Below are 144,179 nucleotides of genomic sequence, written 5' to 3' on the forward strand. Positions count from 1 at the left end.
ACCCCCTCAAGGACCCCCACATTGAGAACCAAGGTTATAGAGCCTTCGTCCTACTCCTCCTGCCCAACACTTCCCGCTGACAGGTGCCGCCCCAGCCCGTAGGAGTACGTGCAATGACCAATATCACCCCCCCCCCCCCGGCTTCCCTCCCTTGAACACGGGCCAATTGTGTTCGCAAAGACGCCCGACAAAAGCCAGTTGCACCACGGTGGATTCGAACCCACAACCTCCGTGGTGGTGGGCAGGGGAATAACCTGAACCTTAACCCTGCAAGGCCCAGATTCTTTTCAAGTTGTGATGATTCCTGGCTCTGTGGGGGGTATTTATATGCAAATATCCTGGCCAATGGCATTGTAAGACTAAACAATAGGACCCAATGAGGATTTAGAGGTGAAAAAAACAAAAAATAACAGAAAAGAAAAATGATTTAAACTCATTTCTTTATAAAACATACATGTGATCGTGCGATCACACTGGGCCTTGCAGGGTTAAAGGGACATTTCGCCGATTTTGCATCAAACCCCTATTTTTATCTAGGTCTAGGACCCATAAACATGATCCTGGTGTGTTTCTTGTGTTTTATCTGTATTTTTTTGAATTTTATCCATATCCTGAGAGACGATGAGTCATTTGACTCATAGTCTCTTTATCTCACCTTATTTCCTGACTACAATGTAGACCACACCCCCACGCAGCCTCCCCTCCCCACAAGGAAGGGCAGTGCCCCAAAGCATTATGGTCATTGTAGTAATGCAGCAGTCCAGTCAAACACACAGACTTCTATATTTCTCTGGCCATAGGGTGCAAATTTCTCATTTTTCTACTGTTATCTACTACAAATATTATTAACATTGAGTGACTGTAAGTTCTTCCAGGGGTGAAATGCTCCTTTAATACAAAGAAGACTATGAAGATAATCATGGACGTCAGGGAGAAAAAGCCGCGTAACAGGGGTGCATGCATGGCATTAGGAGGTTGAGAGGGTTCTCCAGTTTTAAATTCCTCGGAGTACACATCTCAGAGGACCTGACTTATTGGAGCCTCAACGCCTCCAGTCTGGTTAATAAGGCCCAGAAACGTCTCTTCTTCCTGAGGACATTAAAACGCAACAGACTCCCACAGAACCTGCTCATCAACTGTCTTGACTTTCTCTCTGCATCAGACAGTGCATGGCTGGACTACCAGACTGTTGATGAAAGTACCTAAAGATTGTACTTAAAGGGATTCTAGGCGAGTTCAGAGATCAAAAAAAGAAAAAAACGGTTGTCAAACTGTTGACTGACAACCCCTTCAGCCAATCAGCAGTTCAATCCCCTTCAGCCAATGAGCAGCTCCTTTTCCCCATCTCCAGCCAATATGACGCAGGGGGACTTTAGAAGGGGCCATGCCGAAAATAGGTTGCTTTATTCGGATACATACGTGTCACTGCCCGCCCCTGCCGGTTCTCTGAATTTTTATTTGTCATGATTAATTGACCACATGTTAAACAACTAAATTCTATCCAAACAATATCTTAAAAGTAAATTCCGTGCCTCAAAAAATAAGTTTGAGAGCGTTTTAAAACCGAAAGTAAAAAGTAAAAACTGCCCACAGAAAAACAAATTCGGCTCGTTCTATTTTTGTCGGCTGCACTCGGTTCCATTCGGTTTCACCCGAACAGTTCACACGGACACGGACGCGCACATGCGTGTCCGTGCATTTACGTCCCGGACAAACATAAACTGTAGGGAAAATACGTATTTCAGAAAGAGGACTGTGTATCAATGCAGGAAAACACCCCAGCATCATTGTATAGTGGCTGATAAGAGGGGAAAAATGCAAAAAATATACATATAAATATGTTTAAAATGTAGGCTTAAGGTTGCCTAGAAACCCTTTAAGTAAAGTGCTGGAGTAAATGTATTATAGTTTACACCACTGGGAGAGAGAGGGAGTGGAGACGGGGCACGACGGACAGAGGGAGGGGCAGAGGAAAGAGGAAAAAAGAGGAAGAGGAGGAGGAGGGAAGGCAGAGGAAAGGATGATGGATGGACAAGGGTTAGAGGAGGCAAACCGGGGAACAGGGAATGATGGGGGCCGAGGGAGGAGAGGAAGGAAGGAGGCTGTGAGCGGAGGGATGGAGCAGAGGTAGGAGAGGAGGAGGAGGGGAAGGACAGATTAAGTGATGGAAAGGAAAAATAATGAAAATGGGAGGGAGGGAACGGCGTGTGTTAATGGACCGTTGATTTCTAAACACCAAACCGAATGAAACTGAACCCAACTCATGGACTGAACTGTCTCTCTCTCTCTCTCTCTCCCCCCTAATAAACATTTTTATATTGACTCATCTCCACTCCATTCATAGCTATTGTGCACTTAGTGATTATACAGTACAACTGTCTCTTCTTGTGCTTTTTAAGTACTTTTTTTTATGTTGAGTGATTTTCTTTTCTTGTCTGTTGTTTACAGTACATGTATGTTGCACTGGAAAGAACTATATATTTAGCTCCCAATGTACACTACAGTAAGTGTGTATTATGGAACTGACAATAAAGAACCTTGAATTAACCCATTCAATCCGGGGACGCATCTCGGTCATTTTAGATTTCTTTGGCTATTCAAAAATAGCAGATCTACAAGCTTGTATATCTGCTATTTTTGAATAGCCATAGAAATCTAAAAATGACACAGATTCTTTCCTGGTGGATATGGGTTAAACCATTAGTGACTCAGTCAGGGTGTTCTGTCCATGGACCCTGTATATAGAGGCTTTCTATGAACAGAACAGAACGGAACAGAACAGCATGTACAGTACTGTATACAGTAGTACAGCACCGTTCCTGGTGTCATTCGCACAGAACGCTTAGCCCAGCAAGTTGCAACTCTCTCAAAGCTCTGGGGGAGCTTTACGATGTTTACTTTGTAGGCAAATGTTTTGTGCAATGAGCTAGCGTAACACAAGAGAGACCACGGAGCTGTATAGATTCTCTCAGGTCACTTCTGTTAATGTGTTTGCTGAGCAGCGGAGTGGAAGAACTTTAAGCCTAGTTTATATGCTCTAGCCCACCGTTTCCCAAACAGTGGGTCGGGACCCACTTCTGTGGGTTGCGAGTAAATATCCCCCTTTTTTCTTTTTAATATTGTTTTTATTTCTGAAGATTTTCCAAAAAAAAAAGTTTTCTCCCATACTGCCAAGGACGTAGTTGACTAGCCTGGCATGGCCAGACTAATATCACTGCGTAGAATCTGCATTATTATTATAATATTGTTGCTACCCACCTACCTACACCTACCTATAAACCACCAGCAACAACACTGAGGAGAATAAGCCACAAAAGCGTTCGGTCCAAGAAACTAACAAATGGTCACCATGCACTGCCACACTCCCATCTTTGCATACATTTCCATATTTGCTCTTTTGCAATCTTTGTGACAATTTACTGACTTTGCTGTGGAGGTGGATTTTTCTTTTTTTCCAGCCACAAAGAAATAGGCATGGAAGGGGTTTGCATTTGCATATTTCTCTCACCCCCCCCCCCCCCCCCCCCCCCCCCTCACATTGTAGACAAGCACATACATTCTGACATAAAAGATGTACTTCTCTACCTGGAATATTTGTACATGCATCGCTGAACCAGTCTGTGTCTGGGTTTACTTTAGATGAGTGTTTCCCAAACAATATGGTTGGGACCAATGCTTGGGTCCCAGAACCATTGAGTAAATATATTTTTTTTTGTTTATTTTTTATCTCCACGAGTTTCTTTAAAGAGGTGGTGTCATGGTTTTGCACTTTTTCTGTTTTTCATGTGTCTATGAGGTTGATAGAACTTCATTAAGCCCCCTGGTGGTGTTTTATGGTGTTTTATGTCTTCTCTGACTATTTGGAGTTTCTACCTGGAGGCTGAAACCTTGAGGGTCAAACGTGCCAATAGAGAAACAGCGCTTTAGTGACATAGTAAAAACATACCCTCCCCCTCATTATCATAACACAACAGGTGCGGGCATGAGGAGGAGGAGGGACTAGGACAGGTGGGTGGTGCTAAGGTGGTGGAGGAGGTGCTAAGGTGAGAACCAGGTATACTTAATGAACTGGAGGCGTGTCCACATAAAAACATAATTTTAACAATTTCTGTACTTTTTTTGAAAAAAATCTTCCTCCTAGTATAACCATAATACCTAATGATTATGTTTTAGGGGGGGGGGGGGTCACTGAAAAGCACGGCACCCCGTCTTTAAATTATTATTTCCAAAAATGTTCCCCCCAAAACATTTGCTGATTATCTCATCAATGTCTGTTGGACAATCATATTTTAGTGTGTAGCTCAGTTGGTAGAGCTCTCGCGTTATCGGCTGATACCGACAATAAACCTCTCCAGACCTACTTGAGGGACTGGGTTTTCTCCAAGTCAGGCAGCTTTTCACTTTGATGCCTCTATAGATTCATTTGACAGCACCATCATCAGAGAAGAATGTTTTTTGTTTGTTTGTTTTCACATTATCTTTGCTAATGATATGTTGGATTCACGTTAATATGTATTTTCAGACATTTCAATGTTTTGGAAGAACAAAAACCCCAAAAGCATCCTATCACACAGGGGATGCTGCCAGCCTCCCCCCCACAGTAGTAATTACATTTCCGAAGACCCCCCTAGGAGCCCCCCCCCCCCCCGTTTAAGACCCATGCACGGCTCTTAGATGATTAGCCACCATGCTGGCTTTTCCAAAAAAGCAGCCGTGCCAGCGACTGCTCAATCAAGCCATCAAGGAGCTATTCATCACCATGTCCGTTTGCATTCACAGCTCCCCTCGCTCACGCACTCCGCTTGCCAAATAACACAAAACAGCATTTCCACCCGTAATTTCACACTCCTAAATAACAGACCCTGGAGCCGTGTTTATTAACCCATTAAGACCCGGGAACACATCTGTGTGTCTTTTTAAAAGAAATGTTGGCTATTGAAAAAATAGCAGATCTACAAGCTCATAGCGCGGCACCGAGTGCCGCGCTATGAGCTTGTAGGTCTGCTATTTTTTTTAAATCGTGAAAATTTGTGCAAATCTTTGAATAATATATACTTTTGAAGCGAACATTTGTAACTCAAATCTTTGCTTCTGGGGGGGGGGGGTACCTGGAACAAAACATTTTGAGATGGGGGTCCGCGGCAAAATACATTTCATTTTGGGGGTCCTTAAAACGAAAAACTTTGAGAACCACTGATATAGAAACATGTTTTTTTTTTAAACTGTTAGGATTTAGACATTTGTAAAATCGCACACATTTTCACGATTTTTAAAAGAAAATAGCAGATCTATCTGCTATATATCTGATATTTTTGAATAGCCAAAAAAAAATCTTAAAATGACACAGATGCTTTCCCGGTCTTAATGGATTAAATAGCAAAAAAAAAGGCTCCCCCTCTGGGAAAATGAAGAATGATTGCCTTACATTGATACATCAGGAAATTTGTGCCTAGCTCAGCCGGCCCGCCGTGACAGCCACTGTCTGTCGGTGACGTTGGTGGGTACTGACGGAGGGCTCTCACATCGCATTATTCTTGACTTGCTTTCCCAGATGCCCGCTGACAAAGACTAATGGCTGTCAGAGAAAAAGATGATGTTTCGGGAGGGGACGCATCTCCCACGAGGGACTAAAAAACATGCGCGCACACAGAACGCACGCAAGATGAAACACAACAAATGTCTGAGCAACGCCTCAATGCTCCCGTGCACAATATAGGCAAACACACTCATGAGTGTGCACGTGCACGCATGCACGAACGCACCCACAGCCACACAAACACACACACACACACACACACACACACACGCTCGCATTCCTGATGAGAAACGGACAAACTGGGCAGAAATTCTGTCGACTCAATAATTCCATAATGGTAGCATTAAGTGTGATTGTGTTTATGATTTTCCTCATACTGATGCTTGCTGACGTGCTGACGCGGCATCACCTCCTACCCTTCACATTTCACACTGTTTCCTCACTCGAATGGCAAAGCCAAATAGACCGCTTTCAGATTGTGCACAATTCTGCAGCCCGGTTATTGACTAAATGCACATTGCTGCATCGTCCCTATCAGTGGTGGAAATTAACAGAAGTACATTTACTCAAGCACTGTACTTTAGTACAAATTTGAGTTACTTTTACTTTCCTCTATATTTTTATGTAGTTTATGCTTCTACCCCACTACATTTCAGAGGCAAAGATTGTACTTTTTACTCCACTACACTTAGTATAGTTATTTCATAGATTGAGATTATTATTACAAAATATACCATAACTACTTGCCTATTTTATAAGTTGGCAAATTCGAAAATAGCAGATTACAGTACAAACTCACACCGCGTCGCATTGTGAGCTTGTAGATTTTGTTTTTAAAAAAAAAGTTTGACAAATTTGGAAAAATGTTGACCAAAATAGTGAAATGGTCCATTCGTAATGAGTACTTTTACTTTAATGCCAATACCTATGTACTTTTTACTCTAGTAACATTTTGAATAGGCCTATACAGGCCTTTTTGCTTTAGTATTTTTATATTGTGGTATTGCCACTCTTACTTATTAACCCTTTAAGACCGGGATAGCATCTGTCATTTTAGATTTCTTGCAAATCTTTGAATATATATATATTTTAAGACATTTTTAGAATCAACCTCAGGTCTTAATGGGTTAAGTAAAAGATCTCCTTACTCAGGTGGCAAGCCCAGGCCAGGCTTCAGATTGTGCAGAATTCTGCAGACCCAGTTATTGACCAAAAAAAAACACACATTGCTGCATCATCCCTATTTTATCTGCTCTGCACGGGCTGTTGCTGATTGCTTTTAAGGTAGGCCTATAGCCAGCTATAAGCTGAGATCCTCAAGCAGAGTCCTTTTGGAACTGAAATGACAAAGTAACACACACCACCAGTAGTTCTTCATGAGGTTTCTGGGAAAATAATAGGACAAAGGGTAAAGAGTATCACATTAATCATGTGTGCCAGATGTATGTGGCCCTCACCAGGATCTCTACCAAACAGAAAAAAAAACACAACAACACAATGCTTTGGACCCCCCTACCCATTGGCGGCTTAAAGGAATAGTTCACCCCCAAAAGAACTTTTTTTTCCCGAATCGATTAGTCACCCCATGCATGGAGACTTGAATTCAATTCATGGATATTTTTTGGTTATTGACGCATTCCTAAGCCAATCATTTGATGACCGGCAGCGGTTCCGGGAGGAGACACGAAGAGTCTCGCTGCCTACCGGTCCGCTGGTCATCAAATTATTGGCTTAAGAATGCGACAAAAACAAAAAAATATCCATGAATTCAAGTCTCCATGGGGTGACTAATCCATAGGAAAAAAAGTCATTTTGGGGGTGAACTATACCTTTAAGTCTGATTCATCACAGTGATGGAAAAAGTACTCAAATGGTTTGCTTAAGTAAAAGTATCAATACCGCAAACGTCCAGTAATAAAAAATGCACTCGAGTAAAAGTACAAAAGTATTGCCATCAAAATATACTTAAAGAACCAAAAGTAAAAGTACTACTAGTTATACAGAATGTCCTAAATGTGTAAAGGGCTTTTGAAAATAGCAGATCTACAAGATGCGACGCTTGTAGATCGTCTATTTTCAAATACCCAAAGTTTAAATAGGGCTGAAGAAGGTAATGTATGTTTTGTAAGGATAATCAAAATCTACAAAGTAACTAAAGTTTTCAAATAAATGTTGTGGAGTAAAAGTACAATATTTGCCTCTGAGATGTAGTGGAGTAGAAGTAAAAGTATAGAAAAATTGAAATACTCCAGTAAAGTACAAATTCTTCATCGTACAGCAGTATGATGAAGTATGACAGCTAAACATAGTCGATCTACAAGCTCACATCGCTTTGCAAGCTTGTAGATCCGCTACTTCCGGCACGCAACACTGTCATCACCGTGAAACGGAGCTTTACATCAAGCAACTGACTGTCCTTTTCTTTTTTAAATCACCCACTTAAAAACACATTTTAAGGTGAGGTACTATAATGTAATCTTTTATTGTCCTCAAGGGGGGGGGGACTGTCTTGGGAGAAGTGCTTCACAAGGCTGGAAATGGTGTAATGCACAGAACAGAACAGATACATATACATCATCATACGCTGACACACTTCTAAGGCACAAAAAAAGGGCAATTTAACCCATTAAGACCGGGAAAGCATCTGTCATTTTAGATTTAACCACTATAAGCATTATCTTATACTTTGGGCTATTCAAAAATAGCAGATCTACAAGCTCATAGCGCGGCACTCGGTGCCGCGCTATGAGCTTGTAGATCTGCTATTTTTTTGAAAAATCATGAACATAATTTTGTGCAAATCTTTGAATACATTTTTTTTTTTAAAGTGAACTCAAATCTTTGCTTCTGGGGGATTCTGTACAAACATTCTTTACAAAAATGACACGTATGTGTTTGGCTGCGGACCACCATCTCAAAATGAGTTGTTCCAGGGACCCCCAGAAGCAAAGATTTGAGTTAAAAATGGTTGCTTTAAAAAATATATGTATTCAAAGATTTGAGCTATTTGAGCTTGTATATCTGCTATTTTTGAATAGCCAAAGTATAAAATAATGGTTAAAGTGGTTACACAGATGTGTTCCCTGTTTTAATGGGTTAATGTGCTTCTGAGTGCCATTTGGGACCATGGTGGCTGTTTTTCCTCTTGGTGTTTGAGATATCCTCCACATTATGTCTACACGCAAAGCTACGAGTTCAAACAACCATCAAGTATCAGTTTGCAGAGGTGGAAGAAGTACTCAGATATTTTACTTTAGGCAAAAGTAGCAAGACCACAACATAAAAAATACTCTGTTACAGCTAAAAGGCCTGTGTTCAATATGTTACTTGAGCGAAAGTACAAAAGCATTGGCATCAAAATATAATTGCGTAATGTACCAAAAGTAAAAGTACTAAACTGTTTGAAAATAGCAGATCTACAAGCTCACAACATCGTGACACGTTGTGAGCTTGTAGATCGGCTATTTTCAAATAGCCTATGTATAAAATAGGGCTAAAGTGGTTCATGTATGTTTTAAAATATAATAAGTTATATCTGCAAAGTGACTAGTACCCTAACTAAAGTTTTCAAATATTTGTAGTGGAGTAAAAGTACAATATTTGCCTCTGAGATGTAGTGGAGTAGAAGTAAAAGTATTGAAAATTGTAAACATTCCAGTAAAGTAAAAAAAATAAATGTATTTAAGTACAATACTTGAGTAAATATACTTAGTTACTCTACACCACCGGTGATGGACCAGAGCTACAGTTCTCTGATTACAGGCTTTGGAGGGAGGGGGGTACTGTCGGTCCCCAATGGTTCTCATCACGGCCACATCCACCTGGTGAGGGACTAATATGGCCTTATGGTGGGAGGACAAACTAAATCAATCCAGGTGCATAATCCATACCTTCAAACGCATTCTCTGTGGGACTATGGAGCAGATGTAATGAGTAGTCAATGCAGATACACCCAATAATTAGCAGGAGGTAACGGTGGTGGTGTCCTGTGCTGTATAACTTCAGGGTCATGGTTGGTCTCCCACTGACTATACTTGGGTTGAATATATTGTCGGGCAGAAATCTCTATCAGGGGTCATCAATATGTCCAGTGGTGGAAAAAGTACTCCAATTTTTTTACTTAAGTAAAAGTATCAATATTACAAAATAGAAATACTCTGTTACTTACAAGTAAAAGTCCAGAATTCAAAATGTACTTAAGTAAAAGTGCAAAAGTGTTGGCATCAAAATGTACTGTACTTAAAGTACCAAAAGTTAAAGTACTCATATGCAGAATGTCCCATTACCCAGTTTTAAAATGTATACAAATCTTTTGAAAATAGCAGATCTACAAGTTCACAATGCGTCGCATTGTGAGCTTGTTGATCGGGTATTTTCAAATGGCCGAAATGTATATAGGGAGTAGGACTAAAAGCACAATATTTACCTCTGAGATGTAGTGGAGTAGAAGTAAAAGCATTGGAAATTGGAAATACTCAAGTACAAATACCTCAAAATTTAGTAGTACAACATTTTGTACGTTTTGTACTAGTACAGTACTTGAGTAAATATACTTAGTTACGTCACACCACTGAATATGTCCGTACATGGACAGCTGTGTGAGTGGCAAGACTTGTCCTTGAACGTGGCCAATGTTTTATTTTGTTTTTGCATGACATTATAATGTTTGATCATGATCATGAGACCCAATTACTGAATGTCAGTCTCCAGGTTTTCTTCAGAATATGTATGACACTGTGACACTACGGCACACTAGTACAGTGCTTATCAAACTTGTTTTCATTGTATTTTCAAGGACCCCCATAACTCGCAGAGTTACAGAGTTACCACCCTCGATCCCTCTAGTATCTGTAGAAAGGTTGCTGTCCCACAGAGTAGAACAAAGCTCACAGCTATAGCTTTCATCAGTCTCCACATAAGATAGCATTGTTCTAGGGCCTAGGCATCTATAGATCAGTGGTTCTCAACCTTTTCAGGCTGTGACCCCCCAAGATAATCATACTTGAACTATAGGGACCCCCCACCCTGACAGGCTCTTGGAATTGTAGGAGTTGAGGCATTACATTTTTGACTCGGTTCCACTGATAAATATTGTGAAAATAGCCGAGCGTTGCGAGACGTTGTGAGCTTGTAGATCGTCTATTTTCAAAATGTTTGCCTCTTTCCTATGCTATTTGACAATTTGGGCAATGTTTCACCAATTTTTAAAGTATAGTTAGTTTATTAGTTTTGATGCAGTAATGTCTTTTCTTAAAAATGTCTTAAAAGTCCCCCCCCCCCCAAAAAAAAAAAAACATGTGGGGACCCCATGGGGGTCTCGGCGCACAGGTTGAGACCCACTGATCGAGATGGTAAAACGCTTAAATGGTAAATGGTGCATTTACATAGTGCTTTTATCCCAAGCGCTTTACATACAGTAGATTGTGCATTACATTCACCCATTCACACACACATTCATAAACAGATGGCGGAGGAAACACATATACAAGGCACCAACATGCTCATCGGGTTCAGCGTCTTGCTTAAGGACGCCTCGACACTAACTCTGGGGGAACCCGGGATCGAACTGGAAACCTCAAGGCTTCCATCCGGCCGCTCTACCGGCCACTCTACCCCTGAGCCACTGCCCCCCCGATTAGAAATGGACTCCTACCACATGACTATTGGGGTGACTGTATACATGTAGCCTACAGTACAGGGGTTGTGTGTGTGCTGTGTCTGAGGTTTCTTTGTGTTTTACTGCGTTCTCATCAACAATTATAGATTCCGGTTGTTTGATCCATATATTTTAAGTAACACAGTAAGAGATGTTAATCACTGGGTGTTCGGATCGGTCGCGCTGGTCAATACCACCGCAATGCGACACGTTGTGAGCTTGCAGATTGGCTATTTTTACCATTTGTTGTACAACAATATATAGGGCTTAAATGGTTAAAGGGAAAAGTTAACTAAAAAAATACTTTTTTTCTATCGATTAGTCAGCTCATGGAGACTTGAATTCATGGGTATTTTTTGTTTTTTGTCGCATTCCTAAGCCAATAATTGATGACCAGCGGACCGGTAGGCAGCAGTTCCGGTAGGAGATACAAAGGAGACTCTTTGTGTCTCCTACCGGAACCGCTGCCGGTCATCAAAGTATTGGCTTAGGAATGCGACAAAAACAAAAAAACATCCATGAATTCAAGTCTCCATGAGCTGACTAATCGATTGGAGAAAAAAAAAAGTCATTTTGGGGGTGAACTATCCCTTTAAGAAAATGTCTCAACCATGCAGTCTACTATTCCGCTGTGGGGCCCTTTGTGCTGCCCTCGCAGGTAAGTTTTGCCCTGTGTTTGCTGACTACAATACCACAGCAAAGGCATCAACGCTACTCCTGTCATGACCTCTTTTGCTACTCATAGCTGTTTGTCTCTCCCCAGTGACCACCGACACACCATAAATGTCATGCCTCCACACTCACCTCGCCAGTGAGGGCTGTCAGCGCCTGACCCAGAGGATCTATGAGCCGGAGAGGACAATAAACACCTTGTATCACACAGTGGTGGGAAACATACTGCAGATTTCTTACTTAACCCATTAAGACCTGAGGCCCATGACAAATGTCTTGTCTAAATCCTATAACAGCTTTCTGGAAAAGGTATGTTTCTATGGTGGTGCTCAAACGTTTTCATGTCGCCCCCCAAAATGATACGATATGGACGGCCCCGCCCCCACCAATTCATTTCAATGAAAGTTGCTCACAAGCTCATGAAGCACTTGGAAGTATCTCTACTTCCTCACTTTATTCCCGGCCTTCTCCAGGGCCCCGCCATTGCCTCGAACAGGGGGCGCCATTGAGTTTTTCTCTGTGTGCTAGTGATGCGCGGGTCGGGTTTTTTCATGACCCGCCCCGCCCCGCCCCGCCACGGAACGCAACCCGCCTCAACCCGCCCCGCGAACCCATATATAAATCTATGGCTCAACCCGCCCCGCGACCCGCGATTTTTTTTTTATTCTGTAAAATTATGGTTAGAAAATAATCCCCAAGTGTATTCAAACTATTTTATTGTTATTATTCTTATTCTTATTAGGAATAAAGACAAAACAAGAGCATGTTATTATTTTTTATTTTTTTGCGTGTGAGAGCGCGTGACCCGCTCACCCTCAGCCCGCATCATTTTCTCCAAAATTCTGACTTGACCCACCCGCGCCGCGGGTTGACCCGCGGGTCCCGCGGGTTACGGGTCAACCCGCGCATCACTACTGTGTGCTGCTTCATTTAATATCTTCTCACTTCCCTAGCCCCCGAGCCGGGCCAGCCCAGAGCCAAGGCCGGCCCTGGGCAATTTGGTGCCCTAGGTCAGTGGTTCTCAAACTTTTTCATGTCAAGGACCCCCAAATTTCAAAAGATATGCCAGGGACCCCCATAAGAGAAGATTTTTTACGGCTCTAGCAGTGATTCTCAACCATTTTAACTTCAAGGACCCCCAGTTTGACATGCATTAGGGCTACAGACCCCCATAATGGCATTTCTATCACTTGGACCGCAATTTATATTGTAAAATCTATGTCAATTTAACTCTGAGAGTGTACAAATGGAACCAAATGGACCCTAACGGGTCCATTTGGTTCCATTTGTACACTCTCAGAGTTACAGACCCATAAGGGTCCATTTGGTGCCTAATCTATCATTTAGCTGGGGACCCCCTGGAACTCCCTCAAGGACCCCTGGGGGTCCCCGGACCCCACTTTGAGAACCAATGCCCTAGGCAATATTTTGCCTGGCGCCCCCCCCCTCATTGAAATAATACGAGCACCTCAGTCTCTTTAATAAACAGAAAGTCATACAGAGGACCTACTGTATGTCTCTTGTGCAAATAAAAATTTGAGCACCTCAGTCTCTTTAATAAACAGAAAGTAATAGAGAGGACCATGCAGGCCCAGACTGGGCCTATAATTCAGGCCGGGAGTCATACACCCTTCCAGGCCACCCTACCCAAATACTAGGCTACATGAACACCAACGTGCCTGCCGCCCACACTCACACACATGCCTTGCGGCACTGACAGTGCCATAACTAACAATAGCACATTTTGTCTGAGATGTTTCTTGTACAAAACAAAACAAATATACAAACATATACCACACACTGTAGGCCTACAGCAGTAGACACTACAACACTCACTTCTACTGTACAGTATGTCACAGGACAGGAGCAATCTATATGAATTCAACAGTTACAGCATTATTCCTCTCCAGATTGGCAAAGTAATCACCAAAAATCATTATTCCATATACTAACAGTCACACAAAAGTTCTATATCCAGTCCAGTGCTTTTCTACTCCCTGCATAAACATACCATCATAAAATGTTTCCGTCAATACAACAGTCACAACAGGACTCCTAAAATAATGCTATACTATGGTATTATGAAAACTTGATTGTCTTATTTTGACATCAAATTAGCTTACCAATAGTCAATGTGCCAATACCAATATTCAACAAGAGTAGAATAACAGTAAAAGAATAGTAAACGCATACAGTAGTAGGCCTATGTCAAAAGCAACGTTCAATGTGTGTGTTATTTCATTAAAAGTTGACAAAGTCAACTCACTCAACTATAAGAGACAAGTAGGCTCTATGTTTGTGATGAGAGACATAATACCAAAACAAACCACATCTACTAGCACTAAATGGAATAAGCTTTGACAGCAACAAGTAGCCTAATGCCAAGGTTATTTTTTACATCTAAACATGATTCAGCCATATAGAATAGCCTACCAATTGTGTCATGTTATGAGCTAAATATTTACAGCTTGTTACAGGCTGGTGAGAATACAATGTTTAGTAAAATAAACCCTAGGAACATACAAATAACTCAATATTATATCAGTTATGTCCAACTGTGGACTGTTTGTTGTGGCATAGGTCCCGATTCTCAACTTTAATTTTAAGGACCCACAGGCTAGTGCATAATGTATTGATAGACCATGGACCTGCAGAGCTGCTAAATGATTAACTGTTAATCATAGCTGGTCTAAAGCATTCCTGAGAACCCCATGTGTTGAGAAGAATCAGTGTTGTGTAACTTACTTTGACTGCAGCAGAATGCTTGACTGTCTAGGGGCTTTGAATATCAGTCATGTTGAGTCTCCTCCACAGTCAGGACAGACACTTGTCCTTTCAGCTCCACCACTCTTTTTCTTACTGGGAAAGGGCTTGGGGTGCATATTTGATAAAGATAACATGACGTGAACATCAATTAATCTCTCCTTCTCAGGAATCTCACAACTCTCCTCTCTGCTCTCTCACGTTGCTGTTCTGTTCACTGTTATACCGCGGTTCTGGGGGCTTGTTTTAAGTTGGTTACATCCATAGAGTTAAAAATAAGGTTACATCCCTGTTTACATAACACACTTTGTTGTTCTTCTTCTCTCTAGTGTGCACAAAAACAAACACCATACACCCTCTGCTGACACTAACTCCCCCTTGTGGATGGATGTCTGGTTTTGAACGGTACAATCCACTACTAACACCATCGAACCACTACCTCTTTATCAGTTGCTTCTCTAAACGTTTAATGCTTTTAAATTGGATTTAGACTATGTGGAATACCCAAATGCTCATGGGGTTAGTGTTAACAACCTGATCTAGTCCATCATTCTGCCCTAAATAAGACTAGATCCACATACACAGCTCCCAGCCAAATTAAATAGGGCTTGTACCATAATGTGTAGGCTCTGATGCAGCCTGACAGCGAGTCCCGGGTTCAATTCCCGAGCTCGGCAGACCCTTGCTGCGTGTCACTCCCTGACTCTTTCCCCATTTCCTGTCAGAACTCCACTGTACTATCAATAAAGGCAGAAAAGACCCCCAAAAATATATATAAAAATTGCTCTGTTATAAGTTAGGTCACTCAATAACAAGTCTTTCATCCTCAATGAATGATTTATCATGTCAAATGACATTGATATTTTCCTGCTCACTGAGACGTGATTGAAATGTGATGATTTCAGCCTCCTTAACGAGGCTTCTGTGGTGGAAAAAGTGCTCACATTTCTTACTTAAGTAAAAGTATAAATACTGCAATGTAGAAATACTCTGTTACAAGCAAAAGTCCGGAATTCAAAGATTACTTGAATAAAAGTACAAAAGTATTGGCATCAAAATGTACTTAAAGTACCACAAGTAGAAAGTACTCATTATGCAGAATGTCCTGTTTCACAAGTTTTCAAATGTATAAAATGTATAAACAATCTTTTAAAAATAGCAGATCTACAAGCTCGCAATGCGTCGCATCGTGACGCATTGTGAGCTTGTAGATTGGCTATTTTCAAATGGCCGTAATGTATATAGGGCTGAAGTGGTTAATGTATGTTTTGTAATAATAATCAAAATCTACAAAGTACAGTAACTATAGTCACTAAAATGTTCAAATAATTATAGTGGAGTAAAAGTATAATATTTGCCTCTGAGATCATGAGATGTAGTGGAGTAGAAGTAAAAGTATGCTATACTGAAAATTGGAAATACACAAATACCTAAAAAAAAACATACCTCAAAATTGTACTTAAGTACAGCTACTTGAGTAAATGTACTTAGTTGCTTTACACCACTGCGAGGCTTCCCCCACCTTATCTCTTATTTACAGAAATGTAGACTCTCTGGCTGCGGAGGTGGCTGAATATTTTCATTCAGGCTTTCACTCCCCCAACAGCATGGAAACGGCCCTCCTGAAAATATTCAATGTTGTCAGCTTATGCAGATTGTTGCTGTGTATGTGTGTACTTCTTGATTTGAGTGCTGCTTTTGACACAATTGATCATGCAGTCCTCATCAACCACCTGGAGGATTGTGTGGGCAATCTCTGGTGATTCCCTCAAGTGGTTTGAACCCTCACGTGGTTTGAATCATACTTAAAGGTAGGGTAAGTGATATTTTCTGGTTAAAACCAAACGCTTTTTTGTTAAAAGGTTAAACCACTATATTCATTGCTAGTAATCATTGCTATAGAGTGTTTGTTTCAGTAGCATGGGTCTCTGCGTCTCTCCAGCTCTTTAGTAAACAGAACATGCATTTTCAGGAGGGTGGCAAATCTTCAGCCAATCAGGAGAGAGTACCCATTTATCAGCTTCAATAGTGTTCCAGTTCCAAATTTGTCTGGTCATTTTCTTTGTGTCATCACTTCCACAATTCACTTGTTTATCCTGTGTCCTGTCTGTTTTTGTATGGATACTTTTTAACAGCCTGCTCAGGGACTACAGCTCTGGCTCATTTACATGGATGTGAAAACTGACATGTTGATTAATGTGCACTGTCCCTGGTATGAATAAATAAATACATAATTTAAATAAAATGAGTTATTTCTCCTGATTGGATACAATTGGTATCCCGACCTGAAAATGTCAATTTTTGAATTTGTTACTGAACAAACACTCTATATCAATATCGAGTACTATCACCATATAAAGCAATTTAACACTTATTTTAACAAACAGATACCACTTACCCTACCTTTAAGCAATAGACCATTTTCTGTTAGTATAGGTGATAATCATCCCTAGACCCCTTACACTGTGGTGCCCCCCAGGGCTCGATTCTGGCCACTATCCTTTTCTACCTGCATGTTCCCCCTTGGGTGACATCATATGCATGTGTATAGCTATATTTACCTATGATCAAGTCAGCATAGCCACCCTTCTATCGGACATCAAAGGTTGGACCTCCAGCTTAATGGTAAAACAAATCTGAGAAATGTGTTTGGCTCACCCCATGCTGGAGCCCAGCTTGAAAAGGACCTTGGACCAGCTGTCTTGAAATGTACAATCCACTGCTAGACATCTGGGCATCATATTCAGTCCTGGCCTCAATCTCGAACAGCATGAAGAAGGTTATTCAATTCGATTTCTGTCCATCTCCGACCTCAAGAAAATTGTTCATGCTTTCATTTCCACATGCGTCGACTATTGTAGCTCTATGTAGACCTGTCTCACCCAAATGTCCCTTCATTATCTTCAATTGGTTCAGAACGCTGCCGCTCAGCTTCTAACTGGCTCCAACAAATTTGACCATATTTGTCCTGACCTATAGCATCCTTACAGTATAGTCTTCCTTACGGTAGCTCTCTTTTTTTCGAATCGATTTTAAATTTGTCTTCATCACATTCAAGGCCAGGTTCTAGCTCTGATCTATACATTTCAGAGTTACTCTCCCCCCTATGAACCTCACTTAGCCTGCCTTGAGACCATCAGGCAAAGTACTGTTGGTCCGAATCCAGGATCAAATCAATAGGAGACCAAGTATTTGCGATTACAGATTCCCTATACCTGAGGAAATCAGGCTGACTGCATCAGGGCCTCATGTCCTGAGTCGGCTCAGGACGGGAGGTAGAGCAGCCGCTTGGGAAACGGAAGGTTCCCAGTTCGATCCCCGGCTCCAAAGTGTCCTTTGAGCTCATAACCCTGCCTGCTCCCAATGAGCATGTTGGTGCTTTGCATGGTTTCCTCTGCCGTGAATGTAAAGCATTTTGGAAAAAGGTGCTATATAAATGCACCATTTATATAAAAGGAATATAAGTGATATAAGTCACGTATATTATAAATAAGACCACTATTATGGAACAAACACAGTATAGCAATAATCACGGAATATAGAGCTATTGAACACAATTACAAATAAAGTGTATTATTAATTATTATTATTATTATTATCATGAATTATCATCATCATCATCATCATCATCATCATCATCATGATCATCATCGTGGCTAATTATGTGCAGGATCTGACCAGCCACATAGGGCACTTAACCAGCCGTGCCTCTATCATGGTCATTTATTTTTATGTATGCTGTAATTTGATGATCACAAGGCAGTAGTCATGTAGCTGTTCACTAGCATTAGGGGCCAAACCATCATCAGCGAACATAATCATCTTGTCTAAACAAACAGATGGCTCCTTATATTGAACATCCCTCAATATCCTTCACAGGACAACTGCCGTGGAAAAACACTTAATGTAGAATATCCTTATGGATAACGGTGCAATAAGGCGGTGGGGAGGCGGTGCATCGATCAACCTCAACACACAAGATGAGAGCCACCCAATCTGAGCAAACAGTTTGCAATAAACCTCAGTGCTCTGGGTAGGATATTCATTCATATCTCCCTATTCTTTTGGTCTCTCACAGCCTTTCATTTGTCAACGTCACTGTACAATGCATACATGAACTTACTTGAACTTATAGTTGGCGTCTAGCCACAGATTTCAAGGTCTAGAAAGTCACGTTGAGCCACACAGGAAGAGAAAGAATCAATTGACAACCAACTAACAATTGATCTCCCGGGAGATTAAAGTTATGGGTCCCAGATTCCCAGAGGTGGAAAGTAACCAAGTACATTTACTCAAGTACTGTACTTGAGTACGATTTTGAGGTATTTCACTTTCCTGGGGTATTTCCAATTTTCAGTACTTTTACTAGTATCTTAGAGGCAAATATTGAACTTTTGCTCCACTACAATTATTTGAAAATTAAGTTACTAGTTACTTTGTAGATTTTGATTATTATTACAACATACATTAACCATTTCAGCCCTATACATTTTGGCCATTTGATATATAGCCGATCTACAAGCTCACAATGCGTCGCATCGCGACGCATTGTGAGCATTAGATTTGCTATTTTCGAAAGATTTTAATACATTTTATACATTTGAAAACTTGTGAAATGGGACATTCTGCATGATGAGTACTTTCTACTTTTGGTATTTTAAGTACATTTTGATACCAATACTTTTGTCCTTTTACTAAAGTAAATTTTGAATTTCGGACTTTTACTTGTGAGAGTATAATTGTCTACATCGACGTACTGTGATTACTTTTTCCACCACTGCCAGATTCTCAATAGCCATATACTCTATGGACTGTCCTAGTTGGGGCCAACTGAGTCCGATTCCTATAGCACTCCATTTGACACCTGTCTGTTTCTCCACAAGTAGTAATCCTACATCACATGCATGTGTCCCACCCACGCTAAGCCCCTCGCCATCACAGCACTCTTTCCCACCAATCATCCAAGTCATATCCTCCCCAGATCCTGTTGTGACGGACTGCATGTCAAGCATTTAAAGCACAGGTCTCGAGTGACACACAGATCCAAACTGGGGGATATGGACGAGTCCAGGCGTTGGGAGCAGCGGACAGTAAATCCATATGATCCACAGCGCAACACTTCATCTAGAGCTCTCCAGGAACCATGCAGCAGATTAAGTTGCAGGACAACAACAGCGGCCTCTGTCCCAAGGTCAACGTCAGAGAGGCAGGGGTGGGGATGAAGGAGTGCGCTGAGGGGTGCATGGGGCGGAGCGAAGGAAAGATTACAGTGGGAAAACAAGTGGTGGTGGAGGTGGTGGTGGTGGGGTGGGGTGAAAATGGCATATAGTTGGTGTTATATTTGAGAGCAGAATGTGTCTCTCGTCTCGTCTCAGCCCTTCTTGACACAATTTCTGTCAGTCTGACGATCTTTATTTTACTCACAGACATGCAGGTGGCGCGTGTGCATGCGCACGCACGCACACACAAGACCATTTTACTGTACATTTGGCTGATTTCTAATGGAAATCAGCCACATTTGACTGATTTAGAATGGAACTGCACCCTTCTCTCTCTCTCTCTCTCTCTCTCTCTCTCTCTCTCTCTCTCTCTCTCTCTCTCTCTCTCTCTCTCTCTCTCTCTCTCTCTCTCTCTCTCTCTCTCTCTCTCTCTCTCTCTCTCTCTCTCGACATGGTAACAGTACATGGAAGCACAAATCACAATACAAGGTCCTTTAAACTGGATCGCTCATAAAAGCATCCCCGTAAACTGTAGCATTGCTGGCTCTCTCTTCTCCCTTGCTCAGAATGTCTCTACCATCTCCTCATCTCTCAACCGGTTTCTCAAGCATCCCCGGCCCCCTCTCTCGTCTCTCGTCTCTCCTCTTTTCATTCCTTGGCTCTCCTTGAGTCTGTGAGGTGACATTAGGTTTTGTTGTTTTTGTCTCTGACTATGCAGCACTGGATCGCCCCTGTTGCATACAAAGGCCTGTATACACACTGTTGCAAGCTAATTTGAATGCAGAACCCCTTATACTGGATGACACTTGTGTCTTGAGTTGTGTACCCTGTGAGACCGCTATAATGTCAACACCAACACAGTCCCAAGGCTGCCATAATAATTTTGCAAGCCAGGGTAAACACTTTAAGTGTCCTGATTCCAGGATTACAGTTCCAGAGATAAAGTGAGGAAAGTGGAAACACTATAAGATTACAGGAAGTTTTTGCTCAAATGTTTGCAAAAAAGGCTTTTGCCTTGGGGAAGGGGGAAAAGTTACTTCAAAAGGCATTCATTTGGGAAATCAAATTATGGACATTGCTTCAGCACCTAAAGACTTCAGTTTCTTTGTCAAGATGCACCCACACATTTTGTCCTTTCAATACAACACTCCCAGAAAAGGTGGTTGTCAACCCAATATGCTTTAAGCTGAGAATACCTGGCAAAACATGCACATCCAGCTGGCATCTCCAGCTGGCCTGGTAAGCCTTTCATGTATGTGCAATCACACTGACTTTATTGTTGTACTGTCGGTTTTACTGTTACTATGTCAACACCACACGTCAGTCAGATGTAGTCAGAGAAGTTTGTAGGAGAATGAAACATATTTAACATGATTTTGGTATTAGCCTAGATACATATCACTATATTATGGTCAATTAAAATCAGCCAAATGTAATAAAGATCAGGCAAGTACTTTTTTGTACAGACAGACATGCATATGTATGCATGTCTGTCTGTACAAAAAAAGTACTTGCCTGCATACATACGCACACGCACACACGCACGCACGCACGCACGCACGCACGCACACAGTACATAGACAGAAATGTTCTGGATGGCTCGGCCTTCGGCCATGCCGTAGAATAAGACAATAGAGGGGATCACATAGAACACATGATGTCGAGGAAACATTTGCACATCGCAAGTTTACAGCTGTAGAAGAGTGTGTGAAATTATTTTCCATACAAGCTCCCACAAACAGCAGTTATAATTATACAAAATGTTTAATAAGAAGAGAAGGAAACAACAATAGTACCTCAGTCTCTGCCTTATAATAATAACAGCATATATCAAATATCCATGAAATTTGTGGGAATAGAGCGTATTTACAGTCATATATACTGCCCTATAGCCAAAGTGCATTAACTAGCAGCATTTAGTTTGTATGCACCACATATATCTGGTCTGGAACAAACTCAAACCCCAAATCCTGAAGACTGATTTGACCTTTGAGACAAAATAATAAGGCAGAGTGTCCAAAAATGTAGTTACTGCACTTTGATCTTGTGGGCAGTATGCATAGTACCAGTGTGACAGCCTGTTTTTGCCAAGACTGATATGACAGGGATCTCAGTGCTTTTTCAATAGTCTGACGGCCTGGCTGTGGAAACTGTCTCTTAGACATTGATGTGTTAACACAACATGCGTCATTCACAACACTTCTTAAATTTCTACAATTTTAGTGTAGTCCTGCTACTGTAAATACCAACGTCGGATTCATGAAATGAACTGGATGATCTGGAGACCCCCGTCCAGGACAGGCTTCAGACGTGCCTCCTCAGTAGACTTGGTGTCTTCAGCTTTGATTTTTATAAATCAATCAATGTTAAATGGGAGGCATGCCTTAACCCTTGCATTGTGTTAGAAAACTGCTGACATTTGAGCTATGTGATTTAACTCAGCCCAAACACTTTTTAAGATATTATTTTGGGTTAAGGTTAGGGTTTCATCTTTAATCTAATATTAAAGATGATAATATTATAACAAATAGTGTCTGTGGTGTTAAGGGTAAAACTTGACCCATATACCATTTATTTTTCATAAACTCAAACTTTATTTGACTACTTTTTTTTCTCTGTCTCTCTCTCTCTCACTCTCAAACATGTAAACATTGAATATTGACAATTTGGGGGGAATTGAGCCACACTTCTCTGCCGAGTCATATTTGACACATACCACAAATGTCCCTTTTTTTATAGAGACCATCAGAATTAACAAAAATGGTTTTAATTACATTTGTTGCGTTAAAATAGCTGTTTCTGAGGATATCATGAAGCCTTGTTCAAATAAAAAAAATGTAAAGGGTACTTTTTACCTACAGTATTTAAACTTGAAAATGGGTCAAAAATAACCCTAACACAATGGCAGGGTTAATATAACATCAAAATCAGTTTAACCACCCCAGCATGCCACATTGCCACAGGTATGTGATCACTTTAAGATTCTTGACCCTCAACACATACTGTAGGTCTAGACACCTTATTTGTTCAGTTAGGTGTAATATTGGCTGATTTATAGGGAAAATATATTATGTTTCGATAATGATGGCACTAATTTGCATATAAATGGTATAAGGGACTTTTTGATAACCTTTTAACATATAGCTCATCCTTTTGTACACATTTCTTCCAATCTAGAAACACTGATTAGAAGAATTTCCAGGGGATGCATGATACCCCCTTCTTCCCATTAACTATACTGTCATTTCATGTGACGGTGTCGTGCACCAAAAAATAAAGATCTACAAGCTTGTTGCAGCCTTGTGAGCTTGTAGATCTTTTTTATTTATATTTTTTACGGAAGTTTAAAAGTATGAATGGGGCTTCAGCCAACCCATGTGGTTTTCTCTGGAACGACAACCAAGTCTGCGGTCAACTTGCCATCATAAACCAATTACAAGCGTAAAAGATTGCACTCATTTCCAGATTTCCCGTGTTGTCAGCAAATCGTTTTATTGTAGGATACAAGAAATCACACAACTGCAAAATTGGCTATTAACTTTGCTTGCAAATTTGATTCTGGATATTGCTCTAAGTTTATGTCTTATATAAATCATGGCCTACAGTATATCAGACTCATGTGTACTGCACGAGACCAGTGATGGAGAAGTACTCACATGTTTTACTTAAGTAAAAATATCAATACTGCAATGTTGATTATACTCTGTTACAAGTACAAGTCCCGTATTCAAAATGTACTAAAGTATTAGTCTGAGTCTGTTGTAGTCTGTAGTGTGTCTAAATGTTCTAAAAAATAAAATATTTTTCTTTTTTTAAAGTATTGGTATCAAAATATACTTAAAAGTAACAAAAGTACTCATTGAGCATATGTGCAATGTCCCATTTCACAAGTTCAAAATGTATACAAACTGTTTTGAAAATATCTACAAGCTCACAATGCGTCGCATTGCAACGCAGTATGAGCTTGTAGATCGGTTATTTTCAATTGGCCGAAATATGTATAGGGCTGAAATGGTTAGTGTATGTTTGGTAATAATAATAAAAAATAACTAGTAACTAAAGTTTTCAAATAATTGTAATGGAGTAAAAGTACAATATTTACCTCTGAGATGTAGTGGAGTAGTAAAAGTAAAAATTGGAAATACTCCAGTAAAGTAAAAATACCTCAAAACTGTACTTAAGAACAGTACTTGGAGTTAAATTAACATCTTACTGTGCATTTGTATGGGTGCTGGTGCTGTGACTGTAGCATACCTTATCATTGTTGCAATGCGGAAATGTATTCTACTTCCCCACATGAAGCAAAAGAGAGATATCACTGTCTCTCTCAAGGGAGCACAAAACAGAGCAATGACGAGTCTTGGCCAAGAGCATGCAGGCTTGAGAGGGAAAAGAACAAAACTCTAATTATAAAAAGCTAAACAAACAAATCCACAAAGGGACAATATCGATAAAATGCCTCCCCCCTCTGTTTTATACTATAATGTAGATGATCTCCACATAACCTTGTGACCCCAGTTATACTTAATCACCCGAGATGAGCTCCTTAGAGCCAGTCACCATGCTGACCCAGAAATCCAACTCCAGCACCACAGACATGTTTAAATGTAAATGCTATTCAGAACCAGAACCCAGATGTCCTAATTCAGTCCAATTAGAGTGCAGAGAGAAGACGCTGTTAGAGTAAATGCCACCATACTGTTTTCACAGGTTATTACTTTGTTACCTAAATGACAAGGGAGACTATTTGGTGAGAGGGAGATAATAAGTGAAAACTGGAGAGGGGAAACAGTGTGATTTCCATCCAATTCTGTAATTCCCCCCTTCCTCGCTGTGCAAAGTGAAGACAAATGTAGCAGATAGCACATTTTAAGCATGTGTGCATAATTAAGAACGATGCTTTTTAACTCTAAATGCCATCCTAGGACCATAAGGATTTCCTTTTGACTGATAGTTGACATTTTTTGCACCACTTGAGGGAGCATGGAGTTCTGTTCCTCGAGGGTCATATTGGAAAATGTGTTTTAATAATAAAAACGATGAGAGAAAATCCAACACCTAGCACAATTAGGGTCCAAATGGGGGCTCAAAATGCAGTGCTTCTGCTGGTGCAAATGGCTGTAATGTACAGTACGCAGAGCTTGTTAGGAGGTGTTCATGTGGGCATTATTGTGTACAAGGTTTTCTGTATCCTTTCCATTTCAGACAAGGGCAGGCAAAGCGAGAAAGAAAACAAGTTTGCCATTTAAATTAGGACATCCTGTCCCTTCCCATAAATGAGGTGTAGTAGTTCCATTTTTGGAGTCATTACCCTCAAAATGTCTGTATGATACTGATCTGGAATGGCAATGGCTCTGACAGCCAGTTTGCAATTCCTCTCCCAAACAAACACCACCCTGTCCCCACTCTCCACCATGTGTTTTATTTTTGTTTTCATGTACCATAATGCAGCGGCAATTATCAAAGCAGAGATGTTAGCTATATAATTTATTCTGTCTAGTGCATGGGGTCTTCAACGTTTTCAGCCAAGGACTCCCTAGCTGAGAGAGGGATATTTTACCCCTCTATATTGTATAAAATTGTGTTTCAGATTCACCTTTTTTTTTGTACGTGGTCTGCTCTTTTTTCCCTCTACACCTTTACCTCTTTGCCAAAAATAGCCGATCTACAAGCTCACAACGCCCCGCAACGCGAGGCATTGTGTGCTTGTAGATCGGCTATTTTTGGTTAAAGTTCTCCTCAGAAAAGGGATGCTATCGGTTCAAGTGGTTACGGTAAAATAATAAATCATATCACACAAAGATTTGGCGGACCCCCTGTAGTAACTCTGAGGACCCCCTATAGGGGTCCCGGACCCCCTGTTGAAGACCTCTGGTCTAGTGAGTCAAAGCTCAGATATGAGCATGGCCAGACTAATATCACTGCGTATATATTAGTCTGGAACTTCGGCGTAGAAGATTCATTTCCAAGGTGTGGAAAAAGATTCAAACATCACAGCAAAAAAAAATCCTGCTTTGAATAGTGGGCTCTGATTGGTCACCCACAACTCTGGGGTGAGCAAAATGTAATTCAAATGGAGGAGTGCCAGACTAAATCTGCCCAGGGCTTTTCGAGCCGTGGCAGATTCCTCTGGTTTCCAGGCTAATGAGCCATAGTGTTCAACAGGTCAAAGTCCAGATGGGTGGCATGTCAAAGTATAGGGACGTCTCCACTTCTACGTTGGTTCAAAGCCTCAATATTAGTAATTTAATGGTGGGTGATACCTCAGAGATTATAATTATGTACTAAAGTGGGTTCCTCTTTCCCTGTTATTTTTTGTGTTGGCTGCCATGGAGTGAGGGCTCAAAAGGATGAGCACGTTTATGCTGCCTCTGAACATGGAGATTATGTCTTAGCCTGTGGTGGGATTTACAAGAGCGTAGGTGCTAACACTTATCACCTTAAGCATTCTGCTTTTCCTCACCATTCAGTCTGGAGCTGCCATCCCCAGGGCATGTTAACAATAATGCCAAAATAGACGGAATAGATTAAATTGAGTTTACCTCCTGACTGTAAAAATCAATCACTTATTAACTCAGTCATAGCCACTGGCAAAAATGTTAACACCATTTTAATTTGATTTGATGGGGCTAAATGTTTTCCTTTTTAAGTGCATAACATATATATGAATACAATTATAAATGAAAAGCACATATTTCCAGGGTAATACTTCACCATTAGAATGTTCCAATCAAATGTTATCCTCAGAGCGCCAATAAAAAGACTATTACTCTGTGCTGACTGACCCCACAGAAGAATGCAATAGCATGCCTCCAATCAACTTGAAACTCTGTATGTGTGTGTGTGTGTGTGTGTGTGTGTGTGTGTGTGTGTGTGTGTGTGTGTGTGTGTGTGTGTGTGTGTGTGTGTGTGTGTGTGTGTGTGTGTGTGTGTGTGTGTGTGTGTGTGTGTGTGTGTGTGTGTGTACGCGCGCTTGCGTGCAACCTATGTGCTGAAATTTGAGGCTGTTAAATGTAGGCTACTGTGTGTGCATAGGAAATGTGTGTATAAAATGTTACTAAGCTCAGTCCAGATGCCATTATGTTATGCCTATTCCTCGAATGAAAGAGAAAAAGGTCTATAGTTACTTTCCCCAAAACAATTATTTCCCAATAAAAACAATTGCAATTTGGGAGCTGTTGTTATAAGTTGTCGGAAGTAGTAGACTAGACACACAAACTGCTTCATGTGTGATCATAATTTCATCCTCGGGTTCAAGCGACCGAGCGGCCATCTGCAGCAAATTGGCATAGACTTCAGCACCGGGGACAGCGGCAATTTGGCATAGACTTCAGTACCGGGGACAGCGGCAATTTGGCATATAGACTTCAGTACCGGGGACAGCGGCAGTTCAATAGACTTCAGCACCAAGGACAGCGGCAGTTTGGAATAGACTTCAGCACCGGGACAGCGGCAGTTTGGGTCGTTAGGGTTTAGGCATATATAACCACGCCCACCTGGGCGAAGCACCAAAGAAAGAGGGAGTCCCGAATCCCGAGTGTCCACACAGACAGACAGAAACAACGTCAGGCGTGGTTGGTTGCACCCGAGCGGCTGAAAGGAGGAGAAGGCGAGAAGAGGGAGAGATACAGAGAGAGCAAGACTCTTGCAACTTTGAGGTGGAGTTTAAATTGCGCTTCGGAATCGCTAGCGGAGCTTCACTTAACTGTTGGGTCAAGTGATCACCACCTGCTCCTCGCCCTGCCTCTCCTCTGCGCTGTCACCGTCCAGCGGCTCTTCTGCTCCTACCGAACCGCGACGTGTGTTCCGCTCCCTACCGGGCTCCAGACGTCAGCCAGGGAGAGAGAGCAGGCTACAGTCATTTAAACAGAGAGAGAGAGAGAGAGAGAGAGAGAGAGAGAGAGAGAGAGAGAGAGAGAGAGAGAGAGAGAGAGAGAGAGAGAGAGAGAGAGAGAGGGGGGGGGGTCCATGAGATAGGATAGGAGTGAGAGAGAGAGAGAGAGAGAGAGAGAGAGAGAGAGAGAGAGAGAGAGAGAGAGAGAGAGAGAGAGAGAGAGAGAGAGCATGAGATAGTACTGATAGTTTAGTTGGCTAGTGTGTGTGTGTGTGTGTGTGTGTGTGTGTGTGTGTGTGTGTGTGTGTGTGTGTGTGTGTGTGTGTGTGTGTGTGTGTGTGTGTGTGTGTGTGAGTATGTGTGTGTGGAATTCTAACTACCACAGGGTGGAGCACAGCCTCTCCAAACTTTTTTCGCCTGATTTCCAACCCCCCCACCCCCCCTAAACCTAAACCTAGTAGTGGTGACTAAAGTTCCGATCCTCCCTGGAAGCCGAGCCGAGCCGAGCCGAGCCGTGTTGGGCTTTTTCCTTTCCATTTCTGTCTCACTTTTAACTTTGAACCCATTAATTTAGAAGCAACAAGTAGCCTATTAGTCTATTGACTTCCGCTTTACAATTAACGTTATCATCACTAAAACCCCCCAAAATGCCAATGACATATTAAAGCTCTCGTTCAGTGCGAGCCGAGGCAAGGCGCACCGCGCGGGGATCGCGATGATCGCGCCCAATGTGAGCTTATTGGGCGACTGCGCGCCTGCAGGGGCCAATAGCGCTGTGCTGTGCGCCGGCACCGACGGCCAGGAGCAGGGGCAGCTGGAGCCTACCAGCGGCTACCGGGCGACCCTCACCCCCACCGGGCACCTGGTGGTGGCGGTGTGCCTGGGCTTCATCGGCACGTTCGGGCTCCTGAACAACCTGCTGGTGCTGGTGCTGTTCTGCCGCTACAAGACGCTGCGCTCGCCCATCAACATGCTGCTGATTAACATTTCCTTCAGCGACCTGCTGGTGTGCGTCGTGGGGACGCCGTTCAGCTTCGCGGCCAGCACGCAGGGCAGGTGGCTCATAGGACCCAGCGGCTGCGTGTGGTACGGCTTCTGCAACTCTCTGTTCGGTGAGTGGGAATTTTAGTAGTGTGTTTTAATGTGATCATTCTGTGTTTTATCGACATTTTTGGCCGTTTCGTTTCAGATGTGTTCTGGGGGGAAAAGGGGGGGCTCGATGGTCCAATGTTAATAGAGTGTTGCCAGTTATTATGGAGTGTTGCCAGCGCACTGCGTTTATGAGATCAGGTGTCCAAATCGGTCATATAGTTTTCTATTGACGACATTGAGAATCCAGGAATAAATATTTTCCATCATTTACATGGCAATCGTGCATTATGTCTGACATTAAACTTTGATTTCAAAGCAATATTCATAATCACACATTTACCCAGACAAGTAGCTTATTATAGGCACATTTTGAATCTGAAAACGCCTTGCACATTGTTCCTTTATTCGGATCACTTTTACAGACTCAGGTGTGCGTGTCTCCACCATGCCTGAATAATTTACACGATGCCTGATAGATGTAGGCTATTGTCTCTTTGTTATCATATTGTGGTGAGTATAGTCTATAATTATCGCAGTTTTTTTTCCCCCTCAAAGCTTTTTGATAGTCACCATTTATCTTTCTGTGAAAATGTATTATTCAGAATGAGTGACACACAATAATCAAACAGCGCTTATGGTATTGGTATATCTCCATAGTGTAGCCTGTATAGCCTATTCTTTAAAGAAAAAGTGCTGGTGCGGACCATACTGGCTGCAATGGGAAAACTACATTGTTGTACCCATGTATGGTCATCATGGGCGACGCCTGGAAATCTATCAAGACAATTAAGCTGTAAGTTGTAAAAAAAGAAGAGAAAAAAAACGGGGGGGAAAGGCTAATGGGTAGTAGACCACCAGTGGTTTTCAACCTTTGTCATACCAAGGTCCATTATTTATTCTGCATTTGAGCCACGGACCACCATTTGATGAGATTTAGCCTCTCAGACCCAAAACTTAGAATATTGATGCAATGTTGTCCACCATTCCATGCTGTATTGATGCTGGCACCAATATGAGAGACAACAGGCAAACGCTGTTCAAAATAACATTTTTTAAATAAGTAATGCAGATGTTTAACAATAATTTAACTCGTGAGAGCGTATAAATGTTTCATTTTACACTCTCAAGAGTTAAAGATCTAAGGGTCCATTTGGTAACCAACTCTTCCATCATTTAGCTGCATGGGGACCACCTGGAACCTCCTCAAGGACCACTGGTGGTCCCCGGACCACTGGTTGAGAACCACTGGGGTAGACTAGAATGTGTGTGCAGCATTGCTCGTTGTCTCAGACTCAGACTGTCAGGCTTCATGATAGGCTGTGAAATCACTTCCACGTAGTCCTGCTTCTTCCAAAGCCGCAGACCAGACGCGTGCATTTCCATTCAAATTACACCGAACAAAATGTGTGGAGGTAGTTCTGGTCCATATCGTTAGAAGGGGTAACGCTATGGTACTTTCGAGCCGTTGCCCGTTGCCCGCACACCCCCGGTAGCGCAGGCTGCGCAGCCTCTCGTCTGGAGTAAAAATAAAAAAAATACGCTTTCGCTACTCACCAAAACAAAGATGGTTTTAAGATGTTGAAAGCCTACTTTCCTTAGTGGGAACACTCGGAGCCCCCCACCTCACGTTTAAAATGCACTTTTTGGCCAGAAAAGAAAATATTTCACCAAAAGGAACAAATGTTTTAGCTACTCCACTGCGCCCTCTACAGATCTGGTGCATGGAATTTTCTATTGACAAGATTATTCCTTCCGGTGAAATATTTTCTTTTCTGGCCAAAAAGTGTATTGTAGACGTGAGGTGGGGGGCTCCGAGTGTTCCCACTAAGGAAAGTAGGCTTTCGACATCTTAAAACCGTCTTTGTTTTTGGTAAGTGGCGAAAGTGTATTTTTTTATTTGACTAAAGACGACAGGCTGCGCAGCCTGCGCTACAGGCGGTGTGCGGGCAACGGCCCGAAAGTACCATACATAGCGTTAAGGAGAACTCCTTCTAATGCTATGGACCAGAGCTAGGAGGGGGAGGCATGCGTTAATCCGACAGACCTTTTCTCTGACTATGTGGCACCCGTGTGGAGGCTGCATGCGGGTCGGTTTATTCAAATTGCAGATTCTTGACCACAAGGGTCCAAAATGTCAATAGCCTACTAATTAACTGTGATGTGTCACATTATAAGACCCAGTGGCCAGTGGGTGATTTTAGTGTTCCAGGAGAGAGTGTGCATCGATATTAGAGAGTTGCATGTTAATAGCTAATTTAGCATATTAGTTGGTGCCTTGTGTGGGTGGTTTTGAGTCATGCTGCCTGTCACAGTGACTGACTGAGCCTGCGGCTACAGTGAAGAATACCGTAGGCCTATCGTATTCAGTGGTGGAACATTATTTTACTTAAGTAAAAGTATCAATAGGCTACTGCAATGTAGGAGTATACTCTGTTACAAGTAAAAGTCACGAGTTAGACATTTGCTTGAGTTCAGGTACAAAAGTATTGGTGTCAAAGTAGGCTACTCATTATGCAGAGGTTTTCAAATGTATAAAGAATCTTTTGAAAATAGCAGATCTACAAGCTCACAATGCGTTGCGACGCATTGTGAGCTTGTAGATTGGCTATTTTCAAATGGCCAAAATGTATATAGGCTAAGCCTCTGAGATGTAGTGGTGTATAGTAAAAGTACAGAAAATTGGAAATACTCCAGTAAAGTAAAAAATACCTCAAAATTGTACTTAAGTACAGTACTTGAGTAAAAGTACTTAGTTACTTTCCACCACTGCACTGTATACTATTCATTAGTTGATCAGTTAGGTATATTATGTGTGGGCTCTCATGGGTTTTGTGGAGCTCAGGGGGTTTTGTAATGAGTGGGGACACTTGTGTGTACCTGTGTGTAGGAGTGAAGTGCTGACACAGATGCATGACATGGAGGCACAATCATGTTCAATGATACTACTGGGAATATTCACCATAGTCTAATTACATTCACACAGTCAAATGAGACTCTCAGGGTTACACTGGGACTCTGGTTCATATCCTCTGACTGTCTACTGGCTGACTGTTGGTCAAAAGAGTCAAAAACAGTTCCATATTCAACCATGGACTCGCCAAAGACTGTGTGTGTGTGTGTGTGTGTGTGTGTGTGTGTGTGTGTGTGTGTGTGTGTGTGTGTGTGTGTGTGTGTGTGTGCGAGCGAGCGTGCGTGCCACTGCGTGCGTGCTTGCTTCTGTGTGTGTGTGTGTGTGTGTGTGTGTGTGTGTGTGTGTGTGTGTGTGTGTGTGTGTGTGTGTGTGTGTGTGTGTGTGTGTGTGTGTGTGTGTGTGTGTGTGTGTGCGAGCGAGCGTGCGTGCCACTGCGTGCGTGCTTGCTTCTGTGTGTGTGTGTGTGTGTGTGTGTGTGTGTGTGTGTGTGTGTGTGTGTGTGTGTGTGTGTGTGTGTGTGTGTGTGTGTGTGTGTGTGTGTGTGTGTGCGTGCGTGCGTGCGTGCGTGCGTGCGTGCGTGCGTGCGTGCGTGCGTGCGTGCGTGCGTGCGTGCGTGCGTGCGTGCGTGCGTGCGTGCGTGCGTGCGTGCGTGCGTGCGTGCGTGCGTGCGTGCGTGCGTGCGCCTCTGCATTGCATTTGTGTTGCCATATTTAAGACACATCATTGTCAATTCTATATTTTTCCCCTATGGGTCACAGTAGTCAGACTAGACTTTAATTTGATGTGTTGTATTTTGGTTGAAAATTGTTTCATACCTCAAGAGACATGATGGTCACTGGCAGAATTAATTAATCAACTAATTGATTGATCAGGTCATTCATTTCTGAGACATGTATAGGCAGCTTGTGATTCTGTTCAGTGCCTGATCAAACGAAGTGATGACATGTTGAGAACTGTTTGATGAACAAACACACTTTTACTCTCACACACTAGCCTGCCTCAAAAGCCCTTGTATCCCACTAATAACTAATTTCCACACCGTCTGGATGACATAAACGCCACACTGAGTTTAGATTGCACATTTACGCGAGCCCCTTCTAACTGTGCAATTTAACAGCATGGTCCACCGTCTGGGTAGTTACCTTCAAATGCTGCTACTGTGGTTGTTAAGCTTTTTAAAGGTACCATTTTTCAAACGAGGTTGGCGATGTCACATCGGGCTCAGTTCAATTCTCCACATCTCTGTGCAGCATGGCAGTGTGTCTGGGTATCTGCACATCAGCAGCTAAAGCGTTCTTTGATAATCCTCATAAACTCTGCATGCAGGACCCATAAAGCTGGCATAAAAAGGTCCCCTTCTCACCCATTGTAATGTGTCTGGAGTCATGGACTTATATTGGTGCCCAGCAGAGGCTCCAGGTCAGACGTTTAATATCTGGTTTTACACAGAGCAGCAGGTAGCCACCCACAATACAAAAAACACGTCACAACCCAAAGCCCCTCTCTCATGGCTCACTAATAAGATGTGACAATGTAAAAGGTGTTCTGTAATGAACTTTAGCCAGCATGGAGCTTTTGAACCAACATTTTAAACCTTTTAAAAAAAGGTTTAAAAGGTAAAACAAGGTAAAACAGTTTTGCTTCTGATTGACACTACAAAACAACATAATCTCATCCTTTGTAACGTCCAGCAGATAGCTTAAATCCTTGTTAAGGCTTAAGGTATTGATTTTCCTGCCTTAATAAATCAATAGCATTTTGGACGTGTCCCTTCATGAGGGCATCCTCCTAATTGTTTCTGCATTTGCATTTAAACAAACCAATGGGGATTAGACTCTGGCTGACATATACTGTAGTAGACCATTGCTAACAAATAAAGGCTCATTGGCAGAGACACTGTAAGTGTGCAGCGTAGCTAATTTAAACGTAGCAGCTTTGACCACATGGTGGTCATTTGATTTCACTGTAACCAGTGGTTCTCAACCTTTTCAGGCCGCGACCCCCCAAAATAATCATAATTGAACTGGGGACCCCCAAAATAGTCATATTTGGACTGGGGACAAGCACTTGGAATTGTAGGCATTTCATTTAGAATGATTTAGATGATACAATTTGGGCAATGTTTTACCAGTTTTGATTGTATAGTTTGTTGATTACCTTTGATGCAGTAATCGTCTTTTTTCATTTAATTATATTTTCTTTTGGTATTGAAAAGGTCTTAAAAGTCCTTAAATTGTCACCGGGGAGGGACCCCCCAAAATCACGTGGGGTTGCGAACCACTGACTTACACCATACTCTTGGCCCACCTCCAAGTAGCCTATGATGTAAGAGCAAAATGGCTGCAGTGTAAATATGGTCAATCATGGTGGACATCACTATTAGACCACATATACCCTTCAGCTGTTTATTCCATTCGGTCGTTGGCCAAAACTGTAGCCATACCGTTTTCTTTGCTCTATCTTTTCCCTCATTTGGTAACCCATGTCCTATGAATTATGCATGCGTTTGATCCTCCAGGATTTGGTTATCCAACAAGTATACTATCCACAGAGAACTTAAAGGAGAATTCCGGTCATTTTAAGTGTTATGTTTGATGTGTGTCAAATCACTTACCAACGTAGGAATGAAAATCGCGTAACTCCACAGAGCCCCCTATCGACCCCCACCGTTGTCATTATAGGAGGATATAGAATAGCCCAAATTCGCCTATTTTAACCAATGCAAAGTCTGTTTTTTTGCTTCTAGTACTCATTGTTGAGTCCCATGATAATGTAACAGGCGCTAAAACTCCCGACAAGCTAACGGCTAATAACAAACGAGCTAACGCTGGGGCTGCTTATCTCTCTGCATGGCAGCCCCAGGTTGCCAGGTCGGGAGAGAAACCAGCAACCAGCATTAGCTCGTTCTGTTATTAGCCGTTAGCTTGTCGGGAGTTTTAGCGCCTGTTACATTATCATGGGACTCAACAATGAGTACTAGAAGCAAAAAAACAGACTTTGCATTGGTTAAAATAGGCGAATTTGGGCTATTCTATATCCTCCTATAATGACAACGGTGGGGGTTGATAGGGGGCTCTGTGGAGTTACGCGATTTTCATTCCTACGTTGGTAAGTGATTTGACACACATCAAACATAACACTTAAAATGACAGGAATTCTCCTTTAAGGCTACAGGTTACGCGTGACCTGTAGCCCTGTTTTCTCCAAGGTCTTCTCTTTTCTCCGTTTCCTCTTCCCCATTCACTAAGGCTGCATTTATTGTGGCTCTGGTTGGTGTTCAGAGTTGCATGCTCATTTGTCAAACCAGTTTTCACCGAGTGCTAGTCTGAAAGCCAGATTTGAGTAGTAACACTCTATGTTAATCCTTTGGACATAATGCAGAGTACAAGAAACTACCAGGCTAAGCTTCAAAAAGACATTAAACAAACACAAATCATGATCTATGATCTTAAGCCCTATATTTTACACCTAGTCGTAAGACGGCGTTGTGCGGTGAAAGTAGCTGATCTACAAGCTTAGTAGGTGTTCTATTTCTTTTTTTTGGGGGGGGGTCACCTATAATGCCATGCCTAAAATAGTGACACCAGTTTGGAAGTGGTTAATTGTGTCTCTGATCACTGCATCCCTGCAGGCCAGCCTGCTGCCGTTTGAAATGTTACTTTGACAATCTTGAGTAAATCAATAGAAATACTCTGTTACGATTAAAACTCTGGAATACAGAATTCACTTGAGTAAAAGTACAAAAGTATTGGCATCGAAATGTACTTAAAGTACCAAAAGTAGAAAGTACGCATTATGCAGAATGTCCCATTTCACAAGTTTTCAAATGTAGAAAATGTAGAAAAATCATTTGAAAATAGCAGACCTACAAGCTCACAATGCGTCGCACCGCGGCGCATTGTGAGCTTGTAGATCGGCTATTTTCAAATGGCCGAAATGTAGGTCTGAAGTGAGGAATGCATGTTTTGTAATAATAATCAAAATCTACAAAGTAACTAGTAACTAAAGTCTTCAAATAATTGTAGTGGAGTAAAAGTACAATATTTGCCTCTGCCCTCTGAGACGTAGTGGAGTAGAAGTAAAAGTTCACTTCACTGCAGCCACAAAGAATTAAGTTCTAGGAAAATAGGAGATTGGCTATTTTCCGCGAAAGCTTTCCCCACAATAACAGAAAACTGAAAAGACCTTTCGACTAGTATAAAGGCCCAAGGGACTGCGCTCAACCATATGGGGTTTAAGTACAGCACGTGAGTAAATAGGCTACTGAGTTACTTTCCACCACTGCCAATATTATGTCTTTCTTGAGAAACTTCCCAACATATGGACTGCAGATTAAACATGTCTGAAGCTACAGTATATCATGCTGTCGTCCACAAGGAGCCAATTTAGCGGAAAACCCTCTGATAAGACGCGTCTACAAGCTAAAAACCCTGGAGATAGACGGAGCGAGGCAGGCAGAGACAGAGAGGCACACAGGAAAACCCTCAGTGCGCCCATAAGGGTCCATTTGGGTCAATTTATACACTCTCTAAATTAACACAGAGGATTTTATACTGTGCGGAGTGAGAAAAAAAGCGAGTCAGAACAACTGTGTGTGTGTGTGTGTGTGTGTGTGTGTGTGTGTGTGTGTGTGTGTGTGTGTGTGTGTGTGTGTGTGTGTGTGTGTGTGTGTGTGTGTGTGTGTGTGTGTGTCTCACAATGGCTTGCAGACATCATTAGAATTTTCATTGGTTATGGATGAGTATTTTCTTAATGGGCACAAATACTGTATGGGAGAAAGAGAGAGAGAGAGAGAGAGAGAGAGAGAGAGAGAGAGAGAGAGAGAGAGAGAGAGAGAGAGAGAGAGACTAGAATGAGATAGAGGTAGAACTAAGGAGAGATTGTTGCGCTGCTGACTAAGGGCCATTGAGAATGTTTAAGATAATTTTATTCCACATCATCTCCTTGGTGTATTAGTATAGTTTGTTTGTATGTATGTTGTTGTTGTTGTAAGTTACTGAGTTTCTCTGTTGCAAGCTGTTCAAAACTAATTGCCCCGAGTGGGATTAATGAAGTTGTTTGACGTTTGAAGTTTGATGTTTGAAGTGGCTGTCTTCACCAAGTCCTGAGAAAGGATTTCTGGGTAATCGATGTCGCCACACAGCCCCGTATTTTCCTCTCCTTTAGCACGAGAGCCTTAATTGCACCTGTAGAGGCGGATCTGACTTCATGCTAAAAGTCTGAAAACAGTGACAAGTGTGCCACCCATAAACACACACACACACACACACACACACACACACACACACACACACACGATACTGATACATACACACAGCAGCACCGGCGCTCACAGGCACCAGTGTTCCCACTCAGACACACACAACAAACACATATTACACACCATAGCTCTATCCGATGCTTATAAGTCTAATAATTACATATCCCCTGGCCAGGGTAAATGAGCCATATGTTTGGTTTCCCACAAGAGACCCAGTGTAATGGAGTAGCCCTGCCTTAAGCTCAAAAGCCTAATATATATATATCCCCAGGCGAAAGGGCGAATTCCCTCTTGCATGAGTGGTAGATGTTTAGTTTTGGTTACACCCAGGTTCAAATCCCGCAGGGTGTTACACACACATGGCCATTCACAGCTGCACACGCGCACGCACGCACACACGCACACACACACACACACACACACACACACACACACACACACACACACACACACACACACACACACACACACACACACACACACACACACACACACACACACACACACACACACACACAGCATGCTTTGTTATTATCAACCTTGCATGGGGCACACATACTCATTGAGTCGGTTCACCTCTGCTGCCACCTCTCTGCAGTCTATTCTCTGCATCACAACAAAAAACTAAAAACCTTCTAGCGTCTTGTCCTTGTAGTGAGGAGAAGTGTGTGTGTGTGTGTGTGTGTGTGTGTGTGTGTGTGTGTGGGGGGGGGGGGGGTGACATGCCACCATCAGCTCCGCATGCCCCTGCATAATAGGGTATAGTGTATAGCCTCCCCGCCTCCTGCTCAGGGCGGACTATGCACACACCCAGTGGATTAACCTTGGACCGCTCTGTCTACTGAAGTTAGACTGCACACCACACACACACACACACACACACACACACACACACACACACACACACACACACACACACACACACACACACACACACACACATACATAAACAGACACATGCACAGTTGCACACTTGCACTGAATACACGCAGGATGATGCTTCTGCACACAACGTGTACAGTACACACAAACACACTGTACTGTAGACATGTGTGACACTTTTTGCACACGCTACTGTAGGTGTGTGTTTGTAACACACATACTGTAATATTGTGATCATGGTATAGCGATGATTTTTGGTGTTAAAAGATGTTCTTATAATTGTCTAAATGTGGCTCATTGTGCTTATGGGTGTCATAAAGCATTACATGCAGTAGACTACCATATGGTATGTAATGGCCTCTGTGATTTCGAGGCTGATGGATATGGACAATGTTCTGGTAATTAAGCCCTTAGATACGTATGAGCAGACGAGGGATCGGTGCAATAAATGAGACATGTCTCACAGTTACATCATTTTAAATGATTTTCCGATTATTTTTTTATCAAACATGTAGCCTTAACATACACATGGAAACTCAGTGGCATGGAAATACATATACATGGAGGCAGAGACCTGCAAGTATTCGAACACGAACACACACACACACACACACACACACACACACACACACACACACACACACACACACACACACACACACACACACACACACACACACACACACACACACACACACACACACACACACACCTGGCTGCAGCGATGTTGATTCTTCCAGGAAGGTCAGTGGACATGTCGGCAGGGACAAAGGAAGCAGAACAATGCTGCTCCGCCACAAAGGTCGGGGTGAGTGGGTAGCTAATGAGCCCACGTAATAAATAGTGAATTAAAGGTCTGTTCAAGGCGCAGTCAGTGCCGGCTGCAGACAGTAATAAGCAGGGGGGCATTAATTATTCTAGGGGGGGCACCTGCCTGTCCCTCACGCACGCGCGCGCAGCGCGCGTGCGTGATGGACCCGTGCGCGCCGGCGCGAAGCGCCGGCGTGCGATTTTTTTCGGTTATTGGATGGATATTTTACTTTTTTGGGGTGTTTTGTAACTCTATTTCGGTTAATTCGGTTCATTTACCTTGCCCCTATATGCACCAACAACAAATACAATTACAGCATTAGGCCTATAATGTCTTTAATGTAATGTCGGCATTGCATCTCCACAGGCACAGACTCCACAGCGGGAGAAAAAAAAGGCAGGCTATACTGCGCTGCGCTGCGCTGCGCTGCTTGAAAAAAATTAAAATAATAAAAACATCTGGCCAATCTGAACTGGGGGGGCACAAAGTCTAATCTGGGGGGGCATTGCCCCCCAATGCCCCCCCATAGGGCCGACACTGGGCGCAGTCAAAAAACATCCATTATGGATGATGGATATCTGGCTTCAAACACATTACCTGGATCAATACGCAGCCTTGCTCACTGGGGGCAAGGCCAACCAGTCCGCTCCATTGATGTTTCCCAAAATGTGTACCGTATCTTTTCGCCTGTCTCTTATCTGTCAGAGCTGTGTCGCGGCGGTTTCTGTGAAAGTGATCTTTACAGTAATATAAAAAGGAATATGCAGTGACAGATGTTTGATGAGGGGGGGGGGTCTCAATCACATTGCCTTTTTCCTGGAATTAATTATACCTGGTATAAGAATGATCAGACACTTCCTAAAAGACAAAGAGAAGAGAGGAAGAGAGAGACAGAGAGAGACAGAGAGAGAGAGGGGAGGGTGGGGGGGGGCTCTAGAGAGAGAGAGAGAGAGAGAGCTTGCTTCATTTCGTTTCAAATGTTATCAGATCATAAGACGTTTATTTTGAGGATATTAGATTTAGCTACTGCCCTTGATCCCGCTGGGGGACCAGGAGAGGCTTTCATTTAAAAAATGCTGTGATGTCAGCCTCAAAGTTGCACTGGGTGGGTGTCCCTCTCCATTCATTTGAATAGAGTCCCTTGTCACTCGCAGCCCGGGAGGGGGGCTAGACTAGTCATCAAGGGGGCCGTTACTCATCAGATACTGCACAGTAAAATAAAAAAAGGTGTAAATTCAACGCGTAAAAATGGACCCACCCTCAGCGTTAAATCAACACTTTTACCGGTAGCCAGCATAACCCATTTACCTACTGTATTAGCTGAGAGAAATCCTAATCAGCTTTGAAGATTGCTTTACAGTACTTGTACAGTCCGAGGGCAGAGTGATGGCTCCAGTCTGTTCAGTGATGGAGACAATGTATTAGATTTCACTTTCTGACGCCACTCACAGCAGAAATACACCATGTACTTTTCCAGACATTGCATTTTGATTAGATTTTTTTTCATACTCGAGACTTCATATGCAGCAATTGGATTTGCAACACTCTCACTCTGAAAAGTAAAAGGAGCTTAAGGAAACCTTTAACTGCTCATTATCAATAAGACATCCAGGGTTTAATGTGAACCCCTGCAGGACAAAAACAATTATTTTTCACCATTTTCCTGGCGTCCCAATTTTGGAAATACTATATTAAAATTGGGAGGACCGGGCGGGCGGGGCCACGTCGTCACGTTCATATCACTATGACTCAGCCATAACCATATAAGGAGTTCGAATGCAGCTATACGCCCAAATATAGTTGTCTAACCTCAATGTATCGTCATGGCATCAGGCGCAAAACAAATCAGTCAGCTCCATATATGGGCACAAAAGGGGGCATCCCCATAAATGGGCATATACTGATGACATCAGGGATCTCCATATTTGGGCATAAAAGGGACAACGACTGACAGATACAGCGATCTATACATAGGCATATCGGTTTAAAAAAACTTTAGCAAATTCCACATTCCAACATAGTGAAAATAGCGGATTTACGAAGTCACGATGTGTGGAATTGTGACACAATGTGAACTTGTTCATTTTCTATATCGCACAACAAAAATGTTCAAAAGTATAGGGTCACCAATTAACAGCAATTCACTGAGAAACCATTTTCTTTCTATTGAGGAGTCTTGGCTTCATATAGACCACTGTTCCTCAAACAGGGGTGCCCCTGGTGCCCCTCCCCAATTGTTGACTGTACATTATCTTTCTTTCATATGATGTTTTTTGCATATTTATTGTATATTGTTTTTTGTCTTTAAATGTCTCGATGAATTGAATACGCAGGACCTCAATGAATTGAATACACAGGACCTTAATGGGTTATCCTTTTAGCATTCTTTTGTATAAATCTGTGCCACCGTGCCTTGTTTTTGCGAACAGTTAATAAAGTATTCAATCAATCAATAAAAAAAAGAAGCAAGGCATCAGTGCGTTTAACATAAAGCATTATAACATGATTGCATTATAACAGAAAATAAAAAGGGTCAGGATGGCAACTTGATCCCTTCAAAACTATTAGAACCAACGTGTGTCAGAGGTGTACCTCCTTGCAGCTATAGCTTCCTACTGTATAATCATTATTTCATGCTATAGTCATTTAGAATTTAATTCCCCTCAGGTATTACACCTAATACCCAAAGAAAATCAATTAATGCCGACAGCACTAATCGTTAAAGATCAAAATGACATGTTGATGGCAGCTGAGTTCAGGAACCAGGGAGAGGAGAGGGAAAAAAAGCAATTACAATAATGCAGACCACTGTTTCTCAACCAGTGGTCCACGGACCTCTAGTGGTCCATGGTGTAAGTTGAATTGAACCACTTTCAACCTGGTATCCCTATTTTGCGCATGTCATTATAGGCTAACATTTTCAAAACACCCCCCTCTCCCCCCAATGATAAAAATGGCAGAAACAGACAATTTACATTGATATTGCGGCGCGTTTTTTCACAGTTTTTGCAACAAAGCTTAAGTGGTTACATGTGGGAAGTGGTGGAGACTCATGAAGCCTGAAGCACAGAAACACAAGGTGTATTGTTGCTGTGAAAGGTGTGGAGTGCGTTTCATTTCACTGCTCACTATGTGTTTCATATGAACGGGTTGAGTAACGGTAGCGGGCAGAGGAACACAGGAGGCTGTAAAGTGACTGTGTGTTTGCACGCGTGCACAAACATCCTCCATATTCTTGTTCTTCAGGATCTCCTCTACCGCTCCCTCCCTACGTTTGTCCATTCCTCCCTCCCTCCGTTTGTCCATTCCACCCTCCTCTGTTTGTCCATTCCTCCCTCCCTCTCTCCCTCCGTTTGTCCATTCCTCCCTCCCTCCCTCCCTCTCTGTTTGTCCATTCCTCCCTCCCTCCCTCCCTCTCCCTGTTTGTCCATCCCTCCCTCCCTCCCTCCCTCCCTCCATTTGTCCATTCCTCCCTCCCTCCCTCTGTTTGTTCCTCCCTCCCTCCCTCCCTCTCTACGTTTGTCTATTCATCCCTCCCTCCCTCCCTCCCTCCCTCCGTTTGTCCATTCCTCCCTCAATCCCTCTGTTTGTCCATTCCTCCCTCATCTCTCATTCGTCCCCATCAACCACCCTATCCTCCTTCTCTCCTTCTCTGTTACACCCCCCCCCCCTCTCTCTCTCTCTCTCTCTCTCTCTCTCTCACACACTCTGTTCTGCGCACAGAGCGCTTTTGGCCGCAGTGCCTCAGCAAAGTTTTTTTTTTTTTAGATCTATTTTTGGCATTTTTATGCTTTAAATCAGATAGGTCAGTGTAGAAAAAGCCGTGAAACCAAGGGCAGAGAGGAGAGCCATGTGAGACAAGAAGACGGTAGTCACATTCTAAAGGAGCATTATGGTCTGTTCCTTTACTGCCTGAGGCCCCAGGCACCTCTGGGCTATTACCTTTATATAAGCTTCAATTCATTTTGTAATTGGCTTCAAAAACAACACATGCAGGGTTAAAAGGAAAGACGAGAGTCTAATAGCGGCATGACCTCCTTGTCCAATCTTTGGCAATCGATAGTTACCTCAGTGTGTGTGTGCAGTTTGTGAATGAAGCCGCACAAACCACAATGCAGCGTTCAGTGGTGAAGCCACGAGCTTAAGTATGCAAAGGGCTGAAGTGGTTAATGCATGTTTTGGCCTATAGAGCTGGGGAATATTATATCGAGACTAGATGTGTGATATGGCACAATTGTTGTCTTTTCCAGGTTTATATCACTTACAGCCGTATCTTAAAAAAGTCCAAGATTTTTTTTTTAAGCTAAAATAAATACAAGCTACAATCTCACGGCGTGTCGCATCATGACATGTTGTGAGCTTGTAGATCTGCTATCTTTGAACATTTTTGAAAAATTCGAAAGACACTAGATTTGGGACCTATTTTCGCCAGTGCCTTACCCATCATCCCTAAACTTTTTTGACATTTTTTAAAAACATTTTTAAATAGTTAAACTAGCTGATCTACATCGACACGTTGTGAGCTTGTAGATTGGCTATTTGAACTATTTGAAAATCTTTTTTAAAATAGTAAAAAATGGCAAAGAAGTTTAGGGATAATGGGTACAGCACCGGTGAAAATAGGGCCCCTTGTCCATGTCACCCATCCGTGACCTAAAGCCACTCTGCAGTGCTGTAAGGAACTCTGATCACTAGCGTTTGGACTCTGCGACACAAACAAAGAACAGGACGACAGAATGAAGTGGCAGAAAACAGAGAGACAGCGAAGGAGAAAGCAGACGGGGACAGAATAAAGAGCCATGAAGCAGATAGAGAGGGGGCGAGAGTGCAAACCGTTTTAGCTTGTGTGTTTATTGAGTTGTTATGATGGGAAAGGACATTTCTGTGCTGTTTGAGGACGTCTCTGTTATCTCGTATACTACATTTCATGGGCTCTGTCAAGCAGGCATAGCACTGGACGTGATTTACAACGTGCATCTGCTGAGGACCATGGCCGCAGGCAACTGAAATATTCGATGATCAATGCCACGCTTTTATTTTATTCTATTTACTTTTGAAGATAAGGTGGCTAAACATTTGGACAAGTACTGACTATTTGTCTCCCGTTGATGGCTCCATAAAGCGTGAAATTTTCATTATGGGTTGACACCCCGTTGCACGCATGACTTAACTGGTGCTAAATGTAGTATTAGTTTAGGTGTAGTGTTGCAGTCGCACACTGTAGTGTGTGTGTGTGTGTGTGTGTGTGTGTGTGTGTGTGTGTGTGTGTGTGTGTGTGTGTGTGTGTGTGTGTGTGTGTGTGTGTGTGTGTCAGTGGTGTAAAGTAACCAAGTACGTTTAATCAAGTAAGTACTGTACTTACTGTAAGTACCATTTTTATGTATTTTTACTTTACTGGAGTATTTCCAATGTTAAATACTTTTACTTCTATTGCACTCAGAGGCAAATATTGTACTTTTACTCTACTACAATTATTTGAAAATGTTAATTACTAGTTACTTTGAAAATTTTGATTATTATTACAAAACATATACTTCAGCCCTATCTACTTTGTCTATTTGAAAATAGCTGATCTACAAGCTCACAACGCGTCGCATAGCGATACGTTGTGAGCTTGTAGATCTGCTATTTTCAAAGGATTGTATACATGCGGAAACATGTGCGAAATGGGACATTCTGCATAATGAGTATATTTTTTTGCCAATACCTTTGTACTTTTACCCAAGCAAATTTGGAATACCGGACTTTTATTACCGGACTAGAGTATTTCTACATGGTGGTATTGATACTTTTTGATACTTTTGCTCAAGTAAAATATGTGAGTACTTCTTCCAACACTGTGTGTGTGTGTTTGTGTGTGTTTGCGTGTGCGTGTGCGTGTTCATGTGTGTGCGTGTGCGTGTGTACTGGCTGAATACGACCCCCCCGCAGGCATCGTGTCCCTGATCTCGCTGGCCGCCCTCTCCTTCGAGCGCTACAGCACCATGATGGGCTGCATGGAGGCGGACTTCACCAACTACCGCAAGGTGACAGTGGGCATCGCCGTGTCCTGGGGCTACTCGCTCTTCTGGACCACGCCGCCGCTGCTCGGCTGGAGCCGCTACGGCCCCGAGGGGCCCGGGACCACCTGCTCCGTCGACTGGACCGCCAAGACGGCCAACAACATCTCCTACATCGTCTGCCTGTTTGTCTTCTGTCTGCTGGTGCCCTTCCTGGTCATCGTGGTGTGCTACGGCAAGCTGCTGCAGGCCATCAAACAGGTAAATGATGCCTGATTCGTGCCTGGTTGCCCGGGGTCATGAATGTGTCCGTTCACGCGGACAAAATGTGTCCGTGGCAAGTCTTGTCCTAATCTCTCAAGAACAGATTCTGCTCTGCGTTTGAATCTGTCGGGGGGGTTCGTCATATCGCGTACGCACTGGCCTACAAGTGGGCGTGCCTTCAGATCAGGAAGCAGGCCGCGCTTTACCCAATCAAATGTAGTGGGCGGGATTTACGTGTCCGCCGATCCTTCCCCACTCGAAACAAACCGAAACTCATTTAACAATAGCGTCCGCGGAGCAGACAAAACCACGGAAAGATATTCACATTTTAACTTCCTCTTTCATCATAGAAACAAGTGGGCTTATAACCAAAACGATCCATGTTCTCTGGGAGATGTGGTGTTAGTGTTCCGTGTAGAAATATTGTTAGTGGGAATGAAAACATAGTCGCACCACCGGAAGTGAAAAGCTGAAGGCAGACCAAAACCCTGGTTTCCTTGCGCACGGGTGCTACGTCTTCTTCCTCCCAGAGCCAACTGAGATAGTCAAAAACAGCAGAGGGCGCTGTTTTTCCTTTTCATTTGGCGATGGGTTCCCAGATTGGTCTTGTCCTTGTCCGTGGCGAGTTTTAGTTTTTACATAACATTATGTTCTTATTTTGATCATTAGACCCAATTACTGAATGTCTCAGAGAGACAGAGAGTGTACAAGTGGCATGGGAAATTACATAGGGGGACATTAATGTGGGTGTGGCCAGGCGGAGACGTCAGGAAGTCCGCCCGCTGTCAGATTAGACAGCTCCAGACTAGACTATAGTGCAGTGGTTTTCAACCTTTTTCGCATCAAGGACCCCCAAATTGACAAATAATAGCCCAGGGACCCCCATTTGAAAAGACATGCCAGGGACTCATTTAGATTTAGACCATTTAGATTTCTTGGAGGTCCCAATCTACACTGTATCACCATCATCAGTGTTCATTTACAAATGGAACCAAATGGACCCTAACGGGTCCATTTGGTTCCATTTGTACACTCTCAGAGTTACAGACATATAAGGGTCAATTTGGTTGCTAACTATTCATTTGGCTGGGGACCCCCTGGAACCTCCTCAAGGACCACTGGTGGTCCCCGAACCACTGGTTGAAAACCGCTGCTATAGTGTACAAAATAATGTAACCAAATGGGTGCGTCGAGTGGCCCGAGAACAACTCAGAGTGTTACAGAGCGAAGTATACGGCCTGAGCAGCCAGCCAATATGCCACGGTTTGCTTGCTTTACCCACAATGGGACCGGAGTGAATCATAGGGGTACACAGTAACTTTTAATTAAACAGGCGACGGCGCCACTGCCTGTAATGGTCCATTTGGAATCCCCTAAAGTAACCCGGAGGGTCCTTGGGGGGGGCTCACTTTGAAAACCATTTCAATAACATAATATAATGTATGTATGATTGAATTAGTGTTTATCAGAAATTATAATGAAGGCCAAAATTACATTATTGGTTTAAATATAGAAATCCTTAAGAGGGAATCTTTAATTAAGGAACCGGAATCGTTTAAAATCCTTAAAGGATCCCAACCCTAGTTGCACGCGGTGCTGCCACGCAGCAAAAATAGCAGATCTACAAACTTCTCTGCTATTTTTTGTTCTTAACCACTTAAACACCAGCATCTGTATTGACGCAGCGCGTCGATCGGCTATTTTCAGCTAAAGCTTTGCCCGCAATAACAGAAAAGAAAAAGCCTTGAGGGACTCCAATTACCTATATGGGGTTTAAGTGGTTAACATCACGTGCAACAAAGTATACTGAGCGCTATAAATCCGCTAATGTTGCACTGAGTGACGGGTGACAGACTGAGTCATTGGTGAAAGTAAGGTTTGGATTGGGGTGGGGGGGCACGCAGGGCTATATTAGGGGGGGGTTAGTGGCAGTCACGATGGCTCAACAATGTCGCTTGATTGCCATGTCAAAGTGACAAATACTAAAATGCTCCACGTCAGGCAACAAATGAGCTTTTGATTTAATGACAGGGGGCTCCCGGTAATGTCGAGAGACTCATGATTATTTGATTATGATTTATAAACGATGATTACAGCCAACGTTTCTTGGTGGTGGAGGACAGGTTACCACTCATGTATAGCTGAGGGCATTCTGTCAAATGGCTCCGGCTGTGGGACACACAGTTCTGGATTGGATTGGATTGGATCGGTCAAACGAGTGGAAACAATTATTTGCCCCTCATTCATTTTAATGACGACGGGGAATTAAATGCATTTGCTTCCTGTTGTGAATACATAGCACCTTGTTCACCTTGCAATCACTTATATAAATGAAAAGTATGTTGGCATTTTGGGTGTTGTTTTTCCGTTTTGGCGGCAGCACGCCGATACTACTTGCCGAAACACGAACATCTGTCTCTTCTGCGGATCACCTCTTCCAAACAAAGCCTCCGGCCCCGCCTATTTTAAATGTTCTCCATAATAAACTGACTTACTGGTCCTCCGCCATTTTATCGTCCTGCCAATTCTGTTGTGACTGGGGCCATTATTGTAAGTAGTCAGTAGTGTTTGTTGTATTTTGCACATTGTTTACACACACTCTCTCTCTCTCTCTCTCACACACACACACACACACCGAGCAGAGGGATGAGCAGGAGCGTAGAGCGTGCCAGACGCTTGAACACACACACACGCAAACACACGCACACACGCACACACGCACACGCACACACACACACACACACACACACACACACACACAAAAGTTCACATTTAAATCTAACAAACATTCACAGAATCTGAGAACCATGAAATCTTCTACCATTTGAAAACATTTTGATATAGAATTCAAACATTGTATCATTGGTGCTCTGTACGCAGTACAATCCTCAGTAGAACCAAATGGAACCAACACATTTGACTACACTTTGTAAGGCTCCATTTGGTTCCATTCGTACACCGAGTTGACGTACATCACGCTCCTTGACATAATGACATCTGATTGCCTCGTTTGTCTTGCCGCATGCACCTTGTATAGCTGCTTAATTCACGCTGTCAAGCAACTAAAGTCACGAGGGAACAGCCATTGATATGAATCAATCTCTTTAAGTGCATATCGACCCTATAAAACTGCTGTCCTGTCCATGGCGACATCATGGATCATAATCTCTGAAAAACCAAGGCTGCCAGCCTGAGGAAGCGTTCGGGAGAAAAACCCACTGACACGCGTTGGTGCTATTGGACCCGTGTGGACTCATTAAACGTTTACAACAGTAGTTGTTGTAATAGTGATGGCTCATAAACTGCTTAAACTGCAACCTGCAGCACCATCTCCAAAATCACCCTGGGTGCTGTTATGTCCCTGTGTCTTCTACAACGTCATCCCCATATTCACTGCCGGTGGAGGAGTTCTAGGGTTTAATACAGTATATCGTTGCTGTCGGGCAGAAACCTCTTATCTCCATATTCAAAATGTCAAGGCTCAGATTTCAAGGAAGGGAAGTAGTCAATCCCTTAAGTAAAGCAGGAGACAGAGATAGGTTATTCTAAGAGAGGCATACTGGATTCATTCTCTAAACACATGTGTGTCCTAAAGGGTTAAATGAGGAATTTGGTTTGGTTGTGGTTTCTGTATAATTTTTTAAGCTGCGTGTCCTAATAGTTTGGTATTGCATTAATGATGGGACTCGAAATGATGTGATTTACATAACTAATGACTTTTGGAAACTATATAGGTCACTGAGACGGTTCATACGCTGACGAAGGCCAATAGGCCGAAACGCGTTCATGCATGTCTGTGTCTGCTGCTGCATTAAAATCTCAAAGACTATAAGACTACTACTTGCAAGTGCGCTTGTTTTTTGATGATTTTTTTTTGTCTGGCCAGCCCTTGCGGTTATTTTTTCTTTATGTGAGCAAGGATACAATGGACGGTTCCTGCGCAGAGAGCGTGTAGTTTAGGTTTATGTTGTGCTCCAAGGCCCTGAAGGGCAGTGTGAGGTAGACATTGTTTGGTTTTCACACACTGTCCCTGACATACCCAAGGAGCTACGAGGTGAGACTGTCTGGAAGGCTGTGCCGTCCCTCCAGGGAACACGCACACCCATGCAAGCGCGTGCACACGCACACGCACGCACGCACACACACACACACACACACACACACACACACACACACACACACACACACACACACACACACACACACACACACACACACACACACACACACACACACACACACACACACACACACACACACACACACACACACACACACACACACACACACAGCTAGTCCTTGAGCAATCTTTCCAGGATTACTGCTCACTGAAATTGTTTGCATCATGTCTGCTGATAAAGAATGAGCTCAGTGAGTTGGTGTGTGCGTGTGCGCGCGCGCGCGTGTGTGTGTGTGTGTGTGTGTGTGTGTGTGTGTGTGTGTGTGTGTGTGTGTGTGTGTGTGTGTGTGTGTGTGTGCATAACATCTTTACTATTGGTTTGTTCGCACTGTCTCCCCTTATCAGAGTGGGAACTACGTTTCAGCTGTTTCCAATACAATGGGCCCCGAGCCAGGGGGTCCCGTGGGCATTTAGATTTTCTCGGTCAACAGTGGTCTGTTAGGACAGTGGTTCTCAACCTGTGGGTCGGGGCCCCCCACATGATTTCAGGGGGGTCTCCAGATGACAGTAAAGTGACAATTTAAGGACTTTTAAGACATTTGTAATACCTAGAAAAGGATAATGAATGAAATGAAAAAAGACCATTACTGCATCAATAGTAATATACAGCAACTATATTATAAAAACTGGTCAAACATTGGCCAAATTGTAAAATAATATATGAAAGAGGCAAAAATGATGAAAATAGACGATCTACAAGCTCACGCGAGGCGTTGTGAGCTTGTAGATTAGCTATTTTCACAATAATTATCTAATGAACTGATAAATGTAATGCCTCAACTCCTAGTGCTTGTGTGCTTGTCACTGGTGGGGGGGTACCCAGTTCAAAATTTCAAATATGATCATTTTGGGGGGTTCTAATGAATTAAATTATTCATTAGTTCATTAATATTATTTGGGTAGCAAAATAAGGAACATTTTATACAGGCATTACATAAGCATTACATGCTGTCTTAAACAACTCATGATAGATCAATACATTATTGTCACATAGGCTATCACGTGTAGCTAACGTTACAATAACTAACGCGGCCACAACTGAATTGGTAGAGAGGCCACCTGGGAAACAGAAGGTCCCAGGTTCGAGCACTGGCTATGTGTCGAGGTGTCCCTGAGCAAGGCACCTAACCGCTAATTGCTCCCCACCAGCCCACCTGCTCTCAAGTCTGACCACTTGGGCACCATCACTAACAAACGTGAATGTTCAAATTAGCTATCCTATAAAAACAAAAATCAAGTGGTGCTGAGAAAAGGAAAAGGGCTGATTAGAGCAGCAGTTCTCAACCTTTTCAAGCCACGATCCCCAAAATGAATCCTATTTGAACTGGGGACCCCCCACCCTCACAAGCACTTGGAATTGTAGGAGTTGAGGCATTACATTTAGTTTGACTCGGTTCAACAGATAAATATTGTGAAAAGCTCACAACGCGGTATGTATTGGGCCACAGACCCCCATAAGTCAGAGAGTGTGCAAATGGTTTCATTTGCGCAATCTCTGAGTTACAGACTCGTAAGGGCTCATTTGGTTCCTAACTATCAATACTTTTGCTGGGGACAACCTGGAATCCCTGCGGGTCCCCACCTTGAGAACCACTGCCACAGATCACTCCGGCCAAACCTATTCCCATTTACGCAGAACGACCCGGCTCTTTGGCCACAGCAAATTATGAGCAGCGCTGCGATCTTGTGACGAGGGCTTCCTTTGACAAGAGCTATACTTCCCACAGGACACTGGTGTTCCTTCCTTTCATGAGGATGAACAATGGAGAAGAACTCCGCGGCTCTACCCACACACAGTCATTAGATTCTGTTTTTGGGAAGTGAGAAAACAATCTCTCAAGAGGCAGCTTTAAAATGTTGGTCTGACAAACACATTTTGCAAGATCATGAACAGACAAAAAACACAGTGCTCCAAAAACATGGAGAGCACGCACGCACACACACACACACACACACACACACACACACACACACACGCGCGCGCGCGTGCACACGCACAAAGTGTAAAAGTGTTATGAAAAGGCTCATAGCTATATACAGTCATTTGTCTTCTTGTGGAGTGCATCCAAGCATTCCATGGCCACAACGATGTCCTGCACGATCCCCACAATGGGAGATCATTTTGTCAAGCTTGCGAAGACGCTGATCACTATCTGAGCAAGGCTTCAATTGAGCAAGTCAAAGATGCAAAATATTATTCTGCAAACTAGACGTGACTCACATAGAACAGAAAATGACATATTTTTGCTATCACGATGGTAGGGTTGAATTGGTTAAAGCAACTCAATTGCACCACACAGTGATTGTTTTCTTTTTATTGATTTTAGCATTTACATTTTAGACGATGATATCTTCAAACTCGATATTTGTTTTACTGAAATCGTGACTATGTGACTAAATCATTAACGAACAAGCCTAGAATGAAATGGCAAGACCGGGCGAACGGAAGCTGTCATCTGTTCGTCAAACTTTGAAAATTGTGTGAGTCAACAGTCGATCTTGACAGACTATAGGTAACCGGTGCATCGCTGGTAGATTTTCAAAGAGGATGAAAGATGTGATACAGTGTGTGATGCTCAAGCCAACCTCCACCACTCCAATGTATAGAATTGATAGTGTGAAAGTGCTGTGTTAACATTTCCCCAAAGTCACGGATCCCCTCGATGCACTTGCAGATCATGTTGCCGAGAAACATGACAGCGAAACGACTTTCACAGCAAAAAGCCCGGCGGAATAAGTACGGTCATGGAGATTTCTACTTTGGGTCATCATCTGGTACAATGTGCCGTTCGAAATAAAAAACGCTGGAGCAAACTTTTAACAGAACTCGGGCATTGGCATCGATGCACTGAAAAGAGAGGTCAGAGGGGTGCTGAGATTCCTGCAGGAGTACAGGGATTGCATCAGCACAGATGCTCGTGAAATCGTAGAAGAAATGGGAAATGCTATGATTTTCCCCCCTGAGAGAATGAGAAAATCCAAGCACCAGTTTTACTCTGAGACTTCATACAAACACTGGCTAGAGGGGTGACCTTGCACAGAAATCTGGGCAAGGTCTTCAGTGGGTAGACATCTCTACCCACTGAAAGTCAGTATGATAATCAGTGTTGGAAAAAGTACTCACATTTTTTACTTAAGTAAAAGCATCAATATACTGTAATGTAGAAACACTACAAGTACAAGTAAAAGTCTGTTAATCAAAATTTACTTGAGTGAAAGTACAAAAGTGCAAATGAGAGGTGTGAAGTTGACTGCAGTGGCGTATAGCCAGAACGCTAGTATAGGCTGGGCCTATTTTTTTGTTACTTTATTTCGGTTTTAGGGTTAGGGTTAGGTTAGGGTTGTGTTATTTAATTCTTTTTTTTTGCCTGATTTTACCGATTTATTATCAAAAAAATAATTATACATTTTTTTTAAATACATTTCCAAGCATTTTTTTTTTGTAGCAAAATCGATTGGGTGGGCCGCTACGCCCCTGGTTGACTAGAAGGGAGAGATGGGAGGCATTGCTCTATTACGCCTAATTTATGCTCAGTGTCGCACGCTGGAAATAGCGTGACGTGTTTTGCAAACTTGTTGAACTTTATCGCTGTCCGTCTCATTGTCTGCCGTCACTCTTACTTTCAAGCGCTCCCTCCCTTCACTCTGCTGTTGAGTGTCGGTGGAGAGGAGGCAACGGCAGGTGTTGGCTTCTGCTCTTCTGTCCTGATTGGTCCTGACCTCGACATTACCTCCCCGTCTTTCTCTTTGTCTACTTCCAACCGTGATACATTGTGGCTCTCTCTCCCTCCCTCTGTTGAGTCTGTCCTCCATCCTTCTCTCTAACAGCTCACACGTCAAATTGCTCTCGCTCGCCGGGGCGCTTCGCTCTGTACTGTTCCAACGGCTTCCCGGTTGTGAAAACGGTGGCGCAGACGTCTCCCATCAGGCGGCGGCGTGGAGCTCGTCCAATTAATAGTGAGGGGTGACACAGCCAAATTCTCCAGTCTAATAAAGCGACGCTCCCCCCCGGGCAGGAAACCAGAATCAATTTTATTTTTACCACCAACGACTGCACCGAGACTAGGGTGGATGGGTCCACATCATGCTTAGTCTCTCATCACCATCTGTCTGTCTGTCTGCCTGCCTGTCTGCCTGCCTGCCTGCCTGCCTGCCTGCCTGCCTGCCTGCCTGCCTGTCTGTCTGTCTGTCTCTGTCTCTGTCTCTGTCTCTGTCTCTGTCTCTGTCTCTGTCTCTGTCTAAGTATGCGTCTGCCTTTATGTTGTTCTTGTCTGTCTGTCTGTCTGTCTGTCTGTCTGTCTGTCTGTCTCTGATATAGAGAAGAAAGGAAGAGATTAGACGGACAGACAGACAGACAGACAGACAGACAGACAGACATTTATGTCCGCTCAGACAGAGGTGCCTGGGACATCAACGGAGTGTGTCTCCGTTGGTTGTGCAAGGGAGCGACTGTTGCCGTTGCGGTCTCATTTATTAACTGCCTTGTATCCACCTTGTAATGGGACATTGGGGTGTTTATCGGCACAGTGTTTCGTCCTCTATATCTCCTGCTCTTCCCAGACATCCGAGGACATGTTAATCCAGACAGATGTACCGCAGCTCCACGTTGGCCCGTTGTTTACGACCTTGTCTTTGTGTGAAGGTTGTAGATGAGTTGAGGTGGGGTTATTTAAAACCAGAGAAAATAATAATAATACCATGGGCACTTTAGGATAGACTACCCAAATAAAATATCCTACACATCGCGATGCAATGTGTTGTGGGCTTGTAGATTGGAAGAATAAAACAGGTCTTTAAGTGGTGTTCTTTTCATAGCCAGAGAAGCGTGAGCACACCGAAAACATGCTTTTATGAATAGTCTGTGCTGGTCCTATGTTCTTTTTTATGAGTGTTCATGAATGTCCAGTATAAAACTTAAAAAGTATAATGTATTGGTATTCTGTAGGGTTATGGTTTGGCTAAGAAATATAGAATTTTAGGCTGAACCGGTGATATACAGTACAATACATACTATCAAGTATGTGTCTGTGTGTCCAGAGCTAATCTCGTAACATAATAATACTGTAACATACCTGTAATGTGCAAAAGTCCTAAATTTGACTTTGTTAGGAAATTAACAGTGGTTTCCCACGTTTCAATCCAGCTCTGGACCTATAAGTTGTTTGTCATGCGTGTGCCCACACTTTCCAGTCTCTCTTCACTTTATCTATTGAAGCACACATGTGTGCACATGCCATTGTCTCGTAAGAAAAACAGCTCAATTGTCTGTCTAATAAGAGAAGCGTGTTTGTGACCCCAAGGTCATTGGTTCAGACATCATCAGAGATGATTAGTTCTTTGACTCTCCGGTTATTCATCCAAGTAAAGTGCTCTGTCCTTGGGCACCAAACTCCAAAGCTCGTCTAGACTCTAGACACTTATCTCTCTTGTTGGCTCTCGACTCGGCTTCAGCAGACACCTTTTCGGTGCCTCTAGCATTAGTAGAAATGTATGTATGTATATTTGCTCTTTTAAATGGACCAAAAAGAAGATTTACTACTACTCTGGAGCAGCTAGGGGTCTTTAACAGGGGGTCCGGGACCCCTATAGGGGGTCCTGAGAGATACTACAGGGGGACGCCAAATCTTTGTGTTATAGGGACTTATTTTTTTTATTTTTACATTAACCACTTGAACCTTCGCATCCCTATTCTGGGGGGAGCATTAGCCGAAAATAGCCGTTCTACAAGCTCACTAGTTGCAACTTGCAGATCGGCTATTTTCGGCAAAGAGGTTTGGTGTACAGGGGAAAAAGAGCAGACCAAGTACAGAGGCAAAGGTGAAGTTTACAAAGTATTGAGGGTTTAAGTGGTTAAATGTCTGAAAACATGTCTGAGATCAGGACAACAGCATCGCATCATATTTTGATGCCGTGGTTCTGCATGAGGCTATAGCCGTCTAATAAGAGGGTCAGTCTGTGTGTGAGTAATTCTACTGACCAAACTGCACACGCCCTACCTCTATGTTATGTATTTCCCTTCCTAAAGCATGTTGTCAAAATCCTGCCCCAGGCTCATGCCAGATTTGTTAAAAACCCTTGACACCTGCCTCCCAGTGTGGCAGGTGTAGCACCAGATGGCCGTTACAGTGACACGTATACAGTGGTGTAAAGTATAAGTACATTTACTAAAGTACTGTACTTAAGTACACTTTTGAGGATTTTTTACTTTACTGGAGTATTTCCCATGTTCAATACATTCACTTCTACTCCATTACATCTAAGAGGCAAATATTGTACTTTTACTCCACTACAATTATTTGACAAAACATGCATGAACCATTCCATGTCTTTCTAAATAAAGTACTTCAATCAACCACTTCAGCCCTGTATACATTTCGGCCATTTGAAAATACCCGATCTACAAGCTCACAATGCGTTGCGATGCATTGTAGATTGTAGATCTGATATTTTCAAAAGATTTTTTTATACTGTATGTTGAACTTGTGAAATGGGACATTCTGCATAATGAGTACTTTTACTTTTGGTACTTACTAGTATATTTTGAAACCAATACTTTTGTACTTTTACTCAAGTGAATTTTGATTACCAGACTTTTACTTAGGCTATAACAGAGTATTTCTACACTGCAGTATTGATTCTTTTACTTAAGTAAAAACAATTTTAACGTTTTCCACCACTGCACGTATCCATGCAAAAAGTAACAAAAAAAACGTGCTGTGAGCTTGTATATCTGCTATTTTCAAATTGCCAATTAACGCTAAAATGGCACAGATTCTTACCCGGTTTTAATGGGTTAACGCACGCACGCACGCACGCACGCACGCACGCACGCACGCACGCACACACACACACACACACACACACACACACACACACACACACACACACACACACACACACACACACACACACACACACACACACACACACACACACACACACACACACACCACGAGTGCTGTAGTTTATACACAAAGGAGGTGATTTTTAAGTCAATGTTAAACGTTGTGTGAAAAACTCTTATGAGAGTAAGCCCCTCTCCACTGCTACTTCTGATACTCCATTAAGAGAGAGATGATCCGAGGCGGAGAAAGAAAAAGAGAGTCTATTTTGCAGAGATGTTTTTGCAGAGAGAGAGAGAGAGAGTTTGGAGAGAGGAGGGAGTCCAGAGAGTGTGAGAGTGAGAGAACAAGACAGCTGTGGCAGCACTTCTCGTCAATCCTGGAAAATGAGGATGGCGGGTACTTGTGTTTGATGCGATTCTGGCAGGGGAGCAGGGAGCTGCTGGAGAGAACGGCTGCTGCAGTGCATTGTGGAGCAGCATGTTTAAAACAAAACACACACACACAAACACACACACCAATTAGAGACTTTGTTTGGGTCCAAGAGGATGCTGGTGCGTGCATATGTATGTGTGTGCGTGCGCGTGTGCGTGTGCGTGTGTGTGTGTGTGTGTGTGTGTGTGTGTGTGAGAGAGAGAGAGAGAGTGAGGTGTGGGTGGGGGGGGGGGGGGGGCTACAGGGCAAGGAAGATGAAAATAAATGAGCTGTAAATCAAAGAGGGTGTGAAGTGTTGTTGTCTACAGTATCTCTTCATAAAAGCTGTGCTCTGCAGGATCTGTAGACTAGACTATTACATTTCATTGAAAATGCAACTTAAGTCAACTTGAACATTACTTTGTTTTTGTTGTTGCAGAAAGGGCCTGTTGTATAATGCAACGGTTCTCATTGGCAGAATCTTTTTTGTACTTTCACTGTGCATTCCTCCTGTGAGACGACAACAAGTTCTCTCAGATCACTCTCTCTAGTTCAGGGGTTTGTAACCCATGTCTTTAAGATCGACCGGCCAATCCCAGAGGCTTTGTTGGTCGATCACGAAGCAATTTGAAAACCCAGACGTAAACATCCATTCATATTCCAATCACGCTGCGTGTTTTGCTGGTTTGAATGTGAACCCCAATGAATCATATCAGGGGAGCGGCGCAGCCAGAATTAACACAGGTTGCATATCAGTGTTTACTACGTGGCTACAACTACCTTTAACCCACAGCACGGTATTGAGAAGGAGTTTGGGGAGAGACGCCATGAGACAAAAGGAGTAGAAGCAGCTCTGCATGTAGAGCGATCCTCACACACCTACCTCCAGTTTTAAACACATACAGTAGCCTAATAATGCGCACACTGGCACATGACACTTTGCATATCGTCGCTGTCTGGCGCAGAAATCTCCATCCAACCTGGTATCTCAGAATCTCTTTTGTAAATGAATGCCCTTCTTTGTTAAATGCTGAATGCCTAAATAGTAAATTGTTTGTCGGACAAGAGTTTAAAGTAGCAAAAAATAGCTGATCTGCAAGCCCACAACGTGTCGCAATGCTATTTTTGAAACATTTTGAAAGTGTTCAATTCTTAAAAGTATTAAACATACAATATGCACACTGGCACATGATACTTGAGAGGCAGACAGAGAGACAGAGAGACACACACACACACAGAGAGAGAGAGAGAGAGAGAGAGAGAGAGAGAGAGAGAGAGAGAGAGAGAGAGAGAGAGAGAGAGAGAGAGAGAGAGAGAGAGAGAGAGAGAGAGAGAGAGAGAGAGAGAGAGAGAGAGAGAGAGAGAGAGAGAGAGAGAGAGAGAGAGAGAGAGAGAGAGAGAGAGAGAGAGCGAGCATTATTCTCCTGGTATCACTCACTGAACCTCAGACTGACATGCAGTATTGTGCTGCCAGGGCAATATGTCACACTTTGTCAATCTCTCCAACTCATTCTCTGCCTCTCTCCTCATTGGAATAGTTTGAGAAATATATTATATCTATATCTATATATCAATTTTGGAAGAACTTATTTTACATCATGTTTACTGTTATTGTTTCAATAAGATGATCAGACAGACAGACAGACAGACAGACAGACAGGCAGACAGACAGACAAAACATAGATGAAGCCAATAATCTAAATAATAAAAGCACAAAGGGAATGAGGAGGAAACGCAAAATAATATGAGATAAAAACCATAAGGAGAAAGTGTAACCGAGATCTCGCCCAGCGGTAATGGGAATACAGTGGTATTACAGGATATTTCAAACAATTAATTACAACTAAGCTATAGACTATTGGGAGTGTGTGAAGGCTGCATGTCCCACAATGGAGCTTAAGAGTGTCCACCATCTACAACAGGAGATTAGGCTCATTAACACACAGTGTGCGATGCCCATTTACACACAAGGCACAGCAGCATAACTTCATTGATTATTTAAATCTTCATCAACGCCAACACGATTGGTCAGGATGTGGTGTAACGTTAATTAATGTTCTGTGTTCATCTACGCATCCAAAAGGTCAGCTGTGACACACACACATGCACACACATGCACGCACGCATGCACACACACACACACACACACACACACACACACACACACACACACACACACACACACACACACACACACACACACACACACACACACACACACACACACACACACACACACACACACACACACACTAACACGCACATGCACACGCACGCACATACACACACATGCAGGTTCATCATACAGTGTAATTCATTGCAGTAGAAAGCAAAGCAGCCATCCTCATGATAAATCCTAAGCTCCACAGCTGTCTAGATAATGTCAAAAAAAAAAAAAAAAATACTAATAATGAGCTAAAAGCTGAATTCTCTCTCCCCTGGACTGGAGAGTTCCCCCTGTCCTGTCAACTTTACAACTAACTAACGTAGCCTAACAAGGTTTCACACACCCTCCGTACCAACGTGTCCCCCAGATCTATAAATGAACACTTTCAGATTGTAGATCAAATGTACCGTATATCTGTGTTATCGACATTTATCCCTCTTTCATCTCCAAGCATAAAACACCCACAGCATTTGCCCCGATGAGATTCCAGTACGTTTGCTATAGGTGCGTCCACTGCACATGCAAAGGGAGAGTGGGGCAGCTCCACGGCTGGGGTGAGATTGACGGGAGTGACGTGAGTGAGTGGACTTGTGAAAGATGAATGGAATGCGGCTGATGTATGTAATCATCAAATCTATTCGCATTTGATGAACAATCATGGTGAATTCCCCCTCCTCCCGTGCCCCGTTCAGTGGTCCCCTTTTCATTGTACTGTCGCTGCATGCCTCTTACGATGTAATCTTCCCCTTCTGAAAATAGCGGATCTTCAAGCCCACAACACGTTGCATCATGATGCGTTGTGAGCTTCTAGATATGCTTCTTCATGTTTAAGCAAATTGGGACACCAGGTTAAAATGGATTAGTCTAGCCACGCCCCTTTCAAGTGCTGACCATACCACTCTGTACCACAACGTGTGGGAGAAGCTACAGTATAGGTTATTCTGGGGTTTTAACTGCAGTGCCATCTTTTCTGACCGATGGTGAGAATGAGTTTGAGATACTCACGGGCGTCCTACAGGATGACACCCTGGCTCCCATCCATTGGGGTTAAGAATCTATTTTTCAAGGCAGACCTGGCCAAGACAGACAGCAGCATAATTGAAAACACATCATTATACAAGCAGAAAACACAGAGGGAGACAATTAGAAGAACTCACATTTCAAAAGAGACATTTCTAGGACTCACTTTCATATCCAGAGAAGTGAAAAAAAAGAAAGAAAAAAAAGAGAGGGAGAAAAGAAAAGGAATTAAAGACATAATGAAGTTTGGAATTAAAAGCATTTTATTAAATAAATTCACTGGGTTTCTGAACACATTCCTTGCCAGCATCTGCTTTTATGGCTGTGATTCAACAGGGTATTGGGTGAACCCTACGCAGAACTATAAATCACTCGTTAAACCACAGGCACAAACGACATCGCTACAAGCAACACCTCAACGCAGAAGCATTATTCAGCCTTAATGGTGACATGGAATCCAGCTCCCTGTGGACCCACTCTGCAATTGGGCCATATTGGACCCCCGCCACCCACCCTCTGTTTCTATATATATACTGTATATACATTATACTGAATATATCTATTTTTCCCTCACCGCTCATTCATTTCCCTCCATCCCTGACAGCATTAAACTTTGTCTGATTGCCTGAAAATCTGTAATTGGCCTCAACTGAGTTGGTGATGAGCTGCTGTGGGCGTCCGTCCAGCCAGCTCTCCTGGGCTGTGCATGTACTACTGTATGCATAATGCAGATACCGTATGCTACCCAATCGCAGTCTATTTGGTCAAATACTGTGTTGAGATGTCAGAATGCACTCACTCTAACCTCTCTCCAAGTGATTCTATGAGCATAATGACAGTGACTTAGACCGCAGGCAAATCCGATTTATTTCCCAATTTGTCCCAGTTGCATGAAATTGCAAGCAGTCTTGACCCGTTGCAGGTCAAGCGTAGTTTTGCAATAATGATACAAGTGGTTGGAGTTGAGACTACAGTATATAGTTGATGCAAAGCAAAAGTATCAATTTAGATGGAAAGACCGGGGACTTTGTGACAGCAAACCACACAGACACACACACAGACACACACAGACACACACACACACACACACACACACACACACACACACACACACACACACACACACACACACACACACACACACACACACACACACACACACACACACACACACACACACACACACACACACACACACACACTCTGACTAATGAAGCTGACTGTTCCATGCCTGTAATTTACAGTTAATTATACTTTATCAGTTCATATTTGCACAGAGAAATTAAATTAGACACAGCACACTGCTTGTTGAATTTGCATCAAAACTTAAGCATGTGGTGCCTTCTAGTGAGAGCATCACAGTATATTGTAGTGTTGCAGGTAATTAGTATTGTGACACAGGTGGACATTTAATTTGGTATGGAATCAAAACATGCAAGCAAAGTAAATTTACTCTTTATCCTGTCGCAAATGTGGGATACCTATATTTTGATAGCTCATCCCATAGCTCAAGCGATATCATTCTAAAAACAGAAATAAATTATAATACAAATTGCTTATTGTGTAGGTCTAGCCATGGGTGTGACACTAAACCACTGATCAATAAATAGTTCCATAAAACTAACCCATATGTTACACCCCTCCGGTTCTGATATATTGTCCTTCTACGCAAGGGGCCGTGTTTTTTCGACTACTTCTTCATATATTGTTTTTACATTTGCCGGGGGAAGGAAAAAAAAAGTATTTGAAAAAACACGGCCCCTCACGTACTAGAAGGACAATATCAATCACCAGAACCAAGGACGGGTGTTTTCGATTCATCTATCATGATTAACACATTGCGTGCCAATCGCGTAGTTCTACGCGAAGTGCCAACAATAAATCGCTGGCACTGGTGAGTACATTATGATATTAAACTCTGGCGTGGAATGTGTTAAAATGGAGTTTGCAGTTACAATAGGTTTGTATAGGAAGGGGGCGTGTCTGATCAAATGAATATGAATCTAAATACTGAATCAAGCAACTTAAAAACTATCCGGGGTGAAACACAAAAGCCTGAGTCGATGTTAAAATGACCCCAAACATGTTTGAAATTGAAATATCCCTTTAAGTCTTACATGGACGGTGTTTTGGAGCCATCCTGCACACTGCACAAGCATGTGTAATCATGTTTGAAAACTGCTGATTCCTCATTCCAATGCAGATCATATGCCATGCGAATGGAGTGGACCATACCCTAAATAGACGGCATTATGCACTCATCACACTCACTGTAACTCTGCAATGACTTTCAGCTTTGTGCCATATGTCAGCTGTGCTGAGCCATACAATACATGATGTGAATCACACCTTCTGGTCCAGCTGCCATCTGTGGGAGCACAAGCCCTCGTAATTAGTTTGCTGACTTGTGGGAGGAAGAACTGACGGAGCGAAAATTAAACGGTGGGGCAAAGAATATTACTGTTGGGATTAGTGCTGTTGTGGGCCTCTACAACACAAACAGAGATGAGAGGAATTGTAATATGAGAAAACTTAACCACTTAAACCCTGTAGACTTAGTAAACTGGAACACTTTTGTCTGTGCACATCAAATCTCTATGCCAAAAATATCCGATCTACAAGCTCACAGTCACAACGTATCGCAATGTGGCACGTTGTGAGCCGTTTGTCTGCTATTTTTGGCTAATGTTCCCCCCAGAATATGGTTAAGTGGAGTTGTTCAAGACCGGACTAAATAACATATATCTATTTGCAGAATTTCCCCTGTCGTCCAGTTTCCCCAGCAGCCCTCATAGCATAGAACGGAGCCCATAAGCATATCGCTACTTACTCTATTTGTTCCAGTCAAAAACATGTTTTTTTTCATGAATCTGTTATTAGTTGTCATTACACACGCATCCATGCCTTGGTGGTCCAACACGAGCTGCCGTAGTCCGCTAAACAGATGTAATGCTGTTATGTGTTTTGCCAAGTCCCGGAAAAGACGCGCTGTGTTTGGCCAGTACAGTCACTTTGATTGGCAGTTGTGCCGAATGCTCAACCCAAAACGTGATTTACGAGACTCGTGTGGGACAACCAAGGCATGGATGCGTGCGTAATGACAACTAATAACAGATTCATGAAAAAAATAATCACTTTTGATCGCAACAAATAGCGTAAGTAGCGATATGCTTATGGGCTCCACTCTATGCTATGAGGACTGCTGGGGAAACTGGACGACAGGGGCAATTCTGCAAATAGACCCCATGGCCAGTCATTTGGGATCAATATAAGTAGGAAAATGAGCCTATGTTATTTAGTCCTATGTTACTAGTTCTTTAAGGAGTGTTATAGTATAATGACTACTCCATTGTAAAAGAAGGACAAAATAAAATACATCAGTTCTACACTTGAACAGCTTATACGGACATTTATTGGGATAATTGACTTACCCCAGTTCAGTTCATTCCAGGGTTGAGCTGTAGGGGGTACGGGGGGGTACGGCGTACCCTTAGTTCTGACACTGTGGGAGCTGGGGGCGCGCGTGCACGCACCGTCAGCGGCGGTCTTTAACGCCTTAAAGTTTAAAAACAATAGCCTCTCAAGGTTCGCGCCGTCAGTGGCGAGCCGTTCTCAATAGCGTCTACCTGGCTGCTTTGCATAACATTAGGCTACTCGAGAAAAGACACGGACTTGAATTGAATGTGTGTGATTATTTTAAGTAGGCCTACTTATGTGTGGGTGAGTCTATGTAAAGGGATTTTATATAAAATTAAAAGGAAAATACAATAATTAATTTGAAACAAAAATAAAAACAACAAATTAACAATGCAACAATACAACAAAATAATAAGACATATGATTACATTAATAATCACATGTTGAATACAGTATTTCAACTAGCACTGAGCTGAGTGGCTATGTGCGCGCACGTGTGCGCGCGTGTGACGCCATAAAATACAGTACCCTTAGTTAAAAAATCCACAGCTCACCACTGGTTCATTCTACAAGGTCTCCAGGCCCTGGTGACTAAATGAGCTGTACTACATAATGTGTCATTCTAAACAAACTAAAATGGCCACCTGCTATCTTGGAAAACATGGCCTTGTAAGTATCTCCTCATTATTTGCTTAGCATAGATGAAAATGAAACTTAAGTCCCCAACACCGAGCTGACACGTCGACTGCTTCATAGCAACACTACAAACACCCATCTCTGAGGAAAGTCAACAACACTTTTGTCACTTCTATTGTCATGTCTGTCACTTCTTTCTGTCACATCCAGTGACAAAAGGCTGAAAAAAGTAGACACACAACAAAGCAGTTGCGGCCATTATAAGCCACATCCCATAGTCCACCACACTGTGATATTTCTATATCTTGTCTCTTGTCTTCTTTGTACAAACACACACACAGTTCTGCCAAGTGTGTGCGGCTTAAAAAACTAATCTTTCTTGTGACTGCGGTAGGCATAAACCTCTTAAATATTTTGGCTGCATCTGTGTGCGGAGCGGCATGCCACCGAACGCAGCGAGAGAAAGAGAAACATTCCGTCTGTCCCGACCTGTGAAGCCATGGCCTAATTGGAGTGTTTGAATGGGAGAGGGGTTCTGTTCTGGGCACAGACGGCCTCCGCAGCCATCTGTTTGTGCAGAGCACAGCAAGCACTTCATCGATGGCTGGGTCTCAAACACACGTTCCTCCAAGTATGGGAGGTGTCAAACGGCTCTGCCCTCCGTGAAGTTATAGCACTCATTCTTTGGCATATTTCATGCCGGTGCCACACCTTGGGCTTATTTATGGAGGCCTGCCTGCTGTTATGCAAATGTTGTTGGCCCCGGCACGCCCCCGTCTGTCGTTCTCCTCTGGACATAAATCTAACGTACCTCTAGAGGATGCAGTATTGGAAATGGAGCAGTCGCCACACACGATGAGTATTGCTTGATGGGATGCCTCCTGACCCAATTCCATGTGTTCACGAACCCCCCCCCCCCCCCCACCCCCCATAAATGTTAACGTTAATGACAGCACCGTCTGCTGGAGACACAATCCCAGAAGGAGGCCTATACGAAAAGCACCAACCTTGAAGCCTTGAAGCCTCAATTCTATGGTTTATGTTACTTTTTGTATCTCCCCTCTCCCTCCCTCATATTTTATAGCGGGAACCTGCTACCTGTGGTTGTTTTTTGCGACATGACAGACGAGGCGACAGATTCATGGAAAACGCCTAGTGGCTTTCATTTTGCCAAACACATGCGTTTACAGGCTTGATATGACCACCACGCTGCCAATGCTTCATTATCCGAGACCAGCCCAGCTGTGCTGATGTTGTTCGTTGCCGTGCCTTAACAGCCCAATATGACTAGGTATATCTTCGCGCCATAAATGATACCCGTCGCCTCGGACTATGTAAACTTCAGTGTGTCTGTGTGCTATTAGAAGGGGAGAGCATAATTAATCAAGTGGTAACACCTGTGCCAATTAACTAGCCTTGGCAGTGCTCCTGTGGGCCTCTCCCACCCATCTCCACCCTGCAGCAGGCAAGAGCCCTGACCTCACCGCCCTACCACAATATTCCGCTTCAGTCCTCCCTCATTTCAGCAGTGGTGGAAAAAGTAGGCCTACTCAAATGTTTTACTTAGGTAAAAGTATCAATACTGAAATGTACTGTAGACATACTCTGTTACAAGTAAAAATCCAGAATAAAAAATGTACTTGAGTAAAGGTATTGGTATCAAAATATACTCATTATGCAGTTGCCTATGTCCCGGCCATTTCACAAGTTTTCAAAGGTATAAAACTCTTTAGAAAATAGCCAATCTACAAGCTCACAATGCGTCGCGATGCGACGCATTGTGAGCTTTTAGATCGGCTATTTTCAAATGGCCGAAATGTATATAGGGCTGAGGTGGGTATTGTATGTTTTTGTAATAATAATCAGTAACTAGTAACTAAAGTTGTCAAATAATTGTAGTGGAGTAAAAGTATGATAGTTGCCTCTGAGCTGTAGTGAAGTAGAAGTAAAAGTACAGAAGATTAGAAATACTCCAGTAAAGTAAAAAAAATACCTCAAAATTATACTTAAGTACAGTACTTGAGTAAATGTACTTAGTTATTATTTACATCACTGCATCAGTTGAGTCGCATGCAGTCTCTCCTTCGACCTTGGCCTGCAAAACCTCTGTCATCTTTGACGCGTCTGCCATGTATCTTCCATGTTAGGTTCCATTACAAACCCTTGGCGTCACTGCAAAGCTATTTCAGTGTGATTGCCTCGTACAGTACAGTATGTGAATTACGGTTGTAGATGTAATGGAGCGGTGGCCTCAGATGTAGCCAGAGGGGAGCTTTGACAGTAGTTGTTAACCTTGCCTGCAGCCTCAGGGTGGGATTTAACATGGTCGCCTGTATCCCCAGGATGTTCATTTACCTCTATGTAGAGGCCCTATATGCCTGCTCCACGCGCTCAGTGATTTTAACATGTTTTTTTTTTTTGCGAGTCTCTACTCACCGTTTAAGGGTACAGTAGCGTACAGTACACTACACCGCTGAAATCAGCACAAATCGTTATTTTTGAAGACACTGGGGGTGGAATAAAAATGTAAATCGTGGCATTTACCATTTACCTTTAATAGTGTTTGCTCTATTGCTATTTTGGATCAAATATTCATGCTGGTAATTAATTTGCTGTAAGAATTTAACGTCCCTCGATATATTAAACTGGAGCCATAGAGGGAAGCTGAATAATAATCATAGAATACTGGATGGGTTTAAAACCTTAGGGAGGAGATTCCGCCTGTTAAGCCGTGTGTGTGTGTGTGTGTGTGTGTGTGTGTGTGTGTGTGTGTGTGTGTGTGTGTGTGCTGCGGTGAGATTAATGTCCCCACATGGATAGCAAGATGAGGGAAATCATGTAAAAGTGATAAAGGGATATTACTACAGTACAAAGTTAAGGTTAGGCAGGTAATGGTGATTGGTCAAGCGGGCCGTGTGCTGCCAGCATGCATTTCTATGGTAAAGACGTGCTAGGAGGAACGCCACTCCTCAATGTCGCTTTTTTTGTCAGACCAATCAAATGGGAGAGGCAGGATTAAGTGGGAAACTGTCCTGTCCGGCTGATAGGATAGGACGTCATGTCATCATTGTGAATATATACTCTGTGTGCCAAGTGTGCTTAGTAAGAAGCACTCTGGACGTGCTATCCAAAGTGGGTCCAAAATGACGGACCCTTAAACCCTAATGGACATGTGAAATTTGTTTAAAAAAAAAAAAAAGTGGAGTCACTGAACTCAGCCAGCTGGCAGCCTGGCACGCATGTGCAGATTAACTTTCCCCCCCTTTATTTTGCTCTGCAGTAATCTGATCCTAAGTCAGCCTAATCGTCATGGAGCATGCTGAGTGTGGGTCTTCTTGTATCCACATAACACATACTGTACTGTAATGAAACACGTACCCGAATCCGTATACAGGTCTCAGGCATTACGGAATATTTTTTATTCTGTAAACCGTGAGGACCTCTAATCCAATGTCTTCTGTAGAGAGACGGCCCCTTCGGTTAGGCTTAGCGCTTCGAGAATGAATGTATACATTGGAAGTCCTCTCAAGTATAACAGTACAAGGATTTGTGTGTGTGTGTGTGTGTGTGTGTGTGTGTGTGTGTGTGTGTGTGTGTGTGTGTGTGTGTGTGTGTGTGTGTGTGTGTGTGTGTGTGTGTGTGTGTGTGTGTGTGTGTGAGACAGAATGCATTGCATGTGTGTGTGGTGTGCGTGTGTGTAAGACAGAATGCATTGCATGTGTGTGGTGTGCGTGTGCACGCGCGTGCATGTGTGTGTTGGGAGATTTAGGCAGTTTGAGGACACACTGAGTGATGGGCTGCAAACCCCCTACTGCTAAGTGATGAAATGCAAGGACAAAGCAAACAGACTTGCTGTGTGTGTGTGTGTGTGTGTGTGTGTGTGTGTGTGTGTGTGTGTGTGTGTGTGTGTGTGTGTGTGTGTGTGTGTGTGTGTGTGTGTGTGTGTGTGCGTGCTTAGTATAGGCCTACATCTGCGTATGTATATTGTGCATCACACAGCGAGCCTGCACTGTGTTACTGTCACACTCCTTTACGTCAGAACCTAATGGCCAGTGGTGGAGAATGTACTTAACCCCAGTATTTGAGTCAAAGTATAGACGAATCCACAGATGCGCTGCCTGTAGCTGCCTGTAGGCGGCCATTGCTGCGGTGCGGAGCGTTGACACCGCAGCCATGGCTGCCTACAGGCAGCGCGTCTGTGGATTCGTCTATAGATACTCCTGGTCAAATATTATTCAACGAGTGAAAGTTGCTCTGTCAAATATTTGTACTACTTGAGTTAAGCCATTAAGACCTGAGACTGATTCTATACAAATGCCTTTTAAACCGGTAGTTCTCTTTTTTCAAAAATGTTCAAAAATAGCAGATGTGCAAGCTTGCAGTGCAGCACGAAGTGACGCGCTTGTCTTGTATATCTGCTATTTTTTAATAGCCAAAAAATAAATGACACAGATGCTTTCCCGGTTTTAATGGGTTTAAGTGCTGTAGTACTTGCTTTTAATAATACTTAAGTATTCAAAAGTACATACTTAAATACTTCATAAATTCATACATTTTCCCAAATGTAGTGGAGTCAAAAGTATTTGAAATGTAGTGGAGTGAACATAAGTATCCAAAAATACAAAGACACAAGTAAAGTACAGATACTAGAATAATTAAGTACAGTACTCAAGTAAATGTACTTTGTTACTGTCCACAACTGCTAATAGGTCTTGGTGACCTTCTCCTGATGAGGAGGCTGTGCTAATTGGACACTAAGTGGAGTGACCAATCAACTCACGTCCTTGAGAGATCCTCAAAAACAAAACATCTGCCAACAAAGTCTCCTCTTCAGTTGTCAATGTCAGGATGAGTATTGTTATGTAACGTACATCTGGCACATGCAAATGCAAGGACACAGCACAGACATACTCTACTACTGTGTGTGTGTGTGTGTGTGTGTGTGTGTGTGTGTGTGTGTGTGTGTGTGTGTGTGTGTGTGTGTGTGTGTGTGTGTGTGTGTGTGTGTGTGTGTGTGTGTGTGTTTGTGTGTGTGTGTGTGTGTGTGTGTGTGTGTGTGTGTGTGTGTGTGTGTGTGTGTGTGTGTGTGTGTGTGAGCGCGCGCATGCGCTTGAATGTGACAAGTTCCTGTATTTCTTCTCTAATTGTGTCTTCAAAGGATAAAGCGTGTATCTCAAACAATTTGACTCCTCAGAAAACCTATCCTTCGTATTTTGTTTAGATTGCCACCCATTGACTTCCACCATGGAGATTAGCTGGCAATGGATCAGGTTTGTGACCACATTTGATTTTTCCTACTTAATTTGATTAACCAAGGATGCTCTAACTGTAATCAATTATGAGTGTGTGTGTGTGTGTGTGTGTGTGTGTGTGTGTGTGTGTGTGTGTGTGTGTGTGTGTGTGTGTGTGTGTGTGTGTGTGTGTGTGTGTGTGTGTGTGTGTGTGTGTGTGTGTGTCATGCTGTGTCAGATTGATTTGAATGAGCCAGCCAGATATTGAGTTTGATTCAATATTGACCCAAGGAGCATTCAAGGACTTGCATTACTGAAAGTGGCAATCCCTAAATGCTCCTAAATCCTATCAATTCCCCTGTTGTGTTTAGAATTCTGTGTAGGTTTTTTTTTTCTCCAGAAAGTGCATGCATGTGATTTTTTTGTGTGTGACAATCTAAGGCATCCTTTATGTCAAAGGCATTGTGTGTGTGTGTGTGTGTGTGTGTGTGTGTGTGTGTGTGTGTGTGTGTGTGTGTGTGTGTGTGTGTGTGTGTGTGTGTGTGTGTGTGTGTGTGTGTGTGTGTGTGTGTGTGTGTGTGTGTGTGCATGGGAGAGAGAGAATGAGGGCCATAAACCATCCAGTTTGATCTCAAAATAGACTTGTGAGCATGTGAGACATATAGACTTAAGGTAGCACATAGGATTTAACTATGCAGCACTGAGCTATACCACCACCACCACTTTGTGCCAATCTAATGCCAATGTCACACCAGCAGCGCTAGCGATTTGTACCATTGCATTTTTCCTCTAAATGTGTGTAAGCACCTGAATCGCCCACGAAGGTGAAGTGGATGTTCACCTCGAGGGTCATTTCAGACCACTGTGTGCTTCTGGCCTCACTACACTTTGGCAACGGCAACGTACTTTCCCCTTGGGAGCAACCTTCTTCCAGAAGGTCTCTGAATTGAATTTCCGCGGATCATTGACGCTCCGATGCATGTTGTCACTATACCAAATACAGAAAAACGTTGTCCCGATGAGAGAGAGAAAAAATAAGTTGTACCCACTGTGGGACTTTATCACAAAAGGTTGAGGTTACTTGTCAAGCGTTGCTACCAGATAAGACAGCTGTCTAAATCCTTGATTTGAGTTGTATATGAAGCTCCAGTGCGTGCCTTTTAGTTGTTGTAGTCATAGTGACGCATTAGGGAGTGAAAATGACAGGGCGGCAATAACTGACGCCTATCTGTGAGAATGTGTTGGCTGAAGATGTGCACATCAATCTGTCACATGTTACATTGAGTGTGCTGCCGCTTATTAATTCAGAGGCACAAACATCACAAAAGCTTGGCCAATACGTGAAGCCGATGCCTGTTGATCTCCCAAATATGGCAAATTGATTGCCATCGTAACCCCGGCCCGGGCAGGCTCCGGTGGATCCCCCATATCACACAGCAGACAGTCTGTTCCAGGTGTGTTGCCAACTCATTTTCAGGGGAAGTTTCAACAGGCAGGTCGATTTGTTGCTAAAAGCTAAATTACATTTAATTTTTTTTACAATTACTTTTAAAGGACATCCCTGGTGGCACCTGTGACTTAAATAACAGTACATGTCCTACAAGCACACTACTGTAGCGACTATCTCTCTGCGGCCAAATGTAGTGCACACAACACACGCACAAACACATGCACGCACAGATTGACTTGATCTGCCTGTGAATTCCCTCAGCAGCTTGACACTGCCAGTGCCGAGCTCACCCTCAATTTCTCCTCTGATCCTCTTCCTCACAAGTTGTTCGCCTTGACATTACATTTTGTCTGGCGACGCTCCCCCCCCCCTCCCCCGCCCCCGTGCTGCTACAGTAGACAGATTTACTCCACTAGCCCCTTTTTTACCCCTCTCACCCTATAAAAGCCGATGCCGTTTTCCTCTCACACAACACCGCGGAAAAAGAAAACACCTTGATGTGACAGGGAGGGATGGAGGGAGGGAGGGAGGGGTGGAGGGGTAAAGTGGTGGAGGAACAGAGAGATTGGGGTTGCAGTAGAAGCAGTGGTGGTTGGGGTGGTTGGGGTGGGTGGTGGGGGGGGGGGGTGTCATGAGTGTTTGTGGCGGAGCCCAGTGGAGCGTTGGGGATTCTTGCTGAGAGAGGCCCTTTGGGCGGGCCGACAGCCAGGCAGCCCGGAGTAGCGCTCGGCCGGGGCCACGGGAGGCCAGTGTGCCGGCGCTAATGCAAGTCGACAACAATGCCTGCGATCAATCACGTTTAACGGGGGCAACAGCGAGCAGGCGCGACTCAGGCAGCCGGAGCGCTGAGGCGCAACGAGACAGCCAGAAGTGCTGCGTGCGCGTCTCTCAGCTGATTGGCCGTGAGTGTCTGCGATTGCATTTGTTGATCTGTCTGTCTGGGTGTGCCTTTTAATGTAGCTGACTGCTGCTGTGTGTGTGTGTGTGTGTGTGTGTGTGTGTGTGTGTGTGTGTGTGTGTGTGTGTGTGTGTGTGTGTGTGTGTGTGTGTGTGTGTGTGTGTGTGTGTGTGTGTGTGTGTGTGTGTGTGTGTGTGTGTGTGTGTGTGTGTGTGTGTGTGTGTACTGTAGTATGTCACTGGGTCTTATCTTTTTTAACCATTTTCAGCCTGCCATCCCTGTTTTGGACATGCATGTCATTGCTGTTAAATTGTTTTACCATTTTCAACATGGGGTGTGGGGACCCCCAGGAGTCCTTGAGTGGGTGCCAGGGAGTCCCCAGCTAAATGATTGATTTGTTAGGAGTTGGAGTTTACAGTATAGTTTGGTGTGAGAGTTTGTGGACTAATGTATATCAGACTGGGGGTCCTTGAAATTAAAACGGTTCGAGAGTCACTGCACTGCAACATATGACTTCAGGGCTGACTCCAGTAATTAGTTTCTACTTAAGTCTTAACGTTGTACTGCGCACTAATCCGCCCCTCTGTCCACAGGCTCCACAATCAATTATAGGGAGCCGACATGTGCAACTACTCTCCTTTTTAGTGGAGCGACTCGTCTCTCTGGCTGCCTGTTGTTTCCCCCTCAAGTGTAACTGTGGATGCCGGAAAGGAGAAAGGCGACATCAGATCGGCATGGATGCACTGTAGCTTTCAGAAGGCGTTTATGTTTCCGGGGCTAGATATCGACGTTGCTTTGATAACACAGCTTCGGCTGTCAAAGATGCACTAAAGAGAGAAAAATTGCACAGAAGAATTTTCATGCCAAGCGAGGTCGAAGCTACTTCCTAAGCTTTTGAAATCTAAACCTATTAGTATGGGAGCTCAATATGTCTCACTTTGTCTTTCTTTTTTTCCTCTATTCCACCACATTTAAATTCCTCAGAGGTTTTGCACAAGTAATGATTTCATTTTTTTTTTGGTCAAGAAGAAGACTTGTCTTTCTCTGTAGTGACAAGAGATATGTTAATACAAAATAATTAGCTGAGTGGTTCTTGCGATAGCCTGACTGCTTTTTTTTTTGCAGTTTTCGGTTTTCAGACTTCAGACAGGAACAGTAGTGGCATAATGAAGCCACCATTTCCCCCTCATTAAAACTGTAGAGAGTACAAGTAAATGTTGGCAAATCTCGCCAGAGGAAGTTGTTCATAGCGCTTTGGCCAAGGTACAATCACAGCGCTTCCACTAACTACAACACTAACTTTTCCACTCGCTTTAGTCAGTCCTGAGAGTCACAAGAAACGTTCCTGGCTCTCTGCATGTCAAAGTCAGATGTAGTTAGATGTAGACTTACTGACACGGAAATGGAAGAAAAAAGTTTGTAAAAGCAATAGGAGAAGATACTGAGTTCGAAAGTACTCTAACCGCACTCTGAAAATTGGTTCTTTGTTTTTTTTCTTCTTCAAAAAAAGGTGGGGAATAGGGTGAGGTCTTGAAACAGTTCCAGCTCACCTCTTCCAGGAGTTTCAGTAGTGTTGGCACCTCTTTCTCTTTAAAAAAAAATCCTCCACTTTGCTAGAAGCTGACTTGCATCAGTTGATTTAGTCCCCCTGTTTCCTGAGGGTGTCCTTACAGTGAAGAGAGTGGGATCGTGGGGCACTCATTTTTGCAGTGGTTTTGCTTTAGTTTTAAGTGCAGAGTGAGTGACCTTCAACCCTTTGAGTGGAGCAGCCACTGTTGCCTCTGGCAGAAACAAACATGGCCGCCACCACCCACACCCACTGTGGCAGGGCTTTTTTTCAGATTCCACACTGAGCCGAGTTGGAAGTCTGATCAAGTTCGTTACAAGTTCTATCAAGTTCGTTACAAGTTCTATCAAGTTCTTTACAATAGCTGGAAAAATGGAAATAAAGCAGAATAAAATCTCATGACTGAAAATGTAATGATGATATATAAGGAATAGGGATTATCATTCTAAATGTTGTTGCTGTTCTACATACAGCTAACCAGATGAAGAAATCACAGATTGAGGCTTTAACCTTTGCTTTTATGACATTTCTGAGACCATTCATGTTTATGGAAGATGCTTCAGAACACGTATCCTATCGCTAAGTTGACCAATACTCTTTCATCTTAAAATAACTAGTAACCGAAAATAGCAGATCTACAAGCTCACAACATGACGCGCTGCAACGTGTTGTGAGCTTGTAGATCTGCTATTGCTCGGTGCGCGACATGCTTCTAGACATGCTTGGCTTCTATGGAATCCAAATGACTGAAATCAGCCGTGCGACTGAGAACTTTAATCCATGAATATAACGTAGAGTATGTGAAACACAGAGACACGATTTATCACAATACCTGACTCTGATTTCAATCGGGAACGCATCTGTGTCATTTTAGATTTGAGCTATAACCATTATTCTATATACTTTGGCAATTTTTTCAAAGGGGCATGAAAAAGTTCTCAAACTTGAAGAAGTTTGAGAACCACTGCTGTATGGTATGCTCTCCCCAAAGCCTCCTCCTCCTTTGGGAAATGTAGTCCATCCTCTTCCTTCCAGCTGCTTCACCTCTTGGTTCCTCCCTCCTTGCTATGCCAGTCCTCTCCTCTCCTCACTGTACCCTTGTGTGCACTCAACTACCTACCCTAAGCCCACTCTCTCTCTTTCTCTCTTCTACTCTCTACGTCGTAGAGGGAGAAGAACAGTATTCGTCGTAGAAGGAGAAGAACAGTATTCCTTCCCTAATCTGGAGAGGAGTGCAAGAGAAGGTTAACATTAAAGGAGTAGTTCACCCCCAAAATGACTTATTTTCTATCAATTACACACCCCATGAAGCATTGAATTCATGGTGATTGTTTTGTTTGTATTGCTTTCCTAAGCCAATAATTTGATAACCGGTGGCCTCTCCGGCAGGAGACATAAAGAGTCTCTTACCAGAGAGTCTCTCTGTCTCTTCAATCAAAATATTGGAAGCGATAAAAACAAAAAAAAAACTCTCCATGAATTCAATGCTTCATGGGGTGTGTAATTGATAGAAAATAAGTCATTTTTTGGGTGAACAATCCCTTTAAGTTTAAAGGGACTACACCATGAATTTGAAAAATAATAATAATATTTAATATCATATTGTTTATGTCCCTCAAACGTTTTTCAAAAGGTTTGAGCCTAAATCAAGCCTTGCATATACTCATTCCAACTAACTTCTCTCTGGCTTATGAAGCATTTTCACCTGCAATACCACATTGTCCTGTTTGGCACGGGGCGCTATTGAGCCAGTTTGTATGCATGTTATCTCCTGGTTCTGTGTGGAAAAAGTAAAAAGAAACTGAAAAATTGAAAAACGGGAGGGATTGTACCCTGACGTGACGTCACGTCAGGGACCAAATCAGTTTGGCCTGTTTTGAGACCAATTTACAGAAAACCCCAGATTTGCTGTGAAAGCCTGAGTGTTCAAACTGGAGTATTTTGGGGGATAGAAGAGAGGTAGGGGAGACCAAAAACACACAAAAAAAGAAGAAAAAGTTAGAATTCATGGTGTAGTCCCTTTAAGTTATACTTCATTATGCCCTTGGGGAAGTTGGTCCTCTGCCTTTGACCCATCCTAACTACTTAGACGGAGTGAAAAGCCACAGCCACAGCCCAGCACCCGAGGACCAACTCCAATTGTAATGCCAGTACCTTGGTCAAGGGCAATGGCAGGTATTAACTGTATGTACCTATTGCATACATGTATTCTGGTGTGGGAGGAAACCGGAGTTCCCGGAAACCCACGCAAACTCCACACAGAAAAGAGCCTTCTTGCTGTGAACAGGGCTAACCGTGGCGCAGGGGAGGAGATAGCGAGAGAGAAGGTGCGGTGGTGAAGACAATAAGAGCATTGTTTCTCCCTCCTTGTCTCTCTCTCTCTCCCCATCCGCACCGCCTCCCATCTTCTAGTCTAACCTGTGGCTGGCTATTGTCAGCTGGCTCTGAGGGGAGAGGGAGACAGCTGGGGAGGAGAGCAGCAGCGGTATCGACTGGTTCCAGTCTCCCAAGAGCAGGGGTGATTTTCAGCTAAATTGGCCGATTATGCGGATTAATTAAGAACATTTCGAGTGTTGTAATTTGCAACTTGGCATCTGTTGTCGGGTGGGGGTGGGGGTGGTGGTATAACTTTGTTTCGCTGGTGAGCCACCCCTTTTACGAGTGAACCGACGAGGCCGCTATATGTCGAGCTTTGATCGTTTAGCGTAATTGCTTCATTTTATTTCCCCTCTTTATCGCTCAGACTCGGTGATGTGTCATAAACTATACACTACCTATACTTGGCAGACAGAGACAGAGACAGAAAGAGAGATTGCTCTCTAGAACGAGGCAGAAAACTACAAACAAAAAAAGAGAACAAAAACTAGATGAAGGGAAAAGGGAAACATTTAGTGGCTTCTGTTGAGCAGCGGTGTAAAGTAACTAAGTGCATTTACTCAAGTACTGTACTTAAGTACAATAAAAAAAGAAAGAAAGAAAAAGCTCAGAAAAATCCAATCTACAAGCTCACAAGACGTTGTGTACTTGATTTGCTATTTTTAGCGGCGCGATCCTGCTCTATACCTGACTTTGTCCGTGTTCACCGTCAACGTTCTGATTGGTCAGACCCGTCAACGTTCTGATTGGTCAGACCCGTCAACGCTCTGATTGGTCAGACCCGTCAACGTGGATCCTGCTCTATACCTGACTTTGTCCGTGTTCACCGTCAACGTTCTGATTGGTCAGACCCGTCAACGTTCTGATTGGTCAGACCCGTCAACAAAGTGATTGGTGAAGCTTCACGTGACACATGGCTATAAACACATTATAAACACATATCGATGACAAAATGTATCAAAGGCGCCGCTACCTTCACACAGGGTGTGATTTTTTCCCTCTGTGGGCTTTTTTTGCTAATCTTCCCCCAGAATAGGGATGCTATGGGTTCAAATGGTAAAAAATACCATATCTCATAGCAGAGCCATGTATGGTACTGTACCGGCTAGGTACGTATTATCTCTATTTTTATGGAAAATTGTGTCATGAATTTGAGGGAAATTATGGAACACGCAATATTGCTTTCTCCTCCATGACTCCAAAGGTGTGATTTCATCTCCGGTGTATTTAATGGTGAGCAGAAAATTAGGTCAAGTGTTGGAATAATTGGAACTGTGCCAAATATCCCTATAGGGGAAAGCAACCAGCACAATGCAATTAAAAGATAAAAGTATCAATACTGCAATGCATAAATACTCTGTTGCAAGTAAATGTCCGGTAACGAAATTTACTTGAGTAAAAGTACAACCGTATTGGTATCAAAATGTACTTAAAGTACCAAAAGTACAGAGTACTCATTATGCAGAATGTCCCGTTTCACAAGGTTTCAAATGTGTAAAATGTATAAAATCCTTTGAAAATAGCAGATCTACAAGCTCACAATGCATCGCAACGCATTGTGAGCTTGCAGATCGGCTATTTTCAAAAGTATATAGGGCTTAAGTGGTTAATGCATGTTTTGTAACAATATTCAAAATCTACAAAGTAACTAGTAAGTAAAGTTTTCAAATAATTGTAGTGGAGTGAAAGTACAATATTTGCCTCTGACAATCTCTGTCTCTGATTTAGTGGAGTACGTAAGTAAAATAACTGAAAATTGAAAATACTCCAGTAAAGTAAAAAAAAAAAAACTCAAAATTGCACTTAAGTGCAGTACTTGAGTAAATGTACTTAGTTACTTTTACACCACTGGTGATCACGTGAAGGAAGCTTTACGTGGCCCAATCGATCCAGTGCAGTCTGGGGCCGCAGCACGTTGTCAATATGTTGTGGCAGTCTCTTACCTCTCCCTATATACGTGCTGATCAATGTGGCGTGTGCTCGTAACACACAGAGGCTGACTTATCTCACACGAACAGTACCTCCCTGCTCGCCTCGGATCGAATTTCAAATTGGGCCCTCTCTCCTCCCCTGCACACCGACCCTAATAGGCATTCTGATTAACATGTGCAATACAGTGGGGACCATCTCTGACCATGAAAGAAAGTAGTTTTTTAGCACAGGAAGGATCGAGAGAATCCAATCTGGAGTCCAATCTTGTAATCTCTGACCTGGACGACACCGTGCTGCAATACGATGATCAGGAGGATCAAAGGCTTCAGTCCACTAACTATAGTATACAGTACTGTATGTCTTAATATCCGGTTTTGAAACATTTCTATGAAGCTGTTGAGCTGTTGAACCGTGACATTGACAACAGCATCTCCACTAGCAGAGACGTTATATTGTCAGATGATGGCATTTAGTGCAGGTGTTGAGGTTTATGCAAAACACTCAGATGCGCTGTGATATTCTAATTTGAAACTGTGAAGATAACCTGCCAAAGATGTTATATTATCCATTTAGGATAATTTAAGTTGTTTGTTTCTCAATATACATATTAACCCATTTAAACCTGGAACACCTAGTATATGTTGCTATACCTTTCAAACATAGCTGTTGCTGTATATATATAGCAACATATATATTTTTTGATTTTTTTTAATTAAAATCAGTTTTTCAGAAGGCGTTTTTAGAATCGGCCTCAGGTCTATATGGGTTAAAACAAAACTCAAAAAACACCTTACATTCTTATTATTCTTTAGTACATGTAGTGGATATAATTTCATATTAGTCTTCCTGTGAATATTTATAAGATGATTTTTGCTCATCTCATCTAGGTAATAGTGGGCTGCCTTTGTATTATATATATATATATATTTAAACATGGCTCATGTCTCTTATCTCAGGTACTTTGTAAATAGGTAGATCACTTGTTTTTGGCCTTCTATTGTTCTCTGTTGATCTCCTTCCCACTTAACCCCCCACCCCTCTTCTTTTTCTCTCTCCCCACTCTTCTTTCTACGGAATTTAACGTTGCGATGGGAGTGTTGTACAAAAACGAATTTCACCCACTTTTTTACCTTGTAAACCTGTGATGTGACAATAAACCTGATTCTGATTCTGATTCTGATTCTGATGTCGTTATGTAAATGATATAATTTCCAGTATTTATCTGCATGTGAATACATATTAAGGTGCACTATAAGTCTAAGCTTGTATTCGTTGCTTTTATTAGACAGGAATCACTGAGATATAGGAGTGAGCCTAATGTACAGTATTGTAATGCTACAGCAGTTAACCTCACACAGGCTCCTCATAATCGCCATGCCTTCACAGTATATTATACATTATAGTGTCTCGTTTCAGAGGCACTGTCTCCACACAGAAACAGCAAATCCCAATGTCCTAGTTGTCTACGCAGTCTACCCAGTCCTCATAAACTACGTTTTATGGCCAGCTCCCCACAGGGCAATGGAGATAAGTATGCAAGGATTCCAAGCTAGGTCAATATGACATTTTCCCACTGCGGGGCACTGGCTCAACTCCACTCTGTACTCGCCTTTTTTGGGGGGTTTTCCATTGGGCAAATGTAGTACCAAGTACCTAGTAACAGTAGAGTAAAATAACTAAGTACATTTATTCAAGCACTGTACTTAAGTACAATTTTGAGGTACTTCTACTTCACTGGAGCATTTCCAATTGTCTCTATTTGCTTTACTACACTACATCTCAGAGGCAAATATTGTACTTTTACTCCACTACAGTTATTTGAAAACTTGAGTTACTAGTTACTTAGCAGATATAAATGATTACATTGTAAAACAAACATTAACCACTTTAGCCCTATTTTATACCTAGGCTATTTGAAAATAGCCGATCTACAAGCTCACAACGTGTCGCATCGCGACGCGTTGTGAGCTTGTAGATCTTCTTTTTTAAAACATTTTAGTACTTTTAATGTTGGTACTTGAAGTACATTTTGACACCGATACCTTTGCACTTTCACTCAAGTAAATTTTGAATTTCGGACATTTACTTATGACAGAGTACTTCTACATTGCAGTATTGATGCTTTTACTTAAGTAAAACATTTTAGTATTTTTTTCCGCCACTGCCTAGTAATAAAAAGTAACAGGTATTACTTTTTGCTATCACCTCCGTCAAGTTTCCAAATGAGCTGATGCAATACCAAAAGGAGACGTGAAAGCACTGCAGACTACCTAAGGTCAGAGCGAACCGTCAACTCGGTACACTGAATGGAAGCTCCCAACTATTGTTTAAAAACTTTTTAAGCTATCCATTATAAATGTGAAATTAATCCAATATATCGAGCTGGATGGGTCCGTTTCTTTCCAGACAAAGCCACCATTGTTCTCTAGTGCCCTCTTGCACAGAGGGCTGGATGTCGCTATGAAAACCAACTACATTGATCCATCTGCAGAGGAAAACAAAGTACTTGGTACCAAAAGCGGCTAGAGTCGAGTAGAGTTGAGCAGCAAAAGCACCAAATCCCTAACAATCCTTTCTGATTGCTTTTTTGTTTTCCAATTTGGCTTGTCTGCGGCATTGTGAGTGCAACCAATATGCCATTGGTTCTCAAAGCGGGATCGCGAGGACCCTCAGTGTTCCTTGAAGGGTTCCAAATGGACCCTTAAACAGGTCTGTAACTCCGAGAGTGTGCAGATGGAGCCAAAGCGTACCTTATGGGTCCAGGTGGTTCCATTATGTACACTCTCAGAGTTATGGGGGCCCTTCACATTAAAGAATTTGAGAACCAGTGCAATATGCATTACAAACATCATACCTCATCCTAGTCAAACTAGATAGATTAGATGTCCTTTATTATCCACAAGGGAACATCGTTTTGCTCGGGTCAATGCATACATTCAAGACAAGACAATACATAAATATACACCGCAATTAAAACACCCAGCAAAGTACTTCAATTATATATAAGGTACGCCTACCGATTTCTAAATTTAAAAGGGTCTTAAAAAGAAAGCAACGTCCTCTCCACACTTGTGGAATGCCAATAATGTGTTTGTGTATGCTTTCGTTTGTGTGTGTGTGTGCATGTGCGTCTGCGTGTGTGTGCGTGCTCACGCGTGCCTATTCATGGTGCGCATATTCATTGATCAGAGTATGATCTTTCTTTATCATAATCTCTCAGTATCAACTTTGCTATTGTTTATTTCACATATTGGTGCACTAATCCAAAGTAGCAAGGAAATAACCTACATCCACACTCTGTGCTCAGCAAACCACATACGTCACATGGCACAATTATACTGGTCTTATACGAGATATCCTGTGATAATGAATACAAGGACCGGCCCGGAAGGCACATAACAGTTGTCAGTGTGCTATAGCTGAAGACCCCAGACAGACGTTCTATTCCCAGACAGAAACAACCTGGCTGCCACACGCTGACTGTTAGCAGGTAATGGCAATACTGTGTCATCCAGAGGGACAGGGAGATCCTGATGCAATAGGAGAGCAAACACACATGCATGCTGACAGGCAGAATCTCACAGGAATGCACACACTGATATAGCTGGTCTCTCTCCCTCTCCCTCTCCCTCTCTCTCTCTCCCTCTCTCACACACACACACACACACACACAGTTGTTCTTCTTTATCCATCAGTCGATGATGACCATGGCACGTCCCATTACACTGGGATTTTGTGAGTTCACAGATGGCTGAACAGCCCATGTCTTAGTCCAGGATTCTCCGTGGCACACTGGACAAGCCAGGGAGGCTGTAGAGCTCTGGGGTACACAGGCCACACCACAAGTCCTTCCTTGGTAGATTTACAGTATGCCGCTGTCTCGTTAACACAGCACCTGCTTTCACAGGTGCACCATCCTACGAAACCATCCTCGACCGTTCTTCTCCAGGCAGCTCGGCCCTGAGCTACAGTAGGGGTTTCCAGCTTTTTCAAGTCACTTCCAAAGCACTTCAAGGAGGCTTTCAGGGTACCCTTGTACCACTTTTCCGGAAAGAAAACTTGTTTTGGCGGTCTTCTGCAGGGCATTCTGGGCACATGGCCAGTTCATCTGAGCTGTGCCTTCACAAGCAGGAAGGGAATATTGGCCATGCTGAGGGCTTCTGTCCGATCACTTGATCCTCTGCAGTTTCCTCAGACAGCTCAGGTGGATACGGTTCAACTCTCTGGCATGGTTCTGGTACATTGTCCTGGCTTCACACCCATAACAGAAGAGTTGTACAGCCTGCTTGCCAGTTTTGTCTCCAGCTTGATGCCAGTCCTTTCCCATACCGAGTCAGGTAGAGGTCCAGAGCCTGCAGCTGGCCTTGACAAGCCTCATGTTAACTTCATCATCAGACAGAATAGGCCTGCTATTCAAGGTAAGTAAACGTGTTGTGTTCCAAGGGATTTAATGTAATCATTTAGTTGCAAGCTCTTGTTCACTTTTCATTGGTTCAATATTTATAAAACCCACATTCAGACTTCACTTTCAAAAGTTTCAAAGATCCACAAGCTCACAACGCATGACACCATTGTGAGCTTGTTGTAGTATGATGAAGTAGGGCATTCATTTACTAAAAATATGGAGAAATATGGAGGTTTCTGCCCGACAGCAACGATATAAAGATCAGCAACTTGTTTTTGGCATTTCCCCTGCAGCTGCCGGCCAGTAAATAGCATGTTAATGGTTCTGTGGTCTTTTCTGAAACAAAACTGACATTCAGGCAGCAGACCCACGTCTAGGTGGACAATTAAGACTGCTCAGAGGGATTCTCGCCAATATTTTGCCAGCAATTGATAGACACATGCCTCTGTGGTATTTGCAGGCCTGCCAGGTCTTCTTAAACCATATATTATTAAACCATATGTTATTTTCCTCCCACATTTAGACATTATGCTAATTCCCCTTGAACAATGAACTGCAATTCAGTTCCTGTTGCTGCTAACCCCCACTTGTTGTTCTTGGAATGGAGTAGACAAGGAGTCGTCCAGCTGCTCCTTTTCACCTGATAGTGAAGAGTTTCACTGGGAGAGCGTAATGCGTATGGAGGAAAATGCTACACAAGCCCCTGACAGATTCCCACCCGGGAACATTGTTAATTGGGTATGATGGAGTGCCCGCACCCAAGCCAGAGGCACTGTGTAGAAATCGAACCGCAGTCGCGACAGTGGCGGGCGAGTAATTTGCACCTGTGCTATACCCAGATGCTCTGGCTTTCCTGGTTTCCCCTTTGGAAGTTCGAACAGCAAGGGTTTACTTCAACTTGCCTTGAAGTAAGTTTTGTAACTGCCTCATAATTTATGCTTGATGCATGGCTGGTTGAGGATTGCACTGAAGTGCTCAACTCACATGGCAAGTACTTTGCCATTCTCTGTGAGTAGTGTTGGGCCATCTATCTGCATTCAGGAAAGGTGAAGAGTGTTGTGGACCATAGACCTGCTCGACTGCATCATAGAATCACAGAAAGCACGCACGCACGCGCACACGCACACACACACACACACACACACACACACACACACACACACACACACACACACACACACACACACACACACACAGAGCGCGCGCACACACACACACACACACACACACACACACACACACACACACACACACACACACACACACACACACACACACACACACACACACACACACACACACACACACACACACACACACACACACACACACACACACACACACATCAAAAGTAAACGTATGTAGCTAATTCCTTTATATCAGCCTTATACAGTATGTGAGGACACACAATAATACACTTACATTGCAAACAGATGCCCCTCATGTTATAAAAATGAATGAATCCCCCACTGATGCAGTTTGTTGTTGGACACAGTTGGAACACTTTCATTCGACTTGTGATCTAACGTTTTTTTAAAGCTATTTTTAACATCACTGTCCAAGACTTCATGTCGGCTGATGTTTGTAAATGTAATTGAGTATGACGGCCTGCCACGATTGTACCGCAGACAATGGTTCTGCTGTCAACAGGAGGATATTACATTGAGCCAGAGGAGGCTGTGAAGATGTATCTTCTCTTAACTAAAACACATTTTTCCCACTGAAAGGAGGTGTCGACATTGCCAGCATTTCCCCCTTTTTCTCCTTTGTACATGTAGTGTTTTGTATTTGTTGTTGAAATGTATCATTGTGTTATTTCTATGCTAATGATGATTACATAGGACCACAATGGAAACAAGTCCCCAGGACTTTTTCATGTTATCCTTTTAGCCTGAATGTCTGACTGTACCTTGTGGTGTTTACATTTCTGACTAAGAAAGTATTCAATCAATCATTCAAACCCACCCTCTTTTACTCAGCGTACAAACTGTCAGAGCATCATTCCTGCAGTTCCGTCATCTTCTATATGTACTGTATATCACACTGCCATGATATCTAAAATTGAAACAAAGGGGGCATGGTTTCCTTTGTTTGTTAGTGAGCCTCTTCAGTGCTGCACCATAATGTTATTTTTAACTACTTTCAACCTGGCGTCCCTATTTTGGGGCATGCCACTCTAGGCAACATCTACTGTAAAATAGGGCTTAAGTGGTTAATGCTGATGCAACATTGGAAATAACTAGGGTGCTCTGGTGGCGCAGGGCGCTGTTGGCAGATTTTGCGAGAGAAATAAGCAACCAGGTCTATGAAAACAAGACCAAAAGAAGCGACTAGGCTACATGAGCACTTTAAACCTATATACATTGGCTATTTGAAAATAGCCGATCTACGAGCTCACAGCGCGTTGTGAGCTTGTAGATCTGCCATTTTCCAGAAAAATCTTGGGGGAAAAGTGAACAACGTTTTAACCCCTGGTACGGGGGTTCCTGGCACAAAATATTTTCAGATGGGGATACGCAGACAGTTACATATTATATTGGGGGTCCTTGACATGAAAATGTTTGAGAACCACTGGTTTAAACAACATTTAGGAAGCAAGCCCAAATAACTGCACTTTAGAAACAAGCCCAAAAAAAACGCAACCCGCAACTGTACCAATATTTACAAGCGACTTTACAGAAAAACAAGCCCAAAGTCGCAGTGGCTCAGGGGAACCGCAAGGTTCCCAGTTCGATCCCGGGCTCCCCCAGAGTTAGTGTTGAAGTGTCCTTGAGCAAGACACTGAACCCCTATTTGCTCCCGATGAGCAGGTTGGTGCCTTGCATGGTTTCCTCTGCCATCGCTGTATGAAGGTGTGTGAATGAGTGAATGTAATGCACAATCTATGTAAAGCGCTTTGGATAAAAGCACTGTATAAATGCACCATTTACAATTTACCATTATAAGCGCGACATGGCAACACTGGCGCAGGGGTACATTTCCTGTAGATCATCGCGAAGACTGCGGGTTTGAATCCTCCATGGTGCCTCTTGCTTAATTGGAGCGTAATTGGCCGCGTTTGTGAAAGCCAGGCGGGGAGGGAGGGTGGTCTTTGACGCTGCCCCAGCAACGCCTACAGCAGCCTAAAGCATGTATACACACACAAGCATGTGGGGAATCTGGGAATTGGCACGACGACTAAATGGGGAGCAAAGGGGAAAAGTAATTGGCTACTCTAAATTAATTACAACAATATATCTTCTCTGCAGAGATTTGTGTTGGAGCACAGACGACACAGATCCGAGTCAGAAGGGTAAAGGTGTTGACGATAGCTACTTAGAATGAATGGATTTAGCTTAAGAGCAGTGGGTAGACATGCTCCTCTCTCCCACCCTTTGATTGCAATCATTGAACACTTATTTTCCGTTTCCTCCACTTGAGTGTGAGGCCAGCCATCATGTATCCAATCGGCGCTCAGATTGAATCCATTAGCTGTCAATTTTCCCAGGGCTGATGGAGTCACAGGTTGTCGGGGGAAGCCGAGCTGTGAACTGCAGAGCGTAGATGATGGATGACCTGTAGGGTCACAAAGTAGTAATGAACCTCTTCATGCTGTCAGCACAAAACTCTAAATGCCTGCTTGAGGCACATTGACGTATCTTGTATTTTCTTTTACAGGTTACATATAAATTCCACTTATTATTTCATGCGAGACTGATGTCAGTGATGTACTTGTGAAGTGTACAGTGAAGGGCATTTGCTCAAGTACTGTACTTGAGTGAAATGTTGAGATACTTATACTTTACTTTGCTATTTCCGTTACTTTATACTTCTGCTCCCCAACATCTCAGAGGCAAATATTTTACTTTTTACCCTGCTACAATTATTTGACAGCTTTAGTCACTTTGCAGGTTTAGATTAATACAAAACATACAGATGTGGCATTCCAAAGTTTCAGAGACCCTGCTACTTCAGTAGAACATCAATGAATTGTCCAAGCATTGTTGTCATGGACAAAGTGGGGGGGGGGGGGGGGCCAGGTGCGAATTGGCCTCTTTACACACTAGGCAAATCAGGCACGATAAAGGGGAGAAAAAAAGGCTTTACAAAAGGTCAGGGAAAGTGAAGATAGCTGGTCACAACAGAGCTAGCTTTTTACTTACAAAACAATATGACTTTCTTCTTCACCACTGACTGATGTACTGTAATAACACCATCTGAAGACGACTCAACCAATATTGTGAAATGTCCTTATTTTATGTAATTTACTCACTTGGAACTCTCACCTCTGTTTCTGAGGAAACTTTGCTAGTCACTATAGAAATTCCCACTAAAAAGAGCCCAATATTCAAAAATAACGATGTTCTATTTCTGCTCAGTAGTGTGACTTTGTGACTACACCCATAGGGTGTAGGTGTCATTCTGCCCAGTTAAGGAAATACATTATAGATAGCATAAGAAGTGGCGTAGCGAAAAATTGCGGGGCCCCAACGCAAGGACGGGGGGGGGCTGCCGCATACGGTGTGGTATACCCAGCATATCGCACTGTATGCTGGGTACGGTGCGGTAAATGGGCCCCCCCCCCCGCGGTGCGTCGCTTGCTACCCCTCCGCTATGCCACTGAGCATAAGGGAATAACTAAGGGAAAATTGTCAGTAAGTCAGCTTGAGTCCCAAAAGATAAAGTTGTGTTTTTTGTTTTGTTTTTCAGAAAAAGTTAGATGTTTGATTTTGAAAAGCTTTTGAATATATATATATATTTTTTAGTGGTTAAGTCACTTTTGACAGTCCTCCGACATCCAGCAGGGAAAAAGACTGACTTTAAGGTTAAATGACTGAGAATCAGACCGAGCTCTCATCCAGTAGCATCGCTTGATCAGTCAATCAATCAAAAATCGGGTCAACGCTACCATGCAGTGGCATGGAGCGCTGAATTCATGTAAAAATAAAATGCAGTGGTGGAAAGTAACCACAGTATAAGTACATGTACTCAATAACTTAAGTAAATAAATAAATGGTATTTTTTACTTTACTTGAGAATTTCCACACTTTACACTAGTATAAACAAGTATGAGTACTACTCCCACCACTGTAAAATTTTGGAAACACCCCACGTTGCATATATATAGTGTCAGTGACGAAATGGCCTCAAAATGTCGGGAAACATGTCAGTCCACTGCCGTGTTACCCTGCTGTGAACTGAATAATACATGCTAGCCTTTGGGAAGGGAAGGAGAAAATCATATCAGATTTCCTAGACCCTCAGAACTCACATGGACACATACTGTATCTACAGAAAGCATGCCATGTTTGAATATGCCAGTGCTCACACTGAGCACGTCTCTGTGACTGAGGGAGTGAGGGGGGGGGGGGGGGGGGGGGGGGGAGAGAGAGAGAGAGAGAGAGAGAGAGCAGAGAGATGATTGACAGCTGACCTTGGGAAGTTTTCCCTCTCTTAATGTTTTAGTTATGTTATTATTCCTCTCTGGCTGTGTGTGTGTGTGTGCGCGCGCGCGTGTGCCAGGCTTTACAGTGTGTACGTGGGCATACAGTATATATATATATATGTATGGATACGGTCACACTGCACAGCATCTGAGTAAAGGCGTATAAAAGTAGCGCTGCTGCAGTATGTACAGTATATATAAATATGATTTTGGAATATATTTTTGTGTCTGTCACCGTGTGGAGAGAGAGGAGTGACAGCTCAAGTCATGTGACCTACAAGGAGACGGAGCTGCAGTGAAATCCAAGCAGCTTGCTTCTGGTATCAACCTGTATCTATCTATGTGTGGGTTGCATGCTGTGTGTGTGTGTGTGTGTGTGTGTGTGTGTGTGTGTGTGTGTGTGTGTGTGTGTGTGTGTGTGTGTGTGTGTGTGTGTGTGTGTGTGTGTGTGTGTGTGTGTGTGTGTGTGTGTGTGTGTGTGTGTGTGTGTGTCTAAAACCAGAACTAAACGTGGGGAAGCAGCATTTATTTTTTATGCACCACTATCTGGAACAAAGTCCCAGAAAACTGCAGGTCTACTGCCACTAGCTCTTATTTCCTTTTGATCAAGCTACTTTTCTTTTTCTTTCTCTTCTGCACTGTAACTGTATCTGTCGTCTTGATTTTTTTACTTCCTTTGTTTTACGCATCCCAACGTCATCGTATAATTGTGTTTCCTTTGCTTGATGTTCTGTGTAAAGCACATTGACCATTTGCCCTCGCGATTTGGGTCTGGCACCGCTCCGTTGTGAATCCATTTCCTGCTCCCGAAGTCTGGGGTGACCAATCAGGGCCCAGTATTCAAATATGGGAGACTGTAATTGGTAGTTGGTTGTAGGTCTAACCAATTGTGTCCAGAGCCATTGTTTTGATCCCGCCCCCTTGGGGGAAAAAAACGTCCTCATAGAAGCACCAGACTCATATCCACGCAGTGATATAGTCTGGCTACGCGAGGCTAGCCTTGCCTTGCCTTGCCTTGCCTTGCCTTGCCTTGCCTTGCCTTACAGCACACAGACAGTGGGAGGGCTTACTGGAAGGGCTTTAGGTGCTGCAGCAACTTCAGGGGGGCACCATCCTCCAGGCAGTGAAAAAACAAAAACGGCTTGTAGCACCGCCACTGCACACAGGGCCCATGGTGCAGTACCGGGCCCCATGTGTATTTATTTAAGTATGACTGAGTGCTGCGTATGTGCCCTGGTTTAATGATACATTTTCACTCCATCGTACGATGGTGTTGCCCAATGAACATCGGTGCGCATCACCGTCACGCAACAAAATACAAATCAGGCCAATATAAGGGAAGAGACATTTTGTCAGCCCCCCAACCCCCCACCCACCCTGCTGAGAAACTCACTGACGCAGTCTGCTAATGCCGTTTACTGTCAAAACATCCAGAAGTCGGTAATCTTGCCTCAAACCACTAAGTAAACAGAGCATAATGCCGTCCACATGCGAGTAGGTGTGAGACTGCCGGGTGTGCACTCTCTCACCTCTCCGTGGCTGATGGTTATGACGACGGGTGATTCTGCTCTGTTTACTTCCTTTCATTTCCAGCGTCATTTTAATGTCAGGACTTCTCTTTTGCGTCAGGGTGATGAGTTTTCGCTCTCCTTTATCCGTCTTGTCTCTTGCCCACCGCCCGTCTGTCTGCCTTTCAGTCACTCTGTCATATTCTCTTCAATCTCCGTATGACCTCCCCTTCCTTTTCTTTCATCTCCTCTTTTCATTTCGCTGGCCTCTTCTCCTTGTCTAGCCATGAGGAGTCATTCTATTACGCTTTCAAATCACACAGACACACACGCACGCGTGCACACACCCACGCACACACTTCTCTAATGGGAGTTTTTAGATGGTGCAAATCAGCATTATGCCACTGCACCGCGAAACCCTGAGAGTTAATTTAACTTACGGGTCCATTAATCTCAGAGTTAGATTATGATTCATGATTTTGCAGCTTGTTAATACGTCGGAGAGCAAGCCGGACAGAGTCATAAAACATGTACAGAGGATGCAACAGCAATGGGTCTCCAATTACTATTAAAAGCTAGCGTTCCACAGAGTGACACATGTCCACACGTCGACGGTTCCACTGATGTCAGCAGCTGGAGAGAACATGTACGGCAGTGGTTCCCAATACCCCCCCCCCCCCCCCCCCCCTTCTTACATCTGACACAAAAACTGACACCCCCCACATGTGGGTGTCAGTTGCACCACGCGTTCTTGTACAACAAATAGCGGGGAAAAAAGCCTACATCTACAAGCTCATATGATTCACCCCATGGAGACTTGATTTAAAGGATTTATTTTGTGTTTTGTTGCATTCCTAAGCTAATAATTTGATGACCAGCGGACCGGTAGACAGCGGTTCCGGTAGGAGACACAAAGGAGACTCTTTGTGTCTCCTAACGGAATCGCTGCCGGTCATGAAATGATTGGCTTAAGAATGCGACAAAACACAAAAAAAGTATCCATTAATTCAAGTATCCATGGGGTGACTAATCGATAGTCAAATAAGTCATTTTGGGGGTGAACTATCCCTTTAAAAGTCCTTTAATTATCACTTTACTGTCATCTGGGGACCTCCCAAAAATCATGTAGGGACCCGACCCACAGGTTGAGAACCACTGAAGTTAGAAGAATCCAAGTCAAATCAACATATAATCATTTCTCTCTCTCTCTCTCTCTCTCTCCCTCTCCCCCCCTCTCTCTCTCTCCAGGTGAGTGGGATCAACCGGGCCATAAGCCGAAAGCGAGAGCAGCGAGTCCTCTGCATGGTGGTGGTGATGGTGGCATGCTACCTGATGTGCTGGATGCCCTACGGCATCATGGCCCTGCTGGCCACCTTCGGGCCCCCGGGCCTCATCACCCCCGAGGCCAGCATCGTGCCCTCCATCCTGGCCAAGACCAGCACCGTGATCAACCCCATCATCTACATCTTCATGAACAAACAGGTGAGCGCTGAGCAGGTGTTTAACCCATTAAGACCTCAGGCCAATTCTGCAAATGTCAGTTTTCTGAAAAACCTATGTTGCTTTATCAGTGCTGCTCAAACTGTTGAATGTCAAGGACCCCCAAAATTATTTAAATCTGGCTGCGGACTTCCATCTCGATATTTTCGTCCAGGGACCCCCAGAAGCAAAGATGTGTGTTAAAAATGTTTGCTTTAAAAAATAATAGCAGATCTACAAGCTCATAGCGTGGCACGAAGTGACGCGCAATGAGCTTGTAGATCTGCTTTTATTGAATAGCCAAGTATAAAATATGGTTAAAGTGGTACAATTTTCATTTTTGTCTGTTGGATTCCAGTCGTGAGTTATATCTAAAAAGCGACTAGAAGGAACATTATACAGTATATGTCCAACATGACATTGAAGGAGGTGGTTTGCATGACTAAACACTGCTTTTTCTCACAGGCCTGTATAGGAGAAACACTTAGGAAGGAAAATGCTACCTGCACGATGCACTTTCACTATGAGACATCTATTGATTGAATGCGAGCCTGTCAGTAATGGCTGTATAACTGATGTTATACTTCTCTAAAAATGATTCTCTAACACTTCTGATTCTCTAAAATCAAGGCATTCTATCCAACAACCTGAACATTTCAACACTTCTGCAGTTTATCACTGATTTTTACTTGGTTCTGCGCCGGGTGTCGCGCCCCGGAAATAGCAGATGTACACAAGCACACAATGCGACGTGTGCAACTATGTGTGGGGCCAACTTTGAAGGAAACATTAATCTCACTGTATAACTCAATCAAACTGGCATAGCTTTGACTGCCGCCAGACGTTGTTTTTTTAGTTATTTGATCAATTTCCCACTTTTCCTCTAGGCGTGTGGTTCATTTGTATTTAATACCAGTCAGAAGATACGGTATGTAAATAGAAAAGTCCCTGAAGATAAAAACTATTGTGCTGAATATCGACATTGCACCCCCTATGACCTCTTTAATTCAGCTCGACTCCTGACACTTCAGCGTAGAGCTTTAATATGCAGCATTTGTTCTAAGTTGGATTCATTCCTGAGCTAAAGTCGAAAGCTCTGCAGTGGTTATTATCACATTCAACGGAGTAGAAAGGAATTGCAGTGTAAGATAATGCCAGAATTAGCTTTTGTGTGGACTGTTCCCCAACAGTTTACCAACTTGTTACAGTGTGCTCTTCTTGGCCAGAGGGCTAGAACAGGAAGAGGTAAGGATTGAAACACAACAGACTGTGCTAGGAGGATGAAAACGCATCAGACCCCTGTGCTAGGAGTCTAAAAACACAACAGACCCCTGTGCTAGGAGGATGAAAATGCAACAGACCCCTGTGCTAGGAGGATGAAAATGCAACAGACCCCTGTGCTAGGAGGATGAAAATGCAACAGACTCCTGTGCTAGGAGGATGAAAATGCAACAGACCCCTGTGCTAGGAGGAGAACTTAAACATAGCAATAGTTATTCCCCAATGCCTCTATAGTGGCTACAATGTGATGGAACAAATGTCAGATCCAGAGAAAGGACCCTGCATTTCAAACAAAACTCACGTTGTGTTAGTGGTTAGAAGATCAAGATATGTGTTTTTCCTCAAATCGTCCTGTTTTGTCAAATTTAACTTTTTTTCAAGTTAAAAAACAGTGTTCAGGCAGGATATACCATAAGTGTTCATTCTGTACAAGTGCTTAACTTTGGTCACTATGAACATCTGGTCTTTATTAACAAAAGCTGTTACATCTAAATGTTTAAAGGCTTAGATTTCTCTCTTGCCTTTTTTACATTTTTGAGCTGACAGAAAGCTGTACAGTAGATACTGTAGAGTTGTTCCTGAATTTCAAAACCATTATTTTCTGGATCGCTTTGTGTCGTACCTCAGGCAAACAAACTAATCAACAAACAAACACAAATTAACGAAGATGCAAGGCAACACACCAGTCTCATCATTATCATGAATGACTTTGTTGCTCTTGTGCCTTCTAAAGTTCTGTATAACCCTCCGACAACAATATTACCTGCATGCCAAATGATAATACAACGATGATTATCGCTGTATCAATGTCTGATGTTTTTCAGCTAACCATTGCATAATTTTGCAGCTGCCCTATCCTTTCCTCAGAGACAAAACATATTTGGAAAAATTAAATCTGCATATTTCAGCTGGTTGCTTGCGTCCACCTCAGAGATACCACTTTATAGCAAGCCTGCCTTAAGAAGGACACTTTCTGTTAAAGACATGACCAAGGCAGCGTCATGAACTTTCCTTTTGAATATAAGACATTGCTATGATTAAATTAAAGGAAAATATGATAATATTATACACTGGTGTTTTCATATTGATGCTGCAGTTTTGGAGAACATTTACTCCAACATAATCTAATCATCTCCTTCTGTTCTATTCAGTGAGGCACAGAAGTTTTGCTTGCGGGTTTAGAAATAATAATATTATATTCGCCTCAGGGCTCTTTGCACAAGAAAATGACAAATAAGAGATGAGAAGTTTTATCAAGTTACATTGATCTCCAAAACCAATTAAAGTTGAAGAGTTTGTTAATCAGTTGTTACTTTCCTCACAGGGACACTGTAGCTCTGAATATAACTACTGGGGCCTCATTCATAAATATATAAACGTATTGGATTTATGATTAAACTTAATCTTAATATGATTTCCCACGGTATAGCCTACTTATGCCCGAGTCATATAAAATACTTAAGACAAGGAAAGTTGAGTACGGTCACTTTAAAACATAGAATTTGTCTTACAGAACTTTGATTTATGAACCTTAAATTATCTTACGTTTGCGCACACAAGAACAGGCCAGAATCGCTTGAATACCACAGCTAGGAATAATGGAATAGACCCCTTATCAGACCACGTTACACTGATATCAAGCAGGCATGCGCGCGCAGGCAGATTACAATGGAACCCGAACACTCATAAGACGCTGGGAATGAAGTCACAGCACTCCTGTGTAAAAATGCATTCCATAAATTCTTTTCCAGGTTTGGGAATCCCTTACATGTAACCTGCATGCACATGTGCTGTCTCAATGTCTGTATACAAATGATTGGTCTGTAGGACTCTGGTTCTATTTTGTGGGTTTTATAACTGTCAAGTTTACAGAAAATAACCCGGATCACAGTGGGCAGGATGAAGACGACTGGGATATAATATACCATATTTCCTCTCCGAAAACCCCTTCTCTTCAAAACGCACAGCTGACAATGTCTTCCAATAATGCAAGAGGAGCCATGTTGAGTTAAAGTTTAGCGATTTGCACAAATTGAAGCATCTCTCGCCATATATTTCATTGAAAACACACTGGGTTTGGATATTGGTTTAATTCCTCACACCTGTACCTGATAAAATGCCCTCGGCTCTCTGCGGTTCATAAGATGCAGGCTCCTGTGCCTACAGTATACAGTACCGAAAATATCCAGCGGGAAATTTACTGTAGACACATGATCATTTCCAGGTCTAAGGAAGATTTTTTGATACATACTTCATCATTTGTTTGTGCGTAAGTAGTTACTTAAGATGAAATTTGATCTTAAGACCATTTTCTGAATGAGCCGCCAGATAATGCTCTGCCCTCCTGTCAGTTACAAGCTCACGTTCCTCACTTTCTCACCTCGACCACAACTAACTATACCTTTCAGGGACTGTTTAGCCCACTCGTCATTGTCCTCATTGGAGACAGACAGACAGACAGAGAGAGAGAGAGAGAGGGGGCATGGGAGCGAGAGAGAGATGTCCTGTATGTCATTTTCAGTCTTCAATTCCTCCCAGCCCGTTACTATGGAAACTGTGAGTTGAGGCGAGTTGAAGACTAAAAATGCTGTACAGATACGAATATCACCTGCTGCATGTCTGTTCCAGCATGAAGCATCAAGAGGTCGGTGGATGACCAACTTGACTCAAGGGACAGAGGGGTGTAAAGGGTAGTGCATTATGGGTAATCTGCTCTTCGTTTGCTGTCATATCTCCATATTTCAACTTTTTATGTTGTTTTTTCATAAAAATGAATGCCCTTCTTCATTGTACAAACGTGTTGCACAACAGTCGCGAAAATAGCAGATCTACAAGCTTGTAGATTGGCTATTTTCGCTGTATATTTAAAGATTTTGAAAGTGAGAGTGAGTGTTTAAATCTGTCTCTTATTTTTATGAATACTGAACCAATGAAAAGGATTAAGAGCTCGTCACTAAATAATGACTACATCGGGTCCATTGTAGTCTTGCGAGCCAGACTGTTGCCTCCCACAAATGCTTCTGTCGTACGGAAGCTCTGAAACTGATCGGAAGATAAAGCGGATATGACGCCTATCAGGTCCATTGGAACAAGGGTTCTTTTTTTCTCATCTGCTGAAAAGTAACAGTTTTGGTCATACAAGGTTTGCACCGACAGTGACTCGGAACCTGTTGTGTCCACTTTTTCTATCAGACAGCCATACGGAAAAGAAAGAAAACAAATATTGCGAAATGTGTGTCAACTTATTTTAAGGTAATTATTTAAGGAAATTATAAAACATTAAAGGAGTAGTTAACCCAAAAAATGACTTATTGTCTCTGCCAGGCCGAAAGGAAAGCGGAGACTATGTTTTTTACCCTGTCTGTCCGTCCGTCCGTGTGTGTGTCCGTGTCTGTGGACAGCTAATCTCTGGCACTGTTGGCTTGATCGCAGCGAAACTGTGCACACACACTCCCTGTATACCAATTCAGTACCTCTGCCCCAAATGTTTCACATGGGCCATATAGTGCCACCAGGAGGCCGCTTTTTGCACACAAAAAATGTTGACAGTACTCCTACAGATTTGATTCAAACATCACGCAAATCGGTACACAGTATCTCTATAGTCATTAAACGAAACCGGTACAGTATTTCATATTCCATCCTGATTGTCTAGAAGTCTTTTTTTGGGTGAACTACTCCTTTAATGTTTCAATGTTTCAATTCTGCTGGAAATTCTTCAGGAATCTAATTCCTACGATGATGCCTCACCGCTAGAAGGTCCTGGGTTCAATTCCCGCCGCGGACGCTGTGGGCGTGTCTTCTCCTCTGCATCATCAGTGCCCATACCCTAGGTGGGGTTGGCAAAAGGGCCTTTCTTTGTGGAGTTTGCATGTTCTCCCCGTGTCCCCTAGGGTAGGTACCCTCACAAAAACATGCAGTAATCCTGGTCTCTATACTGCCTCCCCCAGGTCAGCCGGAGCGCCTGATGGAGGGGAAAGGAACTGGTTGGAATAACGTGTTCCTTCCCCCCTGTCAGGTGATAAGAAGCGGCCTGCTCACTCCTCATGCATTGAAGGAGGCATGAGCTCAGTCTGGGCTCTCCCTAGGCTGGCAGAGGGAGAGTAGCGCCCAGGATTACATAGGCAATTGGCACTGGGTGAAAAAAATGGCTCACAAAAATCGTGGGATAAAAACTTTTAGAAAAAAAAAGAGGAATCTAATTCCTGAAGAAGATCCAGCAGGATCGAAATGTTGAAGCAATAAACAAGTGGAGCTGAGAAATAACCAGTGAGATGGGTGAGATTGAATGTGCATGCACTATCGCCTTTAAGTAAAACATTAATGTTGCCCTGTAAACCACACGTCACGTGTAACTTCAGAGAACTACAACTTCTCACCTCCACAACTCGCCTGCATGGCTAAGGAAGAAACCGCTTGAACTTTGGGATAATTGATAAAGTTAATGGTGCATCGTTATTTCCCTTCATGACTGGGGTTTTAATTAAGAACCGCGCAAATGGATTGTGTCGGCCACAATTGCCTGATTGGTCAAGAGCCTCTCTTTTACAGCACACTCAGCGCTCCAGTGAAAAGGCATTCTGATGATCGTTACAATGACTACACATCCTATCAACAGACCTCATCAAGCCTCGAAACATTATCAGTTTCATTCTTCATCAAGATCACCATTCATTCATCATCAGGCCTTTTGCAGAACGGAGGTACTTTAGCATCGGTAATGATTCTGAAATCATAATATTAATGATAATAACAATAAAGCTATTACAAGCGCTCAAAAGGTAACAGTAGGACATGTGTGTGGCTGGTATTGCACATGCACGCTGCACAAAGTTACTGGTCAACAGCGTTGGAATATGTACTGCATTGTAGATTTTGACCACAATGTAGAAATACTCTGTTAAAAAGTGAAAGTCCTGTATTCAAAATGTTACGATACTTGGGTAAAAGTGCAAAGGTATTGGCATCAAAATATACTCAAAGTATCAAAAGTAAAAGTACTCGCAGAATGTCCCATTTCACAAGTTTTCAAAATGTGTCAAAATCTTTTGCTCTACAAGCTCACAACGTGTTGCAATGCGACACGTTGTGAGCTTGTAGAGCAAAAGATTTTTGACACAAATTCGCATTGTGTTGTGTTATAATTCAGAGACGGTCATGGGCAGATCAAAACCCAGGCCACAGTCAGAAAAGCCAGCCCCCACCCAACATACCCCTAAAATGCCATGCACGTCCCCCCTAAAACAGCATGCCCACACCCCTGGTCAGATTGGGCTTAAAATGAGCATAGTGATGTGAAATGATCTGAGGAAGGTCATGACCAGGTCAAAAGCCTATGTGTGTTTTATGCATGCCCACACTTGCGTTTTAATTTACATAGTGGTGTGTTATGATCCGGGGAAGGACATGGGCTGGTCAAAACCTACTCACATAATGCTTTGTGCCTATCTAACCCAGGCAACACCGGGTATTATTGCCATATTCTGATAAAACAAGACCAAATCTAATAAGGGCATGGCCTACTTGTTCTAAATTAGTGATGAGTGATTTGAGAACAAATGATTCAAATAGAACTCATCTTTTAAAGTGGGCAGTCCAAAAATATTTTAGCTTGCCGAAAAGAAGATATCTGCAAAGGAAACTGTTTTCTAGTCGATGCAGTTCTGCTTTGAGTGCTGAATGTTCCATTAGTTCAGACCCCGCCTATTCAATATGTAAAATTAATTTCTAACCAATGACACAGTGTTTGCATTGGTGTCATCTGTGGTGATGTTTGGCTTGTTAGACCATCTTGGGCGTGAGTTATTTTGTGAATACACAATGTAGAGCTACTTTTCCATTACCAAGTGCCCTGGCTCATTAACTTCTGTCGGTTAATGTCTGAATGAACTGTGAGCACCCAGTTCAGCAGCTGTCTGAACACATCGTGGAGCATGTTACTGAATCACTCTCACAGACGTTAATCAATCACTAGTCCAGAAGTAGTTTTGTCCAGTGTTAGATGCATTGCAAATGTACCAAACAACAATCTCATTGAGATTTTGCAGACTGCAATCATTCTGCGGAGGGAGGGAGGGAGGGAAGGATAGATGGATGGAGGGAGGGAGGGAGGGAGGGAGGGAGGGAGGGATGGATAGATTCATAGTTCACTAAGACAAAAAATTAATGAATAAGCAAATAACACCACAGTAAAAAACAAGATTCTATTTAAAAGAGACCCAATGCCCTCCGCACATGCTGGGAATGTGTGAGACAGACATAATTCTTCCTGTCGCAGTGTATGTGGGTGTTTGTGAGCTGCATCCCTAAAAGCAAGCATCGCTGATTTGATCACGCCATCAAAACAGGATGAGGCGGAAAACTTGAGCATGAAGGGAAAAAGGTCCCCAGTGAGTCTTCAAGTGGTAAACACCCCTCCACTCTGTGTTAAGGAGCCCACCAGCGGTAATTGTCTTGTGGAGTCAATGAGGTTGAAGAATTTGAATAGGCAGTTCAAACAGGCTGGCTCCCGGATGAGTTCTCCTCCTCTTGGGGCTGAGGGGCACATCTCACATTGTAAGTCACTCTGGATAAGAGCGTTTGCTGAATGCCTAAATTGTAATTGTAAATTGGCTTTCTAAGGCCTTAAATAAGTTGTAGTCTATTTCCAAAACTATTGGTTCAATGTATGCGATAAGAACTAATACCTCATTTCATCTACAGTAGTTGCTCGGTTTGTTCTCTCATACCTCATTAATGCCCGATTCTAGCTGGTCAGTAACATAAAGACACATTGCTGGAGACAAACGTTGTGGTTATAATCAAAGAAGGCAAGGATGCCATAGAGCTCCAGCTGTTTCAGTTGTTGTGGCCAATGCATTCATCTCTGACACCGCTCTCATTAAAGGGCAACACTGATTAATGCTCCGCTTTATATCCTTGGCTTGCAACTTTGTTAATCATTAGATGCTATCACATTCCTGCTCTTCAAAACTTAATGTCATGCTATTAATTAGAACCATGTAAAGTACACTTGGGAACACATACAATCAAGACATGTCCTCCCCCAGTAATCTTTCAGTTTATGATGCTGTCACATCCAACAATGATTTATCAAGTGCCTCCAATGTATTTTTATACTTGAGAAACAAAGGTCTAGAGCAATCTTTTAAGCAATCTTTATGATTATATATAGTTGCAGTAGTGGCTCAGAGTGGCTCCCCTGGCCAAGGGATAATTTCCCTTTAGGCTAGTGGTGTGGGAGATCCGAGTTCGATTCCCGGGCGCTACTTAGTCATTTATATAGGACACTGATGATTTCATAAACTAGTTTTCATACCTCAAATCAGGACATTCTAAATGGGCTAATGCCTTTAGGCAGAATGACTTGATATTTGCAGATGCTTATCTTATGTTATCATCAGTTAATGGAAAATTTGATTGGAAAATGAAACAATGCCCACATCACATCTGTTTAAATTACCCCATTGGCGTTAAACAGAGAACAGTGAATGCAGCATGTGTGTTGATAATCCCATTTCCAAGTCTACAAGGTTTTTAGTAATTTTGTCCTGAGTGGATTTAAAAGCTAGTAACACAAGGTTCATGTACTGACTGAGAGAAAATTGAATGTATTACTGTACATAGCATTCATAATGTATGTTAACATTATTAACATTATGTTTTAGGTAGTACCACAGCTCTGCCAGTAGTGAGTGAGTGAGTGAGTGAGTGAGTGAGTGAGTGAGTGAGTGAGTGTGTTGTGAGTGAGTGAGTGAGTGTGTTGTGAGTGTGTGAGTGCGTGTGCGTGTGTGTGTGTGTGTGTGTGGGGGGGGGGCTTCCAGTTTCGGACTGCAGATTAGGGCCTTTCGAGCCTGAGCCAAGCCAGCAATGTGTACTCAGTCCAATGATGACACTAGATGGTGCAGATATTATACTTATACCATGTAAGTGTGCAAATCATCTGTATTAGCTAAACATAGAGCATTCAAGAGAAGCCACAATTTATGCTGGGGAACTGAAAGTGTAAGAAAACACCTTTAAAGTGACACAATCATGATGCTTTTAATGTGCAATTCAGTTAACTGTTGATGGTTATTTTCATCAACAGAAACAACATTATTCACGATACTATCCATATTGACAGATAAAATGCACCTTTCTCTCCGTTTTGGCCTTTTCTCTGAGTTTCTACAAATCCTTATGATGTATTTGGGCGGGCAAGCATCGGCATGGCACTTCTATACTGTCTATGTCTGGCACCACCGGATTTATATATTCTCAAGTAAATATCAGTATTTGCTGTCAACACAGCAAACAAGACACAGATCTGAGGGTAGCGGCTAAAATGTTTTACATGGATTTTACACCAGACAATGAAGACAAAAACAGCCCTCGAACCTTTCAATAATCAGCTGGAATAAGTTCTGAAATATACATGTGGTGAAAATGCTTAATATGCATTTTCACCATATCACTATATTATAGTAAAAGGTAGGCTACCAAGCATTGCTTGGGTTATTGTGTGAGTTAAATACTGTAGGCACAAAGTACTTAGAGGCCAAGTCTATGATGTCGGTCAAATTAAGGTTTTGAAATGTTAATATAATTAAGTATAAAACATTTTACAACGTTGTCCATAACCTTCCCCGGATCATAACACACCGCTATGGAAAGTCTCTGATGTGTGGGTGTGCATAAAAGATAAACAGACAGACACACACAGATAACTTTATCATATAGAAATTGTGTGTTATTGTGTGCTTGTTTTTTTATCTTCCTAATTTTCCTTGACATAGTGGCTGATAACAAGTTTACTTTGCATTGAAAGAAAATCCTTATCTCACCTTGCTACCAGACAATCCAAACACGATCCAACACGGGAGCGTGAGTGAGCATAATAAGGTTTGGGGGAGGTTACCCATCACCTGAGGTAGAGAGATTAATATCAATAGCTTTCCTCATCATTATACTGTGTTTTATATTATCCTATTGTTACTAGTGATTACTACTTACTCTATACTTGATCTCTACAGTCACCTGTATCTGTGTTTCGTCTCTCTATCAAAGGAATAAATAAATGAACTGTAAACTCCATAGTTTAGCATGGCTGCGTGGCGGCTGCCATTATGAGGAGGTTTTTGAAGCACTAAGCACTGCAAAGAAGACTTTCAGAAGGTACACACATACTGTACATACATACACATGCACGCACACACACACACGTGTGCGCGCACACACACACACACACACACACACACACACACACACACACACACACACACACACACACACACACACACACACACACACACACACACACACACACACACACACACACACACACACACACACACACACACACACACACACAGAGCTCAGCTGTCGCTGAATCTATGCGGAAAGCCCGAAGGGGAAATGGATGATTGTCATTCTATTTACATAATCCCTACGTGGGTGTCATTCTTTTTTCAGGTAAATCTCAAGACATATTAATTTTCATATTTTGTTCCCCTGGTCTGTAGACACTTCACAACATGAAGTCTATTGAATCAAATTAAGTTGCTTAAGTGTCACGTGAATATGCAGGCTGACCGCTGATGCCTGTAAGAGAAATTCTTCTTTTTCAAATACTTGCCAATCAATATCCTTGAGGCCTTCAATTTGCCATCATTTAAGAGCTCAATTAAAACTTTATTTGGGGATTCTTGATCCGGCTTTGCAGGTCTGATATAAAGCCACTGAGTAGATCATTAAATGTGCCTACAGTGTATTTTGCAATTGAGCTCAACTGATCTGGATTTTCATACACCTTAGTCTTTTCACGTTAATGAGTAGACTAAAACGCAGCTCCATCCAATGAGGAGTACCGGTAGTTCACCCAGTAGTTGTTTTTGTCACATTCCTAAGCCAATAACTTTCAGAGTCTCCTACCGGAGACATTAGCATCTTTCCGCCAGTAATCAAATATTGGTTTATAAATGCAACAAAAACTAAACTTTTTGGGTTTGTTACGCGTGTGTTACGAAGGCTCCCCTTATACAGGAGCCTTCCCTAATATCAATATATGGATGATAAATGAAACGGCTATGCTCTAGGGCCGTCCTTATATAGCAGGGATGTCAAACTCATTTTAGCTCAGGGGCCACATGGAGGAGGGCCAGAGGGCCAGAGGGCCGGACCGGTACCGGACCGTTACCGGACCGGTAAAATCATGGCATAATAACTAATAATAACAATAACAACAACTTCAGATAGTTTTCTTTGTTTACTTTACTTAGTCTTAGTTAGTACAAGCACATTCTGAAAATGTAAACTTCACAAATAGGGATGGCCAAATGGAGACATTTTATTAACCGTTTACCTACCGTTAGGCCTTACCGATTAATTAATCGATAACCGTTAAGTGTTTTTTTTTTTTAGTGCCAAAATACATTTTATTTCAAAGGGCCAAGTCTACACAATTTGTTTTGTGTCTCCAGCAGAGTTTCTAGTGTCTCTATCTCTCTCTGGTAGAGGTTGCACATGAACTCTGCAGCCGCACTGAGGCGCTCCAACACAAACAATACCAATACAAAGACGAGGAAGAAGAAGAGGAAAGTGGAAGTTACGTGTGGTTGCAGGCGTAGACTTGGCCAAAAAACAATTAAAACATTTTTGGAACTAAAAAAAAAAAAAAAAAAAAAATTTTTTTTTTTTTTTTTTTTTTTTTAGTGTTTTGCAAAATCATCTCGCGGGCCGGATTAAACTAGTTAGCGGGCCTGATCCGGCCCGCGGGCCGTATGTTTGACATCCCTGTTATATAGCGAGTACATCCTGTTGCTATATAAGGCTCAACGAGTCAACGCCGGATAAGCCTAGATAAGAGATATTTCAGTTATTAGTAACTAATAAGTGTAACTAACAAAGAAAGAGTAAAAGGCCTTACTAACCATTTACCCAACCTTCTGACTCGACTACCAGCCTTGATTACTCGAGCCCCCATAGGACTGGGTACCGTTCTGACCGACGGCGCTCAGGGCAACCTGTTACCAGCTATCCACCCATACAAACAGTCCTACAGACTCGTTCGATACGAACAGTCCTATAAACTAGTTAATCTTAACAGCGTGTGTCTTATGTGAACTCATCGTATGGAGCTGTGCTTTAGTCTCAGAAATGTGTGTAATTGATAGAAAATAAGTCATTTTTTGGGTGAACTCCTACTCCTGCCTAAAAAAATACCAAAACTATGTATTCCTTTACAGGCCGATGAGATGTCAGTGTTTCGGGGAAGTTGAGTATCATTGAACAGTACAGTCCATAGTCAGGCGGCGGTGGAGAGCTGAACTCTGCCGGCCACCCTTTAAAAAATGGATGAATGCCTTATTGTTTGAGATGATATCTGACATTTGACCTCACACTGTCAATTCCAGTGGGCAGGAGAACATCTCTCCCTCTCTCCCGGAAGCATCCCCTAAACTCGATCTGACCGGTCTGAGTAGACCCTGCCGGAAACAGTGCTAACCCCTCTCTCCATACACACAGGCGGTTCGCACCTCTTTCCATCCCTCTGTCATGCTCTATCCATTTATCTGTCACTCTTCTCACCTTTATGCTGACCTCAGTCTCCATTCCTCTGTGCTCCTGCTGACTCTATCCTCCGTCTCTCTCTCTCTCTAGCTCTCTCGTTACAATTCCTCCCATCCCTCTCACTCTCTCCATCGTGTTCCCCACCTTCCTCCCTCTATCACTCTTCCATCTCCGTCTTTGTCTCTGTCACTCACTGTCTTTTTTTTGGGTCTCTCTGCCTCTTTCTCACATCTTTCTGTACTCTCTACTCTCCCACAACGTCTCTCTTTTTCTTTTTCTCTCTCCGTCTGTCTTTCCCCCCTGTCTCATCCATCTTTTCAATGGTGCCTTCTACCTACTGTGGATCTTGTCGTTTTTAGACAGCTGAGTAAGGTCGGGGGGGGGGGGGGGTACACCAAGCCCCAACAAACAGGAAGTGGTACTGGGCAATCAGTGCTTCTCTTTCCTCCCGCTAACCTTGACACCTGGATGACCAAACGCTGATATATCCTGACAAGGTGTGTGTGTGTGTGTGTGTGTGTGTGTGTGTGTGTGTGTGTGTGTGTGTGTGTGTGTGTGTGTGTGTGTGTGTGTGCGTGTGCGTGTGTGCGTGTGTGCACGCTTTATGACTACACCGACAGCAGAAAAAGTGGATGTCACCTGTGGCGCCTCTCGCCAACTCCCCATAACTACCCCTTCTTATGTGTTATGTGATCCTACCATCAATCAATCAATCAATCAATTACTTTGTCTTGCTTACCTGTTCTCTCATCAGCTTTGTTCAATGTTGAGTTTACGTTATCAATGTCAATCCTAAGTATGTGTCTGACGTGCAATATCTCCGCTCAGACGAGACAGAGATGGTGAAAAATGACTTGGGGGTCATCGGTGTCATGTGTCCCCTGAGAAAATGTAGTAGACTATAAGTATACATGAAACTCCTGAAGTATACTAAGTACACTACGTTTACTCAAGAGAGACGACTGCAGTGACAGCAATTTGGGAGTCAGGGCTGAAGAAGACACACCAAACTACAATCTGTCTGTGTGCGTGTGTGTGTGCATGCGCATGTGCGTGTATGCATGTTTTTGCCTCCATGTGTGCATCCGTGCACTCAGAATTCAAACCAAGAGCCAATAGTGCCTCCAGCGCATTGTTATGCTTTCAACCTGCTCCTGACGTCTTCAATTATTCAGCGTCTTGCCTTTCTGTCTGTCAGTGAGATTAGGAACCCTGGACTTTGAGCTGGGGATATCTCAGGAACCTTGGGAGTTTGGTGTTTGGTGCGAAGCAAGATGATCTTCTGTGCAAGAGCGGAAACCAGGGATATGTCTGTAGAAGAGCAGGACATTATGCAGGGGTCCATTGACTATTCACTCTGACCAGTGTACTTGATTCAAATGTGTTTGTTTTGCCCTTCCAACGCAGCTTCCCTGTACCTTCATTTATGTTTTTTCTGGTGTTATGTGACACAACGCTGTACTGTTGTAGCTGTCTGAAACAAAGTGTTGACTATGATTGCTTATTTGTGGGGTAAAGAATATTCAGCAAAGAGTCTAAGCTTGAATAAGAAAACATGCAAAATAAAGAAAATATTATTTGCCTGCATGGTAACACTTTCTAATATCCTGGGGCACTTTGATCAAGGCTTTTAGATCTGGCCAGACTTGTCTTCGTGAGCTGCCCTTGAGACATAAACAATGGCATTAACAGAATATTTAAACTGTGTGTATAAAGTAGATAATGCCAGTGATCTTTAATGTATTAGATAGATAGATAGATAGATACAGTAGATAGATAGATAGATAGATAGATAGATAGATAGATAGATAGATAGATAGATAGATAGATAGATAGATAGATAGATAGATAGATAGATAGATAGATAGATAGATAGATTTTACTAGACAACACTCTTGTAAATTTAACAATTTTGTGATTGAGAAATCTAATTAGTTGAACACTAAATACCATTTGGGAAATGTACAAATAATGAGCAGCTCTCAGTGCATTGTTGCTCGTGAAAAGGCTAGCTACATGATGACCCCAACAATGGAGCAGCGCAGTGGGATCGAGAGACAGAGACAAAGGGAAGGAGAGACTGAAAGGGACAGAGGAGGGATGGAGTCTAATCAGTCCTAATTATTTATAATTATCTCCAGGGCTTCACTATACAAAGGGGGGGGGGGGTCTTACGGCAGATTAATTTCTCTTTTCCTTTGTGAGATAGGGCTAAATGTGAATGAGCAACTGTACAGGTGACATTAGATTACACTGTTCAAACTCAAACTGCAGCAGCCCTCATTTTATCCAGATCTTTTACTTCTTTGTCTTTTCCCTATATGCTGTCTTCCATGACATCAATTGTGTCTGATTTTGTGTGTGTGTGTGTGTGTGTGTGTGTGTGTGTGTGTGTGTGTGTGTGTGTGTGTGTGTGTGTGTGTGCAAATGTGTGCACGTGTCGTCTGCGCACGCGTGTGAACGTACGGATGCTGGTCACAGTTCTACAGGTGTTTCTGGGCGCTGTGGCAGTGCAAGACGCCCCAACGTGGCTCCAGCATAAGGAGCTCGTCCAAGATCGCGACCAAGGTCTTCAGGAACCGAACCAATGACCACAACCTCCCTTTCATGGTGGCCACCTTGGACCAACAGCCGGCTGTCCTGGCCCAAGAACCAGCCTGTCCTGGCCCCGAACCGGCCACTGCCGAATGGCCAAAGCCGGACACTCCCGTAGAGGAACCGTCAGTCGATGCTGCCGAGAGCCCGTCAGAACCTGTCAAACCCGCAGTGGTCTCACTGGTGGCCTACTATAATGGCTGATGACGGGCTGAGGTCCGGCCCACTAACAAGAGAAGATAAGAGAACAGAGGTGGTGTTGTTGAGGCCATGAAGGAAACATCCTGGATGGATTGAATGCCTCTGTTGCATCAGTTATGCGCCTGCAAATGGAGAGAGGTTGATGGACAGGAAATAAGAGTGCATCTTGGATTGGCCCTGCAAAGTCTGAAAAAGCAGACATGGGGGGAAGGGGGATAAATCTGCAGAAGCTGGCAGACTTTAAGTGTGTCTTTCTGGAGAGGATGATTGTAAATCTGTCTGGATAGAAATGAGCTTGTACAGAACATTCTCCTCACCGTCATTTCAAAGAATGTATTGTTTGTCACATACTATGATTAGAAGATACTGCTAGAAGAGAATGTGTGAAATGGTCATGTATAAGGAAAGAAAAAAAAAAACACGGCCTGATATTGTTTAGTGCAGTTCAAATGTTTTATTCCTGCGAATTGGGGGGAATTTCCTCCAGCGGGCAGCCCCCGGAGTCTCGCAGTAAGAGGCATGTGTGAGTACATTTTTCTATTGATCTATTATTGATTCTAGATCCCAACTTTTTCCCCCCTCGAGTTGCCAGCACAATAAATACCAAAATGAAGAGCTCAGCACAAGGATGGGAATGTAAACAAAGAAATATTGATCCCTCTTGCATTGTTAGCATGTATACAATTCCTTTGAAAGAAAAAAAAAGAAAAAGATTTTTATGTAAATATTTATATTATGCAAAGAAGAGGGGGGGGGGGGGAAATGACCGTAGCTGCTTGTAAATTTAATATTTCTGAATGGTTACTATCAGGCCATAGAAATAATTGCATGTGCAATGAATGTTTGGCTCTTCTCACTGAATGTGAACTAAAAAGTGCAATGTTTAAATGGATAGGGGGTGATGAAAAGCGCTACTCTTTGAAAAGTGTTTAACTTTTTTAAGTTGAGAGATAAGTAGAGAATGTAGGAAGTTCTTAAATATCTAAATTCAGCCTGGGCACATTGTGTCTGAAGCAATAGAAACAACACATTCCGCAAGTTACACAGTCCCCTGAAGCCATTCAAAGATACAGTGCCTTGCTCACTGGCACTTATGGGCAGCAGTGTGAATGGAAAGCTGTGGGTGGCCGAAAACCTTAACCTTATGCCAAACTATCAAATATTAATCACTTGCCCTGCTTTTGCATTTGCTGGCCAGTGATGATGTTCAAAGCAGCTCACTTCAAGTGAAAGGCACGCTCAACTCAAAGGGCAGTCTTGAGGTTACACTGGGTGCAGATTCTTCACAATATACACACAGAAAGAAACATCAGCACTCTCTGAAGAAGTTTAGGAGACTTTGATAATTATTAAAGACTCCTAAATGTCTCCAGAGAGTGGGGATGTTTCTTTCACAGCGATGATGTTCCCCACTGGAAGACAATGTGTGTCATTGTAAAGAATCACATCAAGTGTGAAGGACATGCACAGTCACATTTGAACTCTGAAGAATGTAACAGAAACATCTAATCGTGTAAATCAGGGGTCTTCAACAGGGGTCCGGGACCCCTAGGGGGTCCTCAGAGTTACTACAGGGGGGACGCCAAATCTTTGTGTGATTGGATATTTTTTACATTAACCACTTGAACCCTAGCATCCCTTTTCTGAGGAGAACTATAGCCCAAAAACTACTCGCGCTGCAAGGCGTTGTGAGCTTCTAGATCGGCTATTTCCGGCAAAGAGGTTTGGTGTAGAGTATTGACAGTTTAAGTGGTTAAATGTCACACATTAACATGAATCCAACATACACTGATGATAGTGCTGTTAAAACAAGTCTATGAAGCCAACTATGAAATCTATGAAAAACTGCAACAAAATGTTATACAATATGTAGTGGGGGGTCCCTGTTTCATCGGTCTCTCCGCTAAGGGGTCCTTGCCCTGAAAAACGTTGAAGACCCCTGGTGTAGATCTTGGGATCCACATGTGAACAGTGTGGCTCCAATGTGGATCTCGGACTTCACGTTGTCGTGACATCAGTCATCTATGACGTCAATCTTCATCATAACTACAGTATATGACGTATGACTCCAATTTTGGGTAAGGTTTCAGCCCTGTCAGAGCCCCATCGACTTCCATTTTAAAATTAAAGTAAAATATTTATATTTATATATATATATATTTATTAGGAGGGAACACTGCACACTGCCTTCTGGCAGTGTGCACAAGATTTACAATTTAGGCATTTAGCAGACGCACTTAATCCAGACCGATTTACGGTAAGCAAGGAAAACACGAGGTAATACATCAAATGCATAGACATAGTAATCTAGGATCATAGGTAAATCAAGAACCTATCATCAGTCTAAACCGTATAATATCAAACAAATCTATAATCTGTCCATTGCAAGTATAGGATGCCAGGTCTACAAATGAAATGACCTGGCATCTGTCTACATAACATGCTATCTAAATGACATTTTAGCCTTTGCATAAGCCTGCAAGGTCGTCAAGGCTAGGGCAAGAAATGTGGCGCTGACCGGTCCAGCGGTTTGCGAGATTAGCTCCATTCACACAGACACATACACACAGACACACACACCTGACGACTCTGCCTCCTACAGTGCCACACCGTAAAATGTTTTACACTCTCAGAGTTCAATTAACACTGAGACACCTCCTTCAAGCACAATTCAATAAAGCTGGCTGTCAAAATAAAATTTTGTACTTTCAGACACTTTATTTATAGAAAAGGAGATATAGAGGGAAACGGCGTAAAAGATTGTCCAACAGCACAGAGACGGTAATGAAAATATTTTCAACCACCAGTCTACTATGTCTGACATTATATTGCACATACTGTATATCTGATTACTTGAAAACCTGATGCTGTAAAAAGGCTAAAATGTGTAACATTCAAAATTTAACATTTCAATTCGTTTTTAGCTGAGGAAGTTAACAAGCAGATTGTTGTATTGTTTACAGTGTTGTTTGCATCTTGTTGAATTTTGAGAACATAATTTGATATGCTCTATGTTCTGCTTGCTACACAGTACTTGTAGGGCTTCTAAAGGCATTCGATCAATGCTTTATTAATCGTAAAAAGGTGTTATTGTTGTGATATTTATATTGCCTAATCCTCTGGATTACGGTGTGTATATTTCTTTGTGTTTTATTCCTGGCACATGAACTGTTTATGATATTCTGTCAAGACATTTTCTATTCCATTGTGCAGAAGTTGATGCCAAAATGCATGGGATATTCATACCTTTTGAGAGTTGTTTTCAGTAACGTTTTTAGTTGTGTCAGACAATGTGTTAACATCAATAATGTTTTTGTTCGGGGGGTTGATATTCTATTCAAAATTCAACATTGAGTGTCCCTTATTTGAGGATATGTTGACAAGAGTGGCATACTGTAGAATTGACCATTGCCAAGGATTGAACATGCACATCCAAACCCAATTTAGGCATGGCGCTGAGCAGAAAACACAATTTCTTACAGAAGGAAGAAGACAGCTCGCACACAATTGGGCTCCAGTTGAAACGTGATCGTGTATCGTATCCACAAGTGGACTGGACTTTCATATTACGGGATGGGTCTCCCTCATAGACGTATTTATTTACCCCCCCCCCCCCCCCAAAGAAGCTACGTCTCTTTTGATGAAAATAAAACAATGAAACCAATGATATCACATGAGATCCTTGCTGTGTCCTTATGTCCTCACAGTGGGCCTAACTGGCTGTTTCAGAAAGCTCCCAAGAGATAATGAAATAAGTGCTGGTAATGTAATGAGCTTACATTCTGAAATGGGACCAACATGGTTTTAAACTACAACAAATGGCCAACTTTGAATGCTGGTCACAAGATTTTTTTTTTATTATTGTATTTTTATTTATTTATTTTTGTATTGGAAACCCTCAATTCAATTTTATGTGATTCTTGGAAATGTCTGCGTGGCCTGGAGACTTCACCTGTTTGTCTGTTGGCCACAACATCCCATCATTCCAGATTTAAAACTGGCTCATGCCCTGTGACATGTTATTTCCCTCTCTAGACTTTTGCTCTTGTCCTTTTCCATTATACACTTTCCAATAAAAGCAGAAATGCCGTAAAATGACATTTTCTGATATTTATTGTAGATCATCTTTTTTAGTGAGAGTCTTTTTTTCTTTTTTTTTTAAGGAAAAGGGGGGCCTAATATGACTCTGGGGGAAGTTTAGGGTTTAAGTAGAATGATTTATGTTGGTCTTCCTCTCTATGCCAAGAATCAAAGGTCTTTGGTAAGTCCAGTAATCCGTGTATCTTGCGTTCAGATATCCGATCGGAAATCCAAAATAGAAAATTGGCAGTGAATTTTCTATGCAAGATACACGGATTGTCTAGTGACTTGCTAGTTACACTTCATACTAACTTTTCCCTTTTTAATATATTGTTTTAGAATGTTAATCGCCCTAATCCCTAATTTTATAACTCCTATGTTAGGCATGGTGAAATGATGGTAAGAGCATATTTCTCTACAGTCATAGACGTGGAGGATTAAACCAGGGGTCTTCAGCAGGGGGTCCTCAGAGTTACTAGGGGGCCGCCAAATCTTTGTGTGATAGGATTCTTTTTTTTACATTAACCACTTGAACCCTAGCATCCATATTCCGAGTACTTTAGCCAAAAATAGCAGCTCTATAGCAGCTCACAACGCCTCGCAGTGCGAGGCGTTGTGATTTGTGTTTGTAGATTGGCTATTTCCGGCAAAGAGGTTTGGTGTAGAGGAAAAAAGAGCAGACTAAGTACAGAGTGAAAGGTCAAGTTGAGTAAGTATTGACAGTTTTATGTGGTTAAATGTCTTAACATGAATCCAACATACACTGATGACAGTGCTGTCAAACTCGTCTATGACTATGACGCTATCTATGAAATCTATGAAAAAGTGTAATCTGCAACAGAATTGCAACAGAATTGCAGAAATTAGAATGTACAATATGTAGTGGGGGTCCCTGCTTCATCTCTCTCTCTCTATCTCTCTCTCTAGGGGGTCCTTGGCCTGAAAAACGTTGAATACCCCTGTATTAAACATTATGAAATACATTCGCAAACTCACATCCACTCGCTAAGCACAAGCAAACGACTGCGTGTTGTTTGGGCAACTGAACAGTTCTCCTGGATGAGTTTCAGACAAACTTGCATGAGGGAGCCTCGAAAGTTATCGTTTACCCACTTATTTTCAAAACCAGGGAATAAAAAAATGGTTTTAAATTATTAAAAATGCTATTACACCATCATTTCAGGATTGACTATATTTCGACTTTTCATTAAACTTTTCAGTTTTTCAGTGAGACCTTGCCCCGCTGCAAAGGAAGAGAAGATTCTTCTTATCACATTCAGTACAGCATACAGCACCACTTCAAAAACCAGCACAGCAGTGATAACATGGCTGCCACCCAATCACACAATTCAAGAAGCACAGGGCAGTGGGAGTGAAGTGTATGAAGAAATGTGACATTAGAGTGCAAAGCACATAATCACATCTGCAGTACAACTACAATTTCACCAAAGTTAAAAAACTTAAAGGACCATACCGTCCTGCTACCGTCCTGCTACCGTCATTAATACATGTCTTTGTATGTTGTCAACATCAGCCACATAGTTTACATAAACCTCCACGATGTTTCCCAAAATTGCTTTATCTTTTAGATATTGTGTTTATATTTTGGCCTTATTCACTAAATGTAGTAACTTTAAACTCAGTTTGTCCACACCATTTAAACATGAATAGAAGAGAATGATGTATGCTGAGTTCTACTCAAGTATATAAGGAGTGGTACTTTGTGCCAGGGATTTACACCAGATTTACATTGTTAAAATGTTATAAAAATGATTTTTCTTCAAGCTTTTTCAAATTCTAAAATGCATCACGGTGCTATAGGGGTTGTGAGCTTGTTGCATAAAATAGGGTTAAACTGGCTAATATTGTGGCTAAACAGATTTTGATGGAGTCATGGACCCCTTAGACCCCATTGAGAACCATGGTTTACATTGCATGCTTGCTTGCTTGGTGCATACAGGGTGCAATCTCTGCTAATGGCTATTAAAGTCCAAATTAAACTGGTATATCCGTTAAAGCCATAAAATAGCCAACCAGAGGTAGGTAGGTACTTTATTCATCCCAGAGGCAAAATTAAGGTGTTACAGCAGCTCTCATTGAGACATTAATAAAACACATAATAAAAAAAAAAACATATAAAATAGGCATCTTAACATAGTCAACAAAAATTAAAAACCACAGACCAGAACGTAAGAGTCCGATGGCTTGCAGTCTTATTGCTGCAGCCAGAAAAGATCTCCTATAGCGCTCCTAATAGGCGCTGGGGGCTGGACTTAAAAAAAATAATATATGTTTTTTTTTTTCATTTAGAAAACATATATACGTCTCATTTATAGCTTCTATTATGTCCACATATATGGCTATACAGTATGTACATAATATGTAGAGTCATATATGCAGGCGGCCAATTCCGAGTATGTCACATATATATGTGCAAATATGAGGCAAAAATCGCCTATGGCGCTCCTTCTCGCAACTTGGGTGTAACAGTCTGTTGCTAAAGGAGCGTTTCTGCCCTGCCACAGTGCCATCCATGATGGCCAGGAGTTTAGTCTTCATCCTGCTTTTCGCCACCTCCTCCACAGTGTGTCCAAGGTGGTACCGAGGACAGAACCAGCTTTCTTGATAAGCCTATTCAGCCTCCTAGCTGCTGTCGCCTTCCTTGATACACCCCCCACCCCACGACATACAGCACTGCAGCCACCACTGATCATGTTCAGCAGAGTCCCACACACACACAAAAGGAGCTGAGCCTCCTCAGGAAGTAAAGCTGTCTCTGGCCCTTCTGGACATCTGTGTCTTCAGTATGCTACATGCATTCAGCTTTCATTACATAATGTATGTGCTGTATTTGATACATACTGAAATATTTTCATTTTATTATGGCAGCAATGTAATATCAAGCAATGCACAATAGTCCATGTGCCAGTCTGTTGTTTTGTAGGAAATATATTATTATTATTACTAAGAGTTATATAACAAAACCCTGCCCTGTGGCCCAATATAACCTCACTGGATAACAAGGCCTTTCTCACAAGCACAAAAACGAATCCGTAAACCTCCCCGCATAGGACATTTTATGGACTGATCGGGGTCCCGGTAATGGGCCTTTTAGTTTGATCAAATCAGTTCCCGGCACCGTTCTTCTCAGATCCGTATCATCTTGAGGAATTTTCTTGTTTGTTATTCGCGCGTCGCTCGGTCCTTGGACTCCACTATTTGTATTGGAACCCCCTGGTGAGTAGAGATAAGAAGCGCCCTTGATAATTGAAAACGGAGCGGTGAGAATGCATTGTAGCGTTGGGACTGCGTTATAGCTGCAGGCCTGGGCTAGTGTCTGATTAACCCAGCTGAATGGCCTTATGACAGGCCACCCCGTCCCGTCCCACCCTCCATCATAGATGGAGCAGGGATGAATGGAATCTCATATGACCCCTTTTGTCACCATCCCACTCACCTCTGGGCACACATAAGAGCCAGTCAGTTGTTTTGATAAATAGCTGCCCAGCAAGGGGGCTGGGTCATAATTGATCTTCTCCTTTCTGTCTTTCTTTCTCTCTCTCTCTCACTCACAATCTCCTATCTCTGTCCCTGACTTTTAGAAAGTCAAGAGACCGTGGAGAGGAAAACAGATATAATTGCAATGTTATCATGCCCTTTAATATCCCCTAAACAGCAGTGCACTAAGCTTGTTAAACTTGAACTAATACTCTTTACTACAATGACTAACCTTATTAACCTTAGTAAGGTGTGTGTTTCTTTCGAGTACTCCTGTCTCTGAGGCTTTCACACCGATATGTCCTTCACATTCACCACAACCTAATACAGAAGATAGAGAAATCAGCAGGCATGGCTACCGATCTTGAACAGAATAAAAGGAAAGCATGCCAGGGATACTATAGGAGGTGAGTGTCACCACATGGAAACTATAGAGGCTTCACTCAAACTATTCAAGGAAAAATGTCCATTCCCCTGACACTGACTCACGTTATAAGAAACAATTCACTGGGGCGAGCACAGTGTATGTTTTAGCAATGATAGCCTCGATCTCCAGGCTTTTATTTTCCTTCGCGTTTTGCTCAAAAAGAAAGCCTGGACCAAGCTGTTGACATTTCTGGCATAGGAAGTGGGAGTCGACCTTTCATTTCCCCAACCAACCAGAGTGCAGTGGGCGTCGCTCCAAATGTTTTGACATCAGGGCTCTCAATGGCCCCTCTAGACCAGATATCAGACGCGCTGGGGCAGGCTAGAGCAATGGGGACTCTAACACCCTATGCATGAATTGAAGTCTATTTCAAAGACCCTTTTAGTTTACCACTACATTTATAACTAGAAAAAGTGCTCCTCCTAATGGCATTTGTTCCTCAGCCTTTTGCGGCAATCGGACGCTGCGTTCATGATTTGAGGCATTTTGGTGAAAGCGAACCACTCCTGCAAACATTAGATGCCAATCTTAGCCAATCGGGATGGAATATGAAAAATCGGACAGATCCGTCTTGATCACACGACTATAGAGATCATGTGTACCGATTTGCATGATGTTTGGACAAAATCTTTGGGAGTAATAAAAAAAAAGCTTCTGGTGGCGCTATAACAGGCAGAACGGACACATTTGGGCCAGAGGTTCTTCTGTGGCATCCGGCTAATGTGCAGTTTCATGTTGAGGCCAATGGAACCGGAGATTAGCTGTTTACGGACGGACGGACAGAGGGAGACAACTATAGCTATAACTATATCGGCCTGGCGGAGACAACTATTATAGCTAGTGTTATTTCTTAGTCAATAAAACAGTCTATTAACCAACCAGCACAGTGGCCTTGTGGTTAGACTGTGATTGGGACATTAGGGGTTCAATCCCTGGCCGAGTCATATCAAAAACGATAATAACGATGTGTGTATTTCTTTCCTAAACTATAGGGAAATGATTCAAATTCTAACATCTAGAACGGAGTAAACTGTGTTAGATAATGAATGAGCAGCCTCACATGAGCAGTCAAGCGCAACATTCTCTTGCTTTAAAAAAAAAACAAAAAACATTTGACTTATAGGAAAAACAAACTCTGCTAGTTTTAAAGCAGGGGAGGCAAGTTCTAAAATCTGGGTTCGTCTGGATGACATACAGTATAGCAGGGAAACAAATTTAGTCTAGTCTAGTCCTGAAAAAAAGTTTTTTTTCTCCCTGGTATATCACAAACGATAGCTACAGATTGCCTAGGGAAGCTATGCCGTTATTATGCCCTGTCTTGTGTGGTTGTTGTGAGACCACCAAGAGACACCAATCTGTTGTGACACCATTCTTATTTTCATCAGATTTGCTAGACTAAAAGAAAAACATACTGAAACATAGTCCTGTAAACAGATTTATTTTAGTTCAGAAATTGTACCTTCGTGGGAAAAGAGGACTCCTGCACTTTTCTCTTGTTTCTCAGAAAAACATAAATTCCTGTCAAATATACAGTACTGTTACTGAACCGTCTAGGATGCTGAATAACCACTGGCTCTTTGTATATCTAGTACACTTTCAATGCAAATGAGGTTTCTTGTGCACGTATGCCTTCTTTGAAACTGCCAAATTAGGCCATTCTGAATGAGGGATGGTGTCACACATGAAAATAATAGGCGAACATTACATTCCGCAAAAAAATAGGCAGACATTTGCCATTTGTTAAATTAGTTTTCGTTGTCCGTACATCTCTCTTCCTTTTAGCTTGGTCTCTCTCCTGTCTGTCTGTCTGTCTGTCTGTCTGTCTGTCTGTCTCTCCCTCTCTCAATCTCAAAAACAACACGCACACACACACTTTTTCACCACCTCATTTTAAGTGTGACCTGTCTGTTTCAAATGGGTTTTGTTGCTGCTTTGATGTATTTGTTTCTTTACTTGTTTGTTTTAGTTTCTTTAGTTTCTTTTAGTTTCAAATCAATTCTCTGATTATTTTGGAAATATATATTTCATGAGTGATAAAGTTGTTTGTCAAATTTGTTTTGGCGTTAGTAAATAAAAACACTTTTTTTAAATCTCTGCTTTGATGTGCCTCGGGCACAAATATTTTTTTAACCCATTAAAACAGGGAAACCATCTGTGTAATTTTAGATTTCTTTGGCTATTCAAAAATAGCAGATATACAAGCTCATAGCACGTCACTTAGCGCCACGTATGAGCTTGTAGATCTGCTATTTTTAACATTTTTTTACTCAAATCTTTGCCTCTGGGGATCCCTGGAACAAAATATTTTGAGATGGGGGTCCGCGGCCAAATACATACAGTATAATTTTGGGGGGGGTCCTTGACATGAAAAAGTTTGAGAACCACTGATATAGCAACATAATTTGACCAGAAAACAGTTTGGATTTAGAAGACATTTGTAGAATCGGCCTCAGGTGTCTTAATGGGTTAAAACCACAGCTTTACGTCACTGGAGAAAACGGGAGAATGGACTAGAAGAAAAAAGAGCAAACAAAACAAGAAAAATGAAATACACAGACAAACCTCAGTGTGTGTGAGTGTGAGTGTGAGTGTGAGTGTGTGTGTGTGTGTGTGTGTGTGTGTGTGTGTGTGTGTGTGTGTGTGTGTGTGTGTGTGTGTGTGTGTGTGTGCGTGTGTGTGTGTGTGTGTATGTGCGAGCGCGTGCACCCTCACACAGTGGCCTAAAGGTTAGAGGAGCGAGTGTGTGGCCGAAAGGTGCCTGATACGTGCTGGCAGGAGAAATCTGAGTGGGGAAATGAACAACCTACATACACTCACACTCACCCCTCCCCTCAACAACCACTGAAGTGCCCTTGCGCAAGTCACCTATAACCCCCAACTGCTCCAGGGGAGCTGGTCTGACGCCAACAGAATAAGACAGTAGTTGATTGACAGTGGTTGATTGATCTCTCTTCCCCCTTGCCCCCCCCCACTCCCTCTTCCCTTCTTCTTTATGGAAATAACAAAAAACGATGGAGCTTGGACAAAAACTAATTTCACCCACTGTTTTACACCCCTGTAAATCTGTGACAATAAAGTTGATTCTGATTCTGATTGATTCTGATTCCGCACTGAGCAGCTCCCAGGTGTGAATGTGTGTATGAAGCAGGGCTTTGCTGAAAGAAAAAAAAAAGAGACAGACATAGCAATTTCACCCTGGTTAAATAAAGGATTAAAAAATATGTACAGATGTGTGTCTGTAAGTGTTGAAGGGATGAAGTATAGTTCAAGAGTTTGCAGAAGTTCTCGGCAGAGATACTAGAATTTCAAACATCGGTTTTTCAGACACATTTTGACATTCTGTCCAGCAAGTGCACAACAAAGAGGCACTGTTGGCACTTTCCACTCTCTTCACAGCTTGCGTCTCTGCAATACAGATTTCTCTGTAGGTGCTGGGGTTTCTTAAATAGGACTGGTTCAATGCCTCCATCTCTGACAATCCTTCCCTTGCTAGACACCATAACAGGCGATAACGGATGTGACAGTGACACCATATGTCCATGTTGTTGGCGACAGCTTTACAGTTTCCATCTGTTACCGATGCAATTATGAACCTAAGTTTGTACACATCCTTTTTCTTTTCGGTTTTCCCGTAGTAGAAGCACACTTTCTCTTGCTACTGGGCCAGCGAATAACCTTCCAAACATACCGAGAGTCCAAAATGGAAGATCAAAGATAAGTCATGCATTATCTAAAAGACCTCTTGAAGGCAGGTGTTGGACCCAATGAACTGAGATCAAAGACATAGATGTAGCTGTAGTGCCTTTGCACAACTTTATAGGATAATGGACGCTATGGGATCATCATTGTTACTTTACTGTGTTTTATATTGCATTTACTAAAACCTTTTTGTTTCTTATCTCTAGATCAGTTTCTGCTGATGTCTGAGGTCAATGCCCCCTTTGGGATGTTATGCTTGGCTGTTGCACACCTCACAATCATGAGGGCTGGGCGATATGATGTCAAATCGATATCACGATTATTTTTAAACTTTTCCCTCGATCACGATAAAAATAGGTGAAATGAGTAGATCTACGATCTAAGTTTGTAGTTTTGTGCTATTTCTGTACGCCACCATTGTACAATGATGTGTAATACAGGGTTAAGTGGTTAATCACACTCATTGATTTAGTCAATTCAGAATCAGAATCAACTTTATTGTCACATCACATGTTTACAGGTGTAAAAAGTTTTTTGCAAGCTCCATTGTTTTTGTTATTTTCATAAGAGAAAGGGCAAAAGAAGAAGGGGGCAAGGGGGAAGAGAGATCAATAAAAAACGAACAAATTATCTACATTATTTACACACCCCACAGCCCGTTTCCATAGGAGGGGTGGAGGTTGAGGTGGTGGAGTCATACATGGCTGTGCAGCTCGACTACAAATTGGACTGGTCAGAAAACACAGACTGTCTTTATAAGAAGGGTCAGAGTAGGCTGTATTTCTTGAGGAGACTGGCTTCTTTCAACATCTCAATTCAACATTTTTAACTTCTTATAACATAGTTTTTCACTGCATTCTATTTCTACTGATGCAATGTTTTTTATATATTCATCATGCTCTTTTTTACTGAAAAATCTATATGAATGTATCAATGGCAACTGGAGCTGTTGAACAGAACAACATTTCCTTCGGGATTAATAAGTAGCCTATATATTATTCTATACCTATATTATATACTATAGTAACTGCACCAAACTGCGTAAAACTTTGTATGCGCACTCCCTAGAGGCCGAGGAAAAACATTTGCCCTACTATTTTTCTCATCTACCTTTTATAGCGCCTATTTTTTTATATTGCTCCTTCAGATTTTATCAAAATGTCACGCAAATCTGTACACATGAGCTCTATAGTCATGTGATCAAGACAAATCTGTTAGATTTTTCATATTCCATCCTGATTGGCTAAGATTGACATCTAAAGTTTGCAGGAGTGTCCCGTTTTGAACAAAATTCCTCAAATCATGAACGCAGCGTCTGATTGCAGTAAAACTTTGCACACACATTTGCACTACATTGAGGAACAAATGCCACCTTTTTGACATTGCCCTATTATAGCGCCACCAGGAGGCAGATTTTTGCAAAACACATTTCAGTATATTACTCCTACAGATTTTGTCCAAACATCACACAAATCGGTACACATTATCTCTATAGTCATGTGATCAAGATGGGTCTGTCCAATTATTCATATTCCATCAACATTGCTGGCCCACAATAACCTAACTGACCTGGCGGAGACCATGTGCTCCGAGGAGCACTTTTTCTAGTTATCTATCTACCTACCTACACTGTATCTATCTATTGCACCGGATATCTATCCGGTGTGGTAATACCCGAGGTAAGACAAAGGTGTGTGAGCATATAGCAGCAGATATATACTGTACATGATATGCTATGGACGTTAGTTAACGTGCGGGGGAAAAAAACTGTGCTGTGCAACGGTGCAAATTATATAAACAAATCTATTCTTAATGTTTGTAATGTTTTCGTGTCGACAAAATATAAACAGTATATATTCTTTAAACTGATTCTCGGTTATTCAATTAACCGAGATTAATGAGCAAGATTAAGTCGGTTATTGGTTCTAAATATTGGTTTCAATATATTTTGGTTTAATTGCCCAGCCCTACTTCCACATGTGTTTCATCACTCCTCACAATGATGCAAGAATACTACATGTGACATCATTCTTGTGTCAGCCTCCTCTGGATCACTGTCAAACTGCTGACAACCGTTTTGCATATGATCTTCACCCCCTCACCTTTGTCAAATCCACCTGCCAAGATGATGGAGTCATCCGAGTGTATTCTCTTTGTACCGTATGGGTGCAGTAGGGGTGTGTGTGACTTCTAAACGTTTAAATGCTAAACGTTAACAACAAGACAGGGTCTAATAACCGTGTGGCTTCTCAGACTTGTGACTGTGGCCAGTCTATGATGATGTCAGTCATATATGATATCAGTACTATGAAAATATAAAACATATGTACGTATGCTAAACTGGGAAAAAGTCATCTCTCATTAACATGGGAGTATTTTCGATAGTGAGTTGGTATTCCAACAGCATGGGAGCAATGCAAAATCATTTAAGATTTAAACACCTGACAGTGACGCCGAGTGATGCTAGCGGCAGCAGCGATATGAGTTCAAGCCCGACTTCTTCACAGAAAACATCAGTACGGCCTTTCACAAGTGTAGCAAAACGTATTAAGAAAGCGTGACCAGGTTGATTGTCAAAATGATCGCCATCGATGTGCATCCGATCTCTACAGTGGAAGATGATGATTTCACAAAGCTTACAGCTTTTGGTCGAACCAGGATTTGAAAAACGGTAAGTGCAAGTATTGACAAGCTTTCAGGGACAGGTTCGGGGTGAGTCAGTGACAGTGGAATCCCTGTTTTAGACTCAACGATGGAGATCATTTAGGATTCGAAAAGTGATCTAGGTACATACTGTATAGGATATTTAAATAAGCTTGAATGACAATCCATTTTCACTAGTATGTACAGTATACCATAGCTGTAGCATATTATACTATAGTATAATGCAATAGGCATAAATTGACACTAAACAGTGTGACTGCATAACATATTCATAATACCACATGCAACTTCACATAAGACGCGTATTTTTATCAGCAACTAATTGTGTGTTCATTTTACACTAAAAATACATCCTGACTTTGTTTCGCATAGACAGTCAAAATGTCTTGTTGTGTTTGTGTTCTCATTACTCAGAACAGTGCTATATTTGTTCTGCATATATTTGTTCTGCACAGGATCCCACCGGTGACGAGGACGACCTGTCATTGCCCAGCCCCAGCCGTGCCAGTGGCAGTGACAGTGACACCTGGCAGCAGCCGGTAGCTGCCCTGTCCAAGATGGACCCCAGAGACCATCCACCCTACAGCTACCTCCACCAAGGCTCCTGCTCCACTTTGTACACCTGCTGCTCTGCTGGGCGGTCAACCCTGTCAGTTACAAGAGTCATCTGAGCCTCTGTCAAACGACCAGGAGAGCATTATTCATGCCATTAGTTCAGAAACTATTAGGCATGCCATGAACACTTTGTGGTTAGTGTTGCACCAGCCCTGAGAAGCCTTGAACCACTCAAACCAGCCATGGTAATGGATCAGGTTCCAACATAAGTTGGACAGAAACCTTAAACCATATTTTTCATGCATTAATGCCGTGCTACTAGTGTCGTGCAAAACTCGCAAAAATTGTGTTTTAAAAAAAGTGTTTAAAAAAAATATTTAACCAATAAAGAATAATAAATAAGAGCTTGTGACAAAAAGCTTGTTTTTTCTTTATGTGGGGGAGGGAGGAAGGGATTGATTTTGTCTGTGCTTGTATGGTTTTGGTTGTTGTTGTTCTACTTGTCTATTCTAAAATTGTATGTGTAAATAATAAAAAATAAAAAATATTGTAAATGATTTATTCATTTCTTCACAGTGATTATACACTGTCCTCTTCCCAACCTTGTGGCCAGTGCTTCTCCTCAGGGGGAAGGCCTTGTCTGCAAGGTTCACATGGGGCATGATGGGACCCAGGTCCTCAGCTCCAGAGAGCATCCCTAAGGAGGTTCAGTAGTTCCTAACGCAGGCCAGGGCAAACCCAACGGTGGAGGTTGCCAACGTACCCCCATCACTTTTCCTCCCATGGGCACAACATACAGTATAGCCCACGCTGAAACTATACCTGACCTCCACAACGGCAAATTAATGTTGTAATTGTGGTGGGGCTGACATGATTTGCTATCCATGTTCCTATCCAACACAATTTGGGAAAGCCGAATTGGGTTTAGAAATCCAGGGCAATTTTTCACCATTCTGCTCTGTCTGGGACAAGCATGAACTCTGGGAGGAGACGGTCTCAGATGGCCTTACAGACACTCACAATGCAATGCATCTGTGTCCCACCCTGGAAGAAAAGGCTATGGAACTAAAGGAGTCCCTGGTTGCGTGCGTGCGTCTGTACAGTTTTTTTGCCGGCTTAGACAAATGCAGAATCACTTGTCTAAATTGTGTGAGCAATGTGCTCAAAAATCATGGGATCCAATTTGTTGTTCTTAGCTCTAGGCAGAGATATTTGTTCATAAAAGGCAGACAGTGTGAACGTGCCCTGTATTTAGAGGCTTGTAATTCTCAACCAAGTCGATTTATCTATACGCTTTTTGTTTGGCTGAGAACATATTGTTTTGACAACTGAAATCATGAATCTGATCAAAATAGATTTCCATTACCAAATGTTCATTCAGAACAATGCATCTCTTCATTCGGGGTAAAACTCCTCATAACTTGACAACCATAAGACCCAAGTTTGCAGTGCCGACAGTACTGTGATGTGCATTGTGCAAAATTCTGGAAAGCCTGTTGGCATTTGTGACCATCTGGTGACCATCACATTTAAAGTGTGATTGAATATGGTGTACAAGTACATCCACATTGCCTTTAGAGGTTAATTTGGGTTACATATAAGCTTTCTAGTCTAGGATGTCCAGTCATGAAAATAAAAGCCTGCTTCACCCTGTGAGTTTGAGTAATCTCTAGAAAAGTACAATACAGTATGTGCACGCGTGGATTAAAAGCAGGTCACAAGAATTAGCAAGGAAAAGTTCCTTGAATGCCAGCAGTACTGAAGTTTTCCTATTAGCAAAACCCTAAATATTTCCCTTTGCATCAAAAGAGCCAGGTGACACGTATGATGTAACATCTGACACAAACGTTGCAAGCCTTACCCGTTCACTGAGGTGCTGCTAACCACTTCTACACCAGCATCCCTATTCTGGGGGGAACGTTCGCCGAGAATAGTATATCTACAAGCTACAAGACATCATTGTCTCACAGCGTCTCACACCGACAAGAGACATTTGGTGTGGAGTGAAAAACGAGCGTATCAAGTACAGTCGCAACTCCGTCCATTTTACCACTTTGGAGGGCTTAGTGGTTAACCCATTAAAACCGTGAAAGTGTCATTTTAGATTTTCGACCGTTTTCGCGATAAACAAGCTCACAGCGCGCCACTTCGTGCCGCGCTGCGAGCTTGTACATCTGCTATTTTTTATGAGATCAGTCTGGCCATTATTACTGTGCTTCTTGCCGGACAGGTGGAGGATGGTTTGTCTTTGCTTGCTTGCCAAACAAGCAGACGACAGTGTTTATAGTATCTGGCCTCCTGCCTTGTGAGCAGCAGGGTCAGCCAGCGCAATGATGATGAAACACTGAGTAAATGCGGGCAGACAGGGCAGTGCAGGGATTCTACAGCTAATTGATTAATAAGTCCATGAGCACCTGACGTTGACCCCATGGATTTTCTCCTGATGACTTTCCCTGCGGATGATGCAGTTTCTCTCCCCCCTTTCTCTGTCATGCTCTGCGCGCGTGTGTGTGTGTGTGTGTGAGTGTGAGTGTGAGTGTGAGTGTGAGTGTGTGTGTGTGTGTGTGTGTGTGTGTGTGTGTGTGTGTGTGTGTGTGTGTGTGTGTGTGTGTGTGTGTTCCTGACACACAATTAGAGACAAATCTTGGACGGCAAACCAGTTGATTGGGGTCGGCATGTCAAATTGAGGACAGAATTGGTGTCCCCAAATAGATTTTACAGAAGTTTTATAAGGTTAGGCTGGGATTTTGGGGGTGTGCAATGATATGTGAATTCAATGTCTCAGAAGTTTGCAAAACCAAAGTGAAGTGGAGGAAGAAGTACTTAGATTTAAAAGTAACAATACCACAATATAAACAAGAAAGAATGACATAGATGTCATGATGGACGGCGCAGGCCCCCCCCCCCCCCCCCCCCCCCAAAAAAAATAAAATAGTTTTGGGGGTCCAAAAGCATGGGATGAAAAAAAAAAAAAAAAAAGGAGGTCCGCGTTCCCCCCCCCCCCCCCTTAGGGGTCCCTTGAGACCCTTGGGGGTCCCTGGGGGTGACCTACAGACACGGCGAAGGAAAACTAAAGCCACAGCCATGCATGCAAGATGTTGCACATGAACTCTGCAGCCGCACTGAGCAGAGATGCTCATAGGCCTGCGTCCTGCGTCGCTGACGCACAATATTGTGAAAGGACGCATTCATGACACCGTCGTGGCGTCCATGGGACGCACTAGAGTTGTCACCAACAACAGAGAAAAATATAAAAATAATTCGCGATAAAATTATTAGTGCACGATAAGTATCGGCCCGATAATTATCGGTTCGATATCAGGAATTATGACGTCATCCCGATAAAACCGATAACATTAATAATAGCTCTGATAATATATAATATTTGTCAACTGTGATCTGCATGGACTCTCGGTTAGACACCGTTGTACTGGAGAAGTATAACTCTCGGTTAGACACAGTTGTACTGGAGAAGTATAACTCTCGGTTAGACACCGTTGTAGTGTTGTGCTAGTGTTGTGCTAGTTACTGAAAACCAGTGACCAGTTACCAATGCCATTACTAGTTACTTCATTTAAAAGTAACTCAGTTACTTTACAAGTTACTTACACCAAAAAGTAATGCGTTACTGTGAAAAGTAACTTTGAAGTTACTTAAAAAAAAAAGGGCTCCCATTATTGCCCTTATAGCCTTCATTTCAGTACTGTTATTGCATTGGGGAATAATACAATCTGTTGATCAACTTGACATGCATTTGCATCACTGAACTCTGCTAAGCAATGTGGTATACCAGGGGTTGCGATATAGGATTGTAACCTGCTGGTCCCAATGTCCGGAATGAATCAAATTTATCAGACATCTGATAAAAAATACCGGTCATAATTATGTTGAAGCATTAATTACAATTAAGCAGGTGCGTAAATACAGCCTTAAGGTCCTTACACACCGGCGAAAATAGCGAATATACGCAAAATTCGGACTCGTTCCGAATAATTAAAAGACGCTTTTTCGCTTCGCTTTTTCGCTTTTTCGCTCCATGTACGGAGCCATTGACTTTATAAGGTTTTTAAAAAAAACGCATTATTCGCACGAAAAAATCGCCCCGGTGTGTAACAACCTTAACACTTAGGCCTACAGCATTATATTTTGGATTGAGCTATTTGAACATGAACCATGATGAACGAGTAATATACACATTTTATATACAGTAGCAGGGTCATCTTGCACAAATACATTAATTACCTACACTACCATTTGTGCCTGGCAATCTCCTTCTCACCCATTGACTTGCATGTTAAATGATGGCGTTTCCCCTTAAAAATAATCGATCATTTCAGGAGCAAGAGCTTAAAAATCTCTCCTAAATCTAGTCAACAAGGCCTGCAGTAGGCTATGCACTGGACAAATATGCATGACATTATTTCAATACACTCAAAAACTGTGGTGGAAAGTAACTAAGTACATTTACTCAAGTACTGTACTTAAGTACAATTTTGAGGTATCGGTACTTTACTTGAGTATTTCCAATTTCCAATACTTTTACTACTACTCCACTACATCTCAGAGGCAACTATTGTACTTTTACTCCACTACATTTATTTGAAAACTTTAGTTACTAGTTACTTTTCAGATATAAATTATGATATAATGAAACATACATTAACCACTTTAACCCTATTTTATACCTAGCCGATCTACAAGCTCGATCTGCTATTTTCAAATATTTAGTACTTTTACTTTTGGTACTTTAAGTACATTTTGATGCCAATACTTTTGTACTTTTACTCAAGTAAATTTTGAATTCTGGACTTTTACTTGTAACAAGAGTATTTCTATATTGCAGTATTGGTACTTTTACTTAAGTAAAGAATTTGAGTACTTTTTCCACCACTGCTAAAAACATGGGAAATGTTAGAGGGAGTAATAGCCATGGATACACGACGGTCGACTGTCACGATGTCCTGTTCAACAAGATTTCAAATGTATAAAAATCTTTGGAAAATAGCAGATCTACAAGCTTGTAAATCTGCTATTTTCAAATGGCAGATATGTGTAGGGCTGAAGTGGTTAATGTGTGTGTTGTTTATAATATTCTAGAGCTTAATCTACAAAGTAACTAGTAACTAAAGTTTTCAAATAATTGTAGTGGAGTAAAAGTATAATATTTGCCTCTGAGATGGAGTAGAAGTAAAAGTGTTGAAAATTGGAAATACTTTCCAATACTTTACTACTACTACTACTACTACTACTACTACTACTACTACTACTACTACTACTACTACTACTACTAGCCTACTACTACTACTACTACTAATAATAATAATAGTAAAAAAAATACCTCAAAATTTTACTTAAAATTTTCCTAAGTACAGTACTTGAGTAAATGTAAAAAAAAAAAAACAGAAAAGGCCTATTTTCATTCCAGCTAATAAAATTCACAATATCGGTTGCATATCGGTTATCGGTGACCGATATAATCCAAACCTCTCTAAAATCGGTTATCGGTATCGGTCACAAAAATCCCTATCGGTCGGACTCTAATTACCAGTGATGTTACATGAAGGCCACTGTAAGACCTTATGTCGAAGGCCATATCCTGCCATGGCTATGTACATTCAGAGGAGAAAAACAATGCATGAGGTGGCATGAAAAGGTATTAAGCATTAACATGTACATCATTGAAGCTACTTTGTGTAGTAGCAGGGCGGAATTTTGCAGTTTTCAATACATGATAGTGCACTTGGTGATACAAGCGTGAAATTTGGCACAGATGTCCTTCATATGACTCTAATTGATAATCAACCTCTGGCCAAGCAAAAATCCTAAGATTTCAAGATGGCCACCACCAGTTTTCAAAATGGCTGCAACTGGGCCAACATTTTGGACTATATCACTTTGCTGGGGCTGTAAATCTTTGATTTCCCTCTTATTTTAATATAGGAGAATATGTTCTGAAGGTATTTCTACCAAGTAAGATAAAAAAAATTATATTAGGTTCCAATATGGCGGCATATTTTCCAATATGGCTGCCGATAAATTGCATAAATGTACATTCACATGAGCTTGAAGCACATGTATTTGTATTAATTACCATACACAGAATCGATTTATAGCACATTTTAAAGTGATTTGGTAGCTTTTTAACGACCTAGGGCAAGTAAATACAAAAACCTAGATATATATAGGGATATTTTCTCAAACAGGTGCTGGCCTTTTTCTCTTTCCGTGGAAGGACAAAACTGTATGGCATCTGCTGAACGCATGAAAGAAGCAAAGACCTGATGACTTTGATCCAATAGCTGATGCATTTTCATGAAGGGGGATCCATCTGAGGTCCTTCGACAGCTTTTTCAAGCCAAGTCTTTGTGTCTGGGTTGCTCAGTCGGTAGAGCTTTCACCTTCGGATCACATGGTCATGGGTTCGATCAGGATCAGTGTATGAGTAGGTACGGTGAGTGTGGCGCTCCACCTCAGCAATACCAGGGGGTCTATAAGACCCCTGAGTTCTCAGCTGATACTGACAATAAGTCTCAGACTTATTTAATTTGAACAAGTGCAACTGCTATGACAACAACGTCAGTATCTGAGCTGCGAATCATGATGTGTCAGATGCTATCCTCTGCAGCTCTGCCTCAGATACTGACATTGTTGACATAACAGTTTCACTTGTTCAAAGACTTGGCTTGAATTAGCTGTGGATTGCCTTTGGAAGGAGGGAAGGATCTCAGATGGATCCCGTTCATGAAATTGCATCAGCTATTGAATCAAAGTCATCAGGTCTTTGCTTCTTTCATGCATTCAGGGGATGCCACACAGTTTCGTCCTTCCATGGAAAGGGAAAAAGGTCAGCATGGCAGACAACGTCTCCAAATTAGGTTCAACACCTGTTGCAATAAATGATAAACATATGCAAGTCATTGAGGAGTTCATAGTACTCATGTACGATAGAACTTCATAGAAGTAGTTCCTACAAGGAAGTGAATGCAAGTGAAGTGCATTCCAAGCAGGACATATATGGGGCCAGTGACTCTTGTGCAGTCCTGTTTGCCAAATTATGCCAGAAGCTGACACAATGTGGATGTAAAATAGCATGTTCTGGACACTGCAAATGCTTTAAGTTTGGACTTATCTGCACACGCCTCTGTGGTTGCAGTTGCTAGTACACTGGCCTGTCACTTGCCCAGCCACCATTGTAAATGAAAATGTGTTTATAATGACTTGATAACAAAACAAAAAGTAAGCACTAAGCTTTACCAAGCTAATAAATCACTTTCAAATGTTCCATAAATGGATTCTGTGTATGGTAATTAATACAAATACATGTACAACAAGGTCATGTGGATAAACCATAAGCAGGTGCACATTTCTGCAATTTATCGGCAGCCATATTGGAATACATGCCGCCATATTGGAACCTAATGTTACTTTTTATCTTACTTGGTAGGAATACCTCCAGAACATATTCTCTTATATTAAAATAAGCCCCAGCAAAGCGATATAGTCCAACACATTGGCCCAGTTGCAGACATTTTGAAAACTGGTGGTGGCCATCTTGAAATCTTAGGAATTCTGCGTGGCCAGAGGTTGATTATCAATTAGGGTCATATGAAGGTCATCTGTGCCAAATTTCGCGCTTGTATCACCAAGTGCACTATGGTATCAAAATTCCGCCCTGCTATAGACGTGAATTGAAGTAATGCTGTTGTGTGGGTGGGTCTTTAAAAGTGAAGATGGGATGTGGTTTGCTGTAGGGAGGTATTGTGCTATTGAGATTTTAAAAAAAAAATGCATGTGTGTATCTATCTATCGATGGATCTATCTATCTATCTATCTATCTATCTATCTAACCCACCACGACAACAGATAAGTCATCTAGGCTTTTTTCATTTTTGTTATTTCATGTCATATGAAAGCAGGGAATCATAGCTACAAATACTTTTGTAAATACAGTATTCAATCAAAATACAAAATAGCAGATCTACAAGCTCACAAGGTGGCGACGCGTTGTGAGCTTGTAGATCTGCTATTTCATGACACATGTTTTGTTTGTAACTAGTGTTGCCATGTATAGTAATTATAAGCGACCTCGTTCTCTGTGAAGTTGCTTGCAAATATTGCTAGTTGCTTTTTATTTGTTTTTATTATTTTGTTGTGAGCTTGTAGATCGGCTATTTCCAAATCGTCTATTTTCAAAAAGCCGATGCATATAGGTTTATAGTGCTCATATAGCCACTTACATCTTTGGGCTTGTTTTCATTGACCTGGTTGCTTATTACTCTCTCGAAAATCTGGCAACCGTGTCATAGTTTATACCACCGAAGAAGAAAATGCGGAAGTGATCGTCTTTACAAGGCCATGAAAAAGCATAATAACGTGACTTGCGTCGATAAGTAAGTAATTAATAGCGGACAGTACTGTGTTTGGCTAAAAACAGTGTGTTTGGTAACCTCATACAAGCGCATTATTAACCAAGTTAGGCTAGCGCACGGAGGACGCACTGTTATTTTCGATTCCACTTTTACCACACATTTAACCGTATTTACTCCAATTTGCAAATGTTCTTTGTGGTTTTGATTCCTGTGGAAATTAAGATGTCATGGGAAGAATGACTTAATTTTGTGATGCGACAAACATCCGTGTTTATGTGAAACTTGTGTGTTATTGCAAAGGAATTCCACGAGTGGTCTTGCACATGCGCAGTAAAGTTGTTTACATCTGAAAGAGCATTTCATCCCAGCATATGAGAACGACTGCACTTTGAATGCGAGCTGGTAAACAATTGTGCATGGAAAATGGTCATTTTGTGTGTTATTTTATTATACATGTTGTTTGCGTAGTTTTAATAGTATTTTCCATTTGTGTGTTTTCTGTTTACAGTTAAATAAGCTACTTCTACTGCAACAGCATCTTACAATGCTTATCTTTAGCACCCACTTTAAGGAGAGCTAATGTGTGTAGTTTCTCTTGGGCTGGCTGAGGCTATCAGATACTGTACCAAGTATATTAGTAGTTTAGTAACCGTGTGTGTGTGTGTGTGTGTGTGTGTGTGTGTGTGTGTGTGTGTGTGTGTGTGTGTGTGTGTGTGTGTGTGTGTGTGTGTGTGTAATAAATTACCAAAAGTCAGTATCGGTTTTGCGTGTTTTTATGTGTAGTTGTTGTGTTGTAGTTTGAGTGTTTTACGCCAAATCTACTACGTGTATTCGTCCCTGGACCGAAGGGAATAGCTTGAGTTAGGTTGAGCTCAGATATCGGTACAGTTATTTAACAGTCAGCCCGTGCGACGAGGAAAGTACGGAGATTGGTGTTGTTCACGTGAGGAGTGCTAGGCTAGCTCGACGTCGTGGGTCTCTTGTCGACGAGCGTCGTGGGAGAGGCGAAACGTAATCATCTCTGCCAAACCAACCCCCACGAGACGAGAGGGAGTTCGGTTCCGAGTCGGACAAGCAACGTGGAGGACGTGCGGGAGAGCCAGCTGTTCATCAAAGAGCTGAGCAGAGCGGAGCGACCCATTCCGAGAGGAGGACGCGCTCGGTTGGCCGACAACAATTACCAAACCAACATCATCATCAAAGAAATGTGTGCTTTTTGCAATGTGTGATTTTTGCATTTGACTGTGCTGTTGTCGGACGATGAGACGAATTAGTTTAGAACTGTGCATGATAGCACTGAAGGCTAACAATATTAAAATATTCTGTTACAAATGGTCCGGAATTCCACATGTAGCCTACTAGAGTTTCACAAGTACAAAAGTATTGGCTTCATAATGTACGTAAAGTATCAAATGTAAAAGTAGTCATTATGCACAATGGCCCATTTTCAAGTGGTAACATGTAGCCTAGCCTATAAAAAATATGTTTTAAACTGCCCATGTACAAGCTGACCTCATGGCACCAAAGCTAATTGTGTGTACGGGTATTTCAAGGGCTGGCAGAGAATAACGCTTAGTTTGTCGTAGTTTAAGTTGCGTTGTCAGCTCCACATCTGCTATTTGCAAACATTTTTGTACTTTGGGTACTGTAAGCCCATTTAAATACTAATAGTTTTACTGAAGCACATTATTATCTCCGAATCCTTTCTCATCATGCAGTACTTGTACATTGCAGTATTGATACTTTTACTTAAGTAAAACATTCGATCACTTCTTTCCACCATGCCATTTCATTTATATTTGAATCACGTCAGTTTGCAATGCAATTCATAACTAAAGGTCTATAAACCTGTGTGATATAATGACGTTATGAAGTACTGCTAACTGGGAAAGCAGCCCGTCCAGCAGGGGCCATTCACACACACTCTATTTGTCTTGACAATGACGTTGGCTGTAGTACCCCGGATGCGATGTTACAAACAGCTGACCTGAATGTTGTGGTTGTCCTATGCTAAACAACACATACAGTAACGTAAAAAGGAATACATAGGTTTGATGACATAAAATGCATTTATATACTATTGCTATAAAACAACAAAGCTAGCCTACATGTTTAAGGTGACATTACACTTATGCTATTGTGCTCCACTATGTTTACACATTTCAATGTGTAAACATACAGATGCATTTACTATGTCCATGTGTATGATGCGACAGATTGAATAGCATGTTATTGACTTCATTGATGCAAAACATTTTGTATAAGTGATTAATGTCCCTGAATGGGTTTGAGCCTTATTGTTGTTGTAATGTGTGAACATGATGGCGCTCACAAATTGTGCATTTTGAGACTCGGGCGGAATGCAGTGATTCCGTGCCGCCACGTTAATATTGGAGCGTCGGGTTTATATCCTTAACCCAGCCAGGTTGTGTAGCCTACATAACTCTCTATGACATAACTCCATAACATAGGACAAGCTACTGTAAGTTTGTAGACCTCACGTGTCCATGAAAAGAATGTCGGGGCTCCCGAAAATGATCTCGCAGAATCGCTGCTGCGCTGAAAATAGCAGATCCACAAGCTCACAACGCGTCGCAATGGGACCTGTTGTGAGCTTGTAGATCTGCTATTTTCAAATAGCCAACGCAGCCATGCAGATCTGCAAGCTTAACCGAGTGACTGTTAAAGCAGTTTGTTTAAATTACTTTATAAAATGTTATATTTTCACAGGGATTATTTATTAGTGTAGATATACATTTTGGAGTGGATATATGTGTCCAGATGCCTGTCAGACCGTCTGCTCCGCAGGTCTAGAATGGAATAAACGGGCGCAGGCAACGTCAACAACTGGTCTCGACCAGACGTGAGATCTCAGCGTAAAGTAGGATGAAGGCCTCGTCAGGATATATTGATAAATGCCGAAAGGTGCGGTGATATCGCCGTACGTTCATTATTCGGGCTGCACCGCGTTGATAAATGAGGGCCACTGTGCCTTCCTTCCGCCAGACAGCTTTTTGTGTATTTACTATGAATATCGCCCCTATACTTAAGGCTGACAAATAACGTAATACACATCCATTCTCTCTACGTCCTGCGTGTCTGGAGGATGTTGGGTCTTTTGAGCAATTGAGCCAATGTGTATTCTCAGAATCCCATTTCACACTCGAGTGTGAAATGTGTCTGTCTGTGTCCCTCATTCACAGAACCGGTTTTCTACGTCATGACATAAGCGCACAATATAAACAGCACACACATGTCCTGGCCTCGTTCTCTTCATTTTTGATTGTTGAGACAGCAGAGAGGCAGCAATGGCACCAGCGTAAAAAAAAAAGTTTGTCCAGAGCAAACTCATCGACGCGAGGACGCCTAAACGAACGGTAGCCACCGCGATCGACCGCCTAAACCACTTTCAGGACAAGCTGCTTCAGGCTGCAGCATCAGTCCTGCTTGGTAAAATAAAGGCTGAACTCAGTGGACATTGGACAATATTTTGCAATAGGCCTACTCGCGTATAAAGATTTTCCGCTTTCCAAACGGGAACTAGTTGCAGTTTGTATTCGATTCATGGAGGATGGAGGACTCATCAAAGAGTGGGCAGTGGAATTTATTGACACCGCGGATTTAACTGCACGGTGCATCACAAAGCGCTCCTAAAAGAAACCAATCATCTACCAACTATTGTAGGCTACCCGTGTCTAAGCTAAAACATAAACATGTAGGTCGCCTACATAGGCTACTTTGGTAAATAAATCTGGTTATTTGAAGAGGTTATTCAACTCTCCAGCTGTCTATCTGCGACTCTCTCCCCCCCTTGCGCTTCAACTACATGCAAAAAGGCCGTTCGCAGCTCGCGATGCTTAAATGAAGAAATGTGCACGGAAAATCATCTAAAACTATGCGAAATAAACCCCAAAAAAATATCAAAAATAAAAGCGGGGCTTTATTGTGGCTTAAATAGATTCAAGTCGACACTTATTAATGTTTTGGTGCATTCTATAATTTAATACAAAATTCTGATGCCTCTCTGCAGAGTGATACTGCATGAAGAACTAACTCAGTGTGTAGAGGGGAGGGCGGGGCTTTAGGCTGCGTGGGCGGACACTGGTGTTGGAACAATGGCGGCGGTGCAAACATGTTCAGTTGTGAGAGGGGGCATGTTCAGACCTGAGAGGGGGCGTGAGAGGGGGCGTCTCCCTGCATGAAGCCAGCAACCAATCGGTGTTTGGAGCAAAGAGGGGGCGTCGCCCTGCATGAAGCCAAGTTGCAGCAACCAATCGGTGGCAACGAAGCAATGACGACGCGTTCCAGACCCTTTTTTACCAAGACCGCCCCCTTTTTCCCACAAACAGAGAGTCCCTGACCAAATCACGCCCCGTTACGCCCCTTTTTCGCCTAAGCCACCTCCTCTCTTTATATAGCTCGAGAGGTTAACTCCCACATACCTCACTTGCCTTTGATCTCTCTCCATAGAGGACGGCTCGCTTCGCTTGAGCCGTCCTAAAAATACTTTGTTGTGGTAAAATGTTCCTTGAGTGAAAGTACAAAAGTATTGGCATCAAAATAGACTTAAAGCACCAAAGTAAAAGCACAGAAATGTTTCATGCATGCGTGCGTGTATACATGGGTGCATGCATGCGTGTGAAGCTGCATATGACTCTCTGTTATCCTTTGGGATGTGTTAGTTAGACTGTGATGAATGAGATAATCTGTATTTTACTGTGTGTTTCGCTGAGGGATTGTCCATGTAATGGCTAGAATAGATGTGTAAGCAGTTCATTAATATGTTATGTATTCAGCGGTGTGCTTATGCCCCGGTTCGCTTTTCAGCTATGTTTTATTAGTGATTATGCAGCAAGTGATCGTCACAGAACACACAATGATACGATTTGGAATGAGCATAAAGCTAATAATTGCAAAGTGCTCATTGGTGGCATTGTTGTAGTCGTTGAGCACTCTGGATTTAAAGAAGAAATTAAAGGAAATTGCCTAGCATGCAATTTCTAGAATAGGCCCAGTAGTGGCTATTAAATGAGTTATTGTGGTCATTATGTGGAGAAAAGATTACTATTACCCTAAATGACAGCGAGCGCTGAATTGCTTAAATGACCTCTTTGCTTTTTGCTTGCATTTTCATTCCTTGCGCCAACAGTGTGGGGTCACAGACAGGGTGGAGCCAATGTGCCCCCCCCCCCCCAGTCATCACAAGACCAGCCACTGATGCCCCTTGCCTGCCTCCCTGCACACACTCGCCTTCAGTGCCATAGCTATTCACATGCAGTTGTTTAAGGGTGCAATATTTAATCGGACTAAACAATTGAATCGCTTATTAAAAAGTAATCGATAGTTTAATAAAAATAATCAATTAATAATCAATCTCTGTTTTGGGCATGTCATTATAGGCGAAAAGTTGAAAATAGTGAAAATAGCAGATCTACAAGCTCACATTGCGACATGTGGTGGAAGCCGGAAAAGTTTATCACACGAACCAAAACAATTACTGATGAACCACTTAATGCCTATGTATGCCGAATAGCGAAAATAGATGTACAAGCTCAAAACATGTGGCATCGCAATGCATTTTCAGCTTGTATAATCTCCTATTTTTTTGCTATTTTTTTTTAAATAGTGAAAATTGGCTTTTGTTCAATTTTGGGAAAATAATTGAAACATTTTCCCTATAATGCCCAAAATGGGAATGCCAGGTTGAAAGTGTTATCATATGTTGGGTAAAGTATAAAGAAATAGATCAATTCAGGCATCATTTTTCAAAAGATGTTTTGGGCTGAGAAAGAATGAAAGTCCTTTTAAGTTTGATTCCTCAGAAGTTCAGTTTTCAGAAACACATACTTCAATAAACTGCAGTTATAAATCGGTTTGATCAATCTAAGCAAATGATCCCACATTTCATAGCGCTGATCCGCTGGACAGTGGATAGGAAAATGCTAGATTTTTCAACGATCCCACCAGTTCCTGCGTTCAGTCAGAGAACAAAAGTAATTACTTTTCCCAGAGCTGACTGAACAGTGTATTCTCCGCAAGTCTCCTACAAGCTCAGATCTACACGCTCCCAACGGGAGCGTGTAGATCTGTACTGTACTGTACTGTACTGTACTGTACTGTACTGTACTGTACTGTACTGTACTGTGGGCCTACTGTACTGTACTGTACATTTCCTATTTTTGCAATTTTTCTGAACTTGAATCTTGCCTCTGACTAATCCATTTTACAATAAAAAACACTAAACACTAAAACTAATAACAACTAAACAAAACCTTATCAAAAACTTAACTATAGCAATCCTGCTTAAAAAAATAATTAAAACTAAACTGAAAAGAAATTAAAGTAAAACAAAAAAAATGAAAAACTACTGTTTAATAACCCTGGTGAAGATGCGTCTCATGACAGAATGCAGGGAGAGGTTTTTTAAAGACTACATTGGATCAGCTAATGTACAGTTTCTCCTCGCTGACATTCACAGATGGTGCAATCACAAAATAAATAAAAATAGGAGCAACGCGAGTGCAGGCAACAGAAGCAAATCAGCCAGTGATTGGAATGTCACCTTGCTAGTGTGTGTGTGTGTGTGTGTGTGTGTGTGTGTGTGTGTGTGTGTGTGTGTGTGTGTGTGTGTGTGTGTGTGTGTGTGTGTGTGTGTGTGTGTGTGTGTGTGTGTGTGTGTGTGCGCGCTGTGTGTGCTATTTTTCTTTGGATACAATCAATACATTTCCTTTGAACTAAATTTGATTTGTCATCTTTAATTAAATTCACTTGGTGGTATTCATAGTGGCATTGCAAATAATGTATAAATAATGACGTTGTAACTATATAAATCTGTCTGACATATTGAATCCACTGGATTTCTGCACGGTTGCTTTAAATCTTGTTTAAATCACACCTTGGTTAAAGGCATTGTAGGGAACATTAAGCCTAAATTAAAAAAAATATTTATATATATATTTTTTGCATTTTTTCCCCTCTATCAGCCACTATAATGATGCTGGGGTGTTTTCCTGCATTGAAACACAGTACTCTTTCTGAAAACCGTATTTTCCCTGCATTGTTTATGTTTGTGCAGTTCGTTTCCCGGCTACCAGGGGGTGATGCCTCCATAGACTTCCATAGACTTCCTTACGTCCCGGACAAACATGACAACAACAACAACAACAATAGGGAAAATAGGGTTTTCAGAAAGAGGCCTGTGTTTCAATGCAGGAAAACACCCCAGCATCATTATATAGTGGCTGATAGAGGGGAAAAAATGCAAAAAATATATATATAAATATTTTTTAAATTTAGGCTTAATGTTCCCTACAATGCCTTTAACCTCCCCGGTGATAAGAAAGTGATGGTGGTGGGCCTGAAGGTTGGGACACAGCAGGGGGGGTGATTCTGGGGGGGTGATCAGATGACCCCGACGGCGCCAGATTGCATCATGACGTAGTGGGGGGACGAGAGGGAAAATTACCAAAATGAAGATTGACCTTGAACTCAACACTACGTTTAACCCATTAGAACTGGGAAAGCATCTGTGTCACTTTAGATTTTAGCTATATACTGTATACTATATATATATATATACTGTTTTATACTTTGGCTATTCAAAAATAGCAGATATACAAGCTCGTTTACAGTGAATTTTGAGATGAACTGTGAACCTACAATAATGTTTTTTATTTGAACTGAAATGTCATCATGACATTGACACTCTTGGCTAGCTGTGAATGGCACCTGCTTCAGACAAGCCGAGTGACTGCAACATTGTAACAACGTAGCCAGGTGGTGAATAAAATACATAAAATGTATATTATTTTATAATACTTTAATATCCATTTTTATGCACCTTTCATGTCTAGTACGACCTTATTAACCTGTGGAAACAGAGGAGAAGTCTCTGCCAATTGTCTGGTGATTGAATAACAACGTTGATGATATCCAGACATGATCAGCCATCGTAGCAAGATGTCTGTTCTAATAGGAGGAGGAGTTCAACTAGGCTATAACAGAGTAATGCACCGTCAGCCATCTGTTGAGCATGTGTTCTTAACATTGAGCACGTCATAATTGCCAGACCCAGGGGGTCGGCCTACATGAGGTTTTGTCGGTCTGTCCCTCTTTCCCTCGTTTCTGTCCCTCTTTTCCTCTGCACACACGTCATGCGAAGTCCGGCCATTCAGATTCCAACCACTAGGGGTCTGGCAGTACCAGGTCTCCTAGTCCTAGTTTTATCTACAAATGGAATGTTGTGTTCATCTTATTAATTCTCAGCTGGCAGATATAGAGAAACTAACGATACCATTGAACGGATGCGTACAAATGTCCGCATAAAATTATTTTCAAATATTTGCAAAAATGTTAAAAAATAGCCAAAGAAATCTAAAATGACAGAGATGCGTTCCCGGACTGAATGGGTTAAAGGGTTGTCTGTTAATGTGCTGAGCAGGGAGTAATGTCTAGCAGAGCCTGAACGCCAAGCTCAAACATGATATTCCCACTTGTATTTACATTTTTATAAATAAAATGTTCTCAAGCTATTAATGGTCTCAGTCTATCCGTGACTTATACTGACTGAAATAGGAATGATACATAAAAGCTAAAGTCAAGTGCTTGAAAAGAGGTTCATCTTCTGTGTCTGACCACGAAAATGATCTACGATTACAGTACAGTAGGCTATGGCTATGAAATATGGACAATCTGGCCCAGATCAGTAATTATTGTTCAACTTCAATGCCAATTGCAGAGTCTGTCAGCCATGTTGAATGTGAGTGTTGTGCTGGATTTGGATGGATTTTGACTATATATATATATATATATATGTAGGTCAACTTAATAATCTAATATGCTCTTTCAATAGTGGTAAATAATGCGCTGGGGGACTTAACTAGTGTGGTTGCCCGAAAGGGCAACACAATATAGTACTTGGGCGACTTTATTAGTGTGGTTGCCCGAAAGGGCAACACACTTTATTTATTCATATATTTATTTCTAGAGCAACGCCAAAAGTTTGGCACGCTACTCCTCCCAGTTTTGGCGCCATACACCCGAGCCATATGTCAAATCGACCGGCTTCATCGGGAATTGTGTGCTTGTGAGATATCTTGTGAGATATCTTGTATAGTTTATTTAATATTAATTTATTTGTGAATACGTTTTTCCCATTGACTTGAATGGGAAAATGCAAAAACATTTTTTCTCTACAGTTAACACTTGGAGGGGAGGTTCAGAGTCCAGTGGCCAACAAACAAAAAAATAATTATAGAAGCTGTATCGCGTGTGTGTGTGTGTGTGTGTGTGTGTGTGTGTGTGTGTGTGTGTGTGTGTGTGTGTGTGCGCGCACGTGTGCGTGTGTGAGTTTTAGAAATGTATTCTTTCAAGCAGTTAAAATAATGAATAATGATGGATGAAAACAATGAATGAATAACTGAAACCATTAAGAACAGTCCATATGGTGTTTTTGTACACGGAGGGATCTTTATTCATTATCCCAAGCACTATTGTAAAACAATACACTGAGTGGTGGTCATGACATAAGAATAGGTCTGTCTTTTTAAATCGGAAGCTGCATTCAAAACTAGTTATATAAAACTTGATAAAAGAAAGAAAAATGTTTTGAGGAAGATTTCTTTTCTTTATGTGTATGTCACAGTGATTTATGCTTCCTATAATGCTCGTGGAGCACAGCCAAACCGTGATGATAGAACTGAGGAAAGGTGACAAAAAGAGAGGATATTGTGCATGAGCATGATAATTGTTCCATACCGTGCTATGAGGCTGTGAACCAAAGTGAGAGCGGTGAAAGTTTTAGTCAATCATGTGTTTCTGTGAGGCTAAAATAAGGTTGTGCGTGTTTATAACCAATTAAGTTATACAATGTTGTGTGCGTACTCTAGCGTGCGCGCACACACACAGCATTTTATAACTCAATTGGGTCTATCCCTATGTCGTCTTTTATTTGTGAATTATTTATATCCATTCCCTGCATCTTCCAGTCCCTTTCCCTCCAGGATAAGGCGACATGTTCCCAGGTCCTGAGGATTCACCTGACTTCACCGTCTGACTCACACTCACTCCCCGGCCCTACTAATAACACAAGCAGCACTTTTTAATCAATCCATTTCTTAAATTAGTCATTGATTGTTTCGAACCATGATCTAATGACTCGGAAAGAATTTGGACCTAATTGCTTGAGAAAATAATCGATAGCCGTAGCCGTACCTGCTGCTATTGGCCTTTTAAATAACACTATGTAATTATATGTTGCTTTTGTGAATCATTTGTGTGCTGATTGTTGATGACTGTATTTACTGCAGGCTGGTGTGCAACAAATTGCCCCTCGGGGGGGATAATGTGCCCTTGAGAACAGAACAGACGGTGCAGGTCTTCAGCTTTCATGTGGGGGGTCAGGCTTTGGTTGTGGAGCCTGATGGCTATACTGGCACAAACTCTGCAGTGTGTGCCGATGTGAGTGAGTCTGTGTGGCTGGATGTGCTTTTCATATCCCTGCTTTATCTCCTCACAGAGGAGGGGATGAGAGAGGCATTCTCCCACGATAGGGTCCAGCTTCCTCCTCATCCTCTCCTCCGCAACTACTACCTCCAGAGCCTTCCCTCACCAGCTTGTTAAGTTAGTTGGCATCCCTTGTGTTGAATCCCCCCGCACGCACGCACGCACGCACGCACGCACACACACACACACACACACACACACACACACACACACACACACACACACACACACACACACACACACACACACACACACACACACACACACACACACACACACACACACACACACACACACACACACACACACACACACACACACACACACACACACACCTGCCAGTAGCAGCCTGTAGCAGGACATATTAATGGATGGACAGACGGACGGACAGAATAATGGATGTATAGATGATTGGATGAATGAATAGGAACATTAAGCTATTTAACCTTCTGGGATGTGAACATGACAAAGCCGTGGACTCCATTGAAAAGAGAGGGCTATAGGGAGGGAAGTGAGAGGTAAGGTGACTTTACAAAGATAATTGAGTGCCCTGGAAGGGTAAAGTGAGATCCTTTTTTTCCACCTTTTGTCATAGAAGCTCTTTATGGAGAAGTGTCAGAAGAGGCAACGATGTATCATCAGGCCATTTTCAAGACGTCTCAAGGCCCATTCATTCATGTTCATAAAAAATGCTTATGGTATTCAAATATCTAGCCGTGTTGTATACAAATAAATCTGCATTGCAAAATGGCTTTTTCAGAAGGAGGTTGTAAAGAATATTTGTCACAGAGGCAGATGGTCATAAACTCTTATTTTCCAAGGTTAGAGCCTGATTGAAACTACATTACAATAAACTCATTTACGTGTATGTGTCCACGTGCAGGTTAGTGTGTACTGTTGGGATGAACTCACTCTTGTCACGTTATTAGAATTCACTATCCTGAATATTAAACTGAATCCTTCCCACACTCGCACTTGATCCCCACACGCATATACTGTAGAGAGACACACACACACACACACACTCCAAAACAACAGTCAGAACCAAAAACAATTTCATGGTTCATAAAATTCAATTTCCAAGTTGACTGTTTACAGCTATGGTCATTCAACAACATTTCCCAACTTTTCTCACGTTTACAAACAAGACCTAATATCAGTGTCGTCTGCCATCTTGTAGAGCTGCAGATTGGAGGAGAATGGATGAAGGAAATCGGTATCAAAGCTTGCACTTCAGTAGCAAGTTGTCAGTTTGTACTAAATATAAGCTTGTCACTGTCGGACAGACATAAATCATTGCCCTACTTTAGACTTCATTGTATGACAGTGTCGAAAATAGCAGATCTACACGTCTACATTGAGACAATTCTTGTCACTACGTTTGAATTTTAACCACTTAAAACCCTAGCATCGGTATTGTGGGGAAAGCTTTTGCTGAAAATAGTCGATCGACAAGCTCACAGCGCAGTGCATAGCGTCGTGTTGTGAGCTTTTCGATCGGCTATTTTCCGCGAAAGCTTTCTCCATAACAGAAAACAGAAAAGATACTAGAATTGAGCCCTGAGGAACTCCGGTTAATAAATGTCATTATTTAGCCTATAATGACATGCCCAAAACAGGGTAAAAAGATTTAAAGTGGTTAAGTCTGTATGTGGGTTTTATAAATATTTAACCAATGAAAAGTATTAACAAGAGCTTGTGACTAAATAATTCACTGGATGCATTGGAACACAGGTTTCTTTTTTTCTTTTTTTTTGGTAAAGTAACAGTTTGGAACATACAGTACAAGGTTTCCAGATTTCAGCAGTGATTTGCTTACTAGGAAGTTTCCACTTACAGATGGTTCACACTCATTATTATTATTGTTATTATTTTTAACCCATTAAGATTGAGGCCGATTCTACAAATGCTGTCTAAATCAGTATTCTCACACAAGATTTTTCAAAAATGTTCAAAAATAGCAGATGTACAAGCTTACATCACGGCACGAAGTGACACGCTATGAGCTTGTAGATCTGCTATTTTTGAATAGCCAACGCTGTTACCCTAAAAGACCATGACAGACCAAACCATTTAATTGCATTTGAAGACAGTGTGCGGGAGTTTTTTCATCCAGTACGTTGGGGCCCTCGTTTGGTCTTCTCCTACGCACCTGTCGCCTTCGCATAAGTGCAAAAGAATTTCCCGGTTTTTAATGTGTTCTGTCATTTCAGAATAGGGGCCGATGCCTATTTGGGGGTCTTACTCCTTGGCATGGAAAAGTGTGGTCTTACTCCTTGGCATGGAAAAGTGTGGGAACCCAAGATCTACAGCAGAACAAAGCTTGTCTGTATTTACTGTATGTTCATCTGTCTCCTCAAATGTCAACCAATCACAGTTCATGACACTGTGTGTGCAACTGTGCAGAAACTACGCACACATGCGCGCACACACACACACACACACACATTTTAAGGACCACAATGGAAATTCATTTCTAGCTTTATTGTTTTATCCTTTTGATAACTTGTCAGTAAACATGTCAAAGTCAAAAGGCCTGAAATGAAATTAACAAGCCACAAAGAGCATGTGGCCATAGCTGAAAATCTATGCACGACATTGAAAATATATTTTGGTGAATCTCTTGCTTACACTAAAATGTGCTCTTGTGAAGCAGTCTTGTACCTAGTAAAGGCAATGATCTCCATTTCAGTTTGCTAAACAAGGTGTCGATCACCATCACACTGGCCAACATGCCATACGCAGCCAGCCTGCATAGTGCGGCTTTACCGCTGAACACTACACTGTGATTTGTGCGGCTACATTTGCAACTGCACACATCAGTCACAACAGCTGACAAGTTGTTTGGAAGGTGAAATATAGGTACTGATACCGTGTAGTATGGTGCTTAAAGTACTTATGGATTGCTATAATTACTTAAAAACAATTGTAGAGTAAATTACTTTTATTTTCTCTTTGCCATATTGCCCACTTTTCCATTTCCTATACTCTCACACAGTCGTCCCTTCAATTGCCACTACATTTGTTACACGTCAGTTGGCCCATTTAGTGTCAAGGTTTCTTTTAACATAGTCCTGGAAATTCTGGGTATTTTTCCATTCATGTTGCATGGCATATTGAGACTCCTCTGAATAGCCAGCGAGGGAGACAGGGACCTTGGAGGAGCTTTTTACAGTCAACTTAAAAGCCAACATGAAGTCAAAATTGCCTTCTTTATACGCACCGCCATGACTCATGAACTAGGAAGATGGATTTGTGTGCAGAGTTTGTGGAGCTGGTGCAGTGGTGGTTTGTGTATGTTTTGTAATAATAATGAAAATCTACTTTTTTAAGTAACTAAAGTTTTCAAATAATTGTAGTGGAGTAAAACGTACAATATTTGCCTCTGAGATGTAGTGAAGTAGAAGTAAAAGTACTGAAAATGAAAAATACTCCAGCAAAGTTAAGTGCAGTATAGTACTTGAGGAAATGTATGGCTACTTAGCTACTTTACTTCACTCTTTCAGCATTGGGAGCACGCACACTCAAACTAAAATGAAAATCCCATCTGAACTTGCAATGTTTTGACCAATCCAGACTGTGACCTGCAGTAAAATGATTCTGACACCCCTGTCCTGTAGCTGACTGCACTACGCTCCCAGGCTGCATTCATGATGAGCGCTCCGCTTAGTCAGAACAGTATAATACACTAACGAACAACTCAGGAGAGAAGAGAGCAAAGGTCCAATTGATTTTTCACGTGAATTTTGAGAAAACATTAATGGAAATGGCAGACATTTCAGAAAACAAAAACAAAACACTGTGCAGAAATTATCGCAGAAAAACTTCTCTACGCTTGGCCGGGGAGGAAAAGTTGGCAGTCGATATAGAGAAGATGTGATAAAGGCTGACTGAATCAACAGATTTGTTGAATAAAATGATGACACAAAGTGATACGTTGGCATTTACAGGATGTCATTTTGCTGTGCTATTTGTTGTTGCCGCAACAGCATCGGGTAATGTTATGTAATCACCAAAGAAATCATATTTGAAAGCAGGATAAGATATACCAACCCAGTCTCCAGGCTATTTCGTTTCTATGGTACATTTCTTTTGGATATACAGCTGAAGTGCTACAATATTAACACAATGCAGCAGAAATGACAAGTAATAAAACGTTTTTTTATACCTAGGCTATTTTCAAATAGCCTAGGTATAAAAGGGCTAAAGTGGGCTAAAGTGGTTAATGTATGTTTTATCTACTTATATAATCGAGGAGTGACTTCCGCCCCCCCGCTGACGCTATACCCACAGCTCTGTAGGCGAGTAAACACAACGCCGACACACCACATCTCGCCACCACAGTAGCCACGGCGTGTGCGCAGAATTCACGGGTGGCGTAGGCCACCTATCATTGCTCACTACACAGTTTCCACGTCGCAACATAATTTATTCCACTCACCACATTACGGACAAAACGGAAGGTGAAACAGTTTCGTACCGTTTACCGTGCGCACCACCGACACCGAACGGCGACGGCTTTAGCCGAAACAACACGAAGCGCCGTCATTGAACTCTGCGCATCTCCACAACAACACACAAGCAGGTCCTTCGCTTCAACCCCCCTCCCTTCTTACGTACCTCTTTTGTTCCACCCAGGCCGTTACTTTCACTTCACTCATGTCTCTATCAATCACAATATGTCCGTCCTTCACGTGCCATGTACATCCCAAACACAAACATAAACGGCGACGGGCACACTACAGCGTGTTGTCCTGCTGCATTTGGTAAACACACCAGGCTAGGTTCATGACACCAAAGGATTCGAAAGTGATGTCATCATTATGCAACCCGGAAGTGCAAATACCAAGGATACGTCAGTGATGTCAGTCGGGATGCCAGTCGGGATACCAGGTTTTCAAAAACAAGCGA

At 42.3% G+C, this 144,179-nt stretch overlaps 1 protein-coding gene across 1 annotated transcript; it reads left to right on the forward strand.

The window, feature by feature from the left end:
- Positions 1-28,395: 28,395 nt before the first annotated feature.
- On the forward strand, positions 28,396-106,172 carry LOC311046051 (vertebrate ancient opsin-like; the record flags this gene model as incomplete). The annotated part of the gene is made up of 4 exons (XM_084058154.1): positions 28,396-28,792; positions 44,568-44,896; positions 89,616-89,849; positions 105,159-106,172. 4 exons carry the CDS (start codon positions 28,396-28,398, stop codon positions 105,474-105,476), a joined length of 1,278 nt encoding a protein of 425 aa, XP_083914280.1. The 3' UTR covers positions 105,477-106,172.
- Positions 106,173-144,179: the final 38,007 nt, after the last annotated feature.

This window comes from Gymnoscopelus microlampas, assembly GCF_963454915.1.
Source record: "Gymnoscopelus microlampas genome assembly, chromosome: 5".
NCBI lineage: Eukaryota > Metazoa > Chordata > Actinopteri > Myctophiformes > Myctophidae > Gymnoscopelus > Gymnoscopelus microlampas.